The 144,179-nt window shown below is 35.1% G+C and overlaps 1 protein-coding gene and 1 long non-coding RNA gene across 6 annotated transcripts; one reads left to right on the top strand and one right to left on the bottom strand.

Annotated features, from left to right (window-relative positions):
- Positions 1-41,055: 41,055 nt before the first annotated feature.
- On the bottom strand, positions 41,056-60,581 carry LOC141567790 (uncharacterized). Its single transcript, XR_012490615.2, has 4 exons — positions 60,502-60,581; positions 60,076-60,415; positions 58,570-58,670; positions 41,056-50,835 (listed from the first exon to the last, which is right to left on the bottom strand). It is a non-coding gene; the product is annotated as an uncharacterized LOC141567790 (long non-coding RNA).
- A 108-nt stretch (positions 60,582-60,689) lies between these two features.
- On the top strand, positions 60,690-132,251 carry EMC2 (ER membrane protein complex subunit 2). Of its 5 annotated transcripts, none has more exons than XM_088798991.1 (12): positions 60,690-60,795; positions 67,461-67,574; positions 68,079-68,143; positions 70,299-70,384; positions 77,305-77,362; positions 89,066-89,151; positions 89,301-89,360; positions 94,866-94,947; positions 95,844-95,954; positions 96,993-97,097; positions 105,919-106,006; positions 109,421-109,582. In XM_088798991.1, the coding sequence occupies exons 1-11, from the start codon at positions 60,756-60,758 to the stop codon at positions 106,003-106,005; spliced, it is 894 nt and encodes a 297-aa protein (XP_088655117.1). In that variant the 5' UTR covers positions 60,690-60,755; the 3' UTR covers position 106,006; positions 109,421-109,582. The 5 variants fall into 5 exon arrangements, with proteins under 5 accessions (XP_088655117.1, XP_088655114.1, XP_088655113.1 ...); XM_088798989.1 differs by having other exon boundaries at positions 60,728-60,795; positions 67,449-67,574; XM_088798990.1 differs by having other exon boundaries at positions 60,728-60,795; positions 67,449-67,574; positions 109,416-109,582.
- The last annotated feature ends 11,928 nt before the right edge of the window (positions 132,252-144,179 follow it).

Raw genomic sequence — 144,179 nt, 5'->3', positions numbered from 1 at the left:
TTGTGTATATATACCACATCTTTATCCAATTATCTATCAAAGGACACTTTGGTTGTTTCCGTGTTTTGGCCACCGTAAATAAAGCTGCAATGAACATCGGAGCACATATATCTTTACAGATAAATGTTTTCAGATTTTTTTGGGTAGGAGAAACATTGCTGGGTCATATGGTAATTCTATTCTTAATTTTTTGAGGAACCTCCACACTGCCTTCCAATCTGCATTCCCACCAACAGTGTATCTTTCTCTAACTACACAAATAACTATTATTCTGACTTTAGCTTTTTCATTTTCATGCATCCTTTTTTAGTTTTGCAATATAGCTATTGGTGTATTTTTTAAAACTGTACTCTTTTTGCAAAGTTTAATATATGTATCCTTCTGCACCTTGCTTTATTCACTCAAATTTACATTATTGAGATTTATCCAAGCTGAAACAAGTAGCTCTAGTTAGTTCATTTAAACAGATCTATAAGTTGTTTAAATTTATTTTGTGAAATATTTTTTGTCTATACCTCAGTTTATTTAATCCATTTTTCTATTGTTGAAAATTTATGTCATTTACAATTGTTGACTATTTCAGACAATGTTGCTTTGAACATTCTTGTGCAGACTTTCTTGCACACGTGTGCAAGACTTTATGATATACATAGCAAGGAATTCCTGGACCTGGAGGTGTACTTATCCTGTTTTCTTGAATATTGCCAAATTTCTCCCGAATGTTATTTTATATAATTTGCCCTCCTATCAGCAGCATACAACAGCTCCTGATACTCTTTTTTCAAACTAACCCTTGTCACTTTTTCATTTTTTGTCCATTTAGTGGGAGTAAATATTACTTTGTTACTGTTTTAATTGCACTTTCCTTTTTTGCATTGTCTTGATTACTAGTGAGATTGAACCTCTTTTCAAAAAGTCATTGGTTTTTCAAGTTATTGAGATTTACCTGGTGTGGTGTTTCTTTTCTTTTTTTTTTTTTTTTTTTGGTCATTTTTCAACTGTTGCTTTATTTTTCTTATTGATTAAGATGGACACTTGATATATTCTAGATACTAAATCTTTTGTTGATTATATGCATTGAAAATATGTTATCCCAGGCTTTGGCTCATTTTTCAATTTTGGTGCCTTTCATATACAGTAAATTTCAATTTTAATATAAAAATTTTCAATACATTAAGTTGTCAATACAATTTAATTTAAAAATTGTCAAACAATACATTTGTGCTTTTTGAACCTTGCATAAGAAATTCTTATTTAAGCCTATGTCATAAGATACTCTTACGTATTTTCTTCTAAAACGTTTGCTTTTCACATTTAGGTCTTTAATCAACTTGGAATTTATCTTTGCATATAAAAACATAACCTTATTTTAGTTTTAAGTATGGATATCCATTTGTCCCAGCATAATTTATTGACCAGTCCTATGCTTTCCCCAAGTTTATAACTCCACGGGTGAATACAGAGGTTTGGGGCTCTCAGTTCTGCTCCATTCATTGGTCTATTTGTCTGTTGTTGTGTCAATATCACACTAAGTTACTATAACTTTAATATTTTTTGATACTTTGTAGGGAAAGTCTCTCCATCTCTGATTATCTTGATTCCAAGTAAGAAAATCATCAGATATTGGAAAATTTATCAAGGATAAGAATAAACTTTTCTAGATAGCTACTTAAAATATATATAGTATTCTTCACAAATTTTAGGAAGATAAACAAATGCGCTCCTATGGATGGACAGCTTTTCCAAGTGAGCTGGGCCCCGGGTTCTAGTCTAACTTAGATTCTCTAGGGGTAACATGGCTTCTTGAAAGTAGAACTGTGCCTTTCACAGTGGTTCTACCCTGTTTCCATAAGTCCAGGCCCTTTCTTGTTTATGAACAATTGTGGGGGATACGGCCGTGCTATCTGAATCTCAGGACCCCTTTTTCAATGTCTATTGCCTTCTCCCCTCTCAGTGAGCTATCTCCCCACCCCCAGAAATCCTCCACTTTCTCTATAGGCTTTCTCTCACAAATATTCAAGTTTATTTATCTTCTAGAAAATGATAGCCTTCAAAAAGATAATAGGTTTAGAATATTGGCCCTTTGCGACCTAAAACTTGTACACCCTACCTTCAGACCCCAGGAAGTCTAGTCCTTAAAAAACATGGTGCGATTCACTGCCTCCCCAGAGACTTCATATCCTGCTCCAAATGCATACTTATCTCTACAGGGCAAGGGTTATAACAAATTACACCAAGATCTCTACTACGCTGGCTAGCATGGAAAGAAAATAAGCCAGAATTGGGGTGGGAGCTGGAACTGGAGAAACCAACTCAATAGTGAGGTCTGAAGGCACAGTTCAAAAGTCATGATACGTCCTTTATGATATAGGAAGCCATTCTGTCCTATGTTACAATCTATAAATGGGGAAGGGGAGGTTCCAGGAAACAATCAATATTTAAAGTAAGGCACATGTTTATATCTATTCATGTAGAAGACATTAATTAAATTTGTTAAGAGAACAGGTAAACAGTTGAGCCATCATCCACCATCCATATCCAACGAGTTCAACAAGTCAGCCTCAACCCCTTCTGCCATATGCTCCTCAGTCAGTCAGTAAACTCAGCCTTATTATTTCAGTTTTCAACAAGTCTAGAGGCAAGGCGTTCCAAAGTTTTTTACTCAGCAGCTCAAAAAAAATTGTCAAGGACCTGGTATTTTTCCTTCTTTCCCTTCTGCCATCCTCACATGTTGGATCTTGATAACCAAGTTTACTATTTGGAAGTGCTGATAAGGCTACATGAAAAAGTTAAACGACCAGAAGTTTTCACCAACAATTCGTGGCTCTTGCATCACAACAATGCACCAGCTCACACAGCACTGTCTGTGAGGGAGTTTTTAGCCAGTAAACAAACAACTGCATTGGAACACCCTCCCTACTCACCTGATCTGGCCCCAAATGACTTCTTTCTTTACCCAAAGATAAAGGAAATATTGAAAGGAATACATTTTAATGACATTCAGGACATCAAGGGTAATACGATGACAGATCTGATGGCCGTTCCAGAAAAAGTTCCAAAATTGCTTTGAGTGGTGGACGAGATGCTGGCCATCAGTGCATAGCTTCCCAAGGGGAGTACTTCGAAAGTGACTGTAGTGATATTCAGCAATGAGGTATGTAGCACTTTTTCTAGGATGAGTTTGTGAACTTAATTGTCCAACCTTGTATACGGTATAACCCCTCATGCAGCACATTTAAGTGTGTTTCTTTCCTGCTATACTGTATGTTCCTGTCCTGATCATTGGTGCATGCCTACTGTCAAGCACAGTAATTGGCATATCGTGGGTACCGAGTAAATGTTAGCTACGTTAACAGAGCCCACTATGTGGTTTGTTCCCTGGGGATTCCTCTCAGAAAACAAAACATCACAATCTCTTGAGCACCCCAGTCATCCCCCTCCCTTCTCTCTTTTGTTGTCATCACTTCCATTTACTCTCGCTTCAGCTGCTGCCTCGGAGGTTAAATCTCTGGATTTCTCTAGGTACGGTATTTATAAAGGATAAATATGCTCTCTGTAAGTGAATGCCCCTCAAGACATTTATTTTCTGTACCCATGTTTCAGCATTCCCAATCTCGGAGACAGATCTTTTAACCTAAACATTGCCTCAGAGCTGGCAGATCGTGTCCAGACCCACTGAACTCCGGCTCACTATAAAACTCAATAATTTGCTGGCCTAAAATACGGGCAGCGGGGTACAGGGCCCGTCTGCTGCTGCAAGGAAATTTTATTGGAGAAACTCTAATTCTTAGTGACATATTTCGCATATTTCCCTTAGCTTTATTGTCGCATCAGGCAATAAACTGAAACTGCCTTCAAGTAGTGAAATAAAGTAGCTGGGAAATAAAAGTCATATAGACAGTATACTGGCTGCTATGCGTTTATCTTACTCTTCTTTAAAAATTCAAATCCTATGAGAAGAAATAAACAGAAAAAAAATAGTTACTGTTGTCAATAAAATAGATGCCAATTCCTGATGTAGAGTGACAGTTAAAGGAGAAAAAAATAGAAAACTTGGGACTTTGGGCAAATTATTACAAAGAGACGAAGAATGAGATTTTCAAGCCAATGTGAAGCTAGAGCAATGCCAACATAACTACTGACATTACTGGCTTAGTATCAGTGTATTAACAGCTGTCCTGGTGAGGTTGGCTTTTCGTACTGATATCCAGTTGGCATTTAGTTGAATGCAATAAACAGGAGTGATTAGAGTGGGGAGAAAGGGTGGGGTTGCATCGACGGTCAGACAGAGTAATCTGTGAGATGAATGTAGCTCAGATATTACATCTTGCGAATGTTGGACATAAGTGCAAGAAACGTGTTGTAATCAAGATTTCAGTCCTGTTAACAGGCAGATTTATTGAGGAGCTAATGAAGTTTAAGCTCTAGGCTCCTTTCACTCACACATGTAGGTCACTTCTAAGGACCAGAACCTAATTTGTCTCCATTATCTTTTTTGTTTTAAAGGTTTCCTCCTCTCCAATTATATGAGCTCCAAGCTCTAAAATACCTACATCTTTCCCTGCCAGTCACATTTAATTTTTAAAGCTCTCCCAAAAGATATCAACCAACATTATAATGAAACACTAATTTAAAAGAGAGTGTGAAGGACTACAATTCTGACAAAGAAATAAACCATGTCCTTCAACAAGTATTTGTAACCCCTGATGAAGAGGTTTAAGATTCTATGTCTTTAAAGATATTACAGTGTAACTGAGGAATCAAGACATAGGCACATAAAAATAACTATTGCAATTAAAATAGAAAAATGGGAAGTTGTCAATGAACACATATTTATGAACTGTGAACTCTGTGTCAGGTACAGTATTGACACTTGGTATCCAATAGTTTATAGAACAGACATGATCAGCCTTTGTGGAACCCTATAATCGAGTAGAAGAGAAATTTTAAAAGCAAGTAAGTGAATAAATGGATTCATTAAAAGTTGTGAAAAGTTCTCTAAAAGAAACTATCAGGGTTCTAAGACAGAGATTAAAGAAATATCTTTTAGATGGGGCAGTCAGTGAAAGTCTATTTGAGAAAGTGAGAAACCTTAAAGGAGAGAAGAATCAGCCATGAAGAGATGAAAGAAACTATGCTTTGAGCAGACATGGCAAGACCTGAGGTGGGACATAGCTTGGCTGTCTTGGGCAATAGAAAGGAAGCTAGTGTGGGTAAATACAGCAAGAGACATGAGACATGAGATAAGGCAAAAGACCCTGGATATATTTTGCTGGCAGATGGAGACTGGACTTTTGCTATATTACATCTCTTAACTTTTAAAGGGATGGGATTAGAAAACTGACCTTGGTTCTTAGAACACAGCAGTCCAACTAGTACAAGATCTAACCACTGCTTTGCAACAGTTAGTTTATAAAAGTTTCAATAAAGGGAAAAAGGTTAAGTATGTGTTGCTTTTATAAAGTTCTTATATTTCATTTTCTGTCTAAATATATATATATATATATATATATATATATATATATATATGTATATATATGTATATATCCTTGCTGATTTCATTTTTATTATGTTAGAAAATGGTGAAAGCCCACCTTTGTAATTGGATGTCAACACTATCATCCACTTGGGTTATAAAAGAATGGGTAAGGCTGTGCTCCACCCCATCTTTGGGAGAAGTTCCCAACCATGTTCACAGACCTTAACCATAGATGCCTCTTATTTTATTTTCCCATCTTAAGATAGGGGAGGAGTACGATAGGAATAGTAATTTCAACTGTCCAGACTTCTAATATAAAGAATGAAATCTTACCAGCTGTGGTCTGAGGCACTGTGTGGGCAAAATTTCATTAGTGTTTAATATTGACTTGGATAAAGATAATAAAAGGAATTGTGGTGAAAACCTTTTGGCTGACTTCTTTCTCTTGGAGTTCTGAATTCCCATTTTATTTTTTTATGAAAGGACCAATCAATTAGGGCTTGACAAAGAGGAGGTGGACAGGGGCTTGATTATACCTGGCCTTCAAGCCAATGGCACGAGATTCGATTTTGATTTAAACGCAATGGAAAGCCATTGAAAAGTCTTAGCTTGGAAAATTATTTGGTCCAGTCCATGTTTTAAGAAGCTGTATATTCAGAGAACAAATTGATGGTTGCCAGACGGGAGGGGGGTTCGGGGGCTGGGTGAAAAACGTGAAGGTATTAAGAAGTACAAATTGCCAGTTATAAAAACAGTCATGGGGATGTAAAATACTGCATAGGAAATATAGTTAATAATATTGTAATAACTATGTATGGTGTCAAGTCAGTACTAGACTTATCGGGAGGATCACTTTGTAAGTTATATGAATGTCTAATCACTATGTTTTACACCTGAAACTAATATAATATTGTATGTCAACTGTAATTGAAATTTTTTTAAAAAAAATTTTAAAAAGAAGTTCTGTTTTAAGAAGAATCATAGACAATAAATTCTATATGTGTGTGCTGATCACAGAGAGGGGAACTTCTGCGTGGTGATAAAACTGGGACTTTAAATGATGGATGAAATTAGATAAGCGGGGAGAGAATAAGCGAGGGTGTTCATGGTATGTGCAATGAAATGAGAAAAGGTTTTGAAGCAGGCTGGCATGAGGAACATAGGGAATATACCCATCTGACTCAGGTTATTAAGTTCTGATCAAATTATAATGGATGGTGTGCATCAGACTTAGGAATATTTAGGTAATAGGAGACTGAAAATATTATATGCATGATACAATGGAAGTAAAGCTTCAGAAACATGAGTTTGGCAGAAATGTGAAGGGAGGATCTATTTGAAAGTGGAAAAGAATGGAAAAAAACTAAATAAGAAAAATCTGAGCAATAAAATACATCTGAAGTAAGATATGTATTTTCTTTTTTAACTTCCAGTTAAAACCTAGATAAGCTTGGCAATGGTGGTGTTTTTCTTTGATTAGCAGGCTAGGGAGAAAGAGCAAGACCAGGATAAATGCAGCTAGAGCTAGGGCCAGCTGTGAGACAGGCCCTAGGGAAGGTGAAGAGTCAAAACCCCACTGAACACGGTACCCTGGGCATGGGTATGAGTCAGTTGTATTTAGCGAATCTAATATAGGAGATGGGGTATGGTGGCTGGTGTCGTGTATATGTGTTGATATCATTGGTCGCTGTTGGAGTCAGGTAAGTGGTCCCAAGCGGGTGGGAGTGGAGGGAAGGCATCAAAAAGAAAGGGGACTGGCAGGCTAGGTTGTTCATTAAAATCCATGGTGGAAGTTAAGGAATAACTTCATCATAATGAAAGTATCCAGGTTGCATTTTGGGTATTCTGACCTCAATAAGTAAAATATTAATTAAATATCCCGCCCGTTGAGGAAAGGGGGCCCCTAACATTACAAGCCTTGGTTCCAGTGGCCTCAGGGCCGGGACTAATCTGAGACTGCTGAATGAAGGGAGGTAGGTGTATAACGCAAAGGGCCCAGGGACCTGCACTCGTGGTCTGGGTTCTCTCTGCCACTTTACTAGTTGGATGACAAGTTGTAAATCTTTCTGAACCTCACTTTCTTTTCCTAAAATGTGTGGCTACTAATACCTAAATGGCACAGTTGCTATGATAATGTTTATAAAAGTGCTTGATACAGAAAATGATTTATTAAAAGGCAGCTTTTTAAAAAATTAATGATATTAGAAAAAATAGCCTGGAACTTGTATCAGTTGTTACCCCAATGGACTATTATATAGCCTGAAATATAATATAACCTGAAAAATTCATTTCCCCAGTGCTATGAGATAAAGAAGTAATAAGAATAAATGAGTATGTATTATATCTCTGCCTACTGGGCCACAAGCGGGCATATACTGATGGTAAATACTAAGGAACATCAGACATAATGGTTCAGAATGTGGAGTGAATCCTTGGTGAGCTGGATCTTTATGTTCACCTCTGGAACATAAAGAACATTGGTGTCTTATGGCATTTTAGAAAAGGCGGCTCAGAGTCCATGGAGAGACTATTATAAGCATCAGCCCTTATTAAAGACATTTGAAAAATGACAGCATCAGGTCACTCACTTGGCAGTTGGTGGGGGGAAAAAGAGGGCCACATTGATGAACGTGCACACAGAAAAGTCAAGTATGCTTATAGGAGAAGAGACTGTAAAAGACATCATGATATGCTACTTTGGGGTATAATGAAAGTAAAATGATGTATAAAGCAAAGTTATTACAGAAAAGAAGTAGTGGTTATTTAGCAAGTTATATAGTGGAGCTACTGAAAGTTCCTAGAGAATAAAGAAAGGAGAAGAAGCCATTGTCTAAAGGAGAGGTCCTCCCAGGTGTTCTCCTAGGATGTGTTCCCCCACCACTGTAGCACTTAACCACCCCAGAATGCAATTGACCATCTGGTTGTTTCCCCCATGAGTTCACAAGCTCCACAAGAGGAAGTCGGTCTAACGTGTTTAATATTCTTGTTACTATCCCCAGGGTCTAGCACAGTGTTTGGCACATAGTAAATGTTCAATAAATGTTGGATGTTAAATGAATACTCAAGGTGGCATCATAGAATATACTGTGGCAACTCGTGGAAAATGAGGTAAATAAAAGAAATTTCATAGGGAGAAAAAAAGGAACAGGCAGTGCAGCACATAGGCAGATAATGTCTTTTAAAAAAATGCCCATGTTTCATGTCTAAAAAATGGGAAACCAACTTTTTCATCTGTAACCCTGAAGTAAAAGAGAAGAGATAAAAGTGCAATTAATTCTAAGTTGTAGCTGAGTACACTTTAAAATTTAAATTGTAGCCATAGTGGATAGCAATCAGATTCAAGGTCAATTTATGGTGAAAATAGTTGTTTAGTTTATGACTTAAAAAGATATATACCATTGGATATTTTACGTATATGATCTAGTCTTAGAAAAATTTACATGTTAAGGAAAAAGAATCTTCAAGTATAAAATTAAAGTTTAATCAGGAACAGTAAAAACAATATGGCTATTAATTCAGCACTAAAGAAGACAAGACTTAAGGCCCAAAAGCCTCACAGACTAAGTTTGACAAATGTGACCCATGAGAGAGGTAGGATGACCTGGAGGTGTTGGAATTGGATGTACACATCTATTGCTGTATGTTACAGCTGGATGATTTAAGAGACCCCAAAGCTAATGAATATCACAAGGAACCAGAAATTCCCTTGATAGCCATGTATACATGTGTAAAATAACAAAGAATCTGAATGCAAGTGCTTGTACTTCATCACTCGGTCTGAAATTCTATCCAATCCATTCAAGTCCAGAGAAATGTGCAGTTTTAGCAAAAATCAGTCCTACTCTTGAAACAAAATATTAATGTTACCACTGATGCACCCACATTTTTAGGCATTCTTCATTTCAGATGTTCTTAATAGAACTCTGACATTGCATCTAATCAATCCATATTAAAGGGCCAGCAATAGGACTTGACATTTCTTCTGGAAAATTACATGTGTTAATATAAAATCTGGGTATTTGCCATAGAGTTATTTTGTATTAAGTGAAAACTGCTGCTTAAGAAAACAAAAAAATTTGCCTGAAGAAAATTTGGAACTTTTATCCAGCTTAATTTGGTACTGAAATTCAAAAAACGAGACAGGATAAATACATTGCTTTTTCTATGCTGATATTTGTGTCAAATGAAATTCCTTTTGCAGTTTGTGTCCTTGTGTTTGCTATGATACAGTTTATCCCATATTAAGTCCAACTTTAAAACAATAAGGTTTTTGAAAGTAATAAAATTTAGCTTGAGGGAAAAATTACCAGTGAAACTTTGGGTGGATGGGGTAATTGGACAATCAGACACAGTACACAGTATCTTTCTAGAAAGACTGTAGTTATATTGTGGATAGTTTATATATTCTTCTAAGATATAAAATATTATTATATATACCAAGAATAATTGCAACTCTTATTAGTTTCAGCCTGGTACAACACATCATTAATGTTAGAATCATCATTTTTTTATCAGTTTGGACCAAGATGGCAGAGCGGGTAAACATTATGCTTGCCTCCTCTCATGATCACATCTAAATTACAACTAACTACAGAACAGCCACTGAGAATTACCTGAAGTCTAGCTGAGCCGAAGACCTAAGGACATACAGAAGAAGCCACCTAGAGACTGGTAAGAGGGGCAGAGACATGAAATGGACTGGTTCCACACTGGCGTGTGATTGTTAAAAATTGAGAGGGATATCTCATCTACAGAAGTCCCCCATGAGGAGTAAAGGGTCCCAGTTCCATACCAGGCTCCCCAACCCAGGGTTCCAGTGCTGTATAGAGAAGTCCCCCCACAACTTCTGGCTGTGAAAACCAGTGGAGATTGTAACTGAGTGATATGGAAGGCTGCTGGAGTCCAAGGCAATTGTCTTAAAGGGCCTGCACACAGACTTACTTGCTGACGGACTCACTTGCTTGGAGCTCCAGCACTGGGGTAGAAGTTTGAAAGGTGGCAGGGACATATAGGGAGGAACTGAGTTGTCTGGCTTCAGGGTGAGTCCTGGGGGGCAGCTTTCTCCCAGAGAGAAGTGCTGGCAGAAGCCATTGTTTCTTTGTTGAGCCCTCCCCCTCTCCCAGTATGCAGATGCAGGTGGCTGCCATATTGGAGTCTCCATCAACTTGCCTAACAATGTCCATCCACCCCACCCTGGTGATTTCCTGAGATTTCCCCCCCCCCCCAAACTTGCAAGCCCACCCAAGCCCCTTCCAGTGGCTTTTCTATATACACAGCCTCTCATGGCTCATGCTGTGGACTTTCCTAAAATCTCTCAATGGTTCACAAAACCTAAATAAGCAGCATGCTGCTTCATCATGTCCTGTGACTCTTGCTGAACAGTCCAAATCCTGGTACTAGTGGCAGCTGGCCTCAGTTCACAGCTTGGCCTCTTGAGATACCTCCAACCCTAGTGCAGGTGGCCTCCATATGCAGGTTGCTTTGTGGCTTATGCCAGGTGGCCCTAGGCAGGGCATAGACTTCTGCTGAACTTAGTCTGTGGTAGAGTCCCTCCTATTGTAGTTGAGCCTTGGTTGCTGTTTACATGTCAATGAGAGGCTCTACCAGCTCAGGTAACAAGAGAGATTGCACCACTATGCCACACAGGACAGCTACTAAATAAATCCACTTTATGAATACCAGGAGGCATAGCACCCCTACCTAAAACATAGAAACAAACACAGGGAAGAAGCCAAAATCGGGAGAGAAAGAAACATGTCCCAAATGAAAGAACAGAACAAAGCTCCAGGGAATAAACAAACAAACAAAAACAAACAAACAAAAAATCTAAACATATGTAGACAAGCAATCTACCAGACACAGAGTTCAAAACACTGGTTATAAGGATGCTCAGTGATCTCAATGAGAACTTCAACAAAGAGACAGGAAACATAAAAATGGGGATAGAAAACATACAAACATAAAGACTACAAAACTGAAATTAAGAATACATTAGAGGGAATCAACAGATTAGATGAAGCAGAGGATTGAATCATCAATTTAGAAGATAAGGTAACAGAAAATGCCCAATCAAAAAGCAAAAAGGAAAACAAAACAAAACACACCATAAATAAAGCTGCAGTGAACATCAGAGCACATATATCTTTACATATAAATGTTTTCAGATATTTTTGGTAGATACCCAGGAGAAGAATTGCTGGGTCATATGATAATTCCATTCTTAACTTTTTGAGGAACCTATAGTGGCTGCACCAATCTGCATTACCATATATAAATATGTATCCTTTGCCTAGAAATACATGTAACTTTTTTCTCCTTAGATTATTGCTCAAAATAGAATGCAATTTACTTCAAAATCTTGATTACAACATAATTAGTGATTTTGCTAAAATGGTAAAATAAATTTTGTGACATAGATAATAATTAAAAACTAAAAAGAAAAAAGAAATAAATAAAAAATGAGGATAGTTTAAGGGACCTCTGGGACAATATCAAGCATTCCAATACTCACATTACAAGGGTTCCAGGAGAAGAGAGAGAGCAAGGAGCTGAAAACCTATTTGAACAAATAATGATGGAAAACTTCCCTAAGCTGGTGAAAGAAATAGACATACAAGTCCAGGCAGGGCAGAGTCCAAAAGAAGATGAACCCAAACAGGCCCACACCAAGACACATCATAATTAAAATGTCAGAGGTAAAAGGCAAAGAAAGAATCTTAAAAGCAGCAAAAGAAAAGCAGTTAGTTACCTACAAGGGAGCTCCCATTAGAATGTCAGTTGATTTCTCAACAGAACCTTTCCAGTCCAGAAGGGATTGGCAGAAAACATTCAAAGTGATGAAAAGAAAGGACCTACAACCAAGATTACTCTACCCAGCAAAGCTATCATTTAGAATCGAAGGACAGATAAAGAGTTTCCCAGACAAAAAAAGAAGCTAAAGGAGTTCATCAACACCAAACCAGTATTACAAGGAATGCTAGAGGGGATTTCTTTAAGATGAAAAAATATACATAAAAAATATGACTAGAATGACAATAACTACATATATGTCAACAATTACTTTAAATGTAAATGGATTTAATGTTCCAATAAAAAACACAGGGAGGCTGAATGAATAACAAAACAAGACATATGCTGCCCACAACAGACTCACTTCAGATCAAAAGACACACACAGACTGAAAGTAAAGGGATGGAAAAAGATACTTCACGAAAAAAAAAAAAAATCTGGGGTAGCAATACTAATACTAGACAAAATAGACTTTAAAACAAAGATTATAACAAGAAACAAGGAACGGCCCAATAATCCCACTTCTGGGTATTTATCTGAAGAAACCCAAAACACTTCTTTGAGGGGAAGTGTGTATCCATATGTTTATTGCAACATTGTTTACAGTGCCAAGATGTGGAGGCAGTCTGGCTGTCCATCAATGAATAAATGGATAAAAAGGAGGTGGTACATATATACAATGGAATACTGCTCGGCCATGGAAGGGAATGGGTTTTTGCTATCTGCAGCGGCATGAATGGACCTGGAGGGTATTGTGATGAGCGAAGTATGTCAGAGAAAGAAAGATAGATGCAATGTGATTTCACTTATATGTGGAATCTAAAGAACAAAATAAACAAACAAACAAAACAGAAATAAACTCATAATACAGAGAACATTTTGATGGTTGCCAGATGGGAGGGATGTTGGGGGTGGGTAAAAAAGGTGAAGGGATTAAGAAGTACAAATTAGTAGTTACAAAATAGTCATGAGGATGTAAAGTAAAGCATAGGGAATATAGTCAATAGTATTGTAATAACTATTTATAGTGCCAGGTGGATACCAGTTGGGATCAGTTCTTAAATTATATAAATGTCTAACCACTGTGCTGTACACCTGAAATTAATATAAAATTGCATGTCAACTATAATTGAAAAATTAAAAAAGGGAGGAAAAGGTGAAGGAGAATAAGAGGTTCAAATTTCCATGTACAAAACAAATAAGTCTTGGGGATGTCACATGCAGCATGGGGAATATAGTCAATAATATTATGATGGCGTGGTACAATGTCAGATGGTTGACTGTATGGTCATCACTTTTTTAGGTATGTAAATGTTGAATAACTATGGTGTACATCTGAAACTAATATAATATTGTGTTAGCTATATTTTAATAAAACTCTTTGAAAAATTATTATTTTCAAGGTTCGGACATTTAAAAGGCATTGAGTATATGATGTATCCCCTATTTAATAATTACATTACCTAATATACTCTAATTTATATTGGGCAAAAGTTGATTGCTAATACCATTAATTTAATCCAATCTATATTTGCTCACTTTTTATAAGACAAAAACATTAGCTCAAATAAAAATCTCATATTGGCAGAGTCACATTTAATAATAGATTAGATGAACATGAAAGTTCAAAAGTTGTATGCATCAACAGTCCATGCTTTATGACAACTCAGTATTGGCTTGCCAGAGAGAGTCTGTTTTGCCAGAACCTCACTAGCTTCTTCTTCTCTATCCAAGTTCTTGAGTTTGATAGCTTCAGGAATTAGCCCTGGATCTTCTCTCTGTGTCTTAGTCACTTAACAGTGCTGTACATAGCATCTCCAGCACAAACCACTCATCCAAACTCCAAATGCCCTTTATATTTTCACTTGGATATCACATGTCCATTTTAGAATCTATTCTCCACAGTTATATTTTTAAAATGTGAATGAAATCGTGCCTTTTTTTCTGGTTAAATTTCTTCAGTGGCTTCCATTTCATTTAGCCTAAAATTTAAATTTCTTACCATGGTTCGAAAGGCCCTGTTTGATGATTTCTTTCTAATTCTTCACATCATCTCCTCATTGCTCGTAGCTATCTTGATTTTCCTTTACTTCCTTGGAGGAACTCTTTCCAGGCCTTTACACTTGTCTCTGGACTGTTCTGCTTTTCCTGCATCTGTTCCCCCATTCTTGATTTTCCTCAACGTTGGGTCAAGGAACAAAGACCACCCTCGTAGAGGCTTTCTCTGAACCTCTTCCTAAAGTCTCTCTTCCTATTTGCTCTCCTCACCCAGACTTTTTTTTCATCTTAGCACTAATGACAATCTGAAACCATCTTGATATATTTTTCAGTATTTTGAAATCTATAAACACACTTTTGTTCTCCCACCCTGTCTAGTTGCACCCTACTCCATTCAGCTAGAATCCTCTACCATCTCAGAGATTAGGGTTGCTATAGCATGAATATGAGAAAAAAATGGAATCAGGATTCTGTTTATTTCAGCAATAGCATTTATAAAACACAAAGAGTTTTGATTTATAAGAGTTTGTAGGGAAAAAATGGGGGGATTTGAGGAGTGAAATGTCTTTTCCTGAAGTTCTGAAGGAGTTTCAGTTTATCCATATGTGACAGTTGTAAAAGAAAATGTATTGAAAATTATTGATTATAGTAGAAAAAGGATTATGGAAAAGTGTAAATGAGGAGTGTAACCGAGGTAGAGATAAGTAGCCTTAATTAATTTGACTTTCTCCATGGGTGGGCTTAAGGCAGGGAGAAACTGAAAGCCATTTCTACTGCCTCTAATAGAGACTCAGAGTGATACTCTCTGGGATTGACTTTTAGATTCTTTGTCTACTAGCAGAGTCTTTGCGTCAGATGCCATAGTTGTCTTCCCTGTAAAATGAAGATAGTATTTCCACTTCATAGAACCTTGAGGATTAAAGTAGTTAATACATATATAGCACTCAGAGCAGGGTCTGACGCATAGTAAGAGCTCAGTATTTAGCAGTTTTTATTACTATCTATCTAACAATCTCTCATTTATAGTTTAAAATTGTAGTTAGGCCTCATCTCTGCTCTGAAGACTTTAAGTCTATCTCTTTTCTAATTTTCCTCTCCAAACATATATACACACAAAGTATTTGCATCTCTCTGTTGTTAAATTACTTAAATCACTTAATCTACTTAAATTACTCAGTGTCATGAAGAAATTTACTGTCAATCCAAAATTGGTAAACTACCAGTAAATAAAGATGGGTTAAATTTTGCTAAATTACTCCCAATTCCTTTTAAAGGAAAAAAGTTTTCTGTGATGACAGTTTCTTAGAAATAAATTTAAATAAATTTGTAGAACTGTAAAATTTTACATTACAGGTAAAGTTTATTTTCTCAAAGGTATTTTATCAGGCACACTGTTAATTTTTTAAAAGAGCTCGAGAGAATTTATATTCCATTCTTAAACGTTAAACTTTTGTAAACTAAAAATTTCTAAGTGATTTATTACTGGGAAGGGCAGTATTCCCTTCTTACATTTTGAATCGAATGTTAATGTCTTCATCGTATACTTATGGCATCATTATTTTAAGAACACAAAATCACACACCAATTATTTTCAATTGCATGTTGCCGTAACTTTTTCCCTCTGAGAGACTGTTTTACTTTAAAGTACATCACATTCACTTGTGGGAACTTCTAGAAATCCCACTAATTAAAGGCACATGGAAAAATTAGTATTCCAAGGTTGCTTTATAGGTTATACTTAGATAATAGATTAGCACAAGTGGAGCAAGAATAATAAAATAAACCGTAAGTCAAAGGAATGATAAATTTTAAATCTGTGCCCTGAGAGGTAAAGTATACCTTTTACCTTAAAAGATTGTTACTAACCATTTATTCTATAGAGGCTTTAAGAAAAATACATATTGAATCAATAACTACAGTTCTGGAATTCTTTATAATTTGTCAAACAAATTTATATATATATATATTTATATTTATATATATGTATGTTTAATCTCAGAAGATGACCCTGGAGTTTCTAATCTTCAGTAAGAGTGATTTAGCTATAATGTAAAACTCGAAGCAATTCTATTTTGGTAAAGTGTGGAATTGCATCTTTGGTCCTAGTAATTAACATATCAGTGAGCTAAACAATTTCATTAATTTAATTATGACCTTTTCCTTTATTTATGAAAAACTTCTCTCTCTTACCCACCTTGGTGTTACTATTGGAAACATAGATTGTTTACATAACTATTCATTTCTTTCCCAAGTGGCTTTGTTGCATCTTCAAACCTTATTTAATCTCTAGTCTTGGAATGTCCTCCCTCTTCATACCTCATTTCCTTACCAGAAATACTTTTCTTTCTGCATCAAAGTTCCCCCAAATCTCACCTTCTCCCCAAAACTTCCCAAACTGTCAACAAAACTATAATGATTTTCAACTTAAGTCTTACAAAGTGGGCCAGTTTGATGTAAACATATTGTCTTTTTCTGTCCAACCCTCTCCTCCACCACCCAATGACCCCACTCCTATTACAGAAGTCTGCCTTGAATGGCCCTTAGCCTCTGTTTTCTCATCAACCTTTACCTGTCTTGCATTCCATTCCCTCAGGGCTTTCAGTTGATGATTAGATCATCTGAGAAACTAATTTGAGCTGATGTAATGTTATGAAATACCGTGTTTCCCTGAAAAGACCTAGCCGGCCAATCAGCTCTAATGCATCTTTTGGAGCAAAAATTAATATAAAACCTGGTCTTAAACAAATGAGAAACAAGAACTCATAGACATAGACAATAGTTTAGTGGTTACCAGAGTGTAAAGGGGAAGGGGGTGGTAGAAGAGGGTAAAGGGGATCAAATATATGGTGATGGAAGGAGAACTGACTCTGGCTGGTGAACACACAATGTGATTTATAGATGATGTAATACAGAATTGTACACCTGAAATCTATGTAACTTTACTAACAATTGTCACCCCAATAAACTTTAATTAAAAAAAACAAAACAAAACAAAACAAAAACCTGGTCTTATCTGACCGGGTGTAATATAATATAATATAATATAATATAATATAATATAATATAATATAATATAATATAATATAATATAATAAAATACCGGGTCTTACATTAATTTTTGCTCCAAAAGATGCATTAGAACTGATTGTCTGGCTAGGTCTTATTTTCGCGGAAACAGGGTAGTAGTGCCTATGGTCATGTGATAGGATGAGTATAAAACACAGAATCTGAGAATGTATGAGCTCAGAGGGCAGAGATCATCAGTCACTATGCAAGGAGACTGGAACCAGCTAGTGAGATTCTACTACAACTAGAAAAAAGCTTCATCTCTGATTCGTTTTATAGCTTACTACATATATACGTGTGTGTGTGTGTGTGTGTGTGTGTGTGTGTGTAGTTTTGGCACTTCAAAGAAAACAAATTTGATGATTAGTGAAAACCTTCATTCAGAGAACACGGTGTTTAAAAAATTCCATGGAATAAATAGGTGTTATTAAAACTAAAATTTAATGCATTATAATTAAGCAAGTAGCCATTGTAACATAACTTCTGATTAGATATTACTTTCCTTGAGCACGTTCTGATGTACCGAACTACAGGCCAAATGACTTCATTCCCAGAATGGCAACTTCCCAGCATGACACACCCTGGAACGTATTATTGTGGTTTCAAAATGGTCTCTGTAGTGGCAAATTTGTCATAATTAAATGTTTTACAGAAAATAGTAACATGCCTATTAAAGTATTAAGTGAATATTATTCCTAATTATACATTTTGACATGTGTGAAGATTTATATCTATATAATTTAATATATTGTTTCCATTTTATATTTATTAATTATATGGTAATTTACATAAATACACATACATAAGTCATATGATTTATATATCGTATATAATTATATATGCATATATAATTTTAAACTCATTTTAACTTTTTCCAGATTTAGTTCACACTCTGTCTCTACTTTGACCCCATTTTATTTTTAATTTATTTAGCTGATACCTTACTTCAAGATATAAAACTTTTGAGAAGACTGATAGACCAAGAATAAAGCAAATGTGGTCTTCATGAATTTAAAAAGCAAATAAACTAACATCTATGTTAGTAAGGACAAGGAGTAACTGGTAAGTTCTCTCACTACTGGTGAAGATGTACATTGCTACATTTTTTTTTCTGAATGTCAATTTGGTCTTTATAACAAATGCCTTAAAACTGTACACACTTTTTCATCTAAAGGTATCCTCTTCTAGAGATTCATCCTAAGGACATAATTAGATAAAAGTATAACATTGCACATCTAGTGATGTTCATTGTAGCACTGTGCATCACATTAAAATGATGGCAAACATCTAAAAGTACAAAAATGAGCTTGATTAAATATACTATGCCATATAGCTACAATGAACAGTACACGCTTTAAAATGATTATGCACGTTACATATATTAATATCGGAAATGTTTATATGCATTCATTGAAAAAGTCATATTATAAATAAATATATATATAGTATGACCTCATTTTTAAACTATGAATTTTTACGTGTATATACACCACTGTGTGTGTGTATACCCTTCTTTGTGAAGGAAAAAAGTCTACATTTATAGCACTAATGAATTTTCCATGATGAAGAAAATATTCTATAATCTGTGTTCAATATAGTAGTCTCTAGCCACTTGTGGCTGTTGAGCACATGCAGTTTGCCTGGTGCAACTGAAGAACTGAATTTTTAATTTAATTTAAATTTAAACATTACATGTGGCTAGTGGCTACTGTATCAGGTAGCGCAGATCAAGACGGGTATATGTAATTATTTACTGTTGTTTATTTTTTTCTTTTTTCTTTTCTAATTTCTAAGGTTTACAAATTACATGTATTACTTATCTGATAAGAATAAGGGTTCCTTTTTGAGGGTTCATGGAGGTAATTCAAGCATAGGTCTGAGTCAGAAGACCTGGATTTGGCTACATTAAATTTCTAAGTTTGTGTAATACCTGAAACATCTCTTATGATATTATAATTTCATGGTGCTTTAATTAAATTATTTAATGTTTATGCCAATGTCTTCATTTAGAGAAAATTAAGAGTAAACAACCTTTTCTTTATCTTGGAATTTCTATGTGGAAAATGAAGGAATGGAGAAAAAATAAATGTAAGAATACTGAAATCAATAATGATTATGATGTTTATGAACTAGGAAATGAAAACTAAAAGGATGGAGTGAAAGAGCCACCACATTTACCAAAAGCAAATGAAATTACTTGAGACAGAGTTCTTAATGTGAATGAAACCTTTGACATATGTCTTATAGTTAACCATTAACCATTTTAATAAGGCATACGTAATAAAAACAAAAACATTTGTCTAAGACTATCTCACTGATTAGATGAGTTATCCAAAACATTAATAGAAGCTATGCACTCCCATTTAATTAAATTTCACTAATTAAATTTTAAAATCCACATGACTACACAATAAAAATATAGCATTTTGTATGCCCAGTATGTAGTAACATAGTTAAAAAGTAGTTCTCTGTTTTAAGAGATTGGTAAAGGATCTTCTTAAGATAATATTATGTATATTTATAAGAACCCGACTCAAAAAGTTCTTAATGAAAAGGGTCATTGCTTCATAAGATCAACAGAAATGCTCTGACAGCGGTACTTTAAAAACCATAGCAAAACTTTAAAAACAGTTACTTAGAAGTCTGATGAACACAAAATTATGAATCTTATATTCATAAATGAAATCAGGCATAGAGTATAATGGTACTTGGAAACTAACGTTTAAAGCAACTCAGAAAGCTCTGTCTCTAAAATGCCCAGAGGAAATAATGTATTTAAAGACTACTGAATGTATCTTAGGGTATTCTTGCAAGGTTCAAGTAAGAAACCAAAAGAAGTAAGCTATAATTATGCAGAAAAATAAACAGAAAGATGTTTTATATTAAGTATGAGAAATAGAAAGAATATCTCAACTACCCTAATGATTAGATTGAAGTGTTTTATTTACTTTTAATCTCTCAGAAAAACTCATTTGTGATTTGATTTGTCTAGGGGGCTACAAATGGATGAAAGAATGCACTAAAATATATGAGAAAATAGATATTTTTCTAAACTGAGTTCTCAATTTGCAAATTCCAATTCTTTTTTTTAATGTTTTTCAACTTTATTACCCAAGATAATTGCATCCTTTTTCTTTTCTTCTGTTCTTTAATTTTCTCCCCCTCAACTGCAGTAAATTCTGGCAGTCTCCACCTCTGAGATAGATGCCAGCCTGGGGATTTCTGTGCTCTGCAGTTGCAGTCTCTTTCAGGGCACTTGAGGGCTAAATAAAAGCAGTGAAGAGTGGTTATGCCACTTTCATCAATTCCTCCTTGTTGCCATTTGGAATATGGTACAACAGAGAATTATGGGAAGAAAAATATTTTTCAGAATTATAGAGGATAGGTAGGGGAAAATATGCATATCTTTCGTAGAAACTGCTGTTTTAAAAACATCAGTATATACACAATCAGTAAGGATCAGTATTTACCATATTTTGTTGTGTATAATGCACACTTTTTTGCCCAATTGTGAGGGAAAAATATGGATGCACATTCTACATAGGTAGTACTAATTCCGTATCTATATAAATGTTTTTTTATTTATGCTTATGAGTTAAAAGTATAACACTAGAAATCAATAATGATATTCATATGCAAAATAATACCCTGAAATATGATAATTGGTTTTGTTGAACTTACGATGAACTTGCAACGACGGAAGAGTTCTTGGCCTTCTATGATGTGTAAATATCGTAAATTTGTTACCGGTACATAAAATTTCTTGTATCTTGTATCTGTTCTTGTGTTTTGTAGTTATTTGTTAATAAAATTTGTTGTACCATAATATACTAAAAAATAAATGCCAAAATTCCTTTACAATACAAAAACCAAGTACCTAAGTGTAAACAAATAAAAATTTGACTTAAAAAATTAAAACAAAGGATTTTTTCTGAAAGTTTGGGCCAAAAACGTGGGTGCACATTATACACGGGAGTGCATTATACACGGCAAAAAAAAAAAAGGTAACTGGAGAGTATTTTATATCTCTTCCTTTTATTGATTCTTGTCCTTTCGGCCACTGAATAAAAGGGTAACATATAAGGTAATAAATAAACAAACTCATTTTCATTCTTTGCTACTTGGTTATGGTTTTGGAAAACTGTTTGCCAGGGTAGAAAAAGACACTAATCACCTCCTGATATGAGTAATTGAGCCTGTCCTGACAGTCCTTCTTTTTTTCTTTCCTTCCTCCTTTTTTTATTTTTCAATTATAGTTGACATTTAATATTACTTTATATTAGTTTCAGGTGAACAAGGTAGTTATTATCTATTTATACAATTTATGAAGTATTCCCCTGATAAGTCCAGTACCCACCTGGCACTATACATAGTTATTACAATATTATGAATTATATTCCCTATGCTGTACTTTACTTACCGATGATTATTTTGTAATTACCAATTTGTACTTCCTAATCCCTTCACCTTTTCACCCAGGCTCCCAACCTCCCTTCCATCTGGTAACAATCAGTTTGTTCTCTGTATCTATGTTTTTGTTTTTCGTTTGTTTTGTTCTTTAGATTCCACATAGAAATTACATCATATGGTATTTGTCTCTCTGTAGCTGACTTATTTCACTTAGCATAATACTCTCTAGGTCCATCCATGTTGTCGAAATGGTACTTTTTTATGGCTGAGTAATATTCCATTGTATATATGTACCATATCTTCTTTATCCAATCGTCTACTGATGGGCATTTAGGTTGCTTCCATATCTTGGTTATTGTAAATAGTGCTGCAGTAAACATAAAGGTACATATCTTTTCAAATTATTTTCATTTTCTTTGGATAAATGCCCAGAAGTAAATCGCTGGGTCATATGGTAGATGTAGTTTGTTTTTTGAGGAACCTCAACACTCTTTTCCATAGTGGCTGTACCAGTTTGCAGTCCCACCAAGAGTGAATGAGAGTTCCCTTTTCTCCACATCCTCACCAACACTTGTTTTTTGGCAAATTCCAATTCTTTCCTCTTAGGTTTCTTAAGGAATTAGCTGACATCATCACATGCCACTAACAATTATGTTCAAGACATGGAGAGACTGGCCAGATGCCAGTGGGCTAGGTTACAAGTGCTTATAACCACTAGGGGTGAAAATAACAATGTTGGAAGCTAGAGATTCACAACATCAACTACATAACTCAGAAAATACCAATACATATTTGAAGATATTGCTTTGCAGTTATTGAGACCATAGATAAAAAACAAAACAAAACAAAGACCTATCTGGCCCTTCTTCTTTCTTTGAATGTTATTAAAAATGACCATAATGATTATTTCTAAGTTTTTGAATATGAATAAGAGATAGTAATATGATAATGATTTGTGGTTTAGAAAGTATTTTGCACGTAACTTTTATAGTTTTATTATAAAACTATGAGTTAAGATTGATTAAGATGAGAATTTTACAGATGGAAATGCTCAGAGAATTTATTTATTTAAGGTAAGCGGTATTGGTGGGGCTTGAACCTAGGTTTCTTGATTTTAAAGCTGGTCTCCTGGCCTTTATGACTACTTTGAAGCAGAAACATACCAAGGACATAGTGTGTTTATTGATCAAGGTAACTTGTCTTTTTGCAGTCCCAGAGCTAGGAAATGAAGGCCTAATTAATCTTTTCTCCTCACCCTCCCACTCCTTCCTCACTCCCCCCACTGCACAGGTAGCATGGCTACTTCCTGATACCCAATTATTCTTGCTTTGAGGTAGGCACACATGCCCTAAGTTTGGAATACAGCAGATCATTACCATATACTTAAAAAATAAACTCCAGTCTAGAGCTGCTGAATCTTTTAACAACATGTACTATCAAACCCATATGTAAGCATTATTATAAGCTGCTGTTCTGAAATGTCAGGAAACTATTGTCCTGGGACAGCAAATCATCACAGGCACATAATTACTTAGTTTTAAAGCAAAACTTGTAACAGGAAAGAGACAATTTGGTGTGTCACTTGCAAAGGTTCTTCTCTTTTCCTGAGAATTCTTACACCGAAAGAAACAAGCCCTTTATGCTAGGCAAATGAAAAGTCATCCTGAGATTGACCAAGAGTTACCTGTGGTTGTATAATACAAGAGCAGACAGTAAGTTTGAACTGTCCAAGTCAAAAATAAAATATAAAGTAAAGCTGCATTTATGAGGGCGCGCGCGCGCACGTGTGTATTCAACAGTTACATCCTGCTTTCCATGAGTTCACAGATATGTTTTGTATTTCCTCTGGAACAAGTGATGGTTAAAGCTCCGATAATGATCTCCAAGATTTCCCACATAGTTGAAGCCTTCCAAATGTATGATGGGACACATGAGAACATAAAGGGTTCCACTGTCTCCTTATTGTTCGTGAACAAGGCTAGTTCATAAAGCAGGCATGCTTACCCGTTTTCTTATTTAAGTGGAAGGAATTTCACAAAAGCTATTTCCAACCAGTGAAATAATTTAAAACAATAATCATATTGTTGCTGAGGAACACCTTTTAATTTAGTTCAGTCGCTCTCTGAAGGATAAAGTTGAAATCTGATGTATCTGCGCTGTGAAAACAAGTGTTTTTTATAATTCTGACAGAATATACATCCATTTTCCTTATTGGGAAAAAAACAACAATCCAAAAGTAACTTAATCACATATTAAATCATTTTAATTTTCATGTTAATAATGTTTGTAACATCACTAACAGTGACATTGAAAGAGTAAGCATGCAATAAATGTAGAATTCATGTTCAAATTAATATATGAATTAGCTTTTAATGTTTGAACATCTTCTGAACATTATTATGCTAATGCTTAACATTAAGCTAAGTGTTTTGTCTACATTATCTTGGTTACCCCTCACTAATAACTCTAAGAATTTAAAAAGGATTATGTTTGTGTTATACCTTTATTCTCTATATTAGCACTTCCCAGTGTGTTCCATAGATCATTGCTTCTACAAAACGCCCAATAAAAAAGAAGGCTCTTGGTCAAAATCTGTTTTGTTGTTCCTCTTGGAGATTTAAAGTATACTTTATAAAGGATATGAGAATTAACAGGCTCAAAAGAAGAAAATCAATATGATCTTTTCAACAGCTACAGAAAATAATTTAACAAAATTCAACATTCATGATGAAATCTCCCAGCAAAGTAAGAATAAAAGGGGACTTCTTGAACCTTATAAAGAGCTTATAAAAAACCCAGAGTTACTCATCTGAATGATGGAAGACTGAATGCTCTTTCCCTAAGGTTAGGAACAAGACAAGGATGTTCCCCTCACTAGTTTGTCCAACACTATCCTAGAGATTCTATCTAGTGAATTGAAGCAAAATAAATAAATAAATAAACAAATAAATAAATAAATAAATAAATAAATAAATAAATAAAATCCAGATTAGAAAGGAAGAAATTAAACTTCCTTTAGTTGCAGAAGACATGATTGCCAATATAGAAAACCTTAAAGAGTCTATAAACTAGCACTAATAAGTGAGTGTAGTAAACTTGCAAGATAGAATATCAACTATAGAAAAACCAATTATATTTCTAAATACTAGCAACAAACAATTGCAATTTAAAATTTGAAAGAAGCCATTGATAACAGCATAAAAATATAAAACACTTAGGGATGTGTCTCTTCAAAATGTGTAATATTTATATGCTAAAAATTAAGAAACATTAATTAAAGAAATTAAAGAATGCCTAAATAAGTGGAGACATACACCAAATTCATGGATAGGAAGAAATATCTTATTTTTAAGATGTCAATTCTCTCCAAATTTATCTCTAGATTCAACAAAATTTCAATCAAATTGCAGCAGGTTTTTCTGTTGTCAAGCTGATTTTAAAACTGTTAGGAAACACAAAGGATCCAGAATAGCCAAAATCGTTTTGGAAAAGAAAAAAATTGGAGGATTCACACGACCAGATTTCAAGATCATAAAGCTATAACACTACAGCAATGGGTATGGCATTGGCCTAAGCATACAAATATAAATAAATGGAACAGAGTAGAGCATATATATATATATATATATATATATATATATATATATTCGATTTTTCACAAAAGTGCCATGGAAGTTCAATGGGGAAATTGAAATTTTGATTGTTTTCAATTGCTTGGGAAGACTACAGTCTTTTCATACAATTATCATATGACTAAACAATGTCAATCCTAGGCACTTCCCAAAGGAAATGCAAATATATGTCCATACAAGGACTTGTTTATGAATATTCATAGCAGTTTTATCCAGAATGCCATAAACAAGCAACTCATCAAAGCAGAAACAAGTTGTGATGTATTCATGTAGTAATTTAATACCATTTAGTAATAAAAATAAATTAATTACTAACACATGCAACATAAAGATGAATCTCAAAATATTATGCTGAGTGAGAGAAATCAGACATAAAAAGGGACAAACTGTATGAGAATATGACCCAGAAAGAGCAAAATTATGGGGACAAAAATCAGAGCAGTATTTGCCATGGGCTGGGGATGGGGGGAGGGGAGTGACTGCAAAGCAGATGGAAGGAACTTTTTGGAGTTATGAAAATTTCCTCTATCTGGACTGTGGGGTAGATGCACAACTGCATACATTGGTCAAAACTGGTAGAACTACACATTTAAAAAGGGTAAATTTTACTGCAGGTAAATGAAACCTTAATGAACCTAACTCAATCAAAAAAACTCAGAAATACTTCAGTAAGAAAATGGTTTTCTATGATCATATTCTACTGAAAATATTTTGCTACTTTTTAAATCATTATATAGAAGTCTTTATAGTGTTCTATACTATATATATATATATGGTATATTTGTATCTTATATTCTAATACATTTGTTTTACAAATATTTATATTTTTATATTTATATTTTAAAAATGAAGAAAAGTTTATTAAAGTTATTTTTGAGGACTGCAGATATAATAGAGATATAACATTCCATGTGTTTGAGTGGTATAGAATATTTCCCAAGAGAAAAGTGTTTTGCATTTAAAGAATGACTACTATTTATTAGATACTGCAAGAGCTGTTGAGAGTGTAGAGTTCAAAGACACATGTCTTGCCTTCAGGTTGCTCAAAAATAAGTGCGGGAGATAGGCAAGTCAACTATTATTGAAGATTCAGCATGAGACATGAAATAGTAGAGGTGTTTACATAGTGATATGGAAGCACTCAAGAGGCTCCCACAGTTCTAATTCTGTAAGGGGCAGGAATACAATGGCTCAAGGAAGGGTTCCTTGGTGATGTCTGAAGTATGGAAGGACAGGCTGAATTTAGCTAGGCAAAGAATGCAGGGTAGGGAGGAAGGAACATTGCAGTAGAAGGAAAATCATGTACAATGTATGAGATAGCATCTTTGAGAGAAAATTCAAGTGGATCAGTATTGTTGAAATACGAAGAGTTTGTGGATATTTTAATCTGGGGAATGACATCAGATTTGGATTTTAGAAGGCAATGCAAATTGTAGTGTGAAAGTGTTGGTGAGGTAAGACTGAAACAGAGAAACCAGTTAGGAGGCCCTTGTGGTATCAGAGATGGGAAATGACTAGGGTGTAAACTTGGCAGTAGTAATGAACACCGAAAAGAGATGACATGGGATAGGAATATTTAGAAGGTAGATTTAGTTTTATTTGAAGACTGAGTAGACTTTAGAGTGAGGTTGAAGGAAGATTCTTTCTGGGTCTTGTTACAAAAACATTTAAGTGCAGTTCCAGATAAGAATCCTTCTCAAATTACTAGCACAACACAATGTTTATACATTTTTATTCCCTACAATTCCCTGCAGTGTGCAACTGTCAGGTAAGTCTCAAAAAATGTTTGTTGGATGAATGACCAAATTAAAGAATTTGAATAGCAGAGAACTAAATGTTCATAATTTCAGATTTTGAGAATAGTCACGAGAGAACTTTTTAATAGAATTTCAAGAAACTACAACTGCTTCCAAGGCCCAAAATGTACAATTTCCTCTAAAGCCATAAATCAAAATATATGAAAGACTTTATAAGATCAAAGGTTCAAGAGAACAATCCAAGATGGTGGGGTAGATAAACACTGTGCTTACCTCATCCCATGAATACACTAAATTATAGAACAATCAATCTGGAGAACCATCTGAAGTCTGGCTGAATGGAAGTTTTACAACTAAGGATACAAAGAAGCTTCATTGAGACTGGTAGAGAGGGCAAGACACAAAACAGGCTGGCTCCAAATCTCTATGTGGTGGTTGAAAACTGGGAGGGCGATCTTGGCCGCAGAGGTGCCCCACAGAGGAGCAAGGAACCCCTGCCTCACACCAGGCTCCCCATCCAGGAGAACTAGTGCGAGAAGAGGAACCCCCACAACATCTACCTGTGAAAAACAGTGGGGATTCTGACCATCCGGTGGTATGGCAGGCTGTGGGAAACACAGCTGTCCTCTTAAAGGGGCCGTGCACAGACTCACTCACAGGTACTCATCCTGTGATCCAGCGGAGGGTCGGTGACTCAGGGGGTGTTGGAGACATATGGGGGACAGACTAAAGTGTGTGCCCTCGGGGGCACCTAGAGGACAGTGGCATTTTCCTTGTGAGGGGTCTTCCTCCCATGCAGCCAGCAGGTGGGTGCCATCTTTCCTATGTAGAGCCCACCCTCTTATGGTCAAATCCGAATCTGATTGGACCGGTGAGCTCCAAAGCTCCACCCTGCTGACTTACTGAAACCCCTCCACACCCAACTCTGTACAACAGGAGGCTTTATCAGCAGCTGAACCGTTACCAGAGCCAGCAACTGGCAGCATGTGGCAGCAGGCCTCAGTGCGTCCTAGCTTTTTGCGAAGCTACCCCAGGCCCAGTACTGGTGGCAGGATCCTCAGGTCACAGCGTGGCCTATCCCACATGCATCCAGGTACAGCACAGGCAGTGGCCAACTGTGGATTGGTCTGTAGCTCCTACCAAGCAGACCCCGACCGGTTACAGGCAGTGGCTGACCTGGGCCTGCACCGGAGCCCCTCGCAAGAGGCCCCAGAATCAACATACTTGGAGATTGGCTTCAGACCACAGCAGAGCACCACCCAATTAGCCCCAAAAGCAGTACCCACAAAAGGCAGTCTCAACAGGCACGAGAGCTTGAAGGCAAATCCCACTCTGTGTAGTAAGACCCCCAGCACAGCAGACTGTAAGTTGGGGACATGGCCAAATCCTACAGCCAATCAGCCTGAGGGTCATTCCCACTCACTGATGTGTCAAAAGCAATCAAGGCTCAAACATAATAAGAAGGTACACACAACCCAAATAAAGGACACTCCTGGAGCACCCAGCTCAATTGGGTGCACCAAGGAGAGGAGCCATTAGGGCTCACAGGATCCCTACTACGTAAGGGACGAGATCTGCTATGAGAGATCTACCTAATACATAGAAACAGAGAAGCAACCAAAATGAGGAAACAAAGAAATATGTCCCAAATAAGAGAACAGGAGAAAACCCCAGAAAAAGATCTAAATGAAATGGAGGCAAGTAACCTGCCAGTTGCAGAATTCAAAACACTGGTTGTAAGGATGCTCAAGGAATTTAGTGAGAACTTAAACAAAGAGAAAGCAAGCATAAAGAAAGACACAGAAACCATAAAAGAGAACCAGTCAGAAGTGAAGAATAACTGAAATGAAGAATGCACTAGAATGAATCACCAGCAGACTAGATGAATCAGAGGTTCGAATCAACAATTTGGAAAACAAGAAAGCAGAAAACTCCCATTTAGAACAGCAAAAGGAAAAAAGAATCCAAAAAAATGAGGATAGTTTAACAGACCTCTTAGACAACATCAGGTGTAACAACATTCTCATCATGGGGGTACCAGAAGGAGAAGAGAGAAAGCAAGGGATTGAGAACATATTTGAAGAAACAATGATTGAAATTTTCCTAACTTGGCAAAGAAAATAGACATACAAGTCCAGAAAGCACAAAGAGTACCAAACAAGATGAACCCAAAAAGGCCCACACCAAGACACATTATAATTAAAATGCCAAAGGTTAAACACAAAGAGAGAATCCTAAAAGCAGCAAGAAAAAGGCAACTAGTAACTTACAAGGGAGCTCCCATAAGATTGTCAGCTGATTTCTCAACAGAAACTGTGCAGGACAGAAGGCATTGGCAGGAAATATTCAAAGTGATGAAAAGCAAGGATCTACAACCAAGACTACACTACCCAGCTAGGTTATCATTTAAAATCAAATGACAGATAAAAAGCTTCCCAGACAAGAAAAAGCTAAAAGAGGTCATCACCACCAGACCAGTAATACAAGAAATGTTAGAGGGACTTAAGAAGAAAAGAAATACAATAAAAAAATATGAATAATAAAATGGCAATAGCTACATACTAACAACAATTACATTCAATGTAAGTGAATTAAATGCTCCAATCAAAAACATGGGGTGGCTGAATGGATAAGAAAACAAAACCCTTACATATGCTGCCTATGAAAGACTCACTTCAGCTTGAAAGACACACACAGACTGAAAGTAAAGGGATGGAAAAAGATATTTGATGAAAACAAAAAATCTGAGGTAGCAATACTAATGCTGGACAAAACAGACTTTAAAACAAAGGCTATAACAAGAGACAAAGAAGAATCCAGTAATCCCACTTCTGGGTATTTATCTGATGACCCTCCAAATGCTACTCAAGGTCACGTGTGCATTCATATGTTCATTGCAGCATTGTTTCCAGTGCCAAAATGTGGAGGTGACCTCGGTGTCTGTTGATGGAAGAATGGATAAAGAGGAGGTGGTACATATATACAATGGAATTTTGCTCGGCCCTGGAAGGGAATGGGTTCTTGCCATCTACAATGGCATAAATGGACCAGGAGGTTATTGTGCTGAGTTAAGTATGTCACATACAGAAGGACAGATGCAATGTGATTTCACTTATATGTGGAACCTAAAGAACAAAACAAACAAACAAAACAGAAACACACTCACAGATACAAAGAACATTTTGATAGTTGCCAGGTGGGAGGGGGGTTAAAGAGGTGGGTGAAAAATGGGAAGGGATTAAGAAGTACAAATTGGTTGTTACAAAGTAATCACAGGGATGTAGGGTATAGCAGAAGGAATATAACCAATAATATTGTAATAACTATGTATGTGTCAGATGGGTAATAGATTTATCAAGGTGATAGATAGGAGGGGTTGGGGGACAGGGTGAACAAGGTGAAAGGATTAAGAAGTACAAACTGGTAGTTACAAAATACTAATAAGGATGTAAAGTAAAGTATAGGGAATATAGTCAATAATATGGTAATAACTATGTATAGTGCCAGATGAATACTCATAGACTAATCAGGGGGATCACTTCTCAAATTATACAAATGTCTAACCACTATGATATATATCTGAAATCAACACAAAATAATACTGAATGTTAACTGTAATTGAAAAATAGAAAAGGGGGGAAGGTGAAGGGGAATAAGAAGTTCAAATTTCCAGGTATAAAACCAGTAAGTCATGGGGATGTAATGTGCAGCATTGGGAATATAGTTAATAATATTGTAATAGAGTCATAAGGTGTCAGATGGTTGCTGGACTTATGGTGATCACTTATTTACGTATATTAATGTTGAACAACTGTGCTATAAACCTGGCACTGATATAATATTGTATGTTAGCTGTACTTTTTAATAAATTTTTTTTTAAAAGCCTAAAGGCTGAATACCTTTATTTTTGATACCTAAAGTATGTAATAAATCTGAAGACAGTTACTAATAAAAAATATAAAGCTCCTTTAGTATTATCAAAGTTATTTAGTGTACCTTAAATCTTTAAAATATTTCAAATTTGTGTATCTTATAAAGAAGTGTTGAGACCAAGATCAAAATGGCGGCATGAGGTGAGCCTCAGGAAATCTCCCCTGGAGTTTACAACTAATCGAACAACTATAACTCCACAAAGGACTCCCTGCACAGCAGACAGACAAGGCGAAGAGGCCCACTACTGAATTCACTTAAAGGTGGGAGAATCATGCGAGCGGAGGAGGAGGGAAGGGAGAAGTGTGGAGACAGAACCGCGCGGGCACAGGATGCAGACCTAGCTCAGTGCTCCGAGCTCGCTGCATCCCAGAAGTACTGCAGCTGTGGGAGAGGGAAGAACTCGGACTGCTAGGGCTCTGCTTATGGCCCACAGAGCTGAGGGGACAGTATATAACATGGCTGAACCCAATGTTCACGGCAGAGACCTCGGAGCAAAGACTGAGAGAAGAAGGCTGAAAACGGTGGTTTAAGCCCTCACTGCTGAGCAGAGAATGAAAGCCTTAGGCACTGAGCCTAGCTGCCCACTCCCTACCCTCCCAGAGCTCGCCCCGTCCCCACCTGCCTGGTGCTAGAAATGGAACAGTAGCAGTGTCAGATCAAAAGAACAGAATATTTGCTTTTCTGAGAACTGTGGACCACACACACAGATTCGCAGCCCAACTAGTTCCGGCAAAGGGGAGGGAGCTATGGAAGCAGGACTGGCTGTGGTGGTGGTCGCTGCCGTTGCTCTGGGCCACCTCTCACTACTCACTCCGCCCCTGTTCCCACCTATCTGGGCGGATCCCTGCAGGAGTAAACAGAACTGCTGAAACACATGGTCCCTGAATCTGGTGCAGGAAGAGATTTGGAACTTCAAAAGCTCTCTGCATCCCCACATGGACGAGACGCCCTATGACCCAGGCGGACTGTTAACAAAGGAGAAGCCCGCCTTCCAGGGAATCCCCCCATTGTATGAGAAGCTAGAGTAGTGCAGAGAAAACAACACTACAGTGTGAGAGAGAAAAAAAGGCTGCAGTCAGAGAGAAAATAAAACATTCTACCAACACGTACTGGAAAACAAAAGAAAGACCTCTTCCTATCAACCTGTTGCAGAAGCCACTCCTGTAGATGTCTAGGAAGAGAAATAATATATTATTAATTGCCATGAATAACCAAAGCAACAAGACAGCTCAGAAAGAAAGTGAAAAGTCTCCAGAAAATGAACTTAAACATATGGAAATATGTGACTTAAATGACAGAGAATTCAAGACTGCAGTTCTGAAAAAACTCAATGAGATGCAAGAAAGCACTGAAAGGCAGTTAAATGAACTCAGAAACACAATCAAAGAACAACATGAACATTTTACCAAAGAGATTGAAATTTTAAAAAAGAACCAAATAGAATTTCTGGAGATTAAGAACTCAATAGAAGAAATTAAGAATGAAATAGCCAGCTTAGGTAGTAGAGTTGACCAGATGGAGGAAAGAATCAGTGACATCGAAGACAGAAACCTGGAAATAACACAGATGGAAGAAGATAGAGACTTGAGACTTAAAAGAAATGAAAGAACTCTACAAGAACTTTCTGACTCCATCAGAAAGAGCAATATAAGAGTAATGGACATACCAGGAGGAGGAGAAAGAGAGAAGGGAACAGAGAGTATATCCAAACAAATAGTCAATGAGAACTTCCCAAACTTGTGGAAGGAACTGGATCCTCGAATCCAAGAAGCAAATAGAACACCTAATTACCTCAATCCCAACAGGCGTTCTCCAAGGGACATTGTTTTGAAATTGTCAAAAATCAACGACAAAGAAAGAATCCTCAAGGCAGCCAGGGAAAAGATGATGGTAAACTACAAAGGAAAGCCCATTAGATTATCATCAGATTTTTCAGCAGAAACTCTACAAGCCAGGAGGGAGTGGAACCAAATATTCAAATATTGAAAGAGAGAAATTATGAGCCAAGAATAATATACCAAGCAAAGATATCCTTTAGATACAAAGGAGGTATAAAGACCTTTCCAGACATACAGAAGCTGAGGGAATTTTCTAATACACGACCTGCACTACAAGAAATACTACAGGAGGGTATTCGATCACCATCAACAGGGGCAATTTGTGGCAACCAAAACATAAAAAGGGGAAGAGTAAAGGCCTGAACCGGAATATGGGAATGGAGAAAGTAAGCATGCTGAAGAAAATGGAATACTCTAAATATCAAACTTTCTTTTACACAAACTTAAGGGTAACCACTCAAAAAAAATCCAGAATTGAAATATATACTGTAATAGAAGAAGAAACAGAGGGAAACATCATAGAATACCACCACACAGAAATAACAGACAACAACAAAAAGGCAAAGAAACAATGGAGACACAGCTTTACCAGAAAACTAAAGATAGAATGACAGGAAATCTTCACATATCAATAATCACCCTAAATGTAAATGGACTGAACTCATCAATAAAAAGGCAGAGTAGCAGATTGGATCAAAAAGCTAAACCCAACCATATGCTGTCTCCAAGAGACACATCTCAGCTACAAGGACAAGCAAAGACTCAAAGTGAAAGGGTGGAAATTGACACTCCAAGCAAATGGTATCCAGAGAAAGTCAGCTGTAGCTATACTGATATAAGATGAAACAGACTTCAGAGTGAAAAAGGTAACAAGAGACAAAGATGGACATTTCATAATGGTAAAGGGGACTAAACAACAAGAAGACATAACAGTCATTAATATTTATGTCCCCAATCAGGGAGCACTGAAATATACCAAGCAACTACTAACAGAACTAAAGTGAGAAATTGACCAAAACACAATTATACTAGGGGACCTAAATACATCATTGACAGCTATGGATGGATCATCCAAACATAAAATGAATAATGAAATAGCAGCCCTAAATGACACATTAGATGAAATGGATAAAATTGACATATATAGAGCACTTCATCCTAAAACATCAGACTATACATTTTTTTCTACTGTATATGGAACATTCTCAAGGATAGACCACATATTGGGACATAAAACTAACCTCAGTGAATTTAAGAAGATTGAAATCATACCAAGTATATTCTCTGATCACAAGGCTTTGAAATTGGATATCAACAGCAGAAAGAAAGCAAGAAAACCCACAAATACATGGAGATTAAACAACATACTTTCAAAGAATAACCGGGTCATAGAAGAAATTAGAGGAGAGATCAAAAGACATGTAGAAACAAATGACAATGAAAATACATCCAACCAAAATTTTTGGGATGCAGTGAAAGCAGTTTTAAGAGGGAAATTTATATCATTGCAGGCCTATCTCAAGAAACAAGAAAAATCCCAAATAAATACCTCATGTTACACCTTAAAAAATTAGAAAAAGAAGAACAAATAAAACCCAAGTTCAGCAGAAGAAAGGAAATAATAAAAATCAGAGCAGAACTAAATGAGATAGAGAACAGAAAGACAATAGAAAAAAATTAATGTGACAAAGAGCTGGTTCTTTGAAAAGATTAACAAAATTGACAAACCCTTGGCTAGGCTCACAAAGATAAAAAGAGAGAAGACACTAATAAACAAAATCAGAAATGAAAAAAGGGAAGTTATCACGGACACCACAGAAATACAAAGGATCATCCAAGAATACTATGAAGGACTATATGCCACCAAATTCAATAACCTAGAAGAAATGGACAAGTTCTTAGAAACATATAGCTTTTCTAGGCTGAACATGAAGAACTGGAAAATATAAACTGACCGATCACCAGTCACGAAATTGAATCAGTCATTCAAAACCTCCCGAAAGCAAAAGTCCTGGACCAGATGGTTTCACTAGTGAATTCTACCAAACCTTCCAAATCCTGCTCAAACCAATGTCAATCCTGCTCAAACTCTTCCAAAATATTGAAGAAGAGACAGTACTGCCTAACTCATTTTATGAGGCCAACATTACCCTGATACTAAAACCTGGGAAGGACAACACAAAAAAGAAAACTACAGACCAATATCTCTGATGAATACAGATGCAAAAATCCTAAACAAAATTCTAGCAAATCGAATGCAACAATGCATTAAAAAGATTACTCATCACGACCAAGTGGGGTTCATCCCAGGGGCACAAAAATGGTTCAATATATGCAAGTACATCAATGTGATACATCACATAAACAAAATAAAGGACAAAAATCATATGATTATATCAACTGATGCAGAAAAAGCATTTAACAAGATACAACATCCATTTATGATTATAACACTTAATAAAATAGGTATAGAAGGAAAATACCTTAACATAATAAAGGCCATATATGACAAACCCTCAGCTAATCTCATAATTAATGGTGAAAAACTGAAGTCCTTTGCTCTACATTCAGGAACATGACAGTGCTGTCCCCTGTCGCCTCTGCTTTTCAACATAGTGTTGGAAGTCCTCGCCAGAGCAATCAGACAAGAGAAAGAAATAAAAGGCATCCAAATTGGGAATGGAGAAGTTAAATTGTCACTCTTTGCAGATGACATGATGCTATATAAAGAAAACCCTAAAGACTCCACTAAAAAGCTATTAGAAACAATCAACGAATACAGTAAAGTTGCCGGCTACAAAATCAATGTACAAAAGTCCATTGCATTCCTATATACTAACAATGAAGTCTCAGAAAAAGAAAAAAAAAAAAATTCCTTTTGCAATTGCAGCAAAAAGAATAAAATACCTAGGAATAAACTTAACCAAGGATGTGAAAGACCTATATGCTGATAACTATAAGACTTTTTTAAAAGAAATTGAAGAAGACACAAAGAAATGGAAAGACATTCCATGCTCATGGACTGGAAGAATCAGCATAGTTAAAATGGCCATATTACCCAAAGCAATACACAGATTTAATGCAATCCCCATCAAACCCCAATGGCATTTTTTAAAGAAATAAAACAAGAAATCATCAGATTTGTTTGGAACCACAAAAGACCCCGAATAGCCAAAGCAATCTTAAGAAAAAAGAACAATAATGGAGGTATCACACTCCCTGACTTTAGCTTGTACTACAGGGCAACAATAATCAAAACAGTATGGTATTGGCAGAAAAACAGACACGTAGACCAATGGAATAGAATCGAGAACCCAGAAATAAAACCACATTAATATGGACAGATAATTTTTGACAAAGAAGCAAAAAACATACAATGGAGAAAAGACAGCCTCTTTAATAAATGGTGCTGGGAGTATTGGAAAGCCACGTGCAAAAGAATGAAACTGGACTGCTATCTGTCACCATGTACCAAAATTAATTCAAAATGGATTTCAATAGTGACTTTTGAGTATATTGGATAAAAATTAAACATGAGTCTTCATAATACTGTAATATATGTTATATATAAATTGAATATAGAAATGAAAAGATCAGCTGTATTTACAACTTGACTTTAACTTATTCAATTACAGATAAAGAATCTAAGGTCTAAAGAGATTCAATAAATAGTCCACGGTGGCCAAGCAATTTTCTTCAGCTTTAAAGGTCTATCCTAGCTCTAAAAATCTTTTATCCTATGATTAAGAAGAACATCTATAAATAGGTTAAAAGTAATAGTAAGAAAAATACAAAATAAATTGACTATAATTTATCAAAATAAAAGTAGAGTTTGGTTATTTAAAATGTAGCTATGAATAGGTTAAAAATAAATAAAAGTATATCAGTGTGCATTATTAATATTAAAAATATTTAAGAGTGTACTATATTCCAGGAACTCTTCCAGGTTGTGGGGATACAATAGTGACCAAAACAAACAATAATCCCTCTCTTTTGGGTTCATATTTTAATGAAGGGTGACGGAATATAAGACTGAATAAGCAAACTGCATCACATCGGATGGTTAGAAGTGCTATAAAATAATAGAGAAGAAAGGGATATAGTAATTGACAAGAGTGGTGTAGAGGGAGAGTTACAATATTCTAAATAGGATCATCGGGGAAATTCTCACTAAGAAGGTGACAGTAAAGCAAAGACCTGAAACAGGAGAAGGAACAAGCCATGAAATGACTGGGGTAGGGGTGAAGGGCAAGGGAAGAGGGACACTGCCGGAAGGTGGGAGGATGCAGGGAAGTGACTTTTTAGGCAGAATGAAAAGCAAGTGCAAAAGCTGTGAGGTGGCACCATTTCTAGCATGTTTCATGAACAAGAGGCCAGAAGAAGACGGCCAATGGGGCTAAAGCAGAGGGAAGGAGGGATTAATAGGCAATTAGAACAGAAAGATATTAGAGTAGCAGGCTGCTGCCAGGCCTTATATTTAAGATGAGATAGAAGCTGTTGGTGGATTCTTGAGTAAAGAAATGATGTGATCTCACTTATCTTTTAAAAGACCCACTCTGGCTTTTATATGGACTATAAGGGAACACAAGGTTAAGCAAGAACCAGTGAGAAGGCAGTGGCAATAATCCAGGTGAGAGATGTGGTTAGAAGTGGTTAAATTCTAGATATATTTCAAAGGCAAAGACAACAGGATTTGCTGACAGATTGGATATGGGGTATGAAATAAAGACTATAAGGTTTTTTTTTGGTCTGAACACCTGAAAGGATGGAATTGCCATTACTGAGGAAATGGAGACTATGGGAGACGCTGGCTTGGATGGGGATTGAAGAATGTAATATCAGGAGTTCAATTTCAGTCATATTGATTATGAATGCTTTTTAGATATTCAGTTAAGAATGTCAAGTAGGCAGTTAGGTGTGTGAGTCTGAAATCAGAGGAGAGATGCAGTGGGGAGAACACAAATTTAGAAGTCACCAGCAGATATATGGCATATAAAACTATGTATTTGGTGGATATTATAGTGAAGATGCTCAGTGATTCAGCGTTGGGGCGGTCTAACATTGCTAGGTCAAAGAGATATGGAGGATCCGATTAAAAAAGGGTTTAAGAAGAAGTGTCCAGGAGGGCAGGAGGGAAACCAAGAGAGTGTGTCCTGGAAACTACTGCTTAAAATGCTGCTCATTGGTCAAGTAAGATGAGGACTGAAAATGAACCACTGATTTAGAAAGGTGAAAGTCATCTGTATTCTTGATAAGAGATATCTGGGGAAAGCAGTGAACAAAAGTCTGACGGGAGAAACCACAAGATGTTTTTATGTTTATGATCCATAAGAAAGAGAAATGACCAAGCAGGAGAGGGAAGAATTGCTGGAATGATAGCATGAGATGAAGAAAGGGCATGGAATCTATTAACAAATACAGGGGTTGGCCTTAGATAAGAGCACAACTCACAAATAGGAATAAGAGAGAAGTCAGAATATATACTGTTTATAGAAGACAGCTTATGTTCATTTATTACTACAACTTTTCTTAGATTCATGTTTTATCTTTTATTTCTGAGCTCATTATTTTAAAAGTAAATTAACTCCTTTTTGTTTTATTTTTGTACATATTTTATTTTTATCCATAATAAAACAATGGCTTTCCAGATTCTAGAATATCTCTTTTCAGTCCAAAGACCTTGCTTGCAGCTCAAGCTATTCCAGTGTGCTGTAATACTATTCCAAAAGGCAGAAATAACTCAGATTCCTATACGACATTCCAAGCCTCTTTACCGTTTTTCTTAACCAACGAAAAAGTAACCAGCCTGCCTCCTAAGGGTATTCTGTTAACAGGGATACCGTGTTTCCCCAAACATAAGACCTAGCTGGACAATCAGCTCTAATGTGTCTTTTGGAGCAAAAGTTAACATAAGATCCGGTATTATATTACATTATATTATTATATAATACCTGGTATTATATTGTTATATAAAACTGGGTCTTATAGTAAAGCGAGACTGGGTCTTATATTAATTTTTGCTTCAAAAGACGCCATTAGAGCTGATTGGCTGGCTGGCTAGATCTTATTTTTGGGGAAACACGGTATGCCAAGATAATATTCTTTTTACTCTATATTATTTTCATCAAATATAATCTTCATGTATATTATTTATTCCAGGGTATTAATACTCAGTGTACATAAATTCAGAGAGATAACACTTGGCATTTGTTATATTTAGGCTAAATAAAATACATTTGCCATCTTTCCTATGATTCATAAATTGGAGCACATAAGGTGCTATCGGTAAATTACTCAGACTTTTCAAATATTTTTATTGATTTAACAATAAATAATAATCTAATAACCTAATATACCAGAACTGCTACAGTTTCAAAAATTCAAGTTGTCTTAAAGATAAGTGAAAAATTACATGTTTTTCACAGTGTTGTAAATTTGTATCTCCCGCCTACACCTTTGTAATTTATTGAATATATATACATATATAAATTGCCAAGAGAATAGCTTGTATATTGGCTGTATTTGAGTTTTAGGTCCAACAAATTTAGTCTGCTAAAACGAACAAACAAACAAAATAGGAAATTCCACATGTGCTTTGATGGTACTACAGGATACTTGACTATACAGCAGTTTTATTCATGAGCTATAAAACATTACCACCTTATCTGTCAATAACATCTATACTAAAATAAACACAATCAGGGATAACATGAAATACAACATTAAATAAAATTACAACCTTTTCTTGTTTCTAGAAAATAATCTTTTGGCTATTAGTACATTTCCAACAAAGAATGTATATTATCCTGGTACAACATGTGCTGCTGACTTTTTCCCTTAAACAGAATGTTAGTTAGGGGTAACATAACAAAATGTCACAGACTGAGTGGCTTAAACAACAGAAATTTATTTTCTCACAATTCTAGAGGCTAGAAGTCCAAGATCCAAGGTGTCTGCAGGGTTATTTCTTCTGAGAACTCTCTCCTTGGCTTGCAGGTTGTGATCTTCTCCCTGTCCATATATGGTCTTCCCGCTGTGTTCTAATCTCCTCTTGTAAGGACACCAGTCATACTGGATTACCGTCTACCCTAACAACCCCATTTTGATTTAATCAGCTTTTTAAAGACCCTATCTCCAAATACAGTCACATTCTGAGGTTTTCGGGGTTGTGCTTCAAAATATGAATTTGGGATACAGAGGGCACAGTTCAGCCCACAACAAACACATAGTTAGTTACAGAGAAAATGCATAACTTGGAGAAGGCCTTAATATATATTTTTCTTTTACGTAGTCGTAATATCTTAAAGGTAGGCCCAGAAAATTAATTTATTGAAATTATTTTTATTACAATGATTAAAATGTTCATTCCTTATCATTTTAAACAGAATCATCACTCAGTGTTCTTTGAAAAACTGAAAATGGTGGAACAGATTACACAGATTTCTTTATAATTTCATATGTCTGTTCTTGTTTGAGTCACACAACTCTGGAAAATTGAAACTCAGAAATCTGAAAAACAGGATAGGTCTATAACTTTGTCTTCTATTCTTCATTCAATGGCTGTTTACACTATGCAACATTTAGAAAAGAGAATAGCACATGGAAGTTTTTGTGCATGAAGATTTGGGAGACTTAGAAAGTCAGCTTAAGCTATAAGGGTTTTCTAGAAGAATGACTTAAGCCCACAGTTGCACAATGCTTTTGCAAGGACTGTAAGAATGGTTGCTTGTATTTATGGTATGGGGTCAGAAGCAGGGTGAAATTAAGAAGAAAGGAGAGGCTTATTTAGTAAACTACTAAGCTGGTTTTCTGACTAACATGAATACTTATATTAGCATATACAGAAGGTGCCAAAATAATGTATACACATTTTAAGAAAGGAAATAACTGTATTAAAATTGTAATAATATATAGCAGTAACAAAAGATGAATACAAGTCACGTTTGAGTTCTACAATTACAAGAGGTGCCCAAAGTAGTTACCATCAGCATAATTTTAATATTGTTTTTTCCTTTCTTAAAATGTGTGTGTGTATGTGTGTGTGTGTGTGTGTGTGTGTATATATATATATATATATATATATATATATATATATATATATATATTTTTTTTTTTTTTTTTTTTTTTTTTTTTTTTTTTTTTTTGGCATCCTCTTGTAGTTTACAACCAGACTTTCCTCAGACTTTGATAAAATATTCTGAAAGTTTTGGCCAGTGTGTTAAAAGTTCAGCCGACTTCCAGTGGTGGAGAGTGACTATGATAAACTAAAATTCTGTATTGTAATTTTTTAAGGGCTGCAGTTTAAAGAGCAGCACTACATTTCATAGGAGCAGTGGCAAACACATGGCATTTTCCTCCTCTGGAGACATCCCTAGAGCTTCATCACTCAGCTTGATCAAATTAACTGAATCATTGTTCCACTCATTGAGCCAGTGTGTTCATTGCCTAAAAATTCACAACTCTGCCAACTGTGGCTACCATTATTATGGTGTGCTTTTTCTTGTTGGCTAATACCATGCTTTTTGGTGAGGAAATTATAATTAAAGTTTCTCTATGTAAGTTCAGGAAAATTCGTCATGGTAATTTTTTTCATCTTGAAATCCCTAAAGTATTATACCCTGAGGAAAAACTCACGACCTAGCAAGAGTAATGAGCAGAAGCATCTTTTAGAAGGGCATCTGAATTTACACTACATGAAGTTAGGAGAAAACTTCCCATTAAACATGCCTCTAATTTCCTCATTCTGCTGAAGCCCTAATAAAGTAAGGAATAAAAAAGATGCAAAAAGAAAAAAAAATGAAGGGAGATAAAGATGATGAAAGATTTCAACAGAATTCTTTGGGAGATGGAAAGCAGATGGAGAATAGTGTTCAGTAAAGAAAGCTATAACCTGGGTGTCTACATTATCCACGAGAAAAATGCTTTCTGTCTTTATCTTCTTCTTTTTTTGTTTTTAGTCTAATTTTCCCTATAGAAACCTGGAACATGGAGGCTCAAGGTATCGGGGAAGTAAATCTCAGTGCTGAAAACAAGGAGAGTGGTTGAAAGTGGCTACATCATCAGATTTGTCTACTCCACACATCCCTAAGCGAAGTAATTCCTTCCCTATTTTATCCCCACCTTCCAGCCTGCAGGATACCAATGTTTTGGTTTCTAGATGAATTAACACATCTAAGAGGGTCTGGATCAGGGACACTAGTCAGTGCAAGGTATGGGAAGGGAAATGGGTGTTAAGCCAAAAGTATTCAGTCCAATTTTCATGCTGATTGGTGGGACTCTAGTCCCTTTCTCTATGCTGACATTGAGGCATATATTCTCCCAAATGGGAGAACAAGAGAATACTTTTCTGGAAAACCAAATGACTCCAAAGGAAAGACCTATTGAAACTGATGTTTAAGAGATCCTCATTAAAAAAGAAAAAGCAGGTTTATTATACCAATCATCATATAGTTGAGACAACTTATTCATAAACACACGGTGCTTCCATAGGGCATTTTATGATGAAACAGCCAGCCAAGTGACACAAGACATTTGAGGAAAGTCTTTAAAATGAAAGTGAGACATTAGAGTTGATAAAGAGAAAACAAAATACCTAGGGGAAATAGAGACACTAAAAGGAGTGGAACATACTTTAAGAAATATTCTCAGAGAGAAAGATGATTATTTTAAGTGTAAAATAAAAAGAACATGCTATAAAAACAGAACAGAGAACAAGGAAAGTGGGAATAAAAATTAAGATAACAATAAAGAACAACTCAGTAGGAGATTTGGAAGATAGTGTTGAAGAAATTTCTCAGGTAGTATAACAAAAAGATCAAGGAGATGGAAAACAAGATGAAAAGTAAAGCACTTAGAGGATCCAACAAAAGATCCAACTTTCAAACAAGGAAATGGAGGGAATGAAATCATCTAAAGAATTATACAATAAAATTCCCCAGAACTGACATGTATAGAGAACAGTCAGATTGGAACGGGGGTAGAAGAAAAATAAAGGCAGAGGAAGAGGAAATTGGAAATTGAGCAGTTGGCAAACAACACTGAAAAATCACAGTAAATTTAGACAAATGAAAACCTAATAAAAATTGCCAAATGAAAATTGTAGGTAGCTACAAATTATAGGGGAAAAAAAGGAAGGGTTGTATAAGAAGGAAAGAGTAGTTGTTTCCTACTTGTGCAAAATGTCCTGTTAGCCCTACTTGACCTACAGTGACAAAATATGTTTTAGTGGTCAGAATAAAATAAACCCTATATAGGAAGGATGGAGAAAGGGGAAAGGAAGCAGTAAGAGAGATAACATTGTCGTACTGAGACAGCAGTAAAATATATTATTTAAAAATATGGAAATACGAGAGGAAATAAACAATTGAAAAAATTCAGCATTTGGTTTGGGAGAGGAGGATTGGCATTTTTATAACTTTGTTTTTAAAATTAAAGTTTATTGGGGTGACAATTGTTAGTAAAGTTACATCAATTTCAGGTGTGTAATTCTGTACTACATCATATATATATCACATTGTGTGTTCACCACCCAGGGCCCGTTCTCCTTCCATCACCATTTATTTGATCCTCTTTACCCTCTTTTACAATCCCCCACCCCCTTTACCCTCCGGTAACCACTAAACTATTGTCTATATCTATGAGTTTTTGTTTCTTCATTTGTCTTGTTCTTTTGTTGTTTTTGGTTTTATATACCATGTATCAGTGCAATCATACGGTTCTCAACTTTTTCTGTCTTATTTTGCTTAGCATTACAATCTCAAGATGGATCCATGTTGTCACAAATGGTACTATTTCATATTTTCTTATGGCAAAATAGTATTCCATTGGGTATATATACCACATCTTCTTTATCTATTCATCTATTGAAAGACATTTTGGTTGTTTCCATGTCTTGGCCACTGTAAATAAAGAGGCAGTGAACACTGGAGCAGATATGTCTTTAGGGAAAAATGTTTTCAGATTTTTTTGGGTAGATACTCAGGAGAGGGATTGCTGGGTCATATGGTAATTCTATTCTTAATTTTTTGAGGAACCTCCACACTGCCTTCCAGAGCAGCTGCACCAATCTGCATTCCCACCAACAGTGTATGAGGGTTCCTTTTTCTCCACAGCCTCTCCAACACTTGTTACTATTTGTCTTATTGATGATAACCATTCTAACTGGTGTGAGGTGGTATCTCATTGTGGTTTTATTTGCATTTCTCTGATGATTGGTGATGTTGAGCATTTTTTTATATGTCTATTGGCCATTTGTATGTCCTCTTTGGAGAAATGTCTCTTCAGGTCTTCTGCCCAATTTTTAATTGGATTGGTTGTTTTTTTGTTGTTGAGTTGTATGAGTTCCTTATATATTTTGGATATTAGCCCCTTATCAGAGGCGTTATTTGCAAAAATCTTCTCCCATTTGGTTGGTTGCCTTGTTGTTTTGTTGATGCTATCTTTTGCTGTGCAGAAGCTTTTTAGTTTGATATAGTCCCATTCATTTATTTTAGCTTTTACTTCCCTTGCCTTTGGAGTCAAATTCATAAACTGTTCTTTGAATCCAAGATCCGTAAGTTTAGTATATAATTCTTTTAGTAAAATCTGCCTTAATAAAAACTATGTACATACATTTGATAAAAATAAAAATCTAATTAAAATTAATTCAAAAGGGAAAAACCAAGATTACAACAAAGGTTAAGGGAGTAGAAAATGAACAGGCAAGATTTAGACAGTTCACATATATGTAAAATTTAAATAGCATAACAGAATTTTAAATGTAAAGCTGGACACTATTAAGTTTTTAAAAATACGGTCAAATGATATTTCTCTTATTTCCATATTACATTAATGCATATATTTACTAAAATTATGCTTTTGTTTGGCATCTTTACATTTACATAAAATATACACTAAATTTTTAAAACCAAGAACAAAAGATTCAAACTGTCATTCATAGCATTCTACTAAGTTAATAATAGTAACTCTATAACACTGTATCTCTGCAAAACTTTGTTTTCAAAGTGAGGGTAGGGAACGGCTCAATTCCCACCTTAGTCACTGGTTGTTCTAAGGAACAGAGATTCATTCAAACTAGGTAACTACTAATAGGGAATTTTTTTAAAGGATAAAACACTATTTCAAAAAGTCAAGGATAGAGAAAGGAAACAGAATTCCATCAAGATCCAAGGTTGTTGACTTCATTATCTCTATTCTCTCTCTTCAGGGCCACAGGGACTATTATCTCTCCTCCTGGTGTGTGTCTGAATCATTACTTTCTCTTTGGAGCCCATTTCTGTTTCACTTACACATGCCAAACATGGCCATTCCAGTGTCAGCTTTATGTGATCTCCCTAAATGTCTCAAAGTTGCTCACTAGAATTTCTAAGTCCTACTTCCAAATGCTTGGAAGACAGAATCTGATTGGCTCAACTTGAGTCAAACCTACAACTGATCCAATCAGCTGTGGGCTCTGAGTGTGTGTGTGTGTGTGTGTGTGTGTGTGTGTGTGTGTGTGTCTCCAGATGTCATAGACCTGATGCTCACTCAGCAGGAATTGTGGGAGAAGAGGTTGACAAAAAGGAAAATTGACTAACACATTTGCTTTACCTTTTCAGCTCTCTTGACAAGACCAGTTCCTCCAAAAAGAGTGGAGACTCAACTGGAGTGACTGACAGGGATCCGAAGTGAAGTGGTAAAACGTGAAAAGTGTAAAGAAGAATGTATGTCACTCTTTTTGTTTTTGATAATTTGCACTAGAATTCTAAGGACATTAAGGGGAAATACCAAAGAGAAGAGAGGGGGAAAAAAAACTGTTAGCAGGGCTTATCAGTAGTGTTTTTATGGGTTAAAAAGGTTCAGTTATAGGTTATGTGTGGGAAGAGTTGTGAGACCGGTGTGATTATAATCTCACTGCATTCTACATCTTCATAGACAAGTTAGTGTAGAGTAGGTAGTTGCTTACTTTATAAACTTAAGAAACCATTTGGGTTTCCTGGATATCAGGCTGAAAATTCAAGACAATTGCCTGCAGATTTTACAAATTTAAAGTAGATGGATTAGTAAAGTGTAGATTAAAATGTAACAAGTAAAAATTATCTTTGCTTCTTCCAAATATATTATTTTTAGATATACATCAGGCTTCTATTTAACTTTCATCAAGGAAATAGTACACAGTTTGTTAGATCATCCTGTACTAGAGCTGAATGACGAATGGCAAAGAAAATAGAAATGATGACTTCATTACAGTGATTATTTTAACCACTTAAAATTTATTTTATTCATTTGTCAGGTACTGTGCTGTGCTTTCACAGCTATTTTCACATTTAATCTTCTTAACTATCTGAGATAGGTATTATTATCTTCTATCAAATGAGATAGTCAAGCACTTACGCAAGGTCGTATTATCAATAACTGGTAAATCCAGAAACCAGGGCAAAGTTTTAGGATTCCAAAGAATATCACTGTTTTAGAATATTAGCTGCAATTGGGAAAAAAATCAACTAATTCAATCAAGCTTTTTTAGCAGTAACCCTGACAAATGGCATGTCCTTATATTTGTGTCATATATTTGTTCAGATTATTATTTACATGCCTCTAATTGCATTTGGATGTCTATTCCTGAGTGACAATTTTTTAAAAAAACAATTGTTTCCTCATAGGTTTGTCCACTGGTAATTCAAAGATATTATTTCAGAAGCTCAACTACCAGAATCTTTCAGCATAAAGTTTTTGTATTTTATTGAGTATACATACTTCTCCTTCCTCAAATAAGATATTCTTTGTATTTTCTAATTTAAAAAACTGGCTCTATAAGTTAGCTTTATGTAATTACTCGTAAGTCACTGTGGTCTAAAACTTTAGAGAATGCTCAAAAGCAGACCAGTGTACTCTGGTTGAACTTTTGTATTTCAGTTAATTGTGCTTAGCATGCAGCTCAGGTTGATAATCTCGTCTGTGTTGACACTGAAGTATCTACTCATTGATATTAGGCTGTCAGTTATGACTATTTTCATAAGTGATAAACCAAATTTAGCTCCTGATAGTTCAAAAAACATTTAGCTGTTATCATTAACATGTCTGAAAAAATGATTATCAACATTATTTTATTTTGTTTTTCATTTCCTGGAATATTTAGAATGGGAAAACTTTTGTTTAATGGTTAAAGCTGTTATTAGCTATTTATGAACTTAAGAAACCATTTGGGCTTCCTGGATATCTGGCTGAAAATTCAAGACGATTGCCTGAAGATTTTACAAATTTAAAGTATATGGATTAGTAAAGTGTAGATTAAAATGTAACAAGTAAAAGTATATTAATACATAAAAACCTTCAAGACTAGTTTACATTTTTTAATATATATGGTGGAAATCTGATCTTTTATGCCCTATACTCATATTGAATCAAGCTAGATTAATGATAATAATCATAAATACCATTTCTGGACACAAAATTAATTATTCCCTAAATTAATATATTATATTAGGTAGTATCATAATTTGGGCAACCAATGCATTAAAATAGGTTACTTTTCACAAAATTGATTTTACATATTGTATATTTCAAACCAGAGTTAAATGTGTTAGACTCTTATTTTCCAATAATGCTGATGAAGAAAAATACACTGTGTAAAAAAAAAGATAATTCCTCTTGAGAGTTTACATCGTACAGACATCTGTTATTCATGAGATTTCTAATTTTTGTTACTGCCTATGGATATTGTTGAGAGGCTGGACTTTAGCTGTGAAATTTACCTGCAAAACTGTTTTATAACCGAAAATAACATGCTTTTGCTTTCAGTATTACTATTGTAAGAAAAAAAATGGACTAAAACTAGAATATTAATGTCTCCTTTATTTTTCTTCCTAAGAACAGCAAGGAAGTTACAATACAACCTAACATAAAGAAAGAGAGAGAGAGAGAGAGAGAGAGAGAGAGAAAGAGAGAGAGAGAGAGAGAGAGAGAGAGAGAGAGAGAGAGAGAGAGAGAGAGAAGAGAGAGAGAGAAAGAAAGCATAGATTTGTGAAGGTATAAGTCAGATTCAGAAATCTCTCCCAGCCTGGAGCATTACAACAGACACAGCATGCAGGCAGGAACTGAAAGGGAGTCTCCTGTGTCATCAAGGGTCTAGATTACAGCATCATTGATTTCATCTTTTCCATCTCCTAAATTTAATGGCTTTGCTTTCACAAGGCTGCTATAATTTATCCCATGGGTCCACAAAATATGAAATTTAAAATAGAAACACTGCTTCTGTTTTCTTTATTGTCTTTCCCATTTGTTGATACCACATCTATTGGCAGAAAAAACAGGACCTTCTGCTCCAGGTCCAACAAAAACGCACTTTATATATCCTCTATTTTGTCAATGAGATCGAGAAGTTTTGCAAGTTGTTAAATGAAACACTAATAATACATTTACTTTACTTTAGTGTAACATATTAACCAAAATGAATTTTGCTGAATTTATGAGACAAGGGCTATATCCAAAATAAATTTGCTAGAAATACTTTGTCATGAGATACTTCAACTATAATTTTATTTTTCTTCTTAGATCAGACGAACCCTTTGCCAAACATGTTTTAAAAATAAACAAAATTACAGTAGTTCTCACTTTCTAATATGTTCACTTCTTCAGACATTTACTGGGAAGGAGTAAAAAATCTTGAAGAGGGTAATAGGTCCCAGCTGAGAATCATGTGCCAAGATGCTCAGTGACTTTTTTTTCTTTAAAGACATAGATAATAAGGATAGGAAACAAGTTTTAGCTATTTAGGAGTGTTTCTTTTTTAAAAAAAATCTATACATTACCCCTTTTAAAATAGATGAATTACCATTTCAAATTGCCTTAACTTATCTGAGAGTAAGAAGGGATTTAAGAAGTTATCAACAGTTCTCAAATGTGTCTTCCATGTGGTGCCAATTCAGGTAGAAGTTGTCACTGACCTCTGGTAAAGAAGTTAAACTCCTTTCCAGGGACTGTTTTTCAGTGAATCCTTTAACTCCTTTGGTGTTCAAGTAGCGATTTTAAGATGAAATGATGTGAAACTAAGTTGTAGCTGTTACTTTTAATGTCTTCACTTAGCAAGATAAAAAGTTGGTACGTTATATTGGTCCCCCCCCCCTTTTCCTTGAAATTTTACTGGTTCATAAAGCCCCAAACTAGTGAGCACTGATCTAATAGAGCTTCTGACTTTCTACAGATACTTACTGAGTCTCTTGGGACAGATCATGGACATGACACATACAGGTATTGAATAGAGCTTAGAATCTAGTGATAGACACAAATAAGTAATGATAATAATACAGTGGAATAAGTCCTTTCAGGAAGAGGAAAGTCATGGAATAGTGGAGCATATGAGCAGGGCCCCCAGCCCGCATCTAGGGAAGTCAGGCAAAGATTTCTCTACAAAAGCAATAAAAAATATGAGCAGGGTATATTGGCCTGGTGAGCAAAGTATCTCCTTTAAGGTATCTAGGCACTTGGAAAAGCAAACCAAAGGGTTGCTTTGTCATTATGGAATTAGAACAAATGGCTATAATTAGAGCCTGCTGAACTTTGATGAAATAATCATGTCCCAGCCAATGCAACAGTTCTTTAGTGAGCAGCAGATATTTTCTCTTGGGACATGGTAGTGGGATAACATTTTTGAGGCAAAAAGTGATATTCTCTCTCTGAGAGTGAAACTTGCCTCACTCTCCTCCAGACCGAATCATTGTCTCAGAGGGAGAAAACTGGGAAAGCAGAAACCTCATCTCTCTGGTTTTGGTTTTCAAAACCCATCCAAGTGGATATATGGTCCTGCACCAGAGATGGGTGAGGGGGACTGCCTCTTAACATGCTACGTGCATTCAGGATGCCCCGCCACCACCTCTGAAAGCAAGACCTGGGCCAGCGCTGCTCTCAGAGTTCCCATCCACCCTCAGTGGTCTCAAATATTAATGTGAATGTGCTGTGAGGGCGACACAGTATCTTTCCTGTTCACTGAAGACTCAATAAATGTTACCTAATTAAAAAAAAAAAAAAGAGGATATACACAGGTGCCTCTGGATAAATCACAAGTACGGCAACATGGCAATGCCCAGGGAATAAAGCACTGAGGATTTGGAGGAATCTCCCCTGAGACTAAGATATTACTCTCGCAGGGCTGGGAAATGGAGGCAGGAGGAGTAGAGAAGAAGAGAGTCAAGGGCAGTTGATAAACATAGTTTGGTGGCTCCCAGGGAAAGATGCCCTATGTCCAGTCAGAGTCTCATGGAGGTAAGAGCACCCAGGAAAATAAAAGGCTGGAAGGTATGGCTAGAGGGGGAACCTTAAATTCCCATGTGATCCAAAAGTAGTTAGGAGTCACAGGAGGTGCTTGTGGAGAGAAACAAGGTCTAATACTGCCAACTGGAAGACCAGGTGGGCTTCCCAATGCCTTGAGACTACATTAGCATGACTGATATGTAACTGGTATGGCTGTACTTAATATATTATCAAAGTACTTTGTATTCATTGATAAACAGCCATTTACTCAGAATCACTCACTCACCCCAAACTAAAGGCTTAATGCCTGGGATAGCAGGGGAGGCTCCAGCATGCTGTAAAATCACTAAAGCCAGTGTCTGTATCCTTTCTGATTGGTTGGTATATCAGATACCTAGTGTATGACATTTTACTGGCCAAATTGGCAGTTTAAAGCAGTAATAAACATTTGTTATCTCACACAGTTTCTGTGGGTAAGGGATTTTGCAGCGGCTTAGCTGGGCTGTTCTGGCTCATGAGCTCGCAATCAAGACAGCTGGGTCTGCAGTCCTGACTGGGCCTGGGGAACCAATTCTAAAATGTCTCACTCACATGCACATGACACACAGGTTAATATTGGCCATTGCAGAAGGCTTCACTTCCTCGTCAGGTGGACCTCTCTGTGAAGCGCTGGATTGTCCTCACAATATGGCAGCTGAATGAGTGTTCTAAGAGAGAGCAAGGCAGAAGCTGCAATGTCTTTTATGACTTAGCCCGAAGTCATATTCCATCATTTCTGAAATATCCTATTGACAATATAAGTGTAATGCAGGGGCTCTGGTCCCACTCCCTGCATTAGAAAGCAGGATATGGTGAGGCCAAAAAGGGACACCCACGGAGCCATGGATGAAGGGTTCATACCACTACAGTGTCACTGGCGGCTGGGTTGGAGATACAGGAAGCAGGCTCCACACGATGCGCAATCTGCCATCTGCTTCTCTGCCAACCAACCAACCAACAATCCCCCTAGTGTAGCCATGGCAGTTATATTAGTGGCTAATGGCTAACTGGTGATAGATGATGGCCGACTAGTCACAGCTGATGGCCACCTGCTACCCGAGCCAGCACCTTTCCACGTGAGGTCAAGAGCCTGGAAACTGCTCTCTGGGACTGTCCCCACAATAGGTCATCCGTATTCAGTGCAGGAGGGACTACACAGGGTGTACTAACCAGGAAGTGAAAACCGTTGGGGACCATCTTAAAGGCTTCTACCACAGTTGGTGACCTTACCTATGGGTTGTTAAATATTTTGAGTATCACTTTCACTCATGAGTCAGAGGAGCCCTGAGAAAAGAAGGCAGCAGTATGGGACAAAGTCCAACCTTACTGAGATTAAATTTTTGTCTTCCTCCAAGAATGTACTTCATGTAGAAATTGAGTTTTATAAAATTGCAAATTTTGTCCTTGTATACCTGAATTTGTGTAGTGAGATTCACAGCAACTGTATCTCATGTAAATACTCCCTGAAATTGACTGCCAAAGTTTTCTTTGTCACTCCTCTCCTGTTGCTGTAACTTTCTTTAAAATGTATAATCTTTCAATAACTTCGCTGTTCACGTGAGTCTGGGATGTACTCTGTCTCCTTCCATCAGGTACTAATTTCATTATATCATTCCTCTGGCAGCCCAGAATACAGACCACTTGTCATGTCCTTCCTCAAAGGGCATCTGTGCAGCACAGAAAATGCTAACTAGGGCTGTCTTGACATTTGGAAGGGAAAAGAGTAGTAGGGTGGCAATGAGGGTCTTTTTGGGAGGCAAAGTATTGATAAAATTTGTCCTTGCTTAAATTTATTAAGAAGCAATCATCAATGATAATATGGCAGCTACCCAATGAATTATCAAGGGGCATTCTCAGTGTATTGTCTTTGGAATTTCCTAGTACTTCATGGAGATCTTGAGTTCTAGAATTTTAGAAATGCTATTTGGAAAGCCATTTTTCAGAGTTATACTGTTATTCTTGGTAAAATGTTAAAATTTAAAATTATTTGTATATATTTAGAATGAGGGAAAAAAGAAAGAACTATGAAGTTCTAGGTAATTTATCAATGGCAGTAGCATTAATTCCCAACCCAAGAAAATAAATAATTACTGACTTTTGTCTCATAAAAAAACAAGCAAATTGTCAAGTCTCTGTGGGCTATATATATTCTACTGTGTCTTTTCAACACAAGGCAACCATGGCTGAGCTATTAATCATATACCAGAAAAAGACACTCTGTGGAGTTGAATGTAATTTCCATGTGAAATAGCTTCTGAATCTAGCTAGTACTACAGAAGAACACAACCTTCTACCTCTCATCAAAACTGAAAGATTATACTCAGAAGGAAAGAATAATAATGGCTACTGTGGCGGCTACAGAGGTGTAGTTAGAATCACCCTTCAAGATTCACTTGCTATTCAGCAGCAAGGAGTGCAGGGAGCTGCCAGCCTCTAGCTATTAGAGCCATCAAGATTCATCGCAGCTTGAAAGCTGAGGCCACGCCCTTGTAGGCAGCCTCTAGCCAATGACTGAACATGTAGGGGTCCTAGGACCTCGCCATTTCTGCCCAGTGTAGGCTTCCTCTGATGGGTAACCTTTGCCCTGGAGCTTTGCCACTGAGTTGGCTGATACTCCATGAGATCTAAATCACGGTGTGAAGCTCTTTCTGTCCAATCCTGGTTCCTACTCTTTTCTTTCACAGGTAATAGATGAGCACTGTGGTCTGAAAGCTTTCCTAATCCTATTCTGCTTCCTCCCCCTTTTATCTTTGACATGGAGTGCCCTCTAATAAACCTCTTGCATCCATAACACTATCACAACATCTGCTTCCCAAAGACCAAAATGATACAGCTACTATTTACTAAGAACCTACTATGTGAAGGAGTATATCATAGTGTTTGGGGGAAATTATTTAACCAACTCCCAACGGTTCCTTCATCTGTAAAGTGAAGTTGTTGTAAGAATTAAATGAAATAATCTACAAAGAGCAGTTTGTACAGTGTGTGATATACAGTAAGTACTTAATAACTGTGTGTTGTGTCATATGCCAGATTCTGTGTGAGGAATTTCAAGTTTATTACTTCTAATACTTGTTATAATCAGCAAGTATTATTACGTTCATTTTACATATGAGGAAACTAGGGTTCCATGAAGTTAAAATAACTTGCTCAAATTACTTAATTTACATAGCTATTATAGAATGTGTAACCTGGAATTAGAGCCCAGCAAGTTTCATGGAAAAGAGCAATGTATGTATGTTGGCAAAGAATCCATTGCTGTTACCTAGAGTGTAAAGAGCTCTACCCCCTCTATGACATGGTATGTAAAATTTGAATTTAATACAAACCACTTTGAGGATTCTTTCATAACTGCAAGTCAATGCTCTTAATTCCATCACATACATGACATTAGAATCTGGCAATGGGTGCTTAAGACTAAGCATTTGTTTCAAAGCTTAGAAAGGCAATATATAATGCCACTGCCACTCCCTGATGAGTACTGGACAGTTATTATTGTAGAATGGCTCTCAATTTGGGTTTGTATGATGTTTTTCTAATGATTAGGTTGAGGTTATGTTTAATATTCCATAATCTTGCTATTGCTAGAAAAATTACATCAACTGAAATCATTCCTCCTCTGCTTGTCCCTGCCTCCACCCCACCCACAGGACAAATGTTCAAGTCCATTATTAAAACATGGAAAATAAATCTGTAATAGAAACATAATGAGCAGAAGCAAGTTATTAAAACGCTAAAATTTTGTAGTGAGGTGGCAATAATTTGAACTGAGTGGCAGCTTTTGCAGCACACCTATATTGTTCCTTAGCTCAGTTTTTCAGATAAAAAATGTTAAGTATAATTTTAAAAATTGTTAATTTTTTTTTTTTAAAGCATTTGAGATTGTGCTGTTTGCTCAGGAATGAGGAGATAATGGATGGGGTTGATGGAATGGATTTAGGGGGAGGTTGTTTTCTTGCATTCTTCCAGAAAACCAATCTTTTTTCCAAATAAGTCCATAGGGTTGACTAGATAAGCCATCCCACATGCAAAAAAGCGTATGATCTGAAAGATGAGATGGCCACTTTATCCCAATGTGTCTACCAGACTTCAAACCAACTTTGGCCAAGAGTAGTCAGAAAGACTATAGAAAGAAAAAGATGACCAGTAAATGACCTGGTGCCCTGGTGGCAGATAAGGTGCATCAGAAACTACAGGTCTGAGAGGATAACTTACTCACTTGTGGCTAGAGTGATGCTACCAAACCACCAAAGAGAGGGACTGTTAACAAAGTGTCCTTCGATAGATGATTGAACAAAGAAGTTGTGATATATATATACACAATAGAATACTATTCTGCCATAAGAAAAGATGAAATAGTGCCATTTGTGACAACATGGATGGATCTTGAGATTATTATGCTAAAAGAAATGAGACACAAAAAATTGAGAACCATATGATTTCACTGCTATGTGGGCTATAAAACTGAAAACAACAAAGGAACAAGACAAACCAATAAAGAAACAAAAACTGATAGACACAGATAATAGTTTAATGGTTATGGAGGGGAGTGGTAGATGAGAGTAAATGGGATCAACTATATGGTGATGGAAGAGGAACTTCCACATTGGTGAACACACAACGTGATATATAGATGATGTATTGTAGAACTGTACACCTGAAACCAATGTAACTTTACTAACCATTGTCACCCCAATAAACGTTAATTAAAAAAAATAAAATTACATCTGTAACAGAATAACTTATAACTATAAAAATATGTAAGATAATATTCAGTATATTTTTGCATGAGTTTACCCATAATACAATTAGTTTCTTGTGAATAAATACTTTTTTCAAGTAAAGAACATTTTTCAAGTAAAGAATTCAGTTATAGTTGTACTGTAGAAAATGGAGTCTAGATGGGCTCCAGAGACCATCGGGTCACAGTTACAGGATATAGGGACTCCTGGATGTTTGATACCCAAAAGGGATGTTTATGAAAATATATTTCTGCACAAGGACTATTATATATGCACAGATGTATGTGTGTATCAGAACAGAATAGGCACTTTGGGGAAATGAAAGAAATACTGCTAGAAAAAGTAGACTCAAGTATGGTTATAAATCTCAAAAAAGAAACAGCTCTAATTTATTGCCCATGTGGGAGAAATTCTGGGTGTATTCTTTCTGGATGTACTTTCCTCTTCACTGTTACAACTATGGCACAGAGGGGTAATTATCAGTTTGTGAATTCTACTGTGAAAGGACCAAAGTGACCTCATTGGAAATGTTTCCCAGAGACTCTCCTTTGCTTTCTAAAATAATATAATTGGATGTGAAATAAATGGCTAGCACATTTTAAAACACGTATACTGTAAATGACTGCAAACTTGGAAAAATTAGAAATGCGTAAATGCTATGGTTGTGTCAGCAAAGGGGGCATAGGCTTTTGCATTTTGGGGGAACATATTAAGTTACGTAATCTTTTAAAAATGTAATAAAAAACAATGTTCAAAAGGTTCCTAAAACAATTGCATGTTAATCTGGCTTTTGGTAAATAAAACTCTAAGGAAAACTTTCCTCCAAACGTGACTGTGTGACAGTGAAAATTTATTGACATGGAATGAAGATGAAATAAGTAGTATTTCCCCTTAAATACAAAGGGATTATGGTTATGATTCACTAACTAGAAACAATAACAAGATTTAAAAGCTATGGTAATTTTTATGAGTTGTAGTGAGACCAATTTACTTTGAAGGGTAATTGTCAAAGTAAATAGAGGTTATAAACTGCTTCATACTGTGGGATACTTTAATTCACTATGATTAAGACAGAACAAAGCAGATAGTAGATTCTAAATAAATGATTTGATAAAGATGTTGAATACTGCAAAATCAATTATGTTATCCTTTAAATAATGTCCATTTTATAAATGCCATACGGTTTATTAAATTTAAGAAGTCACTTTAGTCTTTCATAATGTCTGGAGATATAAATTGAATTAAGTAAACCCTGACCATAAAAGAGAAGCACTCTAAAGTGCTTTGTGGGCCAATCTGGCTTGATAGATAATCAAAGCTTATCCCATCTCAAAGAAAATGTGGGCTTATTCAAAGTTATTCCTTTCTGACCCTAGTTCATTCTGATGTACTATCATTCTAACTATTCAAACATGATCTTGCAGGGGAAAAAAATGAAATTCATAAATAGCTTTACACAAAAAAAGCACATCATAGAGCATAGTCCTGTGCCTTTTTCATTGTGCTTTTAAGATCATTCGTGAGATAGTGCTTCCAATGGTGTCTGACACAGCACACACTAATATTTGGCTGGTTGATATTTGTCACAATATTGGGCAGTGTTCAATGAGAGGAACTGGATTATATACTTTTAACATGCATGAATGAAAACTCTTTCCAAAGGAGAGGGTGAGAGGTAAAACTTGGAGAATATCTTGTAAAGGTGGATTTGTAGAAAGCATGATTGATGTTTATGTTTTCAACGGTTATGGTTTTACCTCTAGTAGATTTTTTATTTAGTTATAATTAAATTATAAAATGTTAAAGAATATTAAAAAAATATTTTATTAGCTATATGAAATGTTGTAATATATCAACAATCACTTTCCCCACTTCAGAGAATACTATTGGTTACAAAATTTCCCTTAAATATATTTTCCTGTAAATATTTTATCTTTCATTTATGATCTAAACAACTCATCTCCTCCCTATGAACTTCCCATCTTTGTTACTTACTAGTGTCAGGAACTTGAGAAAATTATTTCACATCAGGGACTCAGATTAGAAAACATGTGCAGTGTCCACTTGTGCTTTTCCAAAATATGGGTCCCTTTTCCATTAGTGGGTCAGAGCTAGTATTTTTATAAAATAAAATGGAATTGACTCAATTTGAATAGAAAATATAGAAAACAAGATACATTATAAGGCTAGCTTGTAATTTTTTTTTTTTTTTTTTTAGTTTTAAATACATGTATGCATACTGTGTGATGATGCAAAATGTATTCCTTACTATGGTTGCAAGCAAAAAATTTTCAAAAAGTGTTCTAAAGAATCGTAAGTACCTTCTAAGTCTAAATGAAATTATTCCAGATTCCAGCTCAAAAATTCTGTAAATTACCTTTTTAAATCTAGTATCAGATATGGTTTATTGCCTGACAGACAATAGTAGCTAGTTACAATGGCATTTAGCTAAAGTGACTAGAAAATATTTACTCCCTCAATTAGCTATAACTGCTAATATCGATTGTAAGTTTTTAAAAGACACCTTCTTCAGCTTTCACTCCAAAAAAGTTCAACAAAATGTTGGGAATCAACAATTTAGTACAAAAATTAATTCGTATGTGTATGCCACAAATATATACTCGTATGTAACGTACTGTGGTAAGGAGCTGGGAGATATAAAACAAATGGGCATGTTCCTCACACTCATTAAGTTCCTAATTTTTAGGAAATCATCAGCTATAAAATAAAAATGTCCTATCCATAACCAAACAGATTTACACGTGTACTACTATAAAATATTATCCTAATAATCACTAATATGAGCTGTCATTTTTTGAGTATCTAATTCATTCATTCATTAAACAAACATTTACTGTGCTCCTGGTGTTTCTATAGGTTGGATGTTCCAAGGTTAAAACGACAAAGTAGGAGGTCTGACAATTAAGTTGGTGAACATGTTGCAATGATGTTACTAACCTTTTTTGATATCAGAAGGATTATTCATTATGAATTTGTACTAAATGGACAGTCAACCATGTTTACTATTTGGAAGTGCTGAAAAAGGCTGCGTGAAAAAGACGATGTGAACTTTTCGCCAACAATTCATGGCTCCTGCATCACAACAATGCACCAGCTCACACGGCACTGTCTGTGAGGGAGTTTTTAACCATTAAACAAATAACTATATTGGAACACCCTCCTGCTCACTTGTTCTGGCCCCCCGTGACTTCTTTCTTTACCTGAAGATAAAGTAAATATTAATAGGAAGACATTTTGATGCCATTCAGGACATCATGGGTAATATGATGACAACTCTGATGGCCATTCCAGAGAAAGAATTCCAAAATTGCTTTGAAGGATGGACTAGGCGCTGGTGTCAGTGCATAGCTTCCCAAGGGAGTACTTCGAAGGTGACCATAGTAATACTCAGCAAAGAGGTATGTAGCACTTTTTCTAGAATGAGTTCGTGAACTTAATTGTCCAACATCATACATACTCTCAAGGAGTTTATATAAAATGGAAAATACAGCAAGTGAACAAAAATATATCATATAGTGATAAGTGTCATAATAATGTAACAGGCATTAACTAGGGCTTTTTATTGGATAGTCAAAGTAGGCCTCTATGACTAGATACATTTAAATCTGAGATATGAATGACAAAAAGACAGCCACTTACCTGGAGAGGAGCATTCCAGGAAAAGGGAAAATATGGGCAAATGTCAGACCCATGGCAGACAGGAGTTTGGCATGTTTGAAGCAGGTGAGAATGGCTGAAGTCTAGTGATGAGAGACAGAATGGTAGATAAAGTAAGAGACGTAGGAGGGAGCCAGACAAAGTGAAACCGTATAAACCATGGTAAAGTGTTTAGAGTACGTTTTTATCGCCAGGATCAGACATTGGAGAGCTGTAGGCAAAGGACATTTGTGATTTTTTTTTTTTAAAGACCAGTAGGGCTGCTGTATAGAAAATAGATTTTACACAGCAAGAATGAAACTAAAAAGGTTAGGAGGCTATTACAGTTATTCAGGTAAGAGGTAGTTGTGGCTTAGATTAAGGTAGTAGCAATGGAGATGAAAGAAAATAGATTTTGGGGAATGTTTTGGAAGTACAATGCAGAATTTCCCGAGAAGACTCGATATAGGGCAGTTGGCAAAGAAGAGAATCAAGGATACTTCCTAGAACTTTAGTGTGTGCAAATAGGCAGATGGTTTCATTAACTGTGATGGGGAAGAGCAAGTTGGGGGACTTGGTGGCAGGAATCCAGAGTTCTGTTTGCAATATGTAAACTTTGAGAGGCATATTAGCCATTTAAGTGAATATGTCAAGAAAGCAGAACTGGGTTTCAGGGCAGAAACAGGACTCCGGGCTGTAAATAACTATTTACATAGCTATTTAAAGCCACAGAACTGGTACCTCTATGATAGTGTTATGCAATAATTCGTTTAATCTTGATAACAATTCCAGGTAAATATTTTCTTTGTATATAGCTATAATTAGCCTTTTCTTAGACATTAGCAACTCTGATGCTCAGAGATACCATGCAGAAAGGCAACCAGTTACTAATTGTGGAGCCTGGATTCTATCCGATGGAGTTTGTATTCTTACCATTATATCAGGTTGTTTTATTGAAGCATTCGAATATGTGAATTGCTGAGTGAAGGATTTTTAGTTTTTTAAATGAGGTTGTTTTTTTTTTAAGGTCTTTTTAGTCTGGAGAGAATGAAGCTCATTCAGAATCTGAGTTTATAAATTCACAGGTGCCATTGATAGTTCTTTTTTTTTTTTTAACTCTATTCCCTTAGCTTGTGGGAGATGACTCTTTTTCTTCTTTCTCATATCTTGATTGCCTCTTTTCAATGGAGCCTTCACTATGGCTATTATGCAGGAATTTTTAGCCATCTTTCCTCACTTTACCTATTCCCCCTTTACAATTTCATGTTCTCATTGCTCCAAATACTAAATATGTGCTTATGACCCTCAAATTTTTTGTTGTTGTTGTTTGTTTGCACTTCAGACATTTCTCCCTGTTCTAGTAGACGAGATCCAAAGGTTCCTGAAATCAGTCTGGTGAGAAAGGGTGGGGAGGGAGGCTCCCCGTGAGGTTAAGAGGAATGAAGTGTAGGGGCTGGATGGTCTCATTCGTACATTTATTCAATAATTCATTTATTTATAAGCACTTACATATTGGCTGCTCTTACGGAGTTTCAAATCTAGAGTGGAGGGAAACTGGTCCCACGAGTATGTTAAGGCTGTGGGTTGGCAATGAAGACGTTCATGTGACATAAAAAAGCCCTCGGTCACTGGAACACAATTTGCAAAGGCTGAATCCCACTTAGTCTCCCAAACAGATTTAACGAAAATTTTGACGTGTATCAGTTTAGTTGAATATTAAAAAGGAAATGGGAAGCGAATCCTATTTAGGAAGGAGAAAATGAGGGACAAGTGATTCGGCGGAACGTTGCGCTGCAGCAGGCCAGCAGAACGAGGAACTAATCAGGGATTGCGAAGAGAACACGTACACCTACGTAGAGAAAAATGAGAAACCTCAAGTGGCCCACATTAAAAACCCAGCATTTGTTAAAGAGCTGCGGTAAACAGACACCTCACCCCAAGCAAGTTCTGCCGCGGGTCGGGCCATCAGCGCTTCCTCTGCATCCCCGCGCGTCGCGCACCGCCCAGCTCGCCCCGCCCACTTCCGGAACAGCCCCGCCTCAGAGCCGCGTACACGTGCGCCGCGAATCCCGCCCCCTCCTCTCTCTCGGCGAATGAGAAACGGTGTCGTAATTCGCCACAGCCCGGTCGCAGGTCACGTGATCGCTTCTCCCCGCCCTCTCGCCCAGTTGTCTCTGGGTTCTGAGAAGATGGCGAAGGTCTCAGAGCTTTACGATGTCACTTGGGAAGGTAACTGCGGGCGGGTTGAGCGCGGAAAGACCAAACCTCTGGGGAGCGGATCGGGAGATCTCCTGCTCTAGGAAAGCTGGATGCTCTGGTCTGTTTTCGGCATTAGGGCTCCCTCTGAACTGGGTGAGCCGAGGAGGTGGCTAAGGTGGAGGTTGAGGTTGACCTGACCTGTTCCTTGGCCCGACCACCCACCGGTATTCCGGTCTACCGCTTGTGCTCATCGGTGGACTGACCGACCTACCTCCGCGCCGGTCCAGCGGCCCAGGGAACCTTCCATTATGAGGCGGGAGGGACCTGGAGCTGCTGGGCGACGCGGAGGCGGCGAGATAGGTGTTTGCTGAAGCTTCTTTGCAGCCAAGAAATACATGACCTGTAAGGCCTTTATCAAGTGCTGTTTAAGGGTTACAACTTTGTGCAGAAAAGATGTGTAGAAGACTCATGAACAAATATGATTGTCCTGCATGACGCTTTACATTTCGATCCCTCTTCAGAACTGGGTTTCTGATTTCTTCGGTTTTAAATTATTCCCAGTACCACTTCCCCTCTAAACACATCTACACACACAACACGACTTCCTTGTTATTCTTCACCGGTAATTTTTCTGAAGGGGAAAAGAACTGGTTATCTGGGATATGTGCACAAGTGTGATGGACTTCTTTCCCTATCCTGGTTTAATGTAAGGTAGAGTGTGTTCTTTAAATATGGAAGTAGCCAAACTTTGGACCAATTCTGTAAGAGATTTTCCCTTCTCAAAAACTTGAGCGGGAGACATGCTTGAGAGAAGAGTCTTGAGGTTCTCTAAACCATGAAATTTTTATAATTGAAATTTATATTCCCAGCATTTAACAGCAGACTTCAATAGCTTATTTTTTCAAGGAATGCCTTCTTCCGATGTTTAAAGCAATGGCCTGATAACATGTGGACTGCAAGTTACATCCACTGTTGTTGAATAAATCTCTCCCGTATTACAAAGGTGCAAACGTATGGGAAAAGGAAAAATTCCTTTATACTTCAACTGACTTCAGTGATTTATTGTTGGTTTCATGGCCTCTAGCACACTGTGAACCTGTTTCTACCTGTATTGGAAGATTCCATTACATTAAAAGTATTAAGTGCTTAGTGATAGATTTTGGATATATCAAATTAAGTAACACATAGTCCCTACTTTCAGGGTGTTCACAGTCTAATGGAGAAGACAGACCTGTAAATACATAGTTTTTAAAAGGCTTGTCAGGATATATTCCCTGAAGCTATATGGTAGATATGTGGCATTATTTTTAATGCTTTTAAAAAAATGTTTCAAATAGTTCATGCTTTATAGAAAGTGATATTTTGAAGTTTTGTTCAATATAGGTTTTTTAGATGATAGTATCATATATAGAATCTTAAATAATGAATAGGTGGGTAACCACCAGTAGACAAGGTGCTTTACCTAACTTGGATCTTTTTCTGTGGGCATTCCAAAGAGGAGTGATGTAATTAGACTTAGAAAAATAAGTAATAACTACTTCACAAGTTTGTTGAGGAACGAAAGAGAAAACATGTTAAAAGTGCTTTTAACTAAGTATTATATAAAAAGATGATCTGTTCCTGCTTGTGTCTCTTGCTTTATCTTAAGCTGTTCTCGTCCTCACTCTATGATCGGACAATACTGGCTTTTGTTGAATTCCCTAAATGTATCATCCTCCTCTTGTATTAAGTCTGGACACATGCTATTTCTTTCATTAGGAGTGTTCTTTCCTCCTTGCCCCTCTCTTGCTCCCTTTATACTTTGTCATTTCTCAGAATCCCCCTCAAAGGTCACATATTTCAGAGAGCTTTCCTTGACTACCCTACCCCAAAGCCCTTTCCCATCCTGCCACGAAAATTAAAAAAAAGAAAAAATGAAAATAAAAACACCAACAAATCCTACTTTTTTTTTTTTAACTAACTGTATGTTTTCATACTCTTGAAGCACATACCCAATTATGTTAAATTTTAAAATTTTGTGTCACTAGAATGAAGGGAGGGACTAGACGTATCTAGTTCTAGTGCCTGCCATAGGAGAGGAACTCGGTACTTATTTGTTGACTAAATGAGTTGTAAATGGGATTAATAATAAACATTAACAAATTGTTACAAAAAAGACCATAAATCATTTTTCTAGTGTTGGAATAATTTCTTTAGTATCTTAGATAGACTTACTTAACTACTAGGACATAGTTTGCTCATTTGTAAAATGAGGGTTTAGACCTTTCCAGAATTAAAATTCTGTTTTTAAGATTTTTAAGAAAACAGTTGTCTATATTTTTTCTTTCAGAGACTTATGATAGCAGATGTTTATTGTGAGAGGATAATGGGAGAACTACAGGGATAGTTTTTTGTTTATATTTTTTTTAGGAGGGGATGTCAGTTGGGCCTTTATCCTTGAGAATTCCATTAAATAGCATCATGAATTAAAGTCATAGAAATGGTTAGTTCAAAGAGCATTGTAATTCTTGTGATGGGAAAAGTGATCATGTGTCTATAAAAGACTTGTACGTCTGACATCCTCCTACTCTCTTGGGTTCTATGAAGAAAGTAGAGTATATGGTTTATTTATTGAGCAAGTTGAAAGTTATTGAGGTTTCTTATTTATATATAGAGGAGTTATTACTTAGGGGTTTGGAGGTGGAAAACAGTTATAAAGAGGGTATAGTCAAGTTTCTTGAGAATAGAGTATTTGGGCAGGATATGGATAGAATGCCTAGCACAATGGCTGGTGTACAATAGGCACTAAATAAATATTTGTTGAAAAAAATACATGTTTACGTACACACTCAGTTTTGCATGTAATTTTAGGAAATTCACAGCCCTCTTAACACTTATTCCTGTAAGGAGCCTGTTGATCTCAGGTTTAATAAGCACTGATAATAAATTAAGAAGAGGGCTAAGGAAGGAAGCATTGGGACACCAAAAATTAAGGAGCAAATTGATGTGGAGAACTCAACTCAGCAAAAGAAAGGTCTGGAAAGTAAGAGAGGGAACTTTAATGTTATTAAGAAACTAATGAAATAATTCTGTATAGAAGGAGTGATTTATAATGGCATATGTAGAATAGATGTATAAAGTACATACATACATTAGACCTGGTATTAGGTCACCCTAGAAACCTTACTGCAGTGATTAGGGCATTGAAAACAAATTGTGGTTGTTTGAAGGATTGATTAAAAAGAGAGGAAATAGAAACAGCATAAAAACTAACATTCTTCATTTTTAATAAATATTTTTTCAACAAATATTCATTGGAATTTCTAGAGTGATAAGAGTATCTTTTTGTATACTACTGAGATTAGCTTCAGGATGGTTGCTGGTCACCAAAAAGACCAAGGCATGATTAAGGGTTTGAACTTTCAGTCCTACCCCTTGTCATTCTGGGAGGGGAGAGGACCTGGAGATTGAGTTAATCACCAAATGATTTATCAATCAAGTCTACAGAATGAAACCATAAAACCCCCTAAACTATGGGGGTTGCAGAGCTTCCAGGTTGGTGAACACCTCAAGGTGCTGGAAGGGTGGCTTGCCCTGAGAGGGCGTGGAAGGGCCTCTGCTCCCTCCTTCCATCGGGCTGTTCCTGAATTGTATCCTTCATAATAAACTAGTTATAGTAAGTAAAGCACTTTCCTGAGTTCTGTGAGTTTTAGCCAGCATAGAACCTGAGGAGGGGGTTGTGGGAACATTCGACTTCATAACCCGTTTGGTCAGAAGTAGAGATGGTCCTGACTGGTGATTGGTGTCTAAAGTGGGGGGACTGAGCCCTTAACCTGTGAAGTCTGATGCTAACTAACTCCTTGTAGTTGGTGCCAAGATTGAATTGAATTATTGGATACCAAGTTGATTTCACAGAGTTGGAGAATTGGTTGGCATGGGGAAAACTTCCCCGCACAACAGTTGGTATCAGAAGTTTTCTGTCAGTAGAAACGGACTTAACTGTATGAAAATATGGGTTAAGTAAATACACTAGGGTGACAGTAAACCCAACAGCTTTACAGATAGTATGCTGCTATATTGTTTTGATCCTACTTTCCTAACCTCATTTTAAAAATAATATTTTTAGTCAGATATTCATCACTGGATTTAAATACAGTAGCACTATTTTTTTTTCTGATTTCTGTTTGCTAAGTGAATAGATTTTGTTGGTTTCTTTCCCAACATTAGTTTTATATCAGTGATTAAATGAGTGACACTGTTGCTATTACATTCCTTTAGTAGTTAAAACCTTATGCAGGCTATAAAATTTGATGAGTTAATGGGATAAAGCTTGGAGATGTATGGGTTGTGTGTGTGTGTGTGTGTGTGTGCGCGCGCGCTTTAAGCTGCTCTTGTCTGAAAAGCATTTGTGTTCACTAATTCTTTCGCAGTCTAACTTTATTTCTTGGGATCTTCATGTCAAGAACCATGTGTTTTTAACCAGGCACAGGAAATATATCTCCATGGTGGTTTTGGTTGATTTTCAGATTACAAAATATTATACAGTAACAGTTTTAAGAGAGATTTGAGATCATTTCCAGCAAACATAAGCTCTGTATTTTAAAACTGTTTAGTTAATAAATTTGTGTGTCAGAATTTCAAGGAAATTATACTGCTGCTCAACTTAAATGCTTTTTGAACCTCCCAATACTTTATTTTGTAAAAGACAAACGGTTTTCTTCCATCTACATTTTAAAGGACTTTGCTCTTCTCTCTCTCTCTTTCTCCCTCCCTCTCTCTCTTCCTCTCTCTCCCTCTACCCCTACTCCCTCTCTTTCTCCTCCTTTTCCCCTCCCCTTCGTTTCCCTTCCCTCTTTCATTCTAAGTATCTTTTTATTATAAAATAAAATGGAAAGAAAAGTACACAAATTTACAGCTGAATTATTTATTACAAAATGAAAACCCTCCAAACTACCACCCAGGTCTAGAAATAGAACTTTACCATTCCTCCTAGAAGTCCCTCCCATGTGCCCCATCCCAACCACAACTCCCCTCTTCTCTCATCAGTAACCGTTATCCTGACTTTTCTAGTAAATACCTCCTTGCATTTTAAAATAATTTTATTCTCCAAATGCATATATATCCTTAGACACTATACTTTAGTTTTGCCAAATTTTTTATAAAGTTTGATATATTTTAAAAGTCTCTTGATCTTTAGGTTCTCGTTCTCTTGTTTTTCCTTACAATTTATCTGTTGAAGAACTTGGGCCATTTTCTAACATGTAGATTTGATCATGCTGCTTTCCTTTTGCTTAATATTTAGTTGTTCTTCTGTACCTACAGAAATAAACTTCCACTTCTTCAATATGAAATGTAAGGCCTTTTAGTAACTTAATCTTACTTTCTACCCTCTCATCTTCTGATCTGTTTCTTTAATTCTAACTACCAGAGTTCCTTCTGTGTGGAATAACCTACTTTTTTGTTTGCTTGCTGAATTCCTCTTCAACCTCTTAGATTCAGTTCAATATTACTTCCTGTTCAGAATGAGAGTCAAGCTGATTTCTAGGTTACAGTAGAAGGAATTAACAGTATGTTAATTTGTAATAATTTTCTAAGACCATTTTTATAAATTCAATTAGAGTCTATTTTCATCTTACTATTTTTGTTTTCTTTTGTAGACTTCGAACTGTAGGGACCCAGATAATGCATGTAAAAGTAGTGAAAATCCCATGTGCTTCTCTTATATTTATTCTCTAGGTGACTAGTGTATTGTTTATTTAACTCATCTGTTAAACAAGTAATTCACCTTTTAAAATCTGTTCAACATCTGTAGAAAGAAGAAGGTGGTACTTCAGATGAGTATGTAAAATTATCAAGAGGTAAGAGTAAGGAAGCATGTACGTGATTGAATTGGACAGTTAATTCTACCATAACTGTATAAAAAAGGGATCTTTTGTTTACTGGATAAAGTGCTCTTTTTTTTTTCCCAGTTATTATTTCTGTTATCAAAATGCTGTTCTTGGAAATGTTTCTATTGTATTAACAATATTCAAAATTCTCTTGACTTTTGTAGTTTGCTAATGCTTTTGACTTTACATTTCATTTTATTCTTTATTGTGAATATAATCAAAATAATTCTTTGTTCTATTTTTTTGCTGTTTATTTCCTTGCATAGTTGTATATCTTTACATATTATTTTACATATTACATTTACGTATTACTGTTTTAGTAATGTTACTAAGGAAGTTTTGTGATGGATATCCTTTTAGTGCTTATAGCTTATATGACACCCTGATTAAGACAGTTTTGTATTCTATAGTCAATGGGTGAACTTCAGAAGCGCCTTGAATTTTTGAGATTTCTGTGTATAATTTTATGTATTTTTCTTTGAAAATAATCCCCGCTTTTATCAAATTCTGAACGTTGTCAAAAAGGTTAAGATCCATGATTGTTTAAAGGGATAGAGGGTCTTTGTAGCAGACCCATGCCATTCATTACATTTAAAGATAGTTGTAATACTGATTATAATGCATTTTCAGTCTTCCAAAGGATCGGTTGCTCTCGTTAAGTTGATTATCTGCTCTCTGAACTTTGATATACACAGACTTATATATTAGTGTGAATTTATTTTCTTTACCAAAATAGTTGATTTCATCTTGTCAATTTTTTGACGTTGATCAAATATATATATATATATATATATATATATATATATGTATAATAAGTTTACTTTTCAGAAATGCGAGATAAAATGAGAAAATGGAGAGAAGAAAACTCACGAAACAGTGAGCAAATTGTGGAAGTTGGAGAGGAATTAATTAATGAATATGCTTCTAGACTTGGAGATGATAGTAAGTTCTTTATTATATCTTTGCTCAGCACATGTCCATTTACTGTTCTTAGTTTTTAAAAAAAAAACATCATTTATGTTTTTCTGCTGTTTCATCTCAATCTATCAGTGATTTATCACTTTTTAAAAAACTCAGGAAGTCTAATGATACTTTAGTTTAAGAAGCATTTATAATTGCTGGTAGTGAAACTATCAGATAGAATTTTTGTTTTAAAGCTCATAATGTTGCAGTCCTGGTCCGGTTAAAATGTATTTCATAAAGGATCTTTTAGACCAGTAACAGTATTAAATCATTGGAGACTTTTTTACCTGAAAAGGTATTAAAATATTTTATATTGTTGAAAGCACATAAGGATGCTTTCTTTCCTTAATGGCAGATATAATACAATAAATCGATTTTCAGGTATAAGTACTGTTCTCTAAAATATCAGAAACAGAAAGAATTCATTGTCTAGTTTCTGTTGGGAGATTTTTAATATTAAATTTAGTTTTTTTCTCTCTCTAGTTTGGATCATATATGAACAGGTGATGATTGCGGCCCTAGACTGTGGTCGAGATGACTTGGCATTGGTATGTATTCAAACTAATTATATTTTATTTTATATTTAATATGCTTTGTGAATTATATACAAGCATTTAAGACTTAGTCAATAGCTTGTATAAAATGCTTCCTGTAGCTGGTTTTCAATGCTCCTCAAGAGTAGATGGGACTAACTAGGTGCTTGAGAAAACAGTATGTTCTTAAATCTTTTTAACAATCCTGAGAAGTAGATATATTAGTATCCCAGTTTACTGATGAGGTTAAATTAGTTGATGAATGTTATCCGCTTACTAGGTGAATTATGCTGTGTTACAGCGTTCACAATAGGAAGCAGATAGTTTAAAACAAGTTTATCTTTTGGATTGAATGATTTTTCATAGTATATATTGTAAATGTATATCTTAAATTATTAGAAAAATCCTAACATGTACAGAACATGACTTAAAATAATACTGCTTTTAAATCGAAGAGTGACAATACCTGTATTTTGAACACTCATCTGCTAGACACTATGTGAAATGCTTTACATCATGCTTTATTTAATTTTCACAATTATTTCCTGCTTTGTGTTTGATGTTATCATTATATTTATTTTAGAAATCAGGAAGCAGAAGTTTCTGATCTTCTGTTCCCATAATTCTGAGTTCTTACGTCCTGCTTCATGCTACTTCCTCATGTAAGCCAAAAAGAATTACACAAAAACAGAAAGTAGAAATACAGGAGAACATACGCATGTCTGAATTAGTATTATCCTTTTCAAAGTAATTACATTAAGTTGGCAGTATACATAAACAGTGGAGCTGTCAGTGGTAAAAAATATTCCACTAAACTTTTTTGGATTACCTTTAGACCCTGTGACACAGTCTTTTGAATATCCACAGAAGGGGCAGCTTATATCTTGAGGGACGTTTTGAATTATTTTTTAAATAGCCAAATGCCATTTGATAATGTAGCAGATCAAGTTAAATAATAATATTGATAAACAAGGAAGGAGATCATATTAGATAACTTTTTTTTTTTAACACAGTATTTTTTAATGATTCAGAATATCTACACAATTAGCTTGATTGACTGATCTACTATGAGTTTTGCATGATGTCAAAGAAATAAATAAACATCATTTTCAGTTTTGATTAACTTGGACATTTTTCTTAGTGTGGCAAATTTTTAGCCAGAGACTTTGCAGCTATATTTCTAAATCATGTTAAAACTTATTTTATTACCAGTTAATAGTGTCTTTACTAATTAAAGACATTTTTTTTTTTCTTAACTATGCTTTGGGGCACTAGAATGGACCATTTTTATAATCCTTACCATTTCTAACATGTTCAAGAGTCTTATAATACTGCAAATGTTGTTGAGAGCATAATAGGTACTCAATAAATATTTGGTTACTTATTTACCATGTTTCCCCAAAAATAAGACCTAGCCGGACCATCAACTCTAATGCATCTTTTGGAGCAAAAATTAATATAAGACCCGGTATTATAGTATACCCAATATTATATTATATAAATCTTATATTAATTTTTGTTCCAAAAGACACATTAGAGCTGATGGTCCAGCTAGGACATATTTTTGGGGAAACATGGTAGGTGAGTTGATGGGTGAATTATGGATATCTACCTAAAGGAGATTGGTATTTTATAGATATGGTGTCTATATTTCATGACCCCAAAATCAGGATATGTATACTGACAAGATGATTAATTAATAATGTGATTTCAAAAGGGAAAAATTAAAGTGTTAGTATTATTTGCTATGGACTTGAGGGTACTATCAAAAAACTTAATTTTTATCAAGCGAATGCTTATGCAATAGTTAGGAAGAAAAGACCAGGAAACTGCTGTAGGCGTTTAAATGGGGCCTAACACATTATGTAAGCGGTTTTTAAGGAGCAATATGGTAATAGTATTTGAAGAGTTATTAGTGGGTGTCATGATCTGTTCATTTTCCCAGTTTGCAGCATGGTCAATATCTGAGAACTGATTGTTGCTCTCACTGTAATTTCAGAGTTCTTCTTTTACCCCATTATTCATCACTGATTAATTTCTCTTCATATCATTATCACACAAAGGAAATTAGTTTAGATACATTGAAGACTTATATAGGCCAGTCCTTGTAACCTATTTAGTATATGTAATGTAATTACTACTCTTCAAGTCTATGAATTATTTTTTTCAGTTTTGTCTTCAAGAATTGAGAAGACAGTTCCCTGGTAGTCACAGAGTTAAGCGACTAACTGGCATGAGATTTGAAGCCATGGAAAGGTAACTGAATCTTGTTAATAGTATGAACATCATTGATTATGTGAGCTCTCTTGATGCTGAGCTTCAAAGTAGTGTCAGAGTGCTTCTCAGCATAAATCCTGGCACTTACTCCAATAAATAGTATTTGACATAAGAGTGTAATCTGCCTACCATCTCTGGTCTAGTGAAATGGGATCATGCTTCAGAGTAAAAACTTCAGATCCTGGTTCTAGGATTTATTAGCTGTTTACCTAGCAAATTATTTAACTTCAAGCTTTTTCAGCCTCACTCTGTAAAACAAAAATGTTATCAACTTCTCAGGGTTGTTTTGGGAATTGGTGATGCTATATGCATGTTGGACACTCATAGGCACTCAAGGTATGGAAGCTGTTTTTATTTACTTTATTGATATATGATTGACACATAACATTGTATTAGTTTCAGGTGTACAACGTAATGAATTGGTATATGTATATACTGTGATATGATTACAGTAAGTTTAGTTAATATCTGTCACCACACATAGTATATAAATTCTTTTTTCTTGTAATGAGAACTTTTAAGATATATTCTCTTAGCAACCTTCAAATATACAACATAGTGTTGGTAACTATAACTATAGTAACCATGCTGTACATTACATCCCCAGAACTTACTTATTGTGTAACTGGAAGGTTGTACCTTTGACCACCTTCAACTATTTCAGCCACCCCACCACCCCTACCTCTGGCAACCACCAATTTGTTTTCTGTATCGAAGAGTTCAGGTTATTTCTGATTGCACGTATAAGTGAGATCATATAGTGTTTGTCTTTCTGTCTGACTTATTTACACTTAGCATAATGCCCTGAAGGTCCCTCCACGTTGTCATAAATGGCAGAATTTCCTTCATTTTTACGGGTGAATAATATTACATTATATACCAGGATGCCAAACAAATGTATACAAGCAGACACTTTGGTCAGCGTTGCTCAAGCAGTAATTCGCCGTAATCAGAAATGTCTGGATGCTGATGGTAACCACTTTGAGTACCTCTTTTAATTGCAGAAGTCAAACGTGACTTATATTCATCTTTTGTTATTGGTATATATTGAGTATTACAATTTTAATACAGTTTTCCTTTCTTAAAGTGTGTATATATTTTTTTGGCACCATATATATATCTATATATATATCTACATATATCTATATATGCAGATATATATATATATATATATATATATATATATATATACATATATATATACACACACATACGATATATGCATACGTACATATGATATATATATATCGTATATATATCACAACTTCTTTATCCATTCATCTGTTGATAGACACTTAGATTGTTCCATGTCTTGGTTATGTAAATAATGCTTCAGTGAACATGGAGGTGCATATATCTTTTCAAGATAGTGCTTATGTTTCCTTCAGCTAAATCCCCACAAGTGGAATTGCTGGATCAAATGATAGTTCTATTTTTAATTTTTTAGGGAATATCTGTATTGTTTTCCCTAGTGGTTGTATCAGTTTACATTCCCACCAGTAATGCATAAACATTCCCTTTCCTCCACATCCTTGTCAACACTTATGTCTTGTGTTTTTGATCATTGCCATTCTAACAGGTATAAGATGATAATCTCATTATGGTTTTTGATTTTCATTTTCATGATGATCTGTGATGTTTGTTTGTTTTTGTTTGCTATTGAGTTGTATGAGTTTTATATATATATATATATTTGAATATTAATCCCTTACCAGATGTATGATTTCTGTTTTCTCCCATTCTATATGTTGCTTTTTCATTTTGTTGGTGGTTTCCTTTGCTGTACAGAGCTTTTTAGTTTGGTGTAGTTTCATTTGTTTCTTTTTGCTTTTATTACCTTGGCTTTTGCTGTCAAATCCAAAAAGTCATCATGAGGACTGATGTCAGGGAGCTTACCTCCTATTTTCTTCTAGGAGTTTTACAGTTTCAGATCTTATAATACATTCAGGTCTTTAATCTATTTTGAGTTGATTTTTTGGGTGTGGTCCAGTTTCATTCTTTTGCATATGGCTTTCCAGTTTTCTGGACAGTATTATTTTTTAATATTTATTTCTTTTCTTTTTCAGTTACAGTTGACATTCAGTATTATTTTACATTAGTTTCACATGTGCAACATAGTGGTTAGACATTTATATACTTTATGCAGTGATCCCCCTATTAGTATGTACCCACCTGCACTATACATAATTGTTGCAACATATTGACTATATTTTCTACAGAGAACAAACTGATGGTTGCTGGAGGGTAGGTAGGTGAAAAAGGTGAAGGGATTAAGAAATATAATTTGGTAGTTACAATATAATCACAGGGATGTTAACACGTTTATTGAAGAGACTATCCTATCCCCTTTGTATATTCTTAGCTTTTTGTTGTAAATTAATTGACCGTATATGTGTGGGTTTACTTCTGGGCTCTCTATTCTGTTCCATTGAAATGTATGTCTGTTTTATGCTATACCATACTGTTTTGATTACAGTAGCTTTGTAATATAGTTTGAAATCAGGAAGCATGATAACTCCAGCTTTGTTCTTTTTTCCCTCAAGATTGCTTTGGCTATTCGGGGTTTTTTCAGATTCCATACAAATTTTAGGATTGTTTGTTCTGTTTCTATGAAAAATGCCATTGGAATTTTGATAGTGATTGTACTGAATCTGTAGATTGCTTTGGGTAGTAGGGGCATTTCATCAATATTAGTTCTTCCGATCCATGAGCATGAAATATCTTTCCATTTATTTGTGTCATTTTTATTTATTTATTTATTTTAAATCAATCTCATTGTTTCAGTTTACAAGACTTTCAGGTACAGGGTTCTTTGTTTAAATTTCAGTTTTCAGTATACAGGGCTTTTACTGTACAGGGTTCTTTGGCAAAATTTATTCCTAGGCATTGTATTCTTTTTGATACAGTTATAAATGGGATTGTTTTCTTAATTTTTCTTTCTGATAGATCATTATTAGTGCATTGAGACACAACAGATTTTTGTATACTGATTTTGTATGCTACAACTTTACTGAATTTGTGTATTAGTTCTAAGTTTTTGGTGAAGTCTTGTGCTGCAGTAAGCCATGATTATCTGCATGCACTGTCTCCCAACTTTGGGGGTAGTGGTTTGCTCTGTGACTTTAATTCTCTGATGGATCTAAGAGTTCTTGGATTATTCAGTTTGTTCATCTTTTTTCTTGTGAGAATGGGAATGATGACTTCCATGGTCTTTACATGCTGGTCCAGGAACCAGAAATCCTGAGCATTTTTCATAGAATTATTGGCCATTTGTATATTACTTCCTTAGAGAACTGTCTATTCATATTCTTTGGTTTTAAATTGGATTAGTTGTCTCTTTATTATTTAGTTGTAAGAGTTCTTTAGATATAGTCTAGTTACAAGTTCCTTATCAGATAGATGATTTGCAAAAATTTGCTGGTATTATGTAGATTGTCTTTTTCATTTGCTTAATGGTGTCCTTTAATTACGGAAATTTTTGGTATTTTATGAAGTCTAGCTTATTTTTTGTTGTTGTTGCTTGTACTTTTGGTGTCCTTATCTAGAAACTATTGCCTAATCCAAGGTCACAAAGATACGTATCTTCTAAGAGTTTTATAGTTTTAGTTTTTATATTTAGGTCTTTGACCCATTTTTATATGTTAATATTTATAAGTTAATCTTTTTTATGGTGTGAGGTAGGTGTGCAGCGTCATTCTGCATGTGGATATCCAGTTGTCCCGGCACCATTTGCTGAAAAGATTGTGCCTTTCTTATTTGTCTTGGCACCCTTGTTGAAAATCAATTGAATGTAAATGTGAGGGTTGATTTCTGGTCTTTAGTTCTATTCTGTTGAGTTATGTGTTTATCATATCCCATACTATACTGATTCTATACTGTATTGATATTGTAGCTTTGGAGTAAGTTCTGAAATTGGGCAGTGTGAATCCTTCAACTTTTTTTGTTTTTGTTTTTTTAAGATTATTTTGTCTGTTCTGAGTCCTTTGAATTTACACATACATTTTAGGATCAGCTTATTACTTGTTACCTTTTTTAGCTTGGTGTTTTAGGTAAGACAGAGTTAACTTATACTTTGAGTATAGTAGCTTTTGTCATGCTAAATGTATTAAGTTTTTCTCAATGCCTTTACTCCTTGGCTTACATGTCTGTGTGTGTGTATACATTTTAATGTCTTGAGATTCTCTCTGTAAGTAAACAAAGGAAATAAATAAAGAAAAATAAATAAGATTGTTTAGGTTAGCAGAAATTAATTTAGAATTAGAGGACAGAATGGAAGAAATTTGCAAAGGATAGCTCCTGAATCAGTGTTCTACTCTAATACTACTTTTTGTTTTATTTCAGGCAGATGAATTCCTAGACCATTTTTAAGATAATGTGAATAGCAAAACACATCCCATAGTCCAAGATAAATGATTTTTAAAAGTATGTTGTAAAAGTGTATTGTAAAGAGGTACTAGTTTCCAAAGCACACATTTTAATCATTATTTTTCTACCGTATTTCCAAACATAAAAAATTGATATGGTAGCAATAATTTATTTTTAAGTATTAACTCAGGTTTTCTAAGAAACCTAGTGAACTTTGATTTCTTTAAAGCCTTATTCTTTAATGGAAAACCACATCACCCTTTTACTTAAGTTTTACTGTTTTTATCTGAAAGAGTGGATATTATGTGTCTTTGTTTTATAAGACCATTAATCGTTGATTCTCATACACGATTGTGTAAATTAGAATGAACTGTGGTGTTTTAAAAAACATGTAGTTGCCTGGTCCCCACTTTCGTGAGATCAGTCTATTAGGAGTATAATCCAGATTTTTATTTAAAAAGTCCTGCAGGTGAATAGACAGGTGGGTATGAGAACATTGCTGACTAAAGTACGTTTTTGTGGACCTTCAGTGTGTTAGTCAAGATTCTGTAGGGAAACAGAACCAATAGGATATAGAACCGTGTGTGTATGTACAGAACCATATATAAATGGAGATTTATTATGAGAAATTGGTTCATTCGATTTTGGAAGCTTTGAAGTCCCAAGATCTGCCATGTGTAAGCTGGAGACCTGGCAAAGTTGGTGCTGTAATTCAGTCTGAGTCTGAGTCCAGAGGCTGAGAGAGAACTAAGGGAGTCAGTGGTATAAATCCCAGTCTGAGGGCAATGGGAGATGAGGTGAGAGGTCCCACCTTAACATCCAGGCAATAGTAAAAAGGGTTGAATTCCTCTTTCCTCCACTTTTGTACTATTCCGGCCCTCAGGGGATTGGATAATGCCCACCCTCATTGGGGAGGGAAATGTATTTTACTGGGTCCATGGATTCAAATGTTAATCTCATCCTGAAATACCCTCAGACACACCTAGAAATAATGTTTAATCTAGGTACCCCATGGTCAGTCAAGTTGACCATAAAATTAACCATCACACTCAGTTTTTACATAATTTTTAAAAAAATTATAATATAACTTAAATATGTTCAAATATAAAACTAGGTACTATTGCCTTATGTGTATTGTTTTTGTACAACTTTGAAAACAATGAATGGTTTCCTATCTCCCTCAGTGTTTTCCAGTATGTTTCCCAGAGGTTTTATAGTTGGAAGAAGATTCCCCAGTGATTCTCATATACTGTGTCTTGTGAGAAATCCTGCTCTATAGCACTAATTTTGCCTTATTTACATATTTTATTGTTTTGTTTTAGTATTATTTAATGATTTTATTTTCTGTTTCTCCATTTAGTTGCAGATTCTTATGAGGCTAGCATACCTATTGCATTACTATGTATTTGATGTCCAAACTGATTTTCTTTATTTGAAGTATTGCTAAGTCTGATTGATTTATTGTGCAGGGATGCAGTTTGACTCTCACATATTATGGGTACATTTACAAATTGTCTACTTTTATTTTTCTCAGTAGTCTGCTTCAGGGAAAGAATTCTTACCTATTGGTGTAATCATAATCACAAATACAGGTTTGAGCACTAAAATTGTGGGCGTTCAGTTAAAAGATATGTCATCATGATGATACAGAATATTCATATGTATCCCTATCTATCTTTCAGATATCATTAAAAGAAAAATGTAAAATTAAAATTTTCTCATAGAGAACTTATGAATAGATCTCAAGAATGTATTTGTTATTCTTAGTTTTAGAAACACTGCTGTAAACGTTTTTAAATGCTGTATTTTGCTTTCTCTAAAGATCTGTATTCAGAAGTGGAGAAATTGATGAGAAAGGAGTTGGGGGGTTGTGAATATGGTTAGGAAAGAATTTCAGACTCAGCTATTTCCTTGCTCCCTCAATCAAGATTACTATATATAAGACCACATAGTTAGGTAAAGTTCTTCATGTCATTTCTGATGTATCGTTCCCTTTGATTCTCTATCACGTAATGTGAATTTTGGCTTCTTAGTTATATGCTGTCATAGTTATTTTTTCTTTTGATAAATTTGTTAACTTTTTCCCTTATGAGATTTTAACCCAGCAAAGATTAAGTATTGCATATGCATACTTAATGGGTACTTAATGAATTGACTGAATCAACTCAACTAAGAAAAGCTACTATAAATATTCATTAAAGGAGAATTAATACATAGATCATTTTCTTGTGAATGTATTTGTTATAATTAAACTTCTTCTTATGTTTTATTGGCTGTAATTTTAGGTATGTCTTGGACCATAAAAGTATCTGTTTGTGCCACTAGTTTTTACTTTTGTATTTAGGTCAAATTAAATCAGTATGTTTTTGAAGTAAGTTTTTCTATAAATACTTTATACCTTACTTTTTTCCTTAAAAAATTATACTGTAGTAAACTTTTGCTGTTATATGAAGGGAAGTGACTTGGATAGCAATTATAAATGCATTTAAAACCCTGCCAGTTTAATCTTGATGTTTCTTTTTCTTTTTAAATAGATATGATGATGCTATACAGCTATATGATCGAATTTTACATGAAGATCCAACTAACACTGTAAGTTAGCTGATTGTTTTGAAGATCATGTAAAGTTCATTTCAAAAGGCAAAATTAATTCATTTTGAAATACTGGAAAAATGCATATGGAACCATGTTTTTTATCTTCTTTTAAATATTTCATGATTGGCCATTTTTAAAAATAGATTTTAAAGTCTTCTGTAAAATTTGACTTATGAGATATCTTAATTAGAAAGAAGCTAGTTGAAATTAGGAAAGAAAGAATTTTATGTGCTTCCATAAAAGCCCAGCAAAGCTTAGTGTTTTTGTAATATTTTATTGAAGTTTAGGAAGTAGTAACTTGACTCATTTGTGTAAACATTTTAGTTGCCTTAATGAAAAATGAAATAAGTCATTTCAGTTACTAGTATATGGAATTAATGAAGGTGTTCTGTTTTGATTTTGCTTTTTTCTGCCTTATATCTGAATAACTATAAGTGTGTGTGTGTGTGTGTGTGTGTGTGTGTGTGTATTTAAAGAAAAACAAATATCTTTAATGTATCTTAATTTTGAACAAATATTTATATAGTTTACTGGACAGAATATTTGTTCCCAATATACTTATATGATGTTATTTGTTTTAAAAATACCCTGGTGGAAAAAAAAGTTCTTATTGTTGAAAACATTTTAGTTTACTATTGGTATAATGTCTTCCTTCAGATTTGCCTTTAACTAAATGAAAAGTTTAAGAGTGAATGTAGATAACCCCTCAGGTATTTTAATGTTTTATGTTATGTCCATGCACACATGTGCTTGCTAAAAGAAAAATATTTTTAGAATTAAAAAAAATGTTTGTATTTGTATTTTACTGTTTTAAAAGAAGAAATTCTTGTAGTGACACATAAGACAAATACATGAAGGTTGTCTCTTATTTGGCAAGTAGTTCATTAAAAATGCACATTTTAAAAAATCATAATATATGATTATGGGTTACAAAATGCAGAAATATTAATAATTGAACATCAGTAACTTGATTCATTTTTAATAAGTTATTTATGCTAAGTTGGGAAATGATTTACTATTGAAGTGTGCAATTTCTAGATAGCATTTATAACAGGCATTCATTGGTCATGAATCTCTGATCTCTGCTTACCCCTTTTGTTATTTTATTTTAATACTTACGTATATTGCTTAAATGGTAATTTTTTTCCAGCTTTATTGAGATATAATTGACCAGTAGCATTATATAAGTTTGTTACATAATGTAGTGATTTGACATCATCTGTATATATTGTGAAATGGTTTTATTTGTGCTTATAATATCGTACCCCAGGGAAACTTCCTAGGTTTTTGTTTGTTTGTTTGTTTGTTTGTTTTTATTGGTAGATATTTGAATGGCAAAGATTTATTATTTTGTGAAGATCTCAGAATATAGAAAATTCAGGGAAAAGTTTTGGCATAGCTGGAAGCCTACCTGTTTTAAAAAACAGAAACAAGAAACAGTTTCTGTTAATTTTTTTCTGGCTATTTCCAATGAAAGGAAAGTAAAATTGGAAAGTTTTGAATAATTTCCTCATCCTAACTATTCGAATGGCTTGCCATCTGTCTTAATAAAGTAATTGCTTATGAAAAGCACCATTTTTCGTTTCCTGAAGATTTTCTCATGTACTTATTTCAGTTATAAGATTTCACCACAGTTTCAAAGATAATCATTTTTCATGCAGCCATGTATTGAAAAAGTAAAATCAAGTTTCTGAAAAAGGTTGAGTTTCATATATTTTTCTCATACTAGGTTAAAAATCAATAGCTTGTAATTTATGTTCTTGGATTTGGGAGACAAACATTTTATTTTTGTGTCAGTTTAAGTTGAGGATAATAAGGTATTTCACTTTTTCAAGATCTAAGATAATATGTAATTAAATATTGTTCTTTTTTTTGTAGTACTTTCTACTTTTTATGGCTTTAAGCCTGGCTAAAAGAGAAATCCAAACGATTCCCTTCATAGACTGTATGAAGTGGTAGTAACTAAATCCCTTAGTTGTTAGTTAGGTAAACAATTAGAACAAGGTGACTAAATTCAGCTTTGCTAAATGTATTCTTTCTTCAAATATTATCTTTAACCTGTCTTCAGGCTCTTCTGTCCTGTAAATGTTTATTGAGTGTATTTCATGAGCCACCAAAGTGTTGGTGTTACTAAGAATAAACATACTGTTTGCTGTTATTATATCCTTAGAGAGCACTATCATAGACATTGAGGGACATACAAAGCCATGTAAGACCTAGAACTAGTAAAGTGTAGTAAGGGAAGACTGTACTTATATTACATAGTTAAATTATTATGTAGAAGACATCACAGTTCATCTTTCCAAAGTAACTTTAATTTATCATCTCAAAGATGGGAAAGTTCAGTTGTATCATCTATAGTTACAATTCAAGCTTTTATACTATAGTTCTTTGCATTGTCTAAAAGTGATTATACAATTCTTTTATTGGTCTTGTGCCTCCATATTCCTAGATATCCAGTATAGAAATGAGGTTGTTCATTCAAGCTTTCAGTAATTCTCTTTGCCTCTCACATGAATTTATCATTCTTTCATAAAACATTTGTTGAGTGCTTGCGATGTACTTGGTGGTGGGAACAGAAGGATGAATTAGACACCAACTTTGACTTTGCTTTTAGGGAGACAGTATGATGTAATGAATGAACAGATTATGGACTTTGAAATAGACTTATTAAATCCTGAATCTTTGGTGACTTGCTGTGTGATTTTTGAGCCTTGTAGGCCTTGAAAGATGAGTGTGGCTTGAGACAAAAATGGTGGGCTCTGGAAAGAGATTATATTTCATGAATGGCATGAGTAAGCTTTATCATGATTAAAGCACAAGGCCTACCTAGAGAAGAAAGAATAAAGTGATTAGAATGGAACTTTTCAAATTTTTCTTTGGAAGTTTTCAGATTTTTGCTAAAATGGGACATCTTCTCCCACCTGTTTTTTAAAAGTTGTGAAATATTCTTTGAAAACGTAATTCATACCCATGTTAAAAATTACAGAAAATACATAATAGATTAAAAGAATATATGGTGAAAAAAGTCTTCTCTCTCTGATCTGAAGTCCTCCTTCACTTAGTCAAACACTGTTGACAATTTCTTGTCTATTCTTCCAGAGAATGTTTTCTCACACACACACTATGTGCACGTGCATATGTGTGTATCTCTTTTGACAGGGAGAGTTGCTGGAAATGCAAATGGTGGCCTACTTTATCTAGCAATATATTTTAACGATCACGCGCGACCTGTCAGCACATCCTTTCATCATCCTTTGAGTAGCTGCATAGCAGTGCGTTGCATGGATGTGTAGTGTCTATCTTGATGAAAAACGGTCTCTGTAAGTCTCCTTAGGGGAATCCTTAGGTTGATTCTGATATCTTCCTCCCAGAAATAGCACTGCAGTGGATGCCATTTGTTAAGAGTCCTAGAATGAAATATCTGAGTCAGGAGGTTCCATGCATTTTCAATTTTGTTATATGTTCCCGAATTTCCCTCCACAAAGGCTTTTTAGCTCTCTGTACTCATTTCTATGGTGTGTGAAGAATACTTCTTTCCCTGTATCCTCCCATATGGCTTACTACCAGCGTTTTTTGTTTACAGCCTTTGCCAGTCTGATTGGTTAAAAATATCTTGTTATAATTTGTGTTATGAGTGATATTGAATATCTTTTAATATGCTTTAAAAGTCATTTGTGTTTCTTTTTCTGAACTGTCTCCTTTAACACTTTTTTCTTTTTTAAAAGATTTTTATTAAAAAATATAGCTAACATACAACGTTATATCAGTTTAAAGTGTACGCCATAGTTGTTTAACATTTATTTACCTAAAGAAGTGATCATGATAAGTCCAGCAACCATCTGACACCATACTGTGCTATCACAATATTATTCACTGTATTCCCCATGCTGTACGTTACATCCCCATGACTTATTTGCTTTATACCTGGAAATTTGAACCTCTTACTCCTTTTTACCTTTTTCCTCCCTTTTTTAAGTTTTCAATTACTGTTAATATTCAATATTAGTTTATATTTCAAATGTACAGCATAGTGGTTAGACACTTGTATAATTTAAGAAGTGATCCCTTTGACTAGTACTCACCTGGCACTATACATAGCTATTGCCATATTATTGACTATATTCCCTATGCTTTACTTTACATCCCCATAACTATTTGTAACTAACAATTTATACTCCTTAATCCCTTCACCTTTTTCACCTTGTCCCAAAACCCCCTCCCATCTATCACCCAATATTACTTTGTAACAACCAATTTGTACTTCTTAAATGCTTCCCTTTTTTCACCTATCCCTTTAAGCCTCCTCCCATCTGGCAACCATCAAAATGTTCTTTGTATCTATGAGTATGTTTCTGTTTTGTTTGTTTGTTTTGACATACTCCATTCAGCACAGTACCCTCCATGTCCATCCATGCCATCACAGGTGGCAAGAACCCATTCCCTTCCATGGCCGAGCAATATTCCATTGTATATATGTACCACCTCCTATCTATCCACTCATCCATTGATGCACACCCAGGCTGTCTCCACATTTTGGCTATTGTAAATAATGCTGCAATAAACATATGGATGTACACATCCCCTCAAAGTAGTGTTTTGGATTTCTTCAGATAAATACCCAGAAGTGGGATTACTGGGTCCTTCTTTGTCTCTTTGTTATAGCATTTGTTTTAAAGTCTATTTTGTGTGATTAAAAATATTGCTACCCCAGCTTTTTTTGTTTTCTGGTTTTTGTTTTTTTTATTCCCATTTTCATGAAATAACTTTCTATATCCCTTTACTTTCAGGTCTGTGTGTGTCTTTCAATGTGAAGTGAGTCTGTTGTAGGCAGTATATGTAAGGCTTTTGTTTTCTTATCTGTTCAGCCCTCTGTCTTTTGATTAGAGTATTTAATCCATTTACATTGAAAGTAATTGTTGATAGATATGTAGCTATTGCCATTTTATTCATATTTTTTATCGTGCTCTGTTTTTTTCCTTCTGTCTTAAAGAAGGCTCTCTAACATTCCTTGTGATACTGGTTTGGCTGTGATGAACTCCTTTAACTTTTTCTTGTCTGGGAAGCTCTTTATCTTTCCTTCAATTTTATATGATAGCCATGCTGGGTAGAATAGTCTTGGTTATAGTTCCTTGCTTTTCATTTTAGATATTTTGTGCTAATCCCTTCTGGTTGAGAAATCAGCGGACAGTCTAATGGAAGCTCCCTTATAAGTTACTAGTTGCCTTTCTCTTGCTGCTTTTAGGATTCTCTCTTTGTCTTTAACCTTTGGCATTTTAATTTTTATGTGTCTTGGTGTGGGTCTGTTTGGGTCCATCTTTTTTGGGACTCTGCACTTCCGGCTTTTATGTCTATTTCCTTCACCATGTTAGGAAAGTTTTCTGTCATGATTTCTTCAAATAGGTTCTCAATCCCTTGCTTTCTCTCTTCTCCTTTTGGTACCCCTGTGATGCGAATGTTGTTACACTTGATGTTGTCCCAGAGGTCTCTTAAGCTAGCCTCACTTTTTTGGATTCTTTTTCCTTTTGCTGTTCTGATTGGGTGTTTTCTTTTACCTTGTCTTCCAAATTGTTGGTTCGATCCTCTGCTTCATCTAGTCTGCCAGTAATTCCTTCTAGTGCATTCGTCATTTCAGTATTGTATTCTTCACTTCTGACTGATTCTTTTTTATTGTTTGTTTTATGCTTGCAATCTGTTTGTTGAAGTTCTCACTATATCCTTGAGAATCCTTATAACCCTTTTAACCAGTGTTTTGAACTGTTTGCCTCCATTTCATTTAGTTCTTTTTCTGGCGTTTTCTCCTGTTCTTTCAGTTGGGATGTATTTCTTTGTTTCCTCATTTTGGCTTCCTCTCTGTGTTTGTTTCTGTGTATTAGGTAGGGCTGCATGTCTCCCAGTCTTGACTGGGTGGCCTTATTTAGTAGGTGTCCTGTGGGGCGCAGTGGCACAGTCTCCCTGGTCACCTGCACTTGGTGCTCCAGGAGTGTCCTTTGTGTGGGTTGTGTGTGCCCTCCCGTTATATTTGAACCCTGATTATTATTGGCACGTCAGTAGGTGGGATGGACCTTCAGGTGACTGGATGTGGGGTTTGGCCACGTCCATAGCTTATGCTCTCCTGTGCAGGGGGTTACCACAGAGAGCGGGATTCACCTTAGTGGGCTCTGGTGTTTGTTGAGGACGCCCTTTGTGTATGCCATTTCTGGGGCTAATTGGGAGGTGCTCTGCTGTGGTCTGAAGCCAACCTCTGAGTATGTTGGTTCTGGGGCCTCTTGGGAAGGCTCTGGTGCAGGCCCAGTTCACCTGCCTGTGACCAGTGAGGGTCTAGCTGGTAGGAGCTACAAAGCGATCCATGGTTGGTCTCTACCTATGTTGGACCTGGAGGCACCTGGGAGAGGCCATGCTGCAAACCGAGGATGGCTGCCCCAATACCGGGACTGTGATAACTCCGCAAAAAGTTAGGACACAGTGAGGCCTTCTGCCACTTGCCGGCTCCCGTAAGGTTCAGCTGCTGATAAAGCCTCCTGTGGTATGGAGTCGGGTATAGTGGGGCCTCAGTGAGTGAGTAGAGTGGAGGGAGCAGAGTTCACCAGACCAATTCAGATTCACATTTGGCCTTTGGGACGGGCTCAACACAGGAAAGATGGCGCCTGCCTGCCAGCTGCATGGGGGAGGACCTGTTGGTTCATCTTATAGAATGACTGGGAATACAACACCAAAGTCTGCATTTGTGAACAACCTTGTATGTTACACTTCAAAATTTTAATTTTTGTTCTTAGAAAATGGAGAATGAGTCAAATTTTGACTAGGAAAATAAATACCAGCAGATATTTTTAGAAAGCTTTGTCAGTAACATGGCAGATTATTGGAAGAAGGTGAGAAGAGATGAAATAAATTATTTGAGGACTGTTCTCTTAGGCCAGAGGTTTTGGTGATCTAAACCCAGGACAAGCGGAATTGAAGGGTGTGGAGGAATGGATGAAAGTGTATTTTGTAATGAAAGCATACAAATAATTAAAACTTAGGTGTGAATGTTATTTTGGAAAAGAAGCTCTTAAGTGAAAATTTTAGTCACTAGCCTATCAAAATGAAGTATTGGACGAGGCTCACTGTGAGCTTCTATCTTTAGATTAACCCAACACCAGTCGGTTTTTTGTTTAATGGCTTTTAAAATAAAGGTAGGCTTTTTTATCCTTTGAAAACTCCTTGACAGAAAATATTATGTCCACTGCATGGGTCAATGCCTTTTATTTGGTAGGCCTTTAATCAATACTTGTTGAATGAAGGCCTTTCAGAAAGAAAGTACAATAATTACTTTCTTTTTAGTTGAATTTCATATTTCATATTTTGCCTTGAATTTTGAACTGTGTACTGTGATATATCAAATATTTGAGTTTTTATTTTGGAGTTAGATGTAATTGCTTTTGTGCCAAAGGTGAAGATGCTTTTAGAATGTGACACTTCCTGGAGTTTGGGGCATAAATTTTGGAGGCAGTTGAACCCAGAATTCTGCTTTTACTCTGTTGGTTAATGGTCTGTTTTTTTCTGGGTCCCAACGCCTGAAGTGGGGGGCGTTCTAGGTTGTACTTTGCTGGTAGACCTTAATCCCTTTAGCCTTTTCTAGGTAGTATTTCTCTCTAAGTAGTCTATTTTTTTTTAAGATGCGGCATGTCTTTCGGGAAAAATTATTAACTAGCCCTCTTGTATGTGATGTTATACAAAGGTTGTAACAAATTTGAGCAAGATTTATTCATGGTAATAAATACTTTGTGAAGGTTCATATTTTATAATAAAAATCCTAACTCAATTATTAAAATCACTTATAAAATGTGGAACAATTTTCATTTTTAAGACTTCAACTGACTTGCAAAGATTAATTTAAACTAGACATTTAGAAAATTTAGAACATTGGCATATATTACGGGTGAAAAAAGTACAACAAAAAAATACAAATGGAAATTGATAAATGTTCAAGAGTCTACTTAACGTTTAGTCTAAGGCTCTGTTTTGTACTATATTGACATATAATTGATGTAGAATCGACAGCACATTCTTAAATTATACAATTTGATAAGTTTTGACATTTGTGTATACCTGAGAAACCATCACCACAATCAAGGAGCGAATAAAACCATCATCCTGCAAAATTTCCTTTGCCCCTTCCATTTTTGTGTTCCTATAAATACTATTGAGCTGTCTTGTGGGATACAGTTAAGTTACTTGCGAACAGCTTGATCCTTTTGGGTCTTTGTTAGACAGGTCCAGGTCAGTGTTTATACCAGGGCTAATCCCCATTTCATCCTCTGGGTAGTCCCAGTACCCCAGGAATCATGGCGTTTTCCAATCTGGATAGTTGGAGGAGGCACTGTTCCCAGCCCTGTGTAAGCTCTGGGCCCTTTCCCCCCAGATAGTTCTTCCCTTGGCCGAGGGTAGTTTCTTCACACACTTGCACTGATCGGTACAAAGCCGAGGACTCAAGGGGAACCTTCAGAGTCCTTATTCTGTATTTTTTTCTCTTCTCCAGTACTCTGTCCTATGAACTCTATCTTCTTTGATCTTCCTGGACTCTCAGCTCCTTCTCTGGAACTCAGTCACACTGGCTGCCTGGCTCTACCTGGTTTTTTCTGCCTGCACAGCACTCTTGAGCTTTGTCAAGGCAGTGAGCCAGGGCAATAAAAATAGGGCTCACCTAATTTGTTGCTTGTCTCTTAGAGATCACTGTCCTTTGTTGCCTCCTGTGCTTTAAAAACGGTTGTTCTATATACGAGTATTTAGTCTAGTTCTTTGGTTGTTCTAGGCGAGAGGATATATCTGGTCCCTGTTACTCCTTGGCCAGAAATGAAATTCCTGCCTAATGTTCATTTAAAATGATCATGATAAATAAAGATTCGTTCTTATGTCAGAACCTCGAAAGGGCTGTTGTTTATTATGTGACTTAATAGTATTGTTGCCTGTGATGATAGTGATTGCTACGCAGGTTTGTTTTTTTTGTTTTGTTTTTAAGCTGTCATATAGTTTCATTAGGAAGAATGGCTTTGCATAGTTGAGTAGTTAACCACTTAAAAGTTTGTTCTAAACTTTACAATATTGGGAGATAAGATACTGTATCTCAGTTTTTATGTGATTAAGAGATTTGGGGGCATGTTTCCTAAATCGATTAATAAAGCTTTATATTTAAAATCTTTTCTTATACCTCATTGGTGTGTTTGTTAGGTGTAAAACTCTTAGTTAACAAATTATTTAATTTGTAATATTTTAGATTCTTCTAAGAAGTTTCATAAAAGGATCTAGGGTAGGAATCAGAACTTTCAGATCCTACTAATTCTACCTCTTGATGCATTTAAGTTGTTTAAACCTCCATTTTCCATCGTTTATAAAATAATTGTTTTTTAAAAAGATTTTTAAAGATCTTTGAAACACTAGAACAGTGCTTTACAGACTGTAGATGTATTCTCTGCAATGCTGCTGACCTAAAAATATTGGTGTGTGTTCAACAGTAGAGGAATGGTTCTGTTCAATCACTGAGAAAATGAGTTAAATAAAGTTAGATGAGTGTTTTTAGTGCAACCTTCTTCATGAAACTCATTGTGCCTAAGTGTCCTCACCGTGTTCATACCACACATCTTACTATGACCACAGAGATATTAGTTGCTTTCATGTTTATATTCTGACTTCTTGTCTAATTTTAATACAATATTTTCAAGTTTCACTGTTATCTATACAATATCTCACCTCAGCTGGTGCAAATCCTATAAAGATTGGCACATCAGTATCAAACTAAGCAAGCCTGTGCCAGTTCTTTAAAGATCTCAAGGTAGAGCTTTTGGCAAAGGCTTAACACAAACCAAAGGGTAAGCACATACCAAAGGTAAAAAGAAAAGGTAAAATTCATTTAATTTATATTCAACATGTTTGTTGCTTTACATTGACACTTGGAGATTGATGGTGTTACCGAGGTGGGGACCGGCAGGGATGTTAAATATTTTGCTCTTGGTTAGAAAGCTAGTAAGTGAAAAAACCTGGACTCTGCTCTACCATACTGCCTGTGGAAGAAATAGTGTCATGAAAAATGAAAGGAATAAACAATTAAATGTTTCAAATTTTGTTGGATTGGTGAAATTAGATATTATATGTCCAAAAGAAGTTAGTTTCTTAATTATATATTAACTTACCTTCATCTGTTTTCAGAAGGACTTGGGATAAGGCTTTCATTTGAAGTCTTAACATTTTTCTTAAAGGCTTTGGGATTGAGTTACTTTTAGAACTTTATTTTTCTTATGAATTCTTGAGACTTTCTAAACTTTCATTTATTATAGTGCTTTCATCATTTTTACATAGTGAAATTATTCCAAGTATAGTTGAGTACCTATTGTGTGGCAGGCATCATGTTAGGCCTTCGATATGAGCCACATATTCAAGGATATACATTTTTAACACATAGGTCACTTTCTTTTGTTACCAAAATACTGTTATCACTGTTATTATAAATACTGCTCTTGGTCTTACTGGCAGCCTCTTGATTCTCTCTGGTTTTTTTGACTTTCAGTTCTTCAGAGCAAAAGCCCCCAACTTGCTCACCCCATGACAGGTAGCTCCAAAGAGAACCCATTCATTTTATTTTCCTTGTCTGCATTTTGTAGTCTGTATTATGTAATAAAGCAGTAGCAATCGTGTTCATAATTAATAAGCTTAACCTGGCCCTTGTGTGTTTTATTGTTTAGCCTCTGCATTGAATTCAACTGATGGATGGGATATAAATTCAGTAATTCATACAGTGGGCTTCAGTCCCTGACTGTTCACTCCAGCCTCAAATGTAGTCTTGCTTACACACAAAGTTGCTATCTGCTGTGTCTTTGCTCCAATGTTTCTCCTCTTATAGAGTGCCCTCCACACAGTTTCCTTTTTTGCATTCTTAATGTCTACTTGCCCCTTCTGTTTCAGTGCAGGCATCACATCTGGGACTATATTTGCTTCCTGCCCTTCCACCTCTTCCCACTCTACCACAAACCCTTGATATCGCTGTCATTGTTTTTTTTTTATTTGATGTGTTTTTTCTCCTTATATGTTCACTGTCTAGCACAGTACCTGTCAAACATTAGACATGCAGTACATATTTGATGAATGCACAAATAAATGGCATTGATTTTTATATTTATCACTTAAACTTTAAAATGCAAGTTTTAAATGTTTTGTCTGTTATAAAATATGTCTTTCGGTACTTATATTATTCATTTGAAAGACTCATAGGTAGATTTTTCTCTTAAAACTGAAAAACGTTATCAGAAGCCATGCTTGTATAATGACTTTCAAGTGGCCATGGTGAGATTTTTTTTTTCCTAATCTCCACTGTCCCTCTATCTCTTAAGATACAGATCTTATGAATGAGACAGAGTAAAGGACTTTAGTCTGGATAAAGATTAGGATTCCCTGCTGTCTTGTAATTATCAGAATCTGGATGGTTATTTATTTGAATGAAATGATGCATACATTGTATGCACCAAAAGTAAAGCATATGTGATTGTTAGAGGAATGTTTGAATTCCTCCGTGGGATGTCATGGGGTATGTTTATAAACTCCCACTAAGCAGTAGTTCTACAATGGAATTTCACTGGCATTGAGATAATAATTTGCAGTCAAATTACCTTCTTTACAAAAACCCAGGGAATCATGAGGGCCTAATCCTTTATTAATGTCAACCCATAGGCTGCAAGAAAGCGTAAGATTGCCATTCGAAAAGCCCAGGGAAAAAATGTGGAGGCCATTCGAGAACTGAATGAGTATCTGGAACAGTGAGTGTCCTACAAGAGGATTGTGTTTTGTTATTCTGATAAATCTTTTTTAATTAAAATGGAATTTGCATTTGATTTTCCTTTTTGCCTACATGCTATTTATTTACTGATATCTACACACTTACTTTTTATCCCTTTCCTCTTACCAGATTTGTTGGAGACCAAGAAGCCTGGCACGAACTTGCAGAACTTTATATCAATGAACATGAGTAAGTGGTTAAACACACGTAAAATTTTGTTAGGAGTGCAATTTTCATCACTATGTAAGTTCAGAATGCATAGTGGTTTATGAAGATTTGGTGACATAAATGAATCATGTCATTTTAAATGAACAAAATAAGTAAACAATTAAATGAAAAACAACATCAACAATTTGTTGGTTATAGTATATGAATTGCTTTTAACTAGGTCACTTGTGTTTTGCTAAATTATTTTTGTTTGGGAAATAAGTTTTTCTTTTAAATGCATTTGACATTCGTTGGAATTAGAAAGGCCTGCGTTTGCTGAGCTAAGGTTATTTTTAGTGACTCAAAATTGTGATTTTTTTAGAGTTTAAATTATTCTTATATACAAAGAGTATTATACTCCCTGCTGTTTAAAAATTCTGTTGCCCGGGTAAAAAACCAAGAATAATCAAGAATGTTGAATGCTGTAGGAACTCCCTTATTGGATATTTAATGTTTTTGTTAGCTTTTTTTCTTGCTGCAGTGACAAGAGGAAATCCCGGTGTGAGAGGATTAGCCTGGTCTTAGTGCAAGTTTTCTAATATCACAGCATTGATGCTAACCTCCATCTACAGGCAGGATTTTTTTTTTTTTTTTTTTCTGTTTTTACCTTGGTTCTTCTAAATCTGAAGTATTTCACATTGTTTCTTTCCTTTTTTTTTTTTTTGAGAGAATAGAATCAGATTCTCGTATGCATATTCTCACTATGCATGAATAGGTAACCTCATTCCCATACTACAAATAGCTGACATAGGAAATAGAATAGCTTGAAGACGCTTGTGTCTTTTCTTTGCCCAGGGCTATGTATGTAATGTGAATAGAGAATTAAGATAGTTATGTGCATAATTCTAATATAAATTGGAGCTAAAATTAAAATTGTAGCTATCATTTAATGAATGTGTGCTATATTCTGGGAAGCATTCTCCAATTCTCTACTATACTCTGGCTATCAGATTCTCTTTGTTTTTCCTTACAAAATTATTTCCCGAATCATGTTCAGTATAGATATATGTATGTTGTATGTTCACATATGTACACATACTCAGGATTCTCTTATGTGAGAATGGTAGTACCTTTGGTTTAAATGGAAATGTTTTTCATAGTTTTTATTTAAGTCAATATTTGTTAGGTATACAGTAAACAGTTTAAATAACATGAAGCTGAATTTTCAGGATGCAGTAAAAAAATTAACGTTAGTTTTATTTTGTTCCTAAAACTGATGACAGCTGTTTAAAATGGTTTTGTACATTTTGAAGTTCTTGTGATTAAAAGCATTTAAAAACATTTCAAATCATTACGGAAATTTTTTTATTTAATGAGATAACTTAATGCAGGAAATTTGGAAAATCTGATAAAAAATAAAGAGGAAGGCAAAAATCCCATCATTCTGCCATCATTCTAATTAACGTTAGTTTGTATTTGTTTTTTTTAATACCTCTTGAAACAAACAAATCTGCAATAGAATTATCTTTTGTAGCCTAATGCTTTTCACTTAGTTATATTTTGTCAAAAATTTCTTATCACAGTAAACATTTCGCAGTGTGATTTCAGAGGCTTTATGTTATTGCATCTTGTTAATGTTTCCTAGTACTAACTAATTTCCTAGGGGAATATAAAAGTTGTTTTTCTTTATCTTCACTATAATACTGTACTGATTATCTTTATTTTAATTGTTTCCTTGGGCTAAATTCTTAGAAGTAAAATTACTTGATTAAATGATATGCACATTTTCAGTGGTTTTGATAAATTGTTCCTAAATTGTTCACTAGAAAGGGAATATCAATTAACTCTCCTGCCAGCAATTATTAGAATGTCCCTTTAACAGCACAGGGTACTATCATTCATTTTAATCTTTGCAAATTTTGATAGGTGAAAATTGGTTACACCTTGTAAAAATTTTTTTCAAGAGATTTTTATATCAAAGAATAGGCATCTTTGTTCTTTCAGAAATATGTCCTTGTTTGTTATATGTCTTTTTCATATTGATTTGTTTTAACTAAAGAAACTTGATATTTTTAGATGGTCAGATATATCAATTTTTATTGCTTTTATGTTTTCTGTCCTCAGAGAGTTATATAAAGATATTGTCTCTGGTTTTTTTTCTATTTCTTTCTCAATTTTACTTTTTTTGCATGTGTTTCTAATATTTCTATATTTAGTTCTCAAATAGGTTATATTTTTAACCTATCATTAAATTTATTACTTGCTTCACCTTACAATGGCCACATTCATTTTTGCTTTGTTTTGAATCTCTAAAGAGTTTGTTGAGGTAGAGTTAAATGTATTCTTAAGAGAAATGAACTGAAAAATCCCTAAGAAATTAAGAAAAACAAAGAAAAGCACCTGAAAAATTTCTTTTCAGAGGAAATAATTGTGTTCAGCCTTCCCCTTTATCTTGTATCAAAAAACGCTTTTTGGTCCTAAAGCTAGTCATTCAGAAAATGACCAATATTTTCCAATTGAACACTTAGAAGGAATGTTCAGAATTAGGGTGAGTAGAAATAAATATCTTCAGTTTTTTGAAACTATATGAACATCAGAATCTATTCACTTAATTCATTTGACTTGTTTGGGCAAGTCACTGGAGTAGGTAGAATTTTTTTTTTGTAGAAGTGGTAAGTTATTGTGGAATGTCAGTTTAGCACAGTTTTGTGGACACAGTGGCAAAAATGTAGCAATTTAGGGTTTACTAGATATATTTGACATTTCTTCATATGAATAGTTATAAGCTATTTTAAATACAATAAATCACAGGCAGCATTGTTAGTCTAGAGCTAACATTTTTTTTACTCCAAATTTCCACAGTAGAATGTTCATACAAGTCTATTCAGTGTTTTTATGTAGAGAAAAGGGGAATACAAAATTCTGCCACGTCCTTATGTCTTTAAGTTACTTTTGATTCTAATATATAAATTATAGTGTGTGTTTAGTTATGCAGCTGGTATATGTCACACCAGTTTACCATATTGAGATACTTTACTTGTTTTAAATATAAAAAATTAGTTATAATTTATACATTAGCACTAATATGTATTATAAACAAAAATATGTATTTTAAATAAAGATATTTAATTTTTTTAACTTGATTTGTAGTTAAAATTAGATGTTATAACAGCATGGGGCACTAGTTGTATAAATTAATTATGATTGTGATTATGGTTCCTTTTCGTCGGTCCAGCCTTACTGTAAAATTCTATAACAAATGTAATTATTAAAATCCTATGAGGAAAAACCATAATATTGATAAAGCAATCTAGGGACAAAAACTGTAACCTGTACATATGCTTTTGTGAGGAACAGAACTTTTTCGAAAATTGTAATTACTTACTCTAACGCAATAATAGTGGTTGTTCTATTTTAAATAACTTGAAATTACTTTTATTTCTCTAATCTTAGTCTCATTGAATCATTGTATTAGGTTGGTGCAAAAGTTATTGCGGTTTAAAAGGTTAAAAATTATTGCAAAAACCGCAATTACTTTTGCACCAACCTAATATATAATGAATTAACTTTTTTATGCCTCTGGAATGGTGCTGCTCACGTACCCTCCTTGGGAGAACTGAGAAAAGAACCACTCAAATCACTTTCCGTACGGCTTAGTACTCTTGGGCAGTCCCAGCTGAGAAAAACTGGACTAGACCATCTGTTGCTCCTTCCAGCTCTAAGTTTATTTGATTCTGTACTCAATCCACAAAATTAGTTTGATTTTATACTTGTAAAATTGGGGGAAGGGATCCCCCTCTTGTATGTGATGCTGTATCATTTTTGCAAAAAATATCTTGGTATTCATTTTTCAGTACTAACTCTTACCCACCCATTTTATTTTTACGTTGTATAAGAATTAGAGTCACAGTTGTGCTTAACCTATTTAAATTTCTAAGAATATTTATTCTTAGCATTAGTAAGAATTTTGGGCATCATCCTAGTAAAAGGAACACATTTAGAAGGAAACTGCCATTTTGATGGTAAGGTGTTAAATAGAGATGGTAAGGTGTAAATAAAATAGAGACCACTTTTTCCCTTGTAGAATGATAAATAAATATCAAATAGATAAGTAAATATAATACTTTTGTTTGAGACATTTAGTCATTTGTTCACTTATTATATATCTATCATATGTCAAGAACCAGTGCTAGCTTTAGGATATAAAAATGAAAAGGGCTAAATAAATAGCTTCATGATCTTTGATGAGAGTCTATATATAAGATCCTTCATAAACCTAAAATACTGTGAGTTTTGGGTAATGTGCAGGGTGTTTTTGGTTCCTTGGGCCTTTTGGGTTGATTGCTGTACCTGTTTTGATGTTACCATTGACATCTTCATCACTACCATCACCACCACAGTTTTCATTGTGGTTGTAGCGCTTATGGGCATAGTGGTTAAGACTGTCTACTGACTGGGGTGGCACAGCCTCGGTTTCAGTTTAATCTCTCTGCCTCAGTGTTCTCAACTATAGAATGGCGATAATAATTTCCTACTTCCTAGGGTTTTGGTAGGATTAAATGAGCTAATACTTGTAACACCTAGAGAAATAATACATAATAAGAATGTAATAAAAGTTATCTCTTAGTAGTCACGTGTGTGAAACATGTATATTTTGAAAAGTAAGTATGTTAGACATTAGTGTAAAGATAGGTACCTTTGTAGATTGGTGACCAATGCCAAAAATAACTATAGATAGTCTTTTTCTGTTGGGTACTCTAATCACCCCCTTCCTGGGAATAAATCTTAGAGAACACCTGTGTTCTTTAGGATTACCTGTAAATAGTGAGGATATTCACATGGCTTTAGACATATAAAATACATTAAAGGGAATTATAGTCATATGGTGTAAAACCATTTTTCCGGAGCCCTTTGCAGCAGTTCTCTCCTTAGATTTTCAACCACATTTTTGTTTCTCTACCACATGATTAAATAGTAGTAGAGTGCGTATCAAAGCCACTAGCGTGATCTATTTCTCATGGGTTTAGAAATTTATAACTTCATTATAATTTTGTATTTAACAGTAAACTTAAGTAATGCAAAGTTTGTGTAATGGAATATGTTGGTAAATATAAGTTTGTGAGGGATTTTTAGTGAACAGAGAGTATTTGATAAAATGTTTAATTTCTCCTTGCTCTTCAGCTATTTGACTATTTTATTAAATGATCTGTGGACTTCTAGAAGTTGTTTTATATGTAACCTGCTCCAAGGGCTTGAAGCCTGTGTTGTTAATGATGTTTGGATGTCACAGTAGTGACCCAGTTTTAAAAATGTGTTACTGACTGTTCATAGGTTGCTTTAGGATTTAAGCTTCTGTTTGTTTATTTATTTCATTAAAAAATTTAATATTATTTGTATTTAATAATTCAGGGTAAGTACTTTATTAAAGCTATTTTAAAGTATTTAGGGAATACAATGTCTAACCACTAAAATTGTTTTAAAATTATTTTAAGGCATAACTGAAATAAAATTTGTGACTTTTAAAATTAATATCTTGATATTTTTCAGCTATGCTAAAGCAGCCTTTTGTTTAGAGGAGCTTATGATGACTAATCCACACAACCACTTATATTGTCAGCAGTATGCTGAAGTAAGTGTTTTCAGAAACAATTGTATGTGATTTTATTTTTGTTGGTGTTGGGTATTATGGAACTAAGATTATGTCCTTAATGTTAGGCAAGTATATAAATATTTAAAACATCTGATGAAAATTGACTGGTGGAAGTAAAAGTTTTAAATTTTTAATGCTGTAATGGAAATACTGACTTATCAGTTAAAAGCACTATTTAAAACAGTGAGATTCTTTGTATTTTTTACTTGTATAGTGTTTTCTAATTTTGAATTTTGCCACAATTGTCACCACTTAATGGCGTCTAAGACATTTATGATTTTGATTTTGATTTTTTCTTAATTTTATTCAATTATTGGGGTGACATTGGTTAGTAAAATTGCATAGGTTTCAAGTCTATATTTCTATAATACATCACCTATATATTGCATTGTGTGTTCACACCCAGAATGAATTATCTTTCTATCACCCTATATTTGCCCCTTTACCCTTTTCTACCACTCCCTGGCCCCCTAACCCTCTGGTAACCACTAAACTATTGTCTGTGTCTATGAGTTTTTGTTTGTCTTTATTATGATTTTTCAATCTGTACTGTAGGAAATTCATATTAAGGTCAGTATTTTGGGAAGTAGGAAGTATTTATCTTATTTGCTTTACTGTTAAGGATAGTGATATAATTGAATGTTGTCAGGTTAAAGGACTTCATTATTAAGGACTGTTAATAGAATAGTTCTGGGGGGGTAGGTTATGCTTTAAAATTTAGGTTAGCTCTAACAACTTTAAGATGAATTCTTTAAACATCTTACATTTGTTTACAGAATATCTGTTTTAATTACTAATGCCTATGGAATGATGAGACATGCTATATTTCAAAGTAGTAAAATAAACAGGTTTCATCACTGCACAATTTTTAACAGGTTAAATATACCCAAGGTGGACTTGAAAACCTTGAACTTTCAAGAAAGTATTTTTCACAGGCATTGAAACTGAACAACAGAAATATGAGAGCTTTGTTTGGACTTTACATGGTAAGTTGAGATGCATGTTTAATGTCATTTTACAAAATCTGTCATTTAAAATCCATTAACCTATCCAATCATTTCCCTCTTGAGATTTTGTTTTTTGGGGAGTTTTTTGATAAGCATATGAATATTCTCTAGTTAATTGAGTAATAGGTTATAAGGCAGTTTTATTTTTAGATGTTAATACATCCTAGCATTGTAAAATATTTTTGTTGTGTCAGAAATGAAGTCTTCCCTTATAAAATTAAATAGTAACTGATAACAAACCATATTATCTATTTCTTGTTTTATGCCCAGCATTATTGTATTTCTTACCTTAAGTTATAATTGTATGAGATATTTTTAAACTATGCCAATAAAAGACGTATTAGAAATAAAATCTCTAGTGTCAAATTAAAATTTTTTATGGTATAGAAAAACAGTTTGGAAATTGTGTGAAGCATATAATTACATATTTCTATTGTTTATGTATATCAAATTATGAGCTTAGAAAACTCAATTAAGAAGGGCTTTGGGATTGGAAGAATTTGTTGTGCTTTTAAATACATATAAAATGAGCCTTTCTCCGCAATCAGAATGCCTGGAAAAATAAACTTTTCTTTTTAATAGGGCAGTTCCTTCAAATTTAATTTTCCTAGTCTTTTCATGGACTTTTGGATAAATATCTTGGTGGGGCTCAGTGAAAAAGAATTGATTGCAGAGTAGGAGGCAGGAAGAAACAAATGACATAATTTTTAGGAAAGAAATGGAATTTTACCTTTAAGAGCTCTGTTAGATAACTAATAAAATAACTTCAGATACAATTTAAGATACCCTTTCTCTTCCCATTACTTCGGATTATTCTGCATTTTAAAATGTATTTTCATTTTTAAACACTAATCTCTTTGAACTTTATTTTTATTTTAACAATTGTTTTGGTACAAGTTTTAAAAACTCTTTGTTATCATCCTATTGCAACTGTGACCCTTACATGTTTTTGATTATCTTGCTAGAAAAAAAGGCATTTTGTTTTTGATGGGTTTTTTTTCTTCGTTTTGTTTTTAGTCCGCAAGTCATATTGCTTCTAATCCAAAAGCAAGTGCAAAAACAAAAAAGGACAACATGAAATATGCTAGTTGGGCAGCTAGTCAAATAAACAGAGCTTATCAGGTTAGTATTGATAAACTTTATATTATGATATAAGTCAGTTAATGTGTTGTATTTCTTAGTAGTTGTTTTTGTTTCTTCAAACTACAAAGCCAATGTCTCATTGGACTTTTATGCCTTTGGTCCTTTATCAGATGTGTTTTAACTGTGTAGAATTAACTTGTAGTTGTAGAATCACTTTTTCCCCCCCCAAAAGGAATCTGTTACTATTATGATCTCATAATTAGCCTTGCCATCTAGAAGTCTCAGTAGTTCTGCATTTGGCAAATAAAAAAAGTTCTGAAAATGCAGAAAGGGTAAACAAATTGCAGGATGCATTTCACAAGTACATTGGGTAGATGAGTGTATTATTAATCAGAGGTATCTCAAGTAATTAAAAAAAAAGAGGAAAAAAAGCCTAAAAGTCAAATGACCAGATTATATATATATAACAAAATTTATGTACTTCGCTTACAAGTCAGATCTTATCTGATTTTCTGAAGCTCATCTCTAGGAGATTCTTCAGGAAGGGCTCATGGAAAAACATATCTTCTTACATCTTGCATGTTTATAATTTATCTGTCTATAGTCTTTATATTTGAAGGACGATTTGGCTTTTTATACAAACTTTGGCTTACATTACTAAGTCTCTTAAACATATTGTTCCATTGTTTTTTAGGATAAAATATTGCTGTCAAGAACTCTGATGCCCCTGAGTTTTAACCTTAATAAGTGACTTAGACTTTTTGTCTGGTTGTCCAAAGGAATTTTTTCTTTATCTCTAAAATCCAATAGTTTTACTACAGAATGTTTTCATTATTCTTGGGTCCATTTTCCCAGATACACAAGAGGCACTTTTTAATATGTGGATTCAGTCCTCTTTTAATTTGAGAAATTTGCTTTTAGAATTTTAGTTTTAAATGCTTTTTATTTTTTATTTTTATTAGTTTCAGATGTACAAAACAGTTAGACATTTACACCCCTCACAAAGTGATAACCCCCCCAGTCTGCTATCCCTCTGACATCATAAATAGCTGTTACAGTTCCATTGACTGTATCCCTATTCTGTACTCCACAACCCGTGACTATATATACTATATATACGTATACGTATGTATGTGTGTGTGTGTGTGTGTGTGTGTGTGTGTGTATTTAATTATAGTTGACATTCAATATTCTTCAGCTTCAGGTGAACAGCGCAGTGGTCAGGCAGCTACACTGTCCTGACATCAAATCATACTACAAGGCTATAGTAATCAAAACAGCATGGTACTGGCATAAAAACAGAAACATAGATCAATGGAACAGAATAGAGTGCCCAGAAATAAATCCATACCTATGTAGTCATTTAATCTATGACAATGGATACTTTTTTTGTTTGATTGTTTAAGTTTTCTTTTTCAGGTTTCCAATTATAAGCTTACTGGCTCTCCTTTCCCGCCTCTTATTGTGTCATTCATTTTCTTTCAAATCCTTTTCTGTCATTTTCTTTTTTTCCCCTCCATAATAATTTTCATGGAATTAGTTCATATTCTTTTTCTTGTTCTTCATGTTTCAATGAGATAGTTTTCCTGGCTTATTATGAGGAGGATTTTAGTAGAATAGGGGGACTCCGAGATAGGATATGATAACTTTCCCAGCTTGACTATTCTGTATCTTCCTCTTCTTCGTTAAGGAGAACTCAAATATGACTTCTGTGTCTATCCACTCCTTCTCAGAACTAGGTCTGGTTCAGAAAGATTTTCTGGCTCCAGCCAGAAAATCTTTTTCGATCTATCCTTAGAGCTCTACAGATCTTGAATTTTGAGGTGTTGCTCTCAGCATTAAATGTTACATTTTGCTGTTCATTGTTTTGCTTTCTGGTATTGACTACCTCTGGGCATAGTTTCCTCACTGCCCCCCTCACCTTCCTTATCTGAACCGTCCTTCCCCTCTTACCCCAGTGTTTCTGTCCTGGTTCCTTTGGTTTCAATTTCCAATAGTTTTCTTTAAGTATGAGGGGTTTTTTTCTGTTGTTGTTTTTTGTCTTGTTTTGTTCTGTTCTTCCCTTCTGAAAGAGGGTATCTGCTGCATATTTCAGAGATTTTAAGGCTTTCGACTGTTAAACTTCTTTAATGTTAACATTTGCATGCAAGTTTTTGCACTTCAATTTGGAGCCTTTCAGATTGTCCTGGTTTTGCGGGCCATTCGCAAATGCATCAGTTTGGACTTTTTTCCTTCCTGTCCCTTGTAGAGTAGTAGGTTGTCCTCTTTTACTTCCTATTGCTCCTACCACACAGCTGTTGATCTTTTGTAGGTCCTGCTACTGTTGTTGATACAACCATGTTCTAGGGTTTTGGAGAATTGCCCACAATGTAGTCATTTTGAAGATGACTTCTTTGGTCTTGTTTTCTGTTATTTTGTTTTGATTTTAATGCTGTTTGTTTCTTTTTTTTTTTTGTACTCCTGCTTGGAGAAGGTTGGTGCCACTCAAAAAATTCACTGCCCCCATGATCACATCATTTAAAGTAACTGTGTATTTTTATTGTGTATAATGGAGAATATCAGTTCTGTTGGCACTTAAGTCAGAATGTTTGTAAATATTAGCCAGGCTGTGCTTCTCCAAATGCAGTTTGAGATAGCTCAGCTTTATAATGGTGTTTCTCACAGAGTAGGCTTAGAGAGAGAAGTTTAAAGATAAGACTTGTATAATATAAAATTAATGGAATGTAGAGTACATCGTTGTTTTTAAGACATTTTTGAAGAAGCAGCTGGCTGCTCTGAGAGTGTTTTTGACATGGGGTGACTATATTTTTTAAATCAATTTTTATTAAGTTACAACATATGTAATAAAAAGAAACCCGTCATAAATGTACATTTCAGTGCACTGTACAGGTAAATGTATCCAGATCAATAAGTAGAAACATTACAACACCCCAAAGCTGTCATGGTACCTCCTCTCAGTTTCTACTCCTTCTATCCTGCTCAAGAGTACTGATTTATAATCCTGTAGTTTTTGGCTTTTTTTTTGGAACTTTATAGAATTACATAGTATGTATTCATTTTTGTCTGGCCATTTCACTATTATATGTATGAGATTTATCCTTTTTTGCATCTGTAGTTCATTCCTTTTCATTGTGCTATGTATAGTCTGTTGTGTGAACATGTTACATTTTATTTAGTCAGTTGATAAGCATTTGGCTTATTTCCTGTTTTAGGTTGCTGTTATGAATAATAATACACTGAATATTGCTCTACAAGTCTTTTGGTGTACATATACTTACATTTCTGATGATATACCTTTCAGTGTAAATACTGGATCATAGGACATACATATATTTAACTTTAGTAGATAAAGCTTGTTTTCCAAATCAGTTGTTTATAGCCCCACTAGCAGTGTTAGAGAGTTCTCATGGTTCCACACCTTCACTAACACTTGGTTCTGTCAGTTTTTATAATTATAGCCATTCTGTTATGTGTAGTCATGGTTTTATTTTTCATCTCCCAGATGACTAGTGAGGTTAACAGTTTTTCATGTTTATTTGTTATTTGGATATCTTATTTCATGAAGCCTTTTTCATTGGTTTATGACTTTTTGTTTTGTTTTCTGGTTTCCTGAGTATGAACCTTGTGTTCGTTATATGTGCAGCAATTCTCTTCAACTCCTTACTTGCTTTTTGCTCTCAAATGAATTTGATGAATGAAAGTTCTGAAGTTAAATATGTTCAGCTTAATCATTCATTTCCTTTATAGTTTGTGTATTTTGTATTCTGTTTGCTACTCATGGACATAAAGACAATCTTGTGTGTCTTTAGAGTCTTTTTTTCCTTCTGCTTTTTACATTTAGATCCAGAATCCATTTGGAACTGTTTTTTTTGTTGTTGTTGTTGTTTTTTTTTTTTTATGTATGATGTGAAAGAGGAGTCAATGTCCTCCCATTTAGCTATCCAGAATGTTTCTGTCCATCTATGGACTCTGTCATGAGTCCCAGTCCATGCAATCTAGTACTGTGGCGCAGTTAAGAGAAGAACATAGATGCTAGATCCATGTCCTCTGGCTTCAAAGATTGGCTCTGACATTTATTAGCTATGCGACCTTGGATAAATTATATACCATCTCTGGGCCTAGCTTTTCATCTGTAAGATGGACATAATAAAAAGTTCTCTGAGGATTAAAGAAGTTAATTCATAATTTTTTACCAAATCAGTAATACACATTATACTGTGCTTACTAATCACATGTTCTAAGTTCACTTTATTATGCCTGCTATGTGCATTGCAATTATAATAGCAGTTATAATAGCAAACATTTATAGAAAATTTATTATAAGCTCTGTACTTTTCTTGTTTTACAAATGAGGAAATTAAAGCATGGAAAAATTAAATAACGTTCCCAAGGTGACATAGCTGTTAATGACAGAGCTGTTTTCAAACCTAGGCAGTCTGACTCCACAGTTGGTTCTCTTAATGGCCTCTATAAGGAGGTGTGAGGTATAAATGTATCTGAAGTTGTAATTATAGTTTCTAACTCCCTTCTCAATTATTTTCTCATATGGACAATTGATATTCAACCCTCACTTGTTTTTCATTTCATTTCAGACCTAAAGTTCTCAATAATAACTAAGTTCAGAGTTTTGTTTTGTTTGGGTTTTTTTCTTTTCTTTTTGTCTTTTTTTTTCCTTGTTTCTTCAGTAATACAAGACCAGGCTAGCATGCCCTTCCTTGCCTAAGACGAACTTTATCACTAGATGTTGACTCCATGATTTCAGTAATTTAAGCTATTATTCAAACATCCAAACCCTCCCTATTCTTTAGTAATGTTTGGCTTCCCTGCCATTCTCATTTAAAAAGAAAATATATCTTATTAGATCCATTCTCTTTTCACAAATTGATTTTATAAAGTCTCAGTGTTCTTTGGAAAGAGCTCTGAGAGCATCACTTGTGCTCTTCATCTTTGAGTTTTGCACTGTAAATTCTACAGTCCTCAGATGTTGTACACATCCTTACTGAAGATATGATTTCCTTTTTCTTGACTCTATAGGACAGACTAGTACAAGGAATTTTTGTCAGTCTCTGTCCTCTTGGATACCACTTCAGGAAGATAACACCTCTCAGTTGGTCATGTCAGGTTTCTGTATAGCAACTTCCAATACTCCTCAGTTAGGAATCACCCATCATGCAAAGTTTATTTCTGCCTCTGTCCCGAATAACAGGTTTGAAATAAAATCTCTTGTTGCTTTTGAAGCTTACGTATTCTGTGCCTTTCCTACAGAGGTTCTGGGTTCTCTTTCTGTGAATCAGATTCCATAAATATTTGTGTCTTTTGCCCTTTGCTAACTCTAGGTTAAAATAATGGCTTATTTCCTTATAATTCTGTAGGTAGGCTGTTTGGCTTGATCTCAGTTGAGTAATTCTGCTAGTCTCCCTGAGCTTATTTATATTTCTGTCCTATGCTAGTGGTTGATGGCCTCACTTTAAATATCTGAAAGTTGGCTCTCTGTCAGCTGGGAGTGCTGGGTCTTGTGTGTCTCGTTTGGCAGGCTAACTTGGCCTTAACTCACACGGTGGTCTCAGGGTTCCAGGAGCAGCAAACAGGCCAACTCCAATGTGCAAGGACTTTTGGAGCCTCTGGACGTGTCACATGTTGCTATATATTCCACTGAGTAAAGCAGATCACATGGTCAACCTAGATTCAGTGGATGCAGTCTTTACCTTTCAATGGGAAGATAAATATGTGATAATTTGGCAATTTATTACACTGTTATATAACTCCATAGTCCTATCCTGGTTTTAATTATTTTGCCTTTTTCTTTTATCTGCTTTATTGAGGTATAATTTACATACAATAACGTGCACACATTTTAAGTGTACAGTTGAGCTTTGACAAATGTTACTCCCCTCTCACCACCACCTCATTTAAGATATACAGCATTTCCATCACTCCAGAAAGTTCCCTTCTGCTACTTTGCAGTCATCCCCATCCTACACTGCAGACAAGCACTGATTTGATTTTTATCACTATAAATTAGTTTTGCCTGTACTAGAACTTTATATAAATGAGATCATAGGTTACTCTTTCATGCCTGGCTTCTTTCACTCAGTATAATGTTTCTGAGATTCATCCATCCACTGTTCCATTTTATTTATCCTATTACTTTGTAGACCCATATTATTTTCCACAAATTGTGTAAAGATAAATTTTAGCCAACTTATCCCTACTATAACAATGGATAAATCATTGACCTTCGAATTTGATAATCCAGTTTTTATTATTTGTGTTCATTTTGGTGAGTTTTCTTTAAGATCCAACAGGGAATTATGAACGAAGAATTTACTTAGGCAAAATCTAACTATGAAAACAAAAACAGAATTTGTGATTAATGTGGAAAAGCATAACTTTCAGAGATTGACATTTTAGTAACTAGAAAAATCTCTGGGATCTAATTGAGAACTTCATGACTCATGTCTAGGCATATAAACAAGTATAAAGAATATAATAAATATTCCTTATTGTAATGTTTTTCTAGGCATTTATAAATTAGAGAAAATTAGGTTTTAAGAACTGCTTTTCTTTGTTTCTACTTAATAACGAAACAGAATATGGCTGCTACTTGCTCTTCAATTAGGTAATTGGTTTAGCATGTTCAGTAGAGGCAGGCAAGTTTGATTAATGCTCATGAAAAACTTTAATGTGAACCTACGCACAATAATTTTCCAGATAAATGCTTCTTGGTACACTGTTAAATTCATCTGTGCTAGTGATCCATATGTTATTTATGATTGCAGAGGTGATTCTGTTACTATCCTTTTGGGAAATAGAAAATTAAATCATGATTTGAGGGAAAAATAGGATTCCGGTTTAATCAGTTAAATTGCCATATAATTCTGGAATAGACAAAATAATTGCATGTCAGGCAAAATTCGAAGTGATATATTTATATTTCCAACTTTCTTTTTATTTGTTCTGACACAAATAAGTTAGTTTGGTTTATTCTAAATAGCACTGGTTGTCAGTAGTGTTGATACACAATCTTAGGTGATTTTTTTAATTAGCTAATTTAAAATATCACAAATTCATATTTACTATTATTTTATTATGTTTAAGTACAAACCAAGAAAAATGCTGCTATGTTTTAAAATACGTATTGTGACTTCAGATCTGCAGAAATTTTTCATTTTTCTTTGTGAATGTTCTACGTGGTATCCTATTTTGTACCTCCTCCTCCAGCCCATCAAAGCTTTTTTGTAGAATTAGACCATTAAGTATCTGATTAGGACCATGCCTGTTTACTTTGGATAGGCAGTGGTAAAAGAAAAGGCTTTCTGTTCTTGGTAAGTCCTTGTGAAAGTGAATTTATCAACTGCATAATAGGAGTAATAAGCACACCCCACATTCTTTACTCGCCAAAGGAAATTATGAAAAGGAACGGTTTTAAATGTGGTGTTGCTGTTATTATAGTTTGTTGTTATGACTTGTGTATTTAACTTTTGAATTCCTTAAATTAGTGATGTCTTATGAAAGATAAAATGATCTTGATTGTTAGGAGAAGCTTTTCTCTTTCTCTGGCATTTCCTCTAGAAATCCCCTTCATTTACTCTATCAAATCAAGATTCAACCACAGAAGCTAATGGTTTAGGAAGTAGGGGAATCACAATGTTAAGCTGTGGCCAGAGAGGTCAGAGGCAGGTTACCAATTCCTGAAACCTATTGCTTCTATGATGTTACCTGTGCTTGATCACTTAATCTTTCTCAACAGGTCATAAGAAGTTTGCCAAATTAAGTTAATTACAAAAGAGAAGGAACACATCGTAAATCAAGCACTAAGTACTTAAGACAGCATTGGTATTTGAAAGAAAGATCAGTCACATGAAAATGTATTGACTGCTTAGATGTTAACTTGAAAATACTATATGTTGTTAATGGTAAATGTTAATCAATACTTTAACCAGAGGGAAAACAGGTAATATAGATATAATAAACCTACCCTCATAAGGAACACTTATCTAGTAAATCTGTAGTATTAAATCAAACTGATAAATGATGGGAATTGTTGGTTTAGTTAGAAAACTCATTTTGAAATCAGCATGGGGTATTCAACAGTGTTTCCCCCACTGATTATGTGCTCTTTATTTAATTTAATATGCCATGAATTTGCTTTTAAATATACAAAGATAGTATTTAGTGTGCTATATTTTGTGTTCATTGTAAAATCCAATTCCAATTTGGTTTTATATAGTAAATTACAACTTAAACTAGAAATGCATATTTTAAAACATGTTTACATCATTGTAATATGTAACAGAGTTTTATTTGACTGGTCTTTGCTGCAGAAACATGATAATATCTAGTCAACTAATAAATCTGGAAAAGTTTTAAAAATTACGACCAACTTTAAATAATCATAGAGATAGCTTGCACTTCAAAATGTTTAATAAAAAGCACTTTATATTTTACCTTTGTTTGAAATTGTAAAAATTTGTTTAGAGGCCAGACAAGTAGAAATTTTCCCCATTCCTACACAAATATAAGCTAAATTTAATTTATAAATTATGCTTTTTATTTCATATTTTCTGGTTGAAAAAGGATAATTTTAAAATCAAATCTGTTTTTGTACATTATCATGCTATATAAACATTTAAACTGCCCAATTATGCAGTGAAATCTTTATACATTTCAACTGAAGATGAAACCTTAATGAATATGTCCTTAAAACCCAAATTTTGTTTTTATTGAAGAAAAAGAGCATATTTGATTTCATGCTGGTGATAAAATAGGTAATGTTAACTCTCTTTAGCAATGTGAAGGTAAGATTGTGATTTTGAACCTGCCATTGAAATTGAGCCTAATTGCATTTTTTAAAAATTAGTTTGCAGGTCGAAGTAAGAAGGAAACCAAATACTCTCTTAAGGCAGTTGAAGACATGTTGGAAACACTGCAGATTACCCAGTCTTAAGGTTTCAAAAACTCTTTCACATTACATTTCACAACTGCACAATTGAACTTGTTAGCCTGTGACTTATTTACTAAATGCCCAGTGCTATTTATATACTAATTTTCTGTGAAGGCAGTTGTAAAGAATGTGTTTATATAAACCTGCAAATACTTTTTACTGCTAAGCAGGAAGATGAAGAAAGTCCATGGGAGAAAGATTTAAGAGTCTTATCGATTACACATCATTCTCTTCATATCACATGTATATAACTGCTTTCAAACCATAATCTGATGTAGAAATAACCTCGTTAAATAAACCTTGATGATTTATTAAACTTGCATATGGAGATTATAAATTATTTTTGTTATACTTAGTAGTGAATATATTGTTTTAGAACAGGATTACTAGTTAACTCCAGTTTATTTGTGATAGGAAATACATAGCATACATAGCTGACAGAAGCAAAATGCTGGCAAATTATTTTGACTCTCTTTATAGTGTTAGGTAGGATTTTGCTCTATATTTCAGTAGGCTATTGTTTTATGTACTATAATGTTATTCTGATAAATCATGCTGAAATGTCATTCTCCAAAATTCTGCAATATCTCTTTGTAAAATGTTAGTCTTGTCATAGGACATAATTGAGATTTTTACCTATAAAATGCTTTAAGGTTCACATATGCTATAATAATCAAATGTAACCTTTATGAAAGTTACATTTATCGAACTTTTAACTGTAAATTACTTAAAAGGATATTTAGTGATCATGGAGAATAGGAATTAAAGGGATTTCAGTTGCTGAGTTATTTTTACTTTAGGGAAAAATAAAAAAATCTGGAGTATTTTAAGAAGAAAATGTTTACAGTTTTCATATCTAATTACCTCCTTAGTTATAATGAGAATTTCTTCTTTTTTTCTTTTCATACTAAATAACCATTATACTACCTTCAACAGTATTTTGCATGTTTCAATAGAATAGAAAGAACTTTGAGCATTAAACACTTTATTCAGACATAAATAAGTTTTAAAAATAGGCAATTATTCAGATCAAATATTTATTGTATTTGTAATTTATGCATATAAATTACATAGATCTAGATTATATGCATAATCTTATTTATTTACTTATTTATTTATACATTCCAACATTATAGAGAAACTCCTGCACACTTGTTATTGCTGGATTTAGACAAATGGGGGTCATAGAGGAATTTTCAACATGAAAATCTTTAGGAAGGAAACTCATTAATATCAGCTTTTTAACCTTTTGAAGTAAATTATTCTCCCTATGTAATCTAATTCTTTCATGTTGCAGTCCTTTTCATTTTATTCTGCCATAAGTAATGAGCAGATGTGAAATAACTCTTCCTATGTAAAGACAATTCTTCTCAACAAATCCTTGTTATCACAAGATGTACTCATTTTGCCCATGAACTGCATTTTCAACATAAGCAGCCATTTCAAACGTGTTCGCTACAAAGGAAGTAGTGCCCACATACTATTCCACTACCTTTCTTCTCTCTAATCTCCCATCAGTCACTAAAGTAGTGTTTTCTTTAGCAATTATATTTGTGTAATAAGTAACTTAGTGCTTCTTACAACTGTCAGCCTTAGTTTCCCTTTATTTTTTCTAGCTTTAATAACCTGCTTGTCAAGAATTTTTTAACTTATTAAGTACGTTGTTAAGTTGAGGTCTATAAATTATTACATATTAAATGTACTGATAATCCCACAGTGGCAGACAGTTACCTGCCGAACTATTACCTCCACTTCTTCCATGTAAACACTATCCTCTGTTGTTCAGATAGGAGCAGAAATCCCTGTTCCTTTGGGAGATTAGGACCTTACCCCAACCCCAGGTGCTGCATCATGATTGATGTAAAACAGAAATGGTTTCATTCCTATGGTCTGTGATATGCCAGGCAGAACTTTTTTCAGTGAAGGACGTATTCTGTATTTGTGCTGCCTAGTATAGTAGCCATTAGCTGTATGTAGCTATTGAGCTTTTGAAATATGGCCAATGCAAGTGAGAAATTTAAATTTAACTTCACTTGTATTACAAGTAAGTAGCTGAATGTGACTCCTGGCCACCACATTGGACAGTGTAAATATCTAGTTAGGGTTAATGAAATGAACAGAAGAATATTGGGGAGGGCCTTTCTTTCTAATTAAAAAGGCGAAGCTTTGTGAGATGAAGCTTTTTGCTGCTTTCTCCTCCTCCTGTCTGTGAATGCCGACTACATGCCTAGAGGTACAGCAGGTGCCTAACAACCCTGAACCGCAAACCTGAGAATGAAGATACATTTCAAAGGCGTTTCCTTAGAAAGAGTAGGGGGAGTCTGGGTCCCCATTAGCAATGGTGAACATCGGAACTGACATGAGCAGTTGCCAGCTTCTGCACTTACTACATGAGAAAAATAAACTCTTGATTGATTTCTGTATTTTAGTCATATATGTTTCTGACTAATGTATCCACCATTCAACTTTTTTTTTAACCATGCAAAACTTATTTTAGACATGCTCGGAATGCTGTTTCAGAATATAATCACTTAAAGTTAAGTAGATAATTACATGTAACAAAAAAAGTAATATCTTGTTGCAACTTAACACCCAGTATTTAAGCCAACAGAAGTGAGAAAAAGGCACATTAACATAGCTTTAACCATAAGGATAATACTGACTCTGGAGCAGAGAGGGTGTAGAAAAAAAAGAGAGAGAAGACCAATGTTTTAGTATGCTGGAAGCATGCAATTTTTATTGACAAATGTTTCAAAGAACCTTTTTTTCCCCTAATGCAACAATCCACTTATTCTCAAAGTAATTCCATTTCACTTCATTTCATAGAACTATCGGATTTTAGAAGGGACTAGAGATGATTTAGTTGTACTTCATTTTAAGATGAGGAATCAAGATTCAGAGAAATTAAGCTCCTGTGTGACAAAGCAAGGAGTAGGAGCAGGATGTCAGGGATTCCTAAGTTAGTGCTGTTTGTAGTATACTCTGAGGCATATATCTATTCTGTGATAAAGTGTTCCCATTTTAGAGTAATAAAGATATACTCAACGGACATTGCTTGTTAGCAGAACAGATTAGAATTCAGATTTTATGACTTCGTTGAATTTAAATTAAATTACCCATTTAAAATGTTACTTCATTTATAGTCAATGTGAAAACCGTTTCAGACTCCTTAGAGCTGTTTTCACTTTGAACCTCTGATGTGTCCTAGCTCCCTGTTTACTCTTGGTTAGTACCCTCTTGTTATAGGCTGCATTGTGTCCACTCCACCCCCCAATTCATGTTGAAGTCCTAACCTCTGGTACCTCAGAATGTGACTGTATTTGGAGATAGAGTCTTTAATGAGGTAATTAAGGTAAAATTAGGTCATATGGGTGGGCACTAATCCAATATGATTGATATCTCTATAATACGAGATTAGGACACAGACACACAGAGGAACAACCAAGGAAAGACCAAGCGAAGATGTCCATTCTACAAGCCAAGGAGTAATTCCTCAGAAGAAACCAACCCTGCTGACGCCTTGATCTTGGACTTCTGGCCGCTAGAACTGTGATGAAATAAATTTCTGTTGTTTAAGACACCCAGTCCACTGTGTACTTTGTTAAGGCAGCCCTACCAAACTAATACAGCTCTCTCACTATTTTCACAGAGGAAAAAAAAATTACCAGATAAAAACATAACCAGTATCAGGTATTCTTATACCCAAATTTACCTTTTTTTCTTTTGCAGTAGAAGAAAGTGGCTGTACCCTTTTTTGAGCTGTTTCCCCATCAGTGTCGCCCTCCTTTTTTTGTACTTAGGCTATACTTCATTTTCATGTATTTACTATACTCCCTTCTATCACAAAGCATTCTGCCATCCCCAAAACTTCACATTATCTCTTCATACTTGTCCTTAAACTGTTTTCCTATTATTTCCTCTCTCTTTTTTTTCAACCAAATTCTTCCTATTAATGCTATTATAAAAATATACTCAATCTGATACCACTTTTTAAAATATGTTCCCTCATTTCTATAACCCCCCTCCAGCTACTACCTGATTTCTCTCTTATGTATAGCCAGCTTTCTTCAGTTGTCTCAACTTGTATCTGTTCTCCCCTTCGCATTCTTTCCATTGCTCCAGTCTAGCACACACATCCCCACCCCCACCATCATTCCTTTCCTATGAAATAGTTTAGTTTCATGTCACCAATGGACTTCTTCTGTCTTGTAAACCATGACCATGTTCCATCTGTTCTATGCCCTTATACATTTCAAATCTGTTCATTTCTCACTTCCATTGCCACCACCACCCTAGTCCAAGCTACCATCACCTGACTCCTGGACTGTGACAGTCACCAGATAGCTAGATTTCATGCATCTTTACTCCTTCCCAGTCCGATCTTCCCTGCAGTTAGAATGTTACTAACATCCCTAATGATGCCATTTTATCCTCCCCTTCATTAAAACTCTTCAGTTGTTTCCCATTTGTTGCTTTAAACGTGGCCTCTGAGGTTCTGTATACTATCAGAACCAGGAAGGAGGATTCAGATTTCTTTAAGAATAAACGATCTACCTCTACTCTCACTCTGTTTCTGAATTTAGCCACACTTAAATTCCTTGGAGGGTGTTGTGCTTCCTTCTGCCACAAACTTGGTACTCTTAGTTCCCTCTGTATAGAACAAAGCCTTCCTTAACTCATCTTCCAGGGTTAGGCCTTTTTTTTTTTTTCCTAATGTTTTATTTTAACATACTCATAAGATTCACAAGAAGTAGCAAAAACAGTACAGGGAGTTCCTATGTATTAGTTTCTTCTCCCTATTATGTTACATAACCACAGTACATTGTCAAACCAGGAAACTGACATTGCAACATTAACTCAGGTACAGACCTTATTGGATTTCACAGTTTTTACATGTTCTTTTTTTCCTCTTTATGAAATGTTACAGGTGTAGATTCATGTTACCATCACCCCAGTCAGGATATAGAACTTTACAAACTCCCTCTTGCTACTTGTTAATAGTTAACACCCTCATCTAACACTAAGCTGGCATCCACTGATCTTTTCTCCATCATTATGATTTTGTCATTTTAAGAATGGTATATAAATGGGATAATACAGTATTAACCCCCTTCAGACTGGCTTATTTCATTCAGAATATTTCCCTTTAGATCCATCAGCATTTGTTGCATGTTTCAATAGTGTCTTTTTATTGCCAAGTAATATTCCATCACATGGATGTACCACAGTCTGGTAATACATTCACTGCAGAAAGACATATAAGGGGTTTATTTCAAATATGCAAGGCTACTTCCGTATTTGAGACTTGGTCAATGCAGTCCGTCATATTAAGAGAAAAATAAAAATAATGTCATGATCATATCAATTGATAAAGTAGTTGACAAAATTCACTACCCATTTATGATTTAAAAAACAACAGCTAAGTAATACAAGGAACCTTCCTCAATCTGCCCAAACACATCAACAAAACTTACAGTTACCATCATATTTGTGACAGACCAAACGTGTTTCTCTTAAGATTGGGAACAAAGCAAGGATGTGAATTCAACCACTTCCATTCAACATAGTGCTTGTGTTCACTGGTGCAGTATGGTAAGAAAAGGAAATAAAAGACATACAGACTGGAAAGGAAGAGTAACTCTTTACAGATAACCTGATGGTCTACATAGAAAATCCCAAGAAGTCTCCAAGACCATCCTGGAACTAATAAGTGAGTTTAGCAAGATCACAGAATGCAAGGCCTTCAAAAATGAATTGTATTTTAATTTCATTTACAATCTCAAAAAAAGTATAAACATTTAAAAACATGGACAGGTTGTGTTTGCTGACAACTACAAATGCTAACGAAAGAAGACCTGAAAATTGGAGACATACCATGTTCATGAGTTGGAAAGATAACGTAAGAAAGATGCCAGTTGTCCTCCAAATGATCTACGTATCTATAGGTTTGATACAGTTTTTATCAAAATCCCAGGCAGTTTTTTTGTAGATAGACAAAACTTTCTAAAATATATGTGAAAAGACAAAGGAACTAGAATTGCCTAAACAACTTTGAAAATAATAAAGGAATGAGACTACCGGATATTAAGAATTATATAGCTATAGTAATCACGATAATGTGTGGTTTTTGTCAGAGTGATAAGACACAGCAGTGGGACAGAATAAGGAGTCCAGAATAGACCCACACAAGTATGACAAATTAGTTTTTGAAAAAGGTGCATACGCATAAGCACTTCAGTGGAGGAATTGTGCTGGGACAATTTAATATTCAAAAAATGGTATTGGAATAATTGACATTCATAGCAAAAGCCCTTCTACCTGGACCTTCCACCTTACTAAAAAAACAAACAGTCAAAAAAACCTAAAAATGGGTCATGGATCTAAATGTAACATGTAAAACTATAAAATTTTAGAAAAAATAAGAAACCTATGAGCTAGGGCTAGGCCAAAATTCAAGTGACATCAAAGGTGTATTTTTTTTAATAAGTTGGATTTTGTCACAAATGAAAAATTATTTTGAGAAAGACTGTTAAAGATGATGGAAAGACAAACCAGAGACGATCATGTTAAGACAAGCCACAGACAAAATATATGCAAATGTATTCAGTAAAGGTCTTTTGTCCAGGATATATAAAGAACTTTCAAAATTCAATAGTAAGAAAAGAGTTTAATTAGAAAATGGGCAAAAGACATAAACAGAAACTTCAACGAAGGCTGTAGGGATGGCAAATAATCATATGAAAATATGTTCAACATTTGCTATTAATAAGGAAGTAAATTAAAGCTGTGACATACCATTGAACATCTATTAGAATGGCTAAAATACTGGTAATCCTAATGTGCGATGATTATGTGAAACAACTTGGAAATGTCAAATGTTTAGCTCTAGAGGACAGTTTGTTATATACTTTTATATTACCATGTACCTTTCATTTGGAGCATTTATCATTAATTATATTTTCAGGTGATTGTCTTCCCCAGTAGATTCTTAGTTAAATGAGGTCAGAGACCATATCTGTTTTTGTCCACTATTGTCGTTACAGCTTCTAGCATTGATGCCTACACATAGTACATATTTGAATGAATTAAAATAAAAGACTGCACATTATACTTTATCTAACAGACCTTCCAGAAGTAGTTGAGCTTCACTTCATTTAGTTTCCGAGTAAAAGAAATTACAACCAGGAAGTCACTTCAAAAAATCTAATCTGCATATCATGAACAGTATCATGGTTAAGACTGCCAATGAGATCATACAAGGTGTGACCACAAAATATGGTGAATGTAAATTTAAAAAATTGTTACAATAAAAGACACATTGCCATTAATTCCCCTCAAATCCCCCCCCACTTCCAACACATTTATCCTATTGTTCTTGCCACTTTCTGAAGCAGTTCTGGACGTCCTCTTTTGTGAGTGTCTACTTCATCCTCCATCATGACAACACTCTGTGTCACACATCGCTTCTGGTATGGCAATTTCTGTCAAATAAAAACATTACATTATGTCCTCATCCATGTTATTCACCAGATCTGGCACCGTGCAACTTCTGTCTCTTCCACAAAGTCAAAATGACCATGAAAGGAAAATGTTTTGAATCGATGCTGGACATCGAGGCAGCCATGACAACACAACTAAAGATACGAAAGAGGTCTTCCAGAAATGCTTCACAAAGTGGCAAGAATGATGGGATTAGTGTGTTCGAAGTGAGGGGGCGTATTTTGAGGAGGATTGATGGCAATGTGTCTTACTGTAACGATTAAACATTCACCATGTTTTGTGATCACATCTTGTATATATGCCACATAAATAACAGGAAAAAAAAGAACCCAATACCTGACAATTTGCTCTGAGATATATAAGCTGGGGTCATTCTCAATAGCTGCAGAATTGTCCCCAATTCTAAGGATATGGTGAATGGCCAAGAGTGATTAGTGGGCTATTGAGAGTTCTAGTTAACGATGGTTCTCAAAGTTTGTTCATTATTGCACTCATTTGATCTCTACTAAATGAGAGACTCCAGCAATTTGTGTTTTAACAAGCCCATCAGGTATTTCTGAGGCCCACTAAAATTTGATAACCATTGGTCTAGACTAGACTCAGTTATTTGAAGACTGATTGGAAGAAGCAAGTGATTCTAGATTTCTGTGTTACTCCCTTTGTTTCTTTCATTGTGTTTGTGTATAGCATTATTTGTGTTATCCCCTTTTATTCTGCTTTATTTGTTTTTCCCAATTTGTGATTTTCCTACAGTCCTGTTTTCCCTAGAAGCTATAATAAAGAACTGAGATATACATACTTGTTTTGTATATTGATGGAATATTTTTTCTGTGTAATTTTAAAATTAATATGTATATAGAATTATTGCTTTTATTTTCTTTCTCAGAAGTCAACCTGAATGTATTTGATTTATATTAGTTACCCTCAATAGCTTTTTAAACTTTTTTTTAAGGGGGGAATGGAGGTGGGTCAGTAGTCTCTTAAAAAAAGAAATTCTGTCTGGCTACACTCATATACTTGTACGCAGATGTTCATATATACATCTTTCCTCTATCCCCTGTATATATGTATATTTGTAATTATTTTTGCACCCAATTATATTAATAATAACAATAGTGGCGTTTCTAAGGTATGAGCTTTGTATTATAGTGTGCATAGTAGGAAGCAAAAATAATATCAAGTCCTCTATTTTATACTCATTGTTTCTTAATATAAAAGTGTGATTAATAATTAGATTTTGATGACCAAAACGTTAAGTTAGAAACATATTTGAACAGACTGTTTCAGCCACGAATGAGTGAATTCCAGTAGGGTCAATTGCATCACTACTATTTAATGTAAGAATATTTAAACATTGTAAAAGGTGCAACTTATTTTCAAGTCTTCAGGTCCTGGAAAAATTCCTCTACTTCAACAAAGTAAGAGTTACCAATTTGGCAAATAAGTCGCAGATAGGGAAACATCTACTTGCAAATGTCCAAATAGTAATTAACCTTTCTAAATAGAGAATGGATAGTAACTTTGAAAAAAATCTGAGCTTATGCCTAACTAACTTGAGAGCTACATTACTAATAATTTATTTTAATTGTGAATTCAGTTCCTTTTTTGGCAACTTAAATATTATATAAAAACATGGGTAACAATTATGTGAAAATGTGGTTTTATCTGATGGATGACTGAAAAAGCTGAGGTTTATCAAAAAGCATTCTTTAAAAACTCTAGGTAACAATGTATACCATAATAAACATCAATTTAAAATCAATTTGAAGGTCTCCAGTGTAACTATAGCCAGTGGTTTCAAGAGTTAGACTCAAGTGACAGCTGATTTTGGATCCAATTTCACTCTACTGGTCTACGTGTCACATTTAGTATGACAGAGAGAACCAGAGACAACACAGCCCCATTGGTTGATAATTCCCCAATCTCCCCACTCACCTAACTTGAAAAAAAAAGACTGGTATAAATATGGCTTGAGGCTTGTGAGGACAGTCAAAGTTGGGTGGTTACATATAAAAAGGATTGAAGAAAAACAATAAAAATAGTCTTGCTAAAAAGAACTTCAAATCATGTGATTTATCTCTGATTTAAGAAAACTAATGGCAGTCAGGCAATAGACATGGCAAAAAACAAGTGGTTATATCACAAGTGGCACCCAAGGGTCAGAGCCCTGATGCTTGTACAAATTCAGTTTTATGAATATTAGAATGAGAGGGAGTTTTAAAAAATAAGTTAAAGATGTAAAAATCATTGAATACAATATTATTTCTTTTCATTTTGGGGGCTACTGCTTAATGTGTCATTTTTCTTTATGAGATTTCTTTAAATAAGGTTTTTCTCACAACACAATATTTACTTGTCTAAAGAATCGTAATGGAGTATTTTGTGTTACTAATTATATTCTAATTTAGGTTAAATTAAGTTTGAACTTTATTTTCTATTAACAAATCTCTAATGTCAGTGGATTAGTTTTTGAATTCATAATATTAACAGTCATTGATTAGAAATAAAAAAGCTTGATTTTCAGTTGTATTTTTTTCCTTCTACAAACTTATAGAAGTACGCCACCTAGAGTAAGTTTTATAATTTTTAAAGTATTAAAACTGCTTGGCTGGTTTGATGTTATTTTAAACTTCAAAAAGTAGTCATATTTTAATGAAAATTAAGCTAAATATTATAATAACTGTGGAATTTTTATATACTTTTTTTTTACATGCTCTCAATCTTGCTGTATATGAGATAGAATATTTTTGTTACTAATTCCAGAATAAGCAATTTACCTAATATGGCTCTTGAGATGGATAACAAATTGAAGAATCATTATTTTTAAAACCTGATTCAATAACACTAGAACTGATTTTAATATGTTATTACTAACTGAAATAATTATTATAAATATTAAAATACTTGAGAGACATTATAAATAATGAGTTTTGTATGTATACATAGATATACACGCATTGAACATTAATTTTGGAGTTTTCAATGAATTTAAGTATAATTGTAGAAAACTGCCTTGAGTAAGTTTTGATGCTAGAGATCTGAACATATCAGTAGGTAAAGGTTTTAAAATGCTAATAAAATGTGAATGAAAATAACCGTTTATTTGGAATCTTATGGTTGTTCAGTTGGATATGAAACATGCTTTTTCCTTTGGGGAAAAAAAAAGTCCAAAAGAACAGGTTAAAATTCATCCATAGGCCTATATATGTTTATTGAGAAAACATTGTGTAAGACATTGAGACCTATAGGTTTCTTCAACTAGGCAATGTTAAAAACCGTTGACATTTTCTTTTTTCCCCCTGCTTTATTGAAATATAATTGACAGATAACATTGTATAAGTTTAAGGTGTACAATGTGGTGATTTAATACATGTATATATTGCCAAATGTTTACAACAATGAGGTTAATTAACTTATCTTTCACCTCACATAATTACCATTTTGTTGCTATGATGAGAACTTTTAATATTTACTCTCATAGCAGTTTTCAAGTATACAACACAGTAGTGTTAACTATAGTCACCACACTGTACATTAGATCCCTGGAACTTATTCCACTAATAGAAAATTTCTGCCCTTTGACCAACATCTTGCCATTTCCTCCAACCCCCAGCCCCTGGTAACCATCAATATACTCTCTGTTTCTATGAGTTTGACATCTTTAGATTCCGTATATAAGTGAGATCATACAGTATTTTTCTGTGTCTGATTTATTTCATTTAGCATAATGCTGTCAAGATCCATCCACGTTGTCATAAATGGCAGGATTTCCTTCATTTTTATGGCTGAATTTCATTGCATATGTATGCACCACGTTTTCTTTATCAATTCATCTGTTGATGAACACTAAAGTGGTTTCCATGTCTTGGCTATTATGAATAATGCTGCAGTGAACATGGGAGTGCAGATATCTCTTCAAGATAATAATCTCCTTTCCTTTTAATGTATACCCAGAAATGGGATCATTGGATCACCTGGTAGTTTTATTATTAATTTTTAGAGGACTCTCCATGCTGTTTTCCATAGTGACTATACCAATTTATGTTCCTACCAACAATGCACCAGGGTTCCTGTTTCTCCACAGCCTCTCCAGTGTCTCTGGTCTTTTTGGTGGTAGTCATTCTAACATGTGTGAGATGGTACCTTACTGTGATTTTGATTTGCATTTCCCTGATGATTAGTTATGTCAAGCAGCTTTTTATGTTCTTGATGGCCATTTGTATGTCTTCTTTGTAAAACCGTCTATTCAGGTGCTTTGCCCATTTTTTAATTGGATTATTTGCTTTTTTTTACTATTGAGTTGTATGGGTTCCTTATATATTTTGGGTATTAACCCCTTCTCAAATATATGGTTTACAAATATTTCTTTCCCATTCCTTAGGTTTTCTTTTCATTCTGTTGACTGTTTATTTTGCTGTAGAGAAGATTTTAAGTTTGATGTAATCTCACTTGTTTATTTTTGCCTTTGATACTTGGTGTCATATCCAAAAGAAAACGATTTCCACGACTGATTTCAAAAGGTTTTTTCCTATGATTTTTGTCTAGAAGTTTTACAGTTTTAGGTCTTATACTTAAGGCCTTAATCCATTTCAAGTTAATTTTTGTAAGGAGTATAAACAGTTCCAATTTCATTCTTTGGCATATGGTTGTTCAGTTTTCCCAGCGTCATTTATTGAAGAGACTATTCTTTCTCCATTGAGTATTCTTGGTTCCCTGTCAAATATTAGTTGACCGTATATGTATGGATTTATTTCTGGGCTCTGTATTCTGATCTGTGGATCTATGTGTCTGTTTTTATGACAGTACTATCCTGTTTTGATGACTATAGCTTTATAATATGGTTTGAAATTAGGAAGTATGATGCTTCCAGGTTTGTTCTTTCTCAAGATTGCTTTGGCTAATCAGTCTTTTGTGGTCCATACACATTTGAGGAGTTTTTGTTTGTTTCTGTGAAAGATTCCATTGGAATTTTGACAAGGATTACATTGAATCTGTAGTTGGTTTTGGGTAGTATTAACATTTTAACAATATTAAATCTTCTGATCCATGAACAAGGGATATTTGTGTCTTCTTTAATTTTTTTTCTTTCATCAATGTATTATAATTTTGGTGTGTAGATCTTTCACTTTCTTGGTTAAATTTATTCCTAAGTATTTTATTGCTTTTGATGCTATTGAAAATGAGATTGCTTTTTTTTTTAGATAGTTCGTTGTTATTGCATAGAAACACAACTGATTTTTGTATGTTGAGTTTGTATCCTGAAACTACCGAATTTTTACTAGTCCAAAGAGTTTTTGGTGTTCTTTAGGATTTTCTATATATCAGATCATTTTATTAGCAAACAAAAGCAATTTTACCTCTTGTTTTCCAATTTGGATACCTTTTATTTCTTTTTCTTCCCTAATTGTTCTGGCTAGGACTTTAGTATTGTTTGAATAGAAGGGGTGAGAATGTCTTGTTCCTGATCTTAGAGGGAAATTTTTCAGTCTCTGTTGAGTATGATGTTATCTGTGGGTTTGTCATATATGGCCTTTATTATGTGATGTATATTACTTCTATACCAAATTTGTTGAGAGTTTTGGTGTTGTTTTTTTCTCTTATGAAAGGATTTTGAATTTTGTCCAATGCCTTTTCACATCTGTTAAGATGATTGTATGAGTTTTGTCTTACATTCTATCACATTGATTGATTTACATATATTGAAACCATTCTTGCACCCCAAGGATAAATCTCTCTTGATTATAGTGTATTTTATTGTCCTGTTGAATTTGGTTTGTGAGTATTTTGTTGAGAATTTTTGAGTGTATATTCATCAGGGATATTAGCCTATGGTTTTCTTTTCTTGTAGTATCTTTATCTCTGTTTGGTATCAGGATAATGCTGGCCTCATAAAAATAAGTTTGAGAGTGTTCTCTCCTCTTCAATATATTTGGGAATAATTTGGGAAGTATTGGCATTAATAGTTCTTGAAATGTTTGTTAGTATTTACCAGTGAAGCCATCTGGCCCTGGGCTTTTCTTTGTTGGAAGATTTGATTACTGATTCAATTTCCTACCTCATAATTTGTCCAGAGTTTTTATTTTTTCATAATTCAGTTTTGGTAGGTTGTATGTTTCTAGGAATTTATCAGTTTCTTGTAGTTTGTCTAATTTGTTGGTATATGATTGTGCATAGTAGTCTCTTATAATCCTCTGTGTTTCTGTGATATCAGTTGTAATGTCTCGTATTTCATTTATAGTCTTATTTATTTGAGTCCTCCCTTTTTTTCTTGGAAAATCTAGCTGAAAGAGTGTCAGTTTTGTTTATCTTTCACAAAACTGTCTCTTACTTTCATTGATCTTTCCTATTGTTTTTCTCTTCTCTGTTTCAGTGTTTTCTGCATTGATCTTTGTTACATCCTTATTTCTGCAAACTTAGGGCTTAGTTTTGTTTTGTTTTTTCTAGTCCCTTAAGGTGGAAAGTTAGCTTATTTTTTTGAGAGCCTCCTTTTTTAATATAATTATTTATTGCTATAAACTTTCATCTTAGCACTGTCTTTTCTGCATCCCATACATTTTGGTACGTTGTGTTTCCAATTTCATTTGTTTCATATTTTCTAATTTCTCTTTGATTTCATTTTTGACCCATTAGTTTTTCAGGATTTTGTTAATTTCCATATATTTGTGAATTTTCTAGCTTTCCTCTTATTGATTTCTAGTTCATATCAATGTGATTGGGAAAGATACTTGGTATGATTTCAATCTTTTAAATTTGCTAAGATTTGTTTTGTGACCTAACATGTGATTGATCCTGGAGAATGCTCTGTGTGCACTTAAGAAGAGTGTGTCTTTTGCTGTTGGAGTGAATGTTCTCTATATGTCTAAGTTTTTGTGGTCTAAAGTGTAATTTGAGTCCAATGTTTCTTTATTGATACTCTTGTCTGCGTGATCTATCCATTCTTGAAAGTGGGGTATTGAAGTTCTCTATGATTGTGTTGTTGTCTGTTACTTCAGATCTGTCAGTATTCACTTAATATATTTAGGTGCTCTATGTTGGGTACATATATATGTACAGTTGTGTACTCTTAATGAATTGATTCCTTCTTGGTCTCCTGTTACCATTTTTGACTTACAGTCTATTTTGTGTGATGTAAGTATAGCTACTCCTGCTCTCTTTTGGTTTCCATTTGCATGACATCTTTTTCCATCCCTTCACTTTGAACCTATGTGTGTCCTTGAAGTTGGAGTGTGTCCCTTATAGGCATGATGTAGTTAGGTCTTGCTTCCTTTTTTTTTTTTTTAATTCAGCTACTCTATGCCATTTGATTGGAGAATTTAATCCATTTATATTTAAAGAAATTATTTATAGGCAAGGACTTACTATTGCCATATTTTTCATTGTTTTCTGGCGCTCTTGTAGTTTCTTTTTTTCTTTCTTCTTCTTTCATTGTCTTCCTTTGTGAATGGATGATTTTCCATAGTGATATGCTTAGATTATCTTCTTTTTCTGTTGTGTGTATCTAGTGTAGGTTTTTGTTGTGCGTTTAACCTGAGGCTGACATAAAACATCTTATAGATGTAACAGTCTATTTTAAGCTGATAACAACTAAACTTTGTATACAAAAACTATCCTTTTACTCCCCCCCCCATTTTGTTTTTGATGACATAATTTGCATTTTTTATATTGTGTATTCATTAATAAGTTATCGTAACTATAGCTATATACAACTATATTTAATACTTTTTTCTTTTAGCTTTTATTGTAAAGTGGTAAACACACCATCATATTACAGTATTAGTTTTCTGAATCTGATTATGTACTTAACCAGTACCAGTATGTTATATATTTTCATATATTTTTAAATTCACATTACTAATAGTATCCTTTTGTTTCAATTTGAAGAATTCCTGTCAGCATTTCTAATAAGGCAAAACTAGTGGTGATGAACTCCCTCCGTTTTTATTTATTGGGAAAGTGTTTATCTCACCTTCATCATGTCCTTCATGAAGGACAACTTTGCCAGGTAAAGTATTTTTGTTGGCAGGTTTTTTTTTTCTTCTTTTAGTACTTTAAATATATCATCCCACTCTCCACTGGTCTGCATGGTTTCTGCTGATAAAGCCACTGATAGCTTTATCAGCAGTTTATGGGGATTCCCTGTCTGAGAGAATTTGTTTTTCCTTTTCCTGCTGTTAGAATTCTCAAGTGGTTTGTTAGCCTCATGAATTTGAATGTCCAAATCTGTCCTTAGGTTTGTGAAGTTCTCAGACATTATTTCTTATTTAAGCTTTCTACCCCTTTCTTTGTTTTTTCTCCTTCTGGGACTTCAGTGATGTGTAGTTTATTTCTGTTAATGGTGTCCCGTAAGTCCCATAGGTTTTTTAAATTCCTTTTCATTCTTTTTTTTCTTTTTGCCATTCTGACTTGATAATCTCAAATGACCTGTTTTTGAGCTCACTGTTTCTTTCTTCTGCTCAGGTGGTTCAGTCTGCTATTGAAGTTCTTACTGACATCTTCAGTGTATTCACTGTATTCTTCAGTTCCAAAATTTCCTTTTGGTTCTTTATTGTTTCTTCGTTGAACTTCTCATTTTGTTCTGCTGATTTCATTGTTTATCTGTTGTAGCTCTCTGAGCATCTTTAGAAAATTATTTTGAATTCTTTATTGGGCAATTCCTGATTCTCTATTTCTTTGACATCACATACTGGAAATTTATTGTGTTCCTTTGGTGATGTCATATTTTCCTGATTCTTCACGATCCCATTAGCCTTGCATAGATGTCTACACATTGAACAAGCAGTCACCTCTTCCAAATTCTGTGGACTCACTTTAGTAAGGAAAGACCTTAACCTGTGTCAGGGAACACACTGGAGCATGTTGTAACCCTGAGTCCAATGATTCAGGGCAACAACAGCAGGTGTGTATGGCAGCTCTGGGTCCTGGGGGGCATGATGTCTCAGTAGCTCAGGCTGCTGCTGTCCATAACATTGACAATTATGTGGTCTTTGATGAGCACTGTGGGGGATTTGCAGTGGATACAAAGGTTGTTATTTCCTCAGCAGTACTTCCAGGTCCACTGGCTAGGGCCTAGGGCAGGCAGTGGTGGTGGCTGGAGCCAGTACTATGCACCACACAGCTGTGGAGGCCAGCTGCAGGTGCCTATGTAGTGATAGGCTGATTGCAGACACACATGTAGTGGTATGCATCAAGGGCCGGGGCCAAGTGTGGGTACACTGGCAGGGGCCCTGGCTGTCAGTGTGCACTCCTGTGGCTGCAAAGTCTTGTCATGGGTGTGCACATGGCAGTGGACATTGGTGACAGGATTTGGGCTGAGTTATCCAAGTGCACATCTAGAGGGGCTAGCCTCTAGCATGCACACAGTGATGGGGTCAGCCACGGAGGTCTAGTCTGGTGTCTTATACACTCATGCAGCTGCAGAAGCCACGATAAGATGTTAGTGCAGACCCCAGGCTCTGGCAGAGAGGGAAGGGTGGAGTGGAGAGAGGAACTCAGGCATCTGGCATCTGTGAACTCAGAAACCTGTGGGGTGAAAACCAATGAAATCTGCAGGGGGTCTTTGCAGCTGTACTGGTTTCCTCAGTAGCAAAAACTGCTGGGGTTCTCTGCAAAGGAGGTCACTGAGAACCATAGGCACTCCCACTGTCTGGTTGATACTACTCGCCCCTGCCCTTCGTCTTTCTTCCTAGCCGTATCTATACGTCTCAGCTTTGGTGATCTCTGCACGGGGTGAAACTGAAGTGGATTCTTCATGCAGTGTCCCGAAAGGCTGGGGAAGCTGATCTCTCGCACTGCTGTCCCTTTCTTGTCAAGGGAACCTTTTCTAGCTGGGAGTTTCTTCTTGGCACTGAGCGATGCCTGCCTGGGGGATGGGATTATAGAGGCAAAATGAAGCTGTTCTTTCCTTTTTGTGCAGTTGTTCTCAGGTTTTTTGTTCCACCATGTTGCTAAAGTTTCTTAAGTGGGTTCCTGAGTTCTCCGGAGTTGTTTTTGTTAATGGGTAACCGTCTAATTGTTGAACTTTGTGGGGAGAAGGAGGCGGAGTTCTTCTACACGGCCATCTTGGTGCTGTCACTCGTCAACATTGACATTTCATAGTGATTATGATGGGGGAAAATTTCATAAACTTCAATGCGAAATATTTTGGATTTAAAACCAAAGCTATTTGGAGAGGTCATGAGCCTCTCTTTTATCTCTGCCTTAAGAGATCCTGCTCTAGTTTTTGTATCTGTTGATACGTAATGCTTGGAATTTTTGTTTTAGGGACTTCAGAATCTAGAGCAATTGTGGGCAAATGATGTGCCTTGTAACATCCCACAGGGATCTGAATATCTGATGAAATACTGCTTTATTAATGTCCCATATACGTGATTTCTACTAACTAGAGGAAAAATTCCTGCAGAGTAGAGGTCTTGTCTTCAATTTTCTTTCCCTACAGCATCTAGCATATATTGTTGCCACTGTGGACGCTTGTAAATATTTGTTGTTTTCACATTTTGTCCCCAGGACAACTGATGCTGGTGGGGAGGGTCACTCAATTGCTAAATTTTAACACCCGAATTAGTTTATCAGACTATGAATTTAGTTAGCAAAGTTTGAAAACTGTGCTTTTTTAAAAACTGAGTATGGCAAATTTTATTTAAGGCATAGCAGGACCTCTTTGATAGCAGTTATGTATTGCAGTAGTTTAGAATGAAACGTTTATAAAATTTCTCAGCCCACTAACAATATGAACCAGACAGAAAAATGACCCATTGAGTAATAATAAATTAAATATCAGTGTTTTTTGTTTTTACAAAACAAACTAACTTATTTTTTTAGTTACAAGGGATGCATGCATTTTATCTATAATATAGCTTCAAGATTTTAAATATGCTGCCCAGAATATCTTCTAGTTGCTATGGGGAGTTCTGTTATTCATCAAAGTAGGGTTTCCTACTTGGCAGCATTATGTATTTATGATGGCATCTGTGTTTGCTGGTTGTTGCATTTGCAGTGGAACTTGTATTTCAGCCAGTTGAAGAGGGAGGGGAAAAGAAAGCAAATTAAACTTGACTTGTTGGCAATGAAGTAGTAGCTTCTTGTTACTTGGACCCATATATTCCAAGAACACCAAATACAACTACAGTTGTGTGCCATAGTTATTCTACCTATAACTAAAAATTTTTGCATCATAATAAACTAGTATAATAATATAAAACCCGAAAGTTAAAAATTAAATATTATGTCAGCAGTTGATAGGACATTTTTCAAGTGGAAATATGGGAAATTAGCCTATGTAGAATGATGCTTTTTATTTATTTATTTGGGTCAAAAATTCATCATTGTAATTAATATCATTATGTAAGATTCCAGTTACTTAAAACAAGTGAAAATTTAAATGAACTAATTAAAAAAATATTTCCTCAACTTTTAAAAGAGAAACAGAATAGAAAATAAAAGTCATTTATATCTTGAATTTCTTTTTAAAAACAACTTTTAGTATATGTTTTAGAGTCTGCACATTTAATTCAAGCCAATATTCAAAACCCATCTGTATCTACCACAAACCGGTGATATTTAATGTTATTAAAGATTATCTTCAGGTATCCTAAGAAGTACCTTTTTAATATTAAGACCATAGAAGCCTCTTAATATAATACTGATTCTTAAGATAAAGAACCAAAAATTAGTTCCTTAATGTTGACATTAAATTATTTCATTGTAATGTAGATTCGTAGATTATGTTCATTGTAATTTTGTAATTTTGAACACTGGCATTCTCTGAGGCAAAGTTTAGTTAAATATCTACAAAGTTAACTTAGAACTTTGTGTATACAATTGTATTTTTGGTTTTTGGAAGCGTATTAAATGAATACACTGGTGGTGCCAGTATGTATAAAACAGAAGGCAATATGGAGACAAAAATGTATTAATATTTAGAGCTTGCCTTCAAAAGACTTAAAATTTAGTTTCAAAGACAATGTATAAGAATAAAAGTCTATTAACGTAAACAGCAAATAACTGTCCAGTAGGTCAATCAATGTAAGAGCAATTCTTATTGCCTAGTGACTAATTATGTTAGTGCTCTACAGGCTTAGATGAAGATGTCCCTGCAGGTCAGAAGGTTCTGTAAAGATTTCAGGGATGGGGAGAGACTTGGTCTTGATCCTAAAAGATGGATAGTTTTACAGAGTTGTTGGCATTCTAGGTAGGGGCAACAATTTATGCATCAGTCTTAGGAGAAAACCATTTTCTAGAGGCACAGTGAGTAGACTGTTTACGTTAGGATGAGTATTTAGAAAAGTGAGTACAGTAGTCCCCCCTTATCCACATTTTGCTTTGCACAGTTTCAGTTACGCATGGTCAGCTGTGGCCTAAAAGTATGAAATGGAATATTCCAGAAATAAGCAATTCATAAGTTTTAAATTGTGTGCCAGTCTGAGTAACATGATGAAATCTCATGCCATCCTGCTCCGTCCCGCCTGAGACATGAATCATTCTTTTGTCTATCATATCCACACTGTATATGCTCCCCACCTGTTAGTCACTTAGTAGCCATCTCCGTTATCAGGTTGACTGTCGTGATATCTCAGTGCTTGTTCAAGGAACCATGCTTTTACTTAATAATGGCCCCAAAGCAGAATACTAGTGATGCTGGCAACTCAAATATGCCAAAGAGAAGCCTTAAGTTCTTCCTTTAAATGAAAAGGTGAGTATATAGTACAATAAGGTATTTTGAAAGGGAGGGATAGAGGGTTGGAGGGAGGGGGAGAGAGAGAGAGAGAGAGAGAGAGAGAGAGAGAGAGAGAGAGACCACATTCACATAACTTTTATTACATATGAGGTTTGACAAGTGTGTTTACATTGGTAGCACTGTACAAACAGCTCGGTAAGGTTTCACAACCTTGGTATATCAGTGTCTCACAGCTGTGTTCGTGTCAACATGTGGTGGTGTCTTGCTGAGTGGAATTCATTATTGTTGAATTTTTTGTGTGCTGTCGTAAGAATGTCTGAGCTTGAATTAAAGCAACAAACAAACATTAAATTTCTTGTTAAACTTGGCAAGAGTGGAGGTGAAATCAGAGGCATGTTAGTCCAAGTTTATGGGGATAATGCCATGAAGAAAATGACAGTGTACAAATGGATTAAATGTTTTTCTGAGGGGAGAGAATGTGTCACTGTGGAAGAGAGGTCAGGGCAACCGGTAACGAGCAGAACTGATGAAAACATTGCAAAAATTCATTGAATTGTGCATCAAAGTCATCGGCTGACTGTGAGAAGCATAGCAGACCAAGTAAACATTAATAGAGAAACAGTTAGGAAAATCTTAACTGAAAATCTTGGCATGAGAAAGGTGTGTGCAAAAATGATCCCGAAGGAGCTCACCGATGAACAAAAGCAAAGGAGAGTCAAAGTTTGCCAAGACCTTTTGGAAAGGCAAGACCATGTTTTGGGCCATGTTATCACTGGTGATGAGACATGCGGGTACCAATATGACCCTGAAACAAAGCATCACTGGTGATGAGACATGGGTATACCAATATGACCCTGAAACAAAGCATCAAAGTACACAATGAAAGTCAGCCAATTCTCCAAGACCAAAAAAGTTTTATCATCCAAATCAAGAGTCAAAACGATGTTGCTAACCTTTTTTGATATCAGAGAGATGATTCATTATCAATTTGTACTAACTGGACAAATAGTTAACCAAGTTTACTATTTGGAAGTGCTGATAAGGCTGCATGAAAAAGTTAGACGAAAACGACCTGAACTTTTCACCAACAATTCATGGCTCTTGCATCACAACAGTGCACCAGCTCACACTGTACTAAATCTGTGAGGGAGTTTGTAGCCAGTAAACAAATAACTGTATTGAAACACCCTCCTACTCACCTGATCTGGCCCCCAATGACTCCTTTCTTTACCGGAAGATAAAGGAAATATTGAAAGGAAGATATTTGATGACATTCAGGACATGAAGGGTAATGTGACAACAGCTCTGATGGCCATTCCAGAAAAAGAGTTCCAAAATTGCTTTGAAGGATGCACTAGGCACTGGCATCAGTGCATGTCTTCCCAAGGGGAGTACTTCGAAGGTGACCGTAGTGATACATAGCAGGGAGGTATGTAGCATTTTTTCTAGGATGACTTCATGAACTTAATTGTCAGATATTGTTATAATTATTCTATTATCAATTTTGTTAATCTTTCACAGGGCCCAGTTTATAAATTAAACTTTATCACAGATGTGGATGTGTAGGAAAAAACAGTATATACAGAGTTCAGTAATAGCCGTGGTTTCAGGCATCAAGTGAAGGTTTTGGAATGTATCCCCTGCAAATAAGGGGGGGGGGGGCTACTATATAGAGAAAGAATGGTGGGAAGTATTAATATATTAGAACAAATATGTTTTTCTAGCACTTTACAATATATAAGGGTTTTCTATGTAATTTTCATTTAGTCTTAAATACCAGTGGTATCTTATCTTTATTACTCTTATTTAAAACATAAATATAGAACTAAGGCTATTGGGAATCATTGTTGTAAAATATAAATGTAAGCTTTGAGGATCTAAAAAGAAAAATACAACAAAAATCAGGGTAGGGTGAAGATTTGGTGCAAGGAGGACTATGATAATCTGTTTAATCTCTCATTGCAAGGAGACAGTTTAAAGGTAAAGCACATAATTTCAAAAGGGACATCAAAGATTTTAATGTTTTTCTTACCTTTAGAGAGATCTTTTATTTAGTAACCTGTATTCTGTGGAGGTTAAATTTTTATCTGAATTTCAATAATGCCTTCCATATATTTAAAATATTTTTAAATTAAAAATAATCATGATTATTCCATTTTTATTCTAAAATTATTTATATCTGCCCTTCTAAAGTACTCTTTTGCAAACTGCACATATTTCTAAAGATGTTCAATAAAACTTGGTGATGATTGTTTTGGGCGATGGAATATTGGTAGATTTTTTTACTTCCTAGCATTTTTCAGTGTATTTTCTAAAGTAAATGTGCATCATTTTTTTTCTGAAACAATAAAAGCATTATTCTTATAATTAAAAAATTCCATGCAACTACTGTTCTGAGGAATACACTTTGGGAACCACTTATGTAGACAATTATTTCCTGACCTTTTTGGATGAATGATCTCTTGCACAATAACATATGATTTTGCAAACTTAGGAATTTCAAAAATTATTTTCCAATTTTTTATGGCATGTCACAAAGTGATTTAGCAGAAAAGTTTTTGTAAATTATTGTATTTTGTTCTCAAGTGATGACGTAAAAGAAAAGGTTGCTACTTATTAGTTTTATGTCTTCACAAATATATTATAGACGTTAGTGGTTTTTATTTCCAGTTAAAATAAAGCCAAATTGGATATAGTCATCACTATAATTTATTTTATGAGCATTACTTGTTGAGGTACAAGAAATACTCATGTGCTTTTAAAGAGTTTTGATCAAACAGATTGAACTAGTGGATCTGAAGAAGATCATTTTGGGGCAAATTGGCACATTTATCATGTCTGTACTCACTAATATGTAACACATTTTCTTGTGTTATCTTTCTTTAAGCAATAAGTGATTATGGGTATAAATCAGGTAATATGGGAGCAAAAACAGATGATTAAAAACTAAGTGATGATTAATAGCCCATGATGACCAGCAGTGCTCACTGAGTTATAAGCTGACAGTTACTGTATCAGGAGCACCTCCCTCTGATTTCTGATAATCACTGTGCATTCTTACAGTGCTTCCACTCCCAAATGTTCTGTTTTAGCTGGATATTTAAAAAATATTTTTTATTTACATTTTTAAAAGTAGATACTGAAGCAGATACCATGCTAACTTTAACGTTATGATTCCTTGGAAGACCTTTGTAAACCCTTGAGGATTACTATTTGGGAAACAGCCAAATAGGAACTGATACAGGTATAGGGTTCCTCCCAATTCTTAAGGAAAAGAGAACAAGAGAGGGGAGAGCAGAAAGTTAGGGACTGAATTTAAGGCTTATTAAAATTTAGGGGGTGGAAGAAGAAAAAATAGTGAAGGATGGAGAACTAAGGAAATATAATGGTTACAGAGCAATAACCATTGAATGAATGCATTATAACAGACTATCTCATTTCATACTCAAAATAATATTAACCTCATTTAAGTGAGAAAGTTGCAACTCAGAAAGATAAATAATTTGCCCACAGTCACCCAGTAAATGGTGGAGCAATGATGAGTCAAAGCAAGATCTGTAATAAAGCTCATGTTTTTTTCTCCTCAGCATTCCATCTCTCTAATATTCAGAGAGGTCAGAAGAGAATCAGAAGAGGGTGATATAATAAAATTTGAAGAAAGAGTTTTCAAGAAGAAAGTGCTCTGCATTCGCTGTGGCGGGGAGATCAAGCAAACTGAGATCTCAGAAAAGATCATGAGACTTGGCAGGGGCCCCGAAGGGCCAGTTCTAGGATCCAGAAGATGCAAAGCCATATTCTCTGGAGTCAAGGAGATATGTTTGTTTCCCACAAGACTTGTGTTTTATGTTGTTAGTGTTGTGTCTTACTCATTTTTTTCCTGGTATCTCTGAGGCTTAGCACAGACTTTTGCCCACAGTAGACACCAGACTAAGATCTTAGAAGTGGGTGGCTGATGTTGATTGCAGGTCAGAAAGGTCTTGAAATGCTCTGTGGAAGGTCCTGCTGGATTAGGAAGAGCCCTGTGAGTGGTGATCCAGAGAGGAACTGATGATTGGAAGATGGTGATAAATGAAGACAACATGGATGTTAGATGATGAAAAACAATGATGGGTGGTAGGTATCTACATCATCAAGTTCTGTCTCTGGAGTCCAAGGAGAAGACTGTGCCTCCTACCTCTCCCTTACTCTGGGTCTTCCTGAGTCACTGCTATCAGTCAGTAATGCCACCCAAACCCAAAATTTTTAGATGAAGTGGGGTCACAGAAATTTTGGTCTATCTAAATTGATGACAACTTACATTTTTCAAGAATTTATTATATGAAAATGTACTAATGCTGGTAAAATATTTTTTTCAGTAGATGAAGAAAAACCATTTAGGATAACTCCATGTACATTTGTGAATTAAAAAAAGTCATTGAAAAATGAGCAAATTACATGAATAGGTAACTCATAGAGGAGATACTTGGCAAAATACAGTTCAATTACAGAACTATTTATTGAATAAACAGGCTATGGTAAGGCTCCAAAAGGAGAAACAGGAAGTAGCCAGATTTATCAGCAGCCTTGTGTGTCATACCTTTGAGCTTGGACTTTATCCTGTAGATCACGGGAATCTACTAAAGTACTGTCCACATTGAAGTAACATTATCTTATTAAGCATTGCCGTTGATGTACTTGAAACACACTTGAGCTGGTAGAAAAAGGAGGTGGGCAGACTAGTCCAAGTAAGGGGGGATAAATGCAACTACAGTAGGAATAAAAGGGATAAGAGAAAATGGGCAGATTTAAGAAATATTAAAACTTAAAAATAGTAATACTAGATGAAATGTATATGTTAAAGCTAAGGGATAGCAAAGAGTCTAGGAAAAATTCTGTTTTTCTTGGGTGATTACCTCAATGATATAATGCTTGATAGGAAATAAACAAGGGCCAGCATATGCATTTATTACAAGTTTTGAAATTGAGTCTGTAAAGCTACTTTTAAAAATATATTCTAAATGTATTTTTTTTATTAAAGACTTTACTTTTTAGAGCAGTTTTAGGTTTACAACAAAATTAAGAGGTAGGTACAGAGATTTTCCATATGCTCCCTGCCTCTATACATGCACAGCTGTCACTTACCAGGATGGTACATTTATTTTCACCAAGGATGAACCTACAGTGACGTGTCACTATCACCCAATGTTAATAGTTTCCCATAGGATTCACTCCTGTGTTGTACATTCTATGGTTTTGGACAAAAATATGATAACATATACCCATCATAATGTCATATAGAATAATTTCTCTGCACTAAAAATTCTCTGTGCTGTGCCTATTCATCCCTCCCTCTGCCCCCTGACCCTTGGCAACTTCTTATCTCCATATTTTTTCCTTTTTAACTGGAGCTACATGGAGTTATGAAGTTTTGTATTAGTCAATTAGTTGTATATGTGATACCATCCATCCTCCAAACTAGAATCATAAATAAGATAAAATTTTGATAAAATTTAAAAAATTGCTTATAAGAATAAGTGTTTATTAATACAGTCATATCAAAAATAGACATGGAAAACTATTTCCATCAAGCATTTTGAAAATACAGTTGTTAAGGTTCTGGCCATTAGATTCAGTTCTGGTGGCGTTTAAAATAAAAAAGAAGATTTTGATTTTACTTAGAGAACTTAGAAAGGATATAGGTGTTATTTAATATGTCCCTTTTGTGTCAGGTAACACAAGTTTTGATTTAGAGATTCTTTACCATAATATAATATCACTTCCACTGTATAGAATTTCATGTTAACCATAGAAAATAAAGAAGCTCATTACAGACATATAGAAGTTTTCCTGTGTAAAAGAATTCTAACATTCTGTTTTTACGGCATATAGAAATGCTGTTTCAGAAAGGTTAAAACATTTTGAAAAACTCATTTAGTAACATGAAAATATATATGGAAAAATGACCAACCAGTTTCTTTACTTTGGTGTTGCCACTTAACCAGATTTGATAGAAAGTCAGTTCATGGAAAGTCTGTTTGTGCACATTCAAATTTGACTTTATTTTGTCTATTAGAGGAAACTGAATAAAAGAAATAAAACAAAGAACAACAATTTGTGGCACAATGTAAATAATGACATTATATTACAAGATTAATAAACACTTTTCATTTAATTTTAGGTTTTGATGCCACACTTAAAACATTGCTATGGCTCAACATAACTCATTGAATCCGGGTAACAAGGATATGAATAAGATGATTAGCATTGTAACAAGGGCCTGAAATGAAATATCACTTGGAAAATAGCAAGCTGGGTATTTGCCAGGGAAAAAATTAGAAATACAAATAAATACTCCATCAGAGCCTTGGTTTTGAAAATGAATAAGTAAATATATTGGCATTTAAATATTATACTTATTAGACCTTCATTTCTAAAGAACAAATAAGAAAAGAGGATCTGGATTTTTATAGAGGGGAGTAGAAGCTATTTCTCCCTTTCCATTTTAAGTATAGATCTGTCTTCTCTTGACTTTAATTTAGGACTCTTTCTTTTTGCATTAAAAGTTCAGGTAGACCAATCTAAAGCAGCACATTACATCAGAATTACATCAAAGAGAATCTGGAACAGATAAATGTCTTTTAGGACCTGAGTTATATGTTCAAAAATACTAATCTTCTAGTTCCACATAGACCAAAAGGCTTCATATTTTCCTTTCAAAAGTAGCAGGGCAGAAAGCTTTCGTAGGTTAGGACTGCAGAGTAAACAGTAAAAAGCTCAAATCATCGATAGCCTTACTTGCCAGTATGGCTAAAATAAAATATGTCATTCTATAAACAGAAGTCATATTGCCTGTAGAAAACATTCTATATCACAAAGCATTGCCTTTTAAATAATTCAAATTCCCGGTGAACAAAGATATCAGTATCAAAAGAATTCAACAGTACTAAAATCCTTTGAACCTGAGATAAGAGGTAGAATCTGAGTTGTACCTATCATGACAGATGACTTCCTTAGCTTACCCAGTATTTTAAGGGTCACTGATTAGTCTCTTCTTCCTAAATCTCTAAACGCATCTCTGATTTGCTGTGGTGTTTGCTGAATTTTTAGAATTAGTCAGTGTCCCTTTAATCAAGTGAAGATTTATTACAATTCCAGTGTCTTCTTTGACTTGAGTCAGTAACTGGTTCTTGCATCTTTAAACCTGAATCCTGTTCTCCTGCCACTTGCCTGCCTGGCAGTTTTGTCCGTGATATGATTTAGTTAGAAGGATGTTTAACACTGTGGCTGATTTGGGCTGCATGAAATAAGATAGTCAGCTGGTGGAAGCCAATTCAGGCCACACACACTTAAGACTTAACCGCTGACCCTGTATGGTTCATGTAGCTCTTTTGGAAGTTGCCAAACAGGAGTCACACAGCTTAAGGGCAGCAGACTGGGTGTGGTCTAAAATGGCCTGAGGTTTCCAAATCCCCTGGCTTTCCCCCTCTTTTCAGATTATACCAAATCAATTTCCTTCTGCATTGAATCATCTGGCTAGCTCTTTTGGTTTCTTTTTTCTTAACTAAGGAAGAAAAATTGAGTTAGGGGAGAATAGAAAAGCTACAGTTCAACCCAAAGTTTGTGTTAAGGATAATGCTCAGAGGCACTAAAATGCTCAATCCTTGTGTGTGTGTATCGGTGGTGAGCAAAATAACAGGATATAATTATGTTCAGAAAGTAGAAACATTGGAATATACTGAATCTATCAATCACTCTAATCTTGGAGTAGAGGCTGAGTTCTACCTCCAGTTGTATTTTTGCTTCATTTCTCTAACAGTCATTAATTTAATAGCTTGTGTAATTCTACTCTTACTTTAAACTCATAATATAAGTAATAATACATTTTCCTTGATAGAGGAACAAAAATGTATACTCTTAGGCAGTTAGCTCATGTTTCTGTTGATTGAACTTAAATATATTTCCACGGTTTATTTTTTTTCTGAGAAGATTCTGAATTTGTGTGGGTCATTTCAGATTTTGTACAATTTTTAAGGACTTTAATTCCCTAATCTGCAAAATGGTAATAAGAATTCCGATTTCTAATGTTATTGTAAGAATTAACCATATAACAATTGTACACATTTTGTTAGATAGAAAGCACTAAATAGGTGGTAGGTACTGATGTAAAATAACGGTTATACACTCCTACTCCTATTTTTACTACTAATAATGCTACAGCCACTTGGGTTTTTATCATGAGTTTCCTTAGCGATTTCCAGTGACTTGTAATCAAAAGGAAGAGCTGGAGAAAGATTGTCACTGTCTATTTCAAAATCTTTCATGAGAATTCCCTTGACTATTTTTCTTGGCCCACTATTTGAAGGGCTTAGGATAACTTTCCTCTTTTTCTCTAAATATTCTGCCTGAGGGACAACTTAGGTCCCCTCTCATTAGATAATATTCTGTATTAAAGCCTATAACCACAGGACTTAATAAATTTATTTGAAATTTATTTAACAATTTCAAATTCATTCCCATCTCTTTAATGAGGTCATAGGCTTTTAAAATGCCATCTGAAATCATTGCTTTACATATTTTGTACTTTTTCTCTGAATTATTTCCTAATATTCAGCATCACCGTTTAATTCAGCCCCATGAATTATAGATGTATAAATGATATTATTGTATTAATTGGTATACGTTATGGGTGAATAAGTACGGGAAGGAGGAAACTTGTCTTCCAATGGTGCCTACACTTTCTGGCAGCATATAGACCTGATTTTTAAATTCCCGATAGCTGATTGTGTTGTTCTCCACTCATTCCGTCATCCATCCTCAAGATGTTTTCTTCAAGAAGTCTTTTTAGAAATTCTTTATGTTGGTTTCGGAAATGATGCATTAAAGTAGGACTGAGAGTGCCACAAAAGAAAGCTTCAGCTAGCAAAGAAAAATCACCAGGAGTGGAGTGGTCCCAAATCAACAATTCCTAATGAGGCTGTTCTTAGTTCCATCTGTGCCTGACACAGGATTTCTGGTGGATCGTTTTGGCATTTTTATTTCCCTGACACACTCATTTGAAGTTGTGCAATTAAAGATGTCTCTATTACATTGTACTTTTTTTTTTTTTTTTGGAAATCCTGGGAAAGGATGATCATATTTTACATAGAGCCAAACTAAATCTCTCTCTTTTCTACTTGAGCTAATATTTCTTTTTCTTTAAACTTCAGATATAGCTGGGAAATAGGAGGTTAATCAAATATTAGTGTCTATTTTTAAATTTGAAATAATGGCTCTTAATATGGATTATTTTTAATTTTGCTAATTTTAAAAATAAATCAACAGTGAATTTTTACTTCAAAATGATTTATTTTTAAACTATTACTTGTACCACTATCAAGGTAAAAAGAAATTCTGTTAAAAATGGAGACTTTCAATTGATGAGTGTGAAGACATCAAAAGAAACTCTAAATACAATTCTGTCCATAGGCTGTGTGGTTCTGTCTAATGAATATGTTCATTGGAATGTATTGTTGACACCATAAATTCAAATTGCCCCAGTCAATTTTTATTTTCTACCTGTGTTTTCTTTCTTCAGTAATTTATATACTATTGTTTTTAGTCATCAAAGTATAAATCTTGAACCTTTTTCTCCCCTTCATCGTCATTAAATTCTGCGGCTCTCCCTCTTAAATGCCTCTTAAATCTCTCTACTCCATTCACTTTTCATTTCCTTGATTCAGAGCTTTATTTAGAGATTGCATTATGTTCCTCACTGGTCATCCAATCTCTCTAGGCTCCCAGGGTACCTAAGGAACCTCTAATTATTTTGAATTTCTTGTGGAATTAAGTCTAACTTTCTTGACATGACAATTAAGGTCCTTCCTTGCCTCAGAATTGTTATTGTTGATGGGTAAAGGTAGGGCGTTAGGGTCACACACAGACCTGGATGCAAATTTCATATTTACCACTTCTCTGTGATTGCTCAGGCAGGTTTCCTACTTTTATTAAGAATAGTTCCTATATCAATAAATGGGTAATGATAGGAACGATAATAGTTTCCACCTCCTAGAACGTTTGTGAGAATTAAATTGTAACCTTTTATAGTGCTCAGAAAGTGGTTAGCATTCAGTGTTAGTTTTAATTTCCCATCATTTCAGCCACCATGCCTATTGCCTATTATGCTTTGAGTTTTCAGATTCCATCTATCTGTTTAGGTTTTCCCTTCTCTATATGATGAACTCCTACTTGTTCCTCAAAGCCCTATTTATTTTACAATTACAGTTGACAGTCAACATTATTTTATATGTGTCTCAAGTTTGCAGCATAGTGGTTAGACATTTATATAATTTACCAGTGATTCCCCCTAAAGTTTGGTACCTACATGGTGCCATACGTAGTTATTACGATATTATTGACTATATTCCCTATGCTGTATTTTACATTCCCATGACTATTTTGTAACTACTAATTTATAATTCTTAATCCTCTCACCTTTTCACCCAGCCCCCGCAAACCTCCCTCCTATCTGGCAACCGTCAGTTTGTTCTGTGTCTATGAGTTGGTTTCCATTTTGTTTGTTCATTTATTTCATTCTTTAGATTCTACATATAAGCAAAATCACATTGCATCTGTCGCACTGTCTGACATACTCCACTCAGCATAACACCCTCCAGGCTCATCCATGCTGTCACAGATGGCAAGAACCCATTCCCTTCCTGGGTCAAGCAATATTCATATATATATAGATAGATATATGTATATATACATATAAATACGGTATATATATACATATACACATATATATGTGTGTGTATATATACACATATATATGTGTATATGTGTGTATATATATGTGCATGTGTGTGTGTATATATATATATATATATATATATATATATATATATACTGTATTTCCCCGAAAATAAGACTGGGTCTTATATTAATTTTTGCTCCAAAAGACACATTTGGGCTTATTTTCATGGGATGTCTTATTCAAGTACTGGACAGTTTACATTTATTCGTGTACATAAATCTACATTTATTCAAATACAGTCATGTAATCTTCTGGAACATCATCATAACTCTCCAAACCCAGAATTCTGGCTTGACTTTCTTGCGAGTCCAATTCCTGTAGAACCATTGGCCCCAATCTCTCATGTCAAGCAACAGGGCTCTCCTTAAATGAGCACTTCTTGTCCATGTAGCCTGCTCGTAGTACATTGGCAACACAGCTGTCTGTGATTTTATCCCATGAATTCTTCACCGAAGTCACGACCTCTTGCAGGTTGGGCTTCACAAAGTTTCCATGCTGATTTCTCTCCATTCTATTTTCAATGTAGTCATTGATTTCCATGAACAAATGGTCCTTGAATGGCTTGTTTATTGCACTATCAAGAGTCTGGAGATAGGCAGTCATTCCTGTGGGAATCATTATTTGATCTATTCTTCTCCCTGCAAGGAAGTTCTTCATGTCTTTAGCATGGTGAGTGCTGGCTGAATCCCAAACTAGCAGACCTCTCTGGCCACCTCACAAAACAAGTGGCAGCATTAAATCGACCCACTTCCTTATAACTGCTTGTGTGCACTAGGCTTTTTCGGTTTCAAGAACATAAATGCCTGAAACACGTTTAACCTTATCTTTGTGGCCCTTAGTGACGATTAGAGGTGGGGTTTTCTTTCCATTCAGATGAATTGCCAAAATACAGGTAATGTGCACTTACTTTCGTAACCAGTGGAGGGAATGTAGATTGATGAGTACCCCTCTGATCAATTGTCGTTTGAGATCCTTGGCCCATAAACACTGTAGTTTCATCCATAGCAATCATGTTGGAGAGTTGGTATTTAGAAAAGTCAGTGCCATCAGTAAAGGACTTGAATGCAAGTACAGGTTTAATGACTTCAGTATCTTCCAGCTTGAACAGGGTTGTCGATCTTAGGAAGCCATCCAGCGAGTGTTGTGATGCTTTGAAATCTTCTGGGGATATTTCTAACTGTGGTGCCATTGCAAGGGCAAATGCTTGAATATCAGCCCTGCACACAGCCAAAGCCTTTGCTCTCCTGTCAGCAGTCCATTCACAGATGATGTTTTCCAGCTCAGGAAATAATGGTTGCCAACCTGATCCACACGTGTTTCTTAACATTTCCCTCTTCCACCTGTTGACTGAGGTTATCGTACTCTGCTCGCCATTTTTGGACCACTTGGAGATCCAACTTCTTTTCTTTGCAGAAATCTGTAAGATTCTTGCCCTGGGAGTACTCCACAATTCCTTTCTTGTACTCGACACAGCTCTTTCTTCTGCACTCATCTTCTCTGGGGCTCAAAAAATTATTCCCTTTAAATCTACCATTAAATCACGTGTTAACTGAAGACTTACGAGACAGGTGGCAACAAAAATGATGATAGTTAAGAATGATGGTCCACACAAAAGCAATGAAAAATTGCAGCCACCAAAATTCAGAAAATGTTTCTTTATTTCACACGAGTGCATTAAGTACATCCGTTACAACACGACATATTGAATTATGAAGATTCATATTAGACACAACCCTGTCCATTCATTATTAAGTGCGCACATTGTTCATGAGTTGTGTCTGTACTCTAATTGGTCATTTGGCAATAAGTCTCGAGTTCATCTGTTTACATAGGCGTTTACCTCTCGTCCAAAGGTTCCTGCTTGGGTATTTACAAATAATTATAATTTATATTATTTATTTTAAGTATTAATATCAATATTATTTATTTATACTTAATTATATATTAATATTATTATTTTATAATTCAGTATGTCTGTTGTGTGTTGCAACGGTCATACTAAATGCGTCCGTCTGGCTGAGGATCTTAACTGGGGCTTAATTTGGGGATAGGGTTTATATTATGAGCATCCTGAAAAATCACACTAGGGCTTATTTTCCAGTTAGCTCTTATTTTGGGGGGAAATACAATATATATATAGATATATAGATATATACATATACATATACTTTTTTCTTTTTGCTGTTCCCATTGGATGTTCTCTGTTACCTTCTCTTCCAAATCGCTGATTTGATTTTCTGCTTCATCTAGTCTACTGGTGATTCCTTCTAGTGCATTCTTCATTTCACTTATGGTATTCTTTACTTCCAACTGGTTCTTTTTTATGGTCTCTGTCCTTCTTTATGCTTGCTATCTCTTTGTTGAAGTTCTCACTAAGTTCCTTGAGCATCCTTATAATGATTGTTTTGAACTCTGTCTCTGGTAGGTTGCTTGACTCCATTTTGTTCTTTTTCTGGAATTTTATCTTGTTCTTTTATTTGGGACACATTTCTTTGTTTCCTCATTTTGGCTGCCTTTCTGTGTTTGTTTCTATGTATTAGGTAGGGCTGCTATGTCTCTTGTCTTGCAGGGTAGCCTTTTATAGTAGGGATGCTGTGGGGCCGAGTGGCACAGTCTCCCTGGTCACCTGAGCCGGATGCTCCAGGAGTGTCCTTTGTGTGGGTTGTATGTGCCCTCCTATTATAGTTGAGCTTGATTGCTGTTGGCATGCCAGTGGGTGGTACTTATCCTCAGGCTGACTGGCTGTGAGGTTTGGCGATGTCCATAGCTTATGGGCTGCTGTGTAGGGGGTTACCCTATGGAGCAGGATTTGCCCCAGTGGACTCTGGTGCCTCTTGATGCCGCCCTTTGTGTTTGCCTCTTGAGGGGCTAATTGGGTCGCGCTCTACTCTGGTCTGAAGCCAACCTCCAAGTATGTTGGTTCTGGGGCCTATAGGAAGAGGCTCTGGTGCAGGCCCAGGTCACCCACCACCTGTGACTAGCCTGAGACTACTTGGTAGGAGCTACAGAGTGATCCACAGTTGGTTGCCCCCTGTGTTGTACCTGGAAGTGTGTGGGAGAGGCCAAGCTGCAAGCTGCCACAAGTACTGGGTCTAAGGTATATTCACAAAAAGCTAGGACACTCTGAGTCTTGCTGCCACCTGCTGGCTCCTATAAGTTTCAGCTGCTGATAAAGCCTCTGGCTGTATGCAAGTTGGGTGAGGCAGGGTCTCAGTGAGTCAGCAGCATGTAGCAATGGAGCTCACCAATCAGATTCAAATTTGGCCTGTGGGGGCGGGCTCAACAAAGGAAAGATGGTGCCTGCCCGCTGGAGTGCCTCCCCTGGGGAAAATGGGACTGTCCCTCCAGTTCTCACCCCGAAGTTACACAACTCAGCCTCTCCCCATATCTCTGTGACATCCCATCTCTGCTAGAACCCAGGTGAGTGCCTGTGCGGGCCCTTTAAGAGGGGTTTCCTGCAGCTTTTAGTCCCACCTGGTCGGTTGGAATCCCCACTGTTTTTCACAGCCAAATGTTGTGGGAGTTCCTTTTCCCGACACCAGCACTCCAGCCTGGGAGGCTAGTGTGGGGCTAGGGTCCCTTGCTCCTCCTATGGGAACCTCTGTGGTCGAGATAACCCTCCCAATTTTCATCAGTCACATGGAGGTTTGGGGCCGGCCATTTCACGTGTCCTCCCCTCCTACCAGTCTTGATGTGGCTTCTTTCTATCGTTAGTTATAAAACTTCTGTTTAGCTAGATTTCAAATGGTTCTTCAGGTTGATCGTTCTAGAATTTAGTTGTAATTTTGATGTGTTCACGGGATGAGACAAGCACAGCATTTATATACTCCGTCATCTTGGATCTCCTCCAAAGCCCTTTTTAAAATGCCACCTCTTCAGTGAAGATTTCCTTGGCTGAAATGACTTAATGAACTCTCTTTTCTAAGTGTCACATTGCATATTCCTACTTGTAATTGGTTCATAACACTGTCATAAGTATATATTTAAAAGGCTTTGTCCCTTATACATTTGAAAATCTTCGGAGGTAGAGATTATATCTAATTTGTCCTTATACCCACAGTGCCTAGCACAGTGTTGAGTGAAAGAAAATGCAAACATTTCAACTTGTATTTTGGTTTCAAGTTCTATTCCTCTTGAACTAGTTACCTCAAAAGATGGACCACTGAAGGTCTTTTTCAAAGGTAATATTAAAAATAGTAATATGAAAACAGTTATTACTAATTTAGCAAAGCTATAGAAAGTTAAGAAGGTAAAGTAAAAAGCCACCCACAATCATGCTGTTGTCACATAATTTCTATTAATCTTTTGGCATTTCCCCTTCAAATTGTTTTTCTACAAACGTATATTTGCATAGTTGTAATTCTACTGCACATTCAATTTTTTCTTTTAAAAATGTTATGTTTATATACTTCATATGCCATTTCAGAGCATTTATAACCATTATTTTTATGAAAACCACTTAATTCTTCAAGCAGGTATTTAATTACTTTTTCTTTCCCCTCCAAGTATTTATTGTTGTATATTTCTGTCTGTCCTTCTTTTCACTTCTTGCTATTATAAATAATGCTACAGTAGACAATTTTCTGACAGTAGCCTTTTATATATGTTAGATTAATTCCTTGATATACGTTCCTCATATGCTTTAATGATGCTTTACTTCAGTCATATAATATACTAGGATTATAACTACAGCATTGAAACAGACCAAGAGTGGAACTGGAAAGTGCCAGAGTAGAAGATTAAGAAGGGAAGAGGAGCTAAGTATCTTTCCAATAATACTGTGTACTTAAGGAAAGGTACTCAGTCTTGTAATTCTTTGCTATTTTCTTTTATGAGGAAGCCATATTCATTCATTAAATATTTATTGAGCCCTTAGCACTCAAAATGCTGGACACATACAAAAACATAATGCCTGTCCTCAGATAGCTTCCTGTTGACTGGGACAGGCAGACATGTAAAAGGCAATTCGAAGACACAGAAATAAGAACTGCAGCGAGTCAGTATATCCAGATATTCAGGAACAGATAGAAAGAACAACTAAACCCATATTGGAGGGTTCAGAGAATCCATTCAAAGAAAATCTGTGCTGGTGACTAGAGAGATAATCCGGAAGCTCGGGGAGCCCCTGGTCTAGTAGAGAATACCAACATATATATGTATTTAAAAAACAGCTATAATAGATACGACACTCCACATGAATTTCTAGACCAATGTAAAGATTTCAAATGAAATATCTGGAAATCTGTTTTATGACTCAAAGAGGATATAGATCAAATGAAACACTGAGAGAGCATTTGTGAGGTAGACTCAGGAAGAGCAGCTGGTAAATTGTGCAGGGAATGAGGAAGAATGGGAGAAGAAGCAAGCCATGCTCCCTTTTCTACATCCTATCTGCAACCAATCCTACATGGGGCAGGTGAGCAGAAATCCTTACCTTTGCGTGAAGACAAGGGTTAGTGAATACAATGGATTTAATTTCTAAATCAAGTCAGAGTTTTTGCAACTAAGTAAGCACATAACGTTCTATTTTCAAAACGAGGTCAGAAGAAATAAAAACAAAGGGACTACTCAAGTTTTCATCCAGATAAGGGCAGAATAATCATCCTCCCTCACCCCCCACCCGCCATTTAGCTAAGAGATAGTGGGAGACAACTTTTTGCTGTGCTATGAATCCTTCATATTTAACTTATCAGTTGCAGTGGTTATACACACAGTCTTAATTTCCTAGATGATCAAAAGCTTGATATAAGTCATAATATGATGCTTAGTTTTTAAGGAAGTGGGACAGAGCTGGTTAATTACCTCAAATCTCTTTCTCCTTTCTTTTGATATGAGAACCCCACGACTTTTAGGAGGTCACAAAGCCACCCAGCTAGAGACTTCATTTTCCATCCTCCCTCACAACTAATTGTGTCCATGTGACTAAATTTTGGCCCCTGGTATAGGAAAACTAATTTATGCAACTTCTGGATTACTCCCTTAATAAAGGAGGACGTGGGCTTCATCGCCTCTTTCCCCTTTGCCACTGGCTGTGACTTGATGAGAACTGGAGCAGCTGCCTTGGAGTTATGTGTTGTGAATGACAGCACGGCCCTGCCAACCCTTTGGATTATTATATAAAAGAACTATAAATTTATATAATTTTATATATAAGAGGGAGACACACATTATTTTGTATATCTTATATGTACAATATAATAACTTATTTATTGGGAGGAGTCTTTCTTATAGTAAGTTAGCCTATTCTCTGCTTAATTCAGGAAGAGCAGTGGTGTACGGGTGTTCCAGGCAAATGGATAAATGCATAAAAGGGTAGGTGAGTTTAGGTAAGCACAAGTACTTTGGTGTGGGTAGACGGGAGGGTATATGAGAGAACGTGGTGAGAGTGGAAGTGGGAAAATAGGCAGTAGCCAAATCCTGAGGAGCCTTCATAGAATGCTACCAAATGCAAATTTTATGCTGTCAGCCACTGGGAACCATTGGAAGTTGTCGAGCAGGGGCAGAGTTTAAAGAAAGATCACATTGACAATAGTATGTGTTTTAGATTGTCTGTGTCTTTCATCGCCTTCTCTAAAGTTTGATTATATCAAGAGAAACCTGGTTTTTCTTCGTTTTAGCTGAGCTCATGTAAAAATCTCTAGACTCCAGGATTCAGTATAAATCAAAGGAGCAGAAACGACTTTTCCAGCATCGTCTTCCTCAACCTGAGCTATGATGCGTGGGTAGGAGGGCTGTCAGTGCTGGTGGAGCTACATGTCTTTCCAGCAATGCCAGCGTTCCGAAAATGCTGGGTAATTTCTCTTTTCAGATCCCAGCTACGTTCACATCTAAGCCAAGCCTTTTTGGAGAATTACTTTTCCAGTTGTATTGCTGACAAATCCTTCCTTCCTCTATACTAATTTCCTCATAGTGCACAGCTTTTTCGTCATGTGCTTGCTGAAGCACAGCAACAGTTAGTTCCATGCCTTAGGATCTTGAATCTCATGGTGTGTATTTCAAGAAGAGCCAACCTAAGCATCCCTGGTTTTCTCACCTGCTTTTTCTCCCCGCACGTTTTATATGGCATGATAACAACAACGTACCTGGTGGTTTGTGGTCTTCCTACAGAAACTACACTAAAAGTTTTAATCTTCATTAACCAACAAAATGGTGTAATTCATTCACACGAATAGAAAACACTCTTCCATCTTGTAATTCTTTTGTTTATATCTCAGTGTTAACATATATAGATAA

The sequence above is a fragment of the Rhinolophus sinicus genome, chromosome 6 (assembly GCF_057876585.1).
Source record: "Rhinolophus sinicus isolate RSI-liver-muscle chromosome 6, RSI-T2T, whole genome shotgun sequence".
Lineage (NCBI taxonomy): Eukaryota > Metazoa > Chordata > Mammalia > Chiroptera > Rhinolophidae > Rhinolophus > Rhinolophus sinicus.
Note: the sequence above shows the minus strand (reverse complement) of the source record. Positions and strands in the feature narration are given on the sequence as shown.

Excerpts from the sequence above, each read along its gene's own strand:
- EMC2 (XM_088798987.1), top strand. The coding sequence starts at position 60,756 with ATGGCGAAGGTCTCAGAGCTTTACGATGTCACTTGGGAAG. Across the intron at positions 89,152-89,300 it reads CTGAATGAGTATCTGGAACA|ATTTGTTGGAGACCAAGAAG; the intron begins GTGAGTGTCCTA and ends TCCTCTTACCAG. Across the intron at positions 95,955-96,992 it reads CTTTGTTTGGACTTTACATG|TCCGCAAGTCATATTGCTTC; the intron begins GTAAGTTGAGAT and ends TTTTGTTTTTAG.